The sequence below is a fragment of the Jaculus jaculus genome, chromosome 6 (genome assembly GCF_020740685.1).
Source record: "Jaculus jaculus isolate mJacJac1 chromosome 6, mJacJac1.mat.Y.cur, whole genome shotgun sequence".
Lineage (NCBI taxonomy): Eukaryota > Metazoa > Chordata > Mammalia > Rodentia > Dipodidae > Jaculus > Jaculus jaculus.
In genome coordinates, this window is record NC_059107.1 from 5,573,801 (window position 1) to 5,715,762 (window position 141,962).

Consider the following 141,962-nt stretch of genomic DNA (forward strand, 5'->3'; position numbering starts at 1 on the left):
TCATCTCAGGGTGACCTTGAACTCATGATGATCCTCCTACCTCTGCCTCCTGAGTGCTGGGATTAAAGGTGTGTGCCACCACGCCCAGCCCTTTTCTTTTCCCTCCCTCTCTCTCTCTTTCTTCTCTCTTTTAAAAAAATTATTTATTTATTTGAAGGAGAGAGGTAGATATAGAGAAAAAGGGCATGCCAGGGCCTCTAGCCACTGCAAATGAACTCCAGACACATGTGCCACCTTGTGCAACTGGCTTATGTGGGTACTGGGGACTTGAACCTGGGCCCTTGGGCTTCATAGGCAAGCACCTTAACTGCTAATGCATCTCTCCAGCCCCTTTTCTTTATTTTTCTAAATAATATTTACATATTTTGGAATGTAGAAGAGAAAGTATGGGTGTGTCAGAGCCTCTTGCTGCTACAAATTAACTACAGATATTTAAATGTATGAAATAAATTCTATAGATTAAAAAGAATATCAGTTATATTGAAATATAACTCAAGATGTTTTCAAAATGTGTAACACACTATATATATGTACTTCTTCATTAATTCATTAAATTATAAGTACAAGCATCGTAATTTTTAAGCAGTGATGAGTATCTGTAACAACTGTGATGTGACATGAAAATACCTGAGACTTCTACCCGAAACAATGTCACAGATACTGCTAATATCACAGATTTGTTTTCTGTATTCCTAGGTGAAAATATATGCTATATTTTAATTAATGAAAACATGGATGTGATTTTGTTTTTACATTAAAGTTCAAGGCTCCTGAATTCTACCAACAGGTGTGTGGAGTGGAACGTCCACGGACTCCAGCCTGGTAAGAAGCCATGGCTTAGGACGCTCTTCCTCCTGTATGCCACACGTGCATATACACACCTCCACCGTCTCAGTGACATCTCCCCTGACCATCCCACTTTAAATTATACTCCTGGGGGGGGAGGGTATTACCATGGGATTTTTTTTTTTATAACCATGGAAAATGTTAATAAAACTTAAATAAATAAATATTTTAAAATATTATACTCCTGTCCTGTGTCCCCCCTTTACTACTGAATTTTCCTTTATGGCACGTAAATTGCTTTCCAACAGGGTGACATTCACCTATAATCATGGCATTTGGAAAGGTAAGGTAGGGGGATAGCCAAACGTTTGAGGCCAACCTGGACTATACAGTTGAGAACTTATTGGTTTTGTTTTGTTTTCTTTTTTTTTATTCAGGTGGGGTCTTCCTTTAGCCGAGGCTGGCCTGGAATTCACTATGTTGTCTCAGGGTGGCCTCGAACTCTCAGCTGTCCTCGTACGTCCACCTTCAGAGTGCTGGAATTAAAGGCATGCACCACCACACCCAGCAAGAACCTGTTTTTTTTTTCTTTTAATTTATTTTACTTTTTAAATTTTTTTATTAATAACTTCCATGATTATAAAAAATACCCCATGGTAATACCCTCCCTCCCCCCAATTATCCCTTTGAAACTCCACTCTCCATCATACCCCCTCCCCATCTCAATCAGAAGAATCTGTTTTTTAAAAAGTATTTTTAAATACTTTACTTATTTGTAGGCGAGAGAGAAAGAGAGAGACAATGAACATGCCAGGGTTTTCTTAGCATTACAAGGGAACTTCAGATGCATACTGGCTTTATGTGTGTAATAGGGAACCAAACCTGGGCCTTCAGGCTTTGCAAGCAAACATCTTTAACCATTGAGCCATCTCTCCAACCTGAGAATCTATTTTTTAAAAAGCATATCAAGGACTGGAGAGATGGCTTAGTAGTTAAGGCATTTGCCTGTGAAGCCTAAGGACCTAGGTTCAATTCCCCATTATCCACATAAGCCAGATGCACAGAGTGGTGCATGCATCTGGAGTTCATTTACCATGGCTAAAGATTCTGGTGTACCAGTTCTCTATCTGCCTTCCTCTCTTTCTCTCAAATAAATAAAACAAAATTAAAAAATTAAAAGCATAAAGCTGGGTGTAGTGGGATTAAAGGCACACCTTTAATTCTAGCACTTGGGAGGCAGAGGTAGGAGGATCACCGTGAGTTCAAGACTACATAGCAAATTCCAGATCAGCATTGCTTAGAGTGAGACCCTACCTGGAAAAACAAACAACTAAAACAAAAAAGCATAAACCTGCTGGAGAGGAGGCTTAGTGGTTAAAGCACTTGCCTGCAAAGCCTAAAGACCCGTGTTTGACTCTCCAGGTCCCATGTAAGCCAGAGGCACACAAGGTCACACATGTGCACAAGCTGGTGCACGTATCTGGAGATTGATCACAGTGGTCAGAGGCCCTGGCGTGCCAATTCTCTCCCTCCCTCTCTCTCTCTCTCTCTCACACACACACACACACACACACACACACACTTTTGTTCTCTAGCATAAAGAACTTGCCTCAAAAACAGTCTGTTGGGCTTGCCTCAACAAACATGAACAAGAGCCGGGCGCATGCCTTTAATCCCAGCACTTGGGAGGCAGAGGTAAGAGGATCACCACAAGTTTGAGGCCAGCCTAAGACTACAGAGTGAATTCCAGGTCAGCCTGAGCTAGAGTGAAACCCTACCCAAAAACAAAAACAAACAAACAAAAAAAAAAGCCGGGCATAGTGGAGCACACCTTTAATCCCAGCACTCAGGAGGCAGAGGTAGGAGGATCACCATGAATTCGAGGCCACCCTGAGACTCCATAGTGAATTCCAGGGCAGCCTGGGCTACAGATCCTACCTCGACCCCCCCCCCCAAAAAAAAGCATGATCAAGGCTGGACATGGTGGTTCACACGTGTAATCCAGCACCAGGAAGGCAGAAGCAGGAGTCACCAGCCTGGTCTACCTAATCAACCCAGGCTATGTAGTGAGACCCTGTCACAAAACAGAAAAACGAGCAGATCTGCTACTGTCATTTTGTGCTGCAGTACAGGGACTGACTCCAGGGCCTCGTGCAGACTAGGCAAGTGCTCTGCCTCTATGTTCCCTCCTTGGCTCGTATCCTCCCTGACCCCCTTTCAGTTTTGGGATATACACACACTCCATTTTTTCACTCTGTAGCCCAGGCTGGACTTTAACTTTTGGCAATCCTTCTGCCTCAGCCTCCCAAGTGGTGGGATTATGGGCATGAGTTACACATCCGGCTAAACGAATTTTTCTTTTTTTAAAATATTTTTTATTTTTATTTATTTATTACAGAGAGAATATGAGCACGCCAAGGCCTCCAGCTACTGCAGACAAACTCCAGACACATGTTCCCCCTTGTGAATCTGGCTTACATGGGTCTTGGAGAATCAAACCTGGGTCCTTGAGCTTTGCAGGCAAGTGCCTTAACACTGAGCAATCCCTCTAGCCCAAATTTATTTATTTTTTGTTTGTTTGTTATTGTTGCTGTTGTTTTGGTTTTTCGAGGTAGGGTCTCACTTTGGCTCAGGCTGACCTGGAATTCACTATGTAGTCTCAGGGTGGCCTCAAACTCTCGGCGATCCTCCTACCTCTGCCTCCCGAGTGCTGGGATTAAAGGTGCCACCATGCCCAGCTTTTTTTTTTTTAATTTTATTTTTATTAATTTATTTGAGAGAGTCAGAGAAAGAGAGAGAGAGAGAGTGCTAGGGCCTCCAGCCACTACAAAAGAACTCCATTGTTCATCCTGTGCATCTGGCTTACATGGGTCCTGGGGAATTGAACCTGGGTCCTTTGGCTTTGCAGGCAAACACCTTAATCACTAAGCCATCTCTCTAACCCTTTTAAAAATATTTTATTTTTATTTACTTATTTGAGAGACAAAGAGGCAGATAGAAAGAGAGACAAGGAGAGAATGGGCATGCCAGGGCCTCTTGGCACTGTGAGCAAACTCCAGATGCATTACCATTTTGTGCATCTGGTCAAATTCACCATTTACTGTGTGAGTACTGGAAGTTAGTAAACTTTTCTGAACAGGTAAGATGGGCTTCTGTGAAGGCAAAATGGAATATTCTGCAGCAGATGCTCATTGAACGGCTGTCAGCTCCCTCTTCTACCTCTCCAGACTATTTTACGCTACTTATCAAGCCATTCCAGGTCATGGGCTCTAGACGGCTAGGAGAAAGAGCCTGCTCTGTCACCTCTTCATGGAAACAAACCCCCAGCCATGAGACCCAACCAGGGGGTCTAAAGTTTTGACTCCTCTGTACACTGCGACCTCTGCTCAATCCCAGACTTGAGGCAGAGACTGTTATCTGGACCTTGACCACGTAGCTCACAATATTCTCTCCTGCAGCTCGTATATTTATCCTCATAGAGGCTGAGAGAAACCACTCCCTTCCAGCACTTCTTCAGCTTGTGCAAGGCTCTTCGTTCACTCCTCAGTAACAACAAAGAATAAACACTGGCAAGCTACTCAGGTGCACCGTGCACGTGAAGTCAGGTCCAGCTTTACACAAACTGCATGTAAATCTACATATTTACATATCTGTACTTGGTGCATGCACACGTTGTCTCTGGAATCTTCCAACTTAGCAAGAGGAAAAATAGTTCCAGAGGGATATATTCACTAGCCCAATGTCACACTGCTTCCGGAGGGACGCACAGCAAGGATTAGAAACCCAGGACTTACCCAGTCAGCCAGCACTCTCGCCTGAGCCACCTGTTTGCTGGCATTGACCTTGGCCTGGAAAAATCCTCCCAACTGACCACTGAGAGCCTAAGCCAGGTCTAACTCTGAGGTGGTAACAAGCCCCTCCTCTTGCCAGACCAGCTTCCTCACACTTTGTGAATGAAGACCAAAGAAGAGAAATGCTGCTGGCTGGCTTCCTTTGAGCTCATATTTCTTTCTTGTTGCAAAAAGTGCTTATTTCAGCATCCATCATACCTCTCTTTTGTTGTGCAGACAAACCACCCTGTCAGAGGACCGGAGCTGTTATTATGAGTTTGTTTATTATTAGATTTATTTCTCCTATAGGCAAATGTGTTCACAACATTCCGTCGGGGAATCTTCTAATTGTCACATAAATGTCATCTTATGTAAATTGAATATTTATCTCTCCGTGGTGGTGGTGGTGGTGGGGGGGCTGGAGGGAAAAGGAAGAATAAACAACCTTCAGTCCTGGAGAGGGAAAGAGATTCAAAACTCATCTACCTGCCTACAAAACCAAAGGGAAACTGGGATAAAGAAAAAGAAAAAAAAAAAAAATCACTAGATCATCTTGGAGGGGCAGCCAAGAGGGAGGGGGCAGGAAAAAAAAGTTGGCAACGATGCCTTTGGGGATGCTGGGCCAAACTCCCCGCTCTTCCCAAAACCTCAGCCCCAAGCCAGTCAACCTCCTCAGGCTGGAGGTACTACCAGGAAACTGAAGGTTGCCCCCCACGCCTTCCCATCCAGGAGGCCTGCCCTTTTCCTTCCTAGAGAGAAGGTGAGCTCCGCGGGCGCCGCGGGTTGGGTGGGTGTGGCCCGCAGCGCAGGGAGCCGACCCAAGGCCCCGCCACCGCCGGCTAGCCGCCCAGCAGCCCGCCTGCCTGGCGAGCGCAGGCTCCTCTTCCAGAAACTGCGAGGATTGGAGAGCACTGTTTGTGCACCACAAGGTCAAGTCGGGAAGTGGAGTCGGAGGAGGAGGGGCGAGCAGTCCAAGGGTGGGGAGAGGGGCGCCCCGCTTCTCCGCCAAGTGCCAGCCCTTGGAAGTTGCCCCTCGCTTCTTAACCCGTTAGGGGCAATAGGAGCGAGCAGCCAGGAGGAGGGGGTTGCCCCGGGGCACATTCCTACTGAGGGTTAGGATGTTCAGCCACCCACCCACCCATCACTGCGTTCCTCCCCCCCCCCCCGGAAATGCAGGGCAGCGCTGAGCGCCTGGAGGCACCCTTGAGGGGGGAGGGGGCGACTAACCCTGGAGGGACGCCCTCTGCCCACCGCCCCTCTTATCCGGAAGGTCGCCCACAATTTCAAGTTTCTCCAGCCTGGGATGCTAGTTTCCATTTGGCGTGTGTGCGTGTGTGTGTCGGGGGGGGGGGAGAGGACCGCGCCCCCTCCCCGGACTCGTGCGCGCCCCTCCCCTGCACTTTCTGCTCACTTCTGGCGCTGCAAAACGCCACGCGATTTATTCGGTTCCGATTTTAAAACCACCGATTGAGAGAAGCAGGGTGGAGGGCGAGGGTCTTCCCAGCGCCGGAGTCCCGGGGGAGGAGGAGGAGGAGGAGGGGAGGCGGGGTGCTCAGTGCAAGCCTCGTTTCCTCCGCGAGTGTCGCCTCCAGGCTGTTATTTGCAAAGAAACGTCTTTTTGACGCAGGGAGAAATGGCAAATTTTAAGTACGTCATTAATATGGCGCCAAAAGATTTTTTTTTTTTAAGTATAAGCATGCTTTTTTTTTTTTTTTGAAAGGTTGCGGGGGGCTCCGCCCGGGTCTGGGGAGCTAAGGGGGCGGGGTGTGAGCAGAAAGTGTGAGCGCGAGTGGAGGGGCGGGGTATGCGAGTGAGTGTGTGAAGTGTGAGCCGACCTGATGGGACTTGCACGGGCTCCGCCGCCGCTCGGGCCCGGCCCTGGGGACAGGGCGGGCTGGGGGCGCCCCGGAGTCCACGAGGAGCCCGGCACGGCGGGTGGGGGCACCGGGCAGGACCCGCTGCGCTACCTGGGACCACCGCCCGAGCCGAACAACTGGGTGTTGGGGGGGGGCGCGGCGGCGACGACGGGGGTGTCGGGAGCGGAGATCGGAGTGAATAAGAAAAAAGTGGCGACTCCCCCTCCCTCTCTCCTGCCCGCCCCCACCCCACCCCCACCGCAACACATTTTTTTTTTCTAAAAGAGATCACAAGGAAGTCTTGGTTTAAAAAGAAACAGAAACATACACAGGGGGTTGGTGAATGGTGCCGACCGCGGCCATCGCAGTTGGAGGCTATTTTTTTTTTTTTTTGGAGGGGGGTGGTGAGTAGCGTCCATGGAGTTACTTTGCGCCCACTCCTAGCGGCACCGGCTCGGGTCTGGCGGGCTGATCGTCCCCCAGCAGGGGCGCCGGGGTCGGGGGACGCCGCCGAGGGCCCGGTCGCTTCCCTCGCCACGACCCCGGATGGATGCGCGCCCCCCGCCCTCCCGCGCCGGCCCCGGGAGCTCCTGGCTTCGGGAGCATCCTTCCCGCGCCGGCCCCCGCCGCGGCGCGTAGCCGGGGGCAGCGCCCCTCGGGAGGGCACCACGGAGCAAGGTAAGATCGAGCCCCCCAGCGGATGGGCCCTGCGCATCTCCACGGCGCTATTTTGTTTTTTTTTTTTTTTTTGCAACAGATCTGCCGGCTCTCCTCGCTCTCTCTCTCTCTCTAGCTCGCTCGCTCCCTCTCTTGCTGGCTGCCTGTTCTAGGAAGCCAGCGCGGGGGGTGGGGGGGGATGCACAGCCCCGGGGAGAGATTGCGCATGCTGGTCAGTCGTGTTTTAAAGAGTACAGTGCGGGGAGGCTGAGAGGGGCGCATGCAACCACAACTTTTGGAAGGGTGAGCCTGGCGACCTTCTTTATTAATGACTGCGGCAAAGCGCCCCTGGGCCGGCGAGGGGGCGCGGGCGGGCGGGCGGGGGCGCGCCGGGACTGCAAGTTGCCCCGCGGGCTCCGGCCGCTCGGAGGGGCTGCGGCGCGAGCAGGGTGCCGGGGAGGTCGAGCGGCCGGAGCGGGGGCTCGGGAAACCCGGAGCTATCTGCCCTCCTGTCTCCCCGAGTTTCATTTTGTTGATACGCAGCACGTCCGGGCGCCGAACCGGGCTGAACCGGTGCACATGACCCCGCGCTGGGCTCACGTGCAGCCGGGTCCAGTCCCAGACACCTTCCGGGGGGCTGCCGCCTCCGCCCAGCGCCCCCTCTCCCGGCTGGGTGCACGCGGGTGTTGCACGCGGGGGCAGCATGCTCGGCTCCCGTGCTCATAGGCGTCGTACAGATTAGGATTTTTTTCTCTTTTTGAGGGGCGGGGGACAACCTTTCCAGGTGAGTGTGGAGGGTGCGCAGCCGGGGCGCGGACCGGGGTGGGGGGACAGCCCTCCCCCGGGGCTGCGCGGGAGTCCGGCGGGGGAGAAGCGCGGAGAGAGTGGAAATGTACCGGCGACGGCCGGAGCGGCGGGTGCGTGCTCGCGGGGCGACGGCAGGGGGCGTGGCCCTTGTTTACCTTCTCCCAACTCTGCCGGTTCGCGTCCCGCTCCGGGGACGACTCGGCGGTCCAGTGCCCTCTGCCTCTGCCCTTTACACTTTGTCGATACCTAAGAGGAGCGGGCAAGTAGCGGGCCCTGCCCGGGGGCACACGCACCTGACCCCTAAAACGAGTGACATTGCAGCCCCTGCCCCCGCGAAGCGCTGCTGCAGTCCCTCGGCCGGATCCCCGGCCGCGCCCCGCCCCCGGCAGTGGCATCTTCCCGGCCTCACCTCCTTCCTCCCTCTCCCTCCCTCCTTCCCACCCACTCGCCCGCGCCAACCGAGCGGCTCCCGCTCGCCTCCTCCCCGCCTGGGTGCAGACTTGTAGCTCCCCACGGTCCCTTCCCGCCCATCCCTCGGCCCCGAGACACCCCCTTCTCCGGCCCAGGGAAGAGCCGGGGGCAGTCCGGCGACTCGTAGCTGTTCCGCCGGAGGGTGAGGATGTCTGCAAGGCTGGCAGGAAGCCTTCACTCTACCTTCCCGAGAGGCCCATCCTGCCCACCCCAGTCCCCTACTACGCACCTCGGGCTGGGCTTTCCACCCCAACCCCCACCCACCCCACCCCGGGGCTCAGCCGCCCTTCCAGCCGTCTCGGCCCCTCCCCCGCTCGTCGTCCAGCCCACCCACCTCCTCGAGCTGCCCCCGGCCCGAGCAGCCTCTTGCCCTTCCTCTGCTTGGGCCGGAGCCCCCCGCAGCTACCTCCGGCTCCTCCTCCCGGCTCCCGCGGTTGGAGTCACGCCGGCGCGCCTGCAGCCTGCGGTCCCTCCGGCCGCCTCCAGGGGCAGGCTGGCGGCGCGCCGCCCTCCTCATCCCTTCTGCCACTGCAGCCGCCCTGGCACTTTATCAGCTTGCTGGAAGGCCGGACAGGGGGCTGGGGGACAGGGTGGGCACCGCGTTTCTTTTATGCCCAGGGCAGATCGCAGTCTGTCCCTGTCTTCCGCAGTTTCCAAACGTCACCCCCCTGCCCCCTAGCACGCTCGCACACACACACATCTGTAGAATTGCTAGGCACAAAGTTTTATCTCGAGGCAGAGTTAGCCGGGGGTCACTCGTTTTTAGGTTTTGTTACTTCCAAAGCAGTGCCAAAGGGGGCTAGAACGGGCTGGGTAGAAAGAGTCGTTTGTTGGGGGGGGGGGTCGTGCGGAGCTGTGAGCCCAGAAGAGCTGTTAGAATGCTCCCCTTAACATTTACAGCTGCTGAGTGGTGGGCTTGGGAAATGGTAGGACCTCCCCAGCCCTCCGCCCAGCATGGCACTGACTCCCTCCTCTTACTGGTGCCATTCCCACTAGGACATCTGGCAAGAGAGCCAGTCAGATAGCTGCCAACCAGGCCTGGCCCTGGTTCTTAGGTTCCCGGGGGTGCTGAGTGTCGCGTCCCCTGATTTTCTTTCTCACCTCAGGGCCCCCAAGAAAGTCCACCAGCCTTCCTGGCCCATCTTCCCCTGGGCGGGTTAGGACTCGCAGAGCAATCTACCAAGCAGAGGAGGAAAATAACAACAGAATAACTGTAAGGGGGGAAGGAATGAGTAATAAAGCTGACCCGAGCGCGGAAGAGGGCTTTCATGTTTAGGCGATGCTATTTGCTTTTTAGGTCACAGACTGCAAAAACAGGCTTTGATCCGAAGTGGGCGAATAATTTGTTGAGAAAGTTTGCATGGAAGGGGGGAAAAAAAGGGATGTTTGTTTGATCCAGAGCCCTTCAGTTGTCCCAAGTGCTTGTTGGCTGTTGTTTTGAGTGGAAAAGCATTTGGTTCCACAGCAAATGCCTCTCAGAGGGAAGTCCTCACCCCAGGCAGCGGGACTTACAGTGAATGTTGGTTTTGAAACTGTTTGGCCAAGGGTCTCCCCGGTACTTTTGGAGACGAAGTGTTTAAAGACAGAGTTGTTTGAGCTCTGGATGCAGCAGATGTTTCCAGAATGCTTTCCCACCCAACATGCATTCCCTTCCTTCCATTGCCTGCCAGTAACACTAATCCAAAAGGCTGTCAGAGATCTCGGCCACTTGGCTCTCCTCTACAGGTAAGGAGGGCTCGCTGGGCCAAATCCCACACGCACCTCAGAGTCTCGAAGCTAGGCCTCTGACGCCGACTCCCCCACCGTTGACGTTGCAGGCAGGGTGTTCTCGTTGTGACGGTTGTTTCTATGTAACAAGCAGGTGGTCCTGTACTCGGATCCACACTTCTAGTCCTTATGCTGCACAGCACACGCAGTAGGCTGTTTGGGGACCTCGAGTCCTTGAAGTTGTACAAGAGAGCAGATGAGAGGTGCGGGGTGGACAGCCTTGACCTGCCGTGCCCTGCAGTAGACCTTCAGCACGTGCCTCAGGCGCTGCCTGAAGGAAGGTCTGTCTGGGTCTGCAGTCAGCCCTCTCAGCTTCTTCCCCAACCTCCCCTTCATTCCAGCCACACTAGAAATTGCAGGCCCCTGTGCATACCTGGGTCTTCTGGGATGGAGTACCCCACACCCTCTGGAGCCAGCCAGGGCGAGGCTCGCGTCCTCACCATGTTGTTCCTGGCTGCGATGATTGGACCCTGTAGTGATGCCCTTTGGAGCACCAGTCTCTTCACCAGCCCGTGGGATTGGTAGTAGTAGTTAGGTGCATTGAAGAGCCTAAGCCCAGGGCCGGGCTGTAGCTTAGTGGTAGAGCGCTTGTCAAACATGCCCAAGACACTGACATCGATTCCCATTACTGAAGAAAAGACTCAAGTGAGGCATGTGGTAAATAAACACTTGATCAACATTAGCTTTTTTTTTTTTTTTCAAGGTAGGTTGTCACTCTAGCCCAGGCTGACCTGGAATTCACTATGTAGTCTCAGGATGGCCTTGAACTCACAGGGATCCTCCTACCTCTGCCTTCCGAGTGCTGGGTGCGCCACCACGCCGAGCTAACATTAGTCTTTCTTATGTCCTTTCTTTTTTATTTATTTGAGAAAGAGGGAGAGAGAGAGAGAGAAAGGGGTCCTGGGGAGTTGAACCTGGATCCTTTGGCTTTGCAGTCAAGCACCTTAACCACTAAGCCATCTCTCCAGCCCTCTTATTCTTCTTAATAAACTGGGGAGAACCCCGATGCAGCTTCAGCCTTTGGACCCTCACCTACAAGGTAAGCCAGAGAGCCAGCTTCCTTCTCTGGAGATCAGAAAGAAAGGTCCCGCTGGTACCCTTGGGCAGCCACACTGAGCTTTGCCCTCTCAAGTAAAGGGTAGAGTGAGGAGGCCTCTTACCTCGCCGGGGTCCCCTTGGTGGATCCCCAGAGCTGGAATGCAGTGGGTATGGCGGGGTGTTCTGGGGAGCTGGGTCCTTCTGGGACATTCGGGGAGCAGGTGGACAGCTGGTGAAGAGAGGTTCGAGTTCCCACAGACTTGCAGAAGCAGGGTTGACAGTCACAGGCAGCAGTCCTCCACCCTGTGCGCGCAAAATCATTTTTTTGTGACTGTAATTACTGTCCCCGAGAAGGCATTAAAGTTAATGGGAGATAGGAAAAAGAGGGCTGTGACCCCCGTTACAAGCGGTTTAAGAGTGTACAGCTCTTGTTTTCTGAATGTCTGGCCTTCCCGACACAAGGAGGCTCTGAGGACAGGTTTTCCAGCCGAAATATCATTAAATTGTATTAGCATCTTATTACACACGCGCTTAGTGGTCTGCCTCAGACAGGGTGAGTTTTTGTTTCTCTTTGAAAGATTGTGTCTGGAATGGTAAATTGCCTGCTTGCAAGCCCTTTCTCCCCGCCTCCCACTTTTTTTTTTTTTTTTTTTTAAAGGAGGACCAACTCCTGTGTGTGATGGCAGGCAGGGCGGCCTAGGGGCCCCTGGAGAGGAGTGGCCAGAGGCCAGGGTGGGTGTTTTAACTGCCCAGGGAGCAACTGCAGTAGCAGGCCTGAAAGACCCACTGTTCCCAGGGTCAGCTGGAAGGGCGTTAATGAAGGCCCAGGGTGTTTATTTGAGTTTATTTGCAGAGACATCTTTAAAGGGGGCTGGCATTGGGCAGTAGTGTTCCAAGGCCAGACCTTAGTGGGGGCTAAGACCGATGGCCACTGCTGCCAAGAAAACATCTGCCACCAAATTGCTGCCCTATTACAGAGTTGACATTGGTCATTAGCCAGGAGCCCAACCAAATAAAGCCTCCTGGAAAATGTGTGGGGTCAAGACTGTGAAAACAGGACGGAATCTTGGCCTGGGCTGTTTGTTCCTGCTGGCTGCAGGCAGGCCAGCTGGACTGTGTGGTCCTGACACCTCGGGGCGGGGGGGGGGGGGGGGGGGGGGGCAGGAGCAGGCTTAGCGCTTCTCATTATGTGCGGGATAGGATGTGAGGCGCTGGGGCGCAAGCAGAGCGCCAGCCAGACACAGTCCCAGGTTGCCCAGCATACAGACGCACAGCTCTTAGGGCTGTTCTGAGGATATGTACGCGGGTCCCACCTGTGGTATGCGGGCTGCGTGCCCCAGGTGAGTCACTGCTGCAGTCCGGCCCATTTGCAGATGTCAGCAGCCTGTCACAGTCTGAAGGTTGGCCAGCACTCACAGGGTAGATACTTGAATTAATATATATATATAACTTATTTGCGAGAGAGAGCAAATGGACCCGCCAGAGCCTCTAGCCACTGTGAACAAACTAGACGCATGGGCCACCTTGTGCATCTGGCTTTACGTGGGTACTGGGGAATTGAACCTGGGTCCTTAGGCTTTGCGAGTAAGTGCCTTAACCGCTGAGCAACCATCTCTACAGCTCAGTGGCTACTTTGTTTAGATAAGGCAATGGGCAAAGACTGGCATGAGGACATCTAAGTCTGAACTTGAAGGATGGACAGCCATGCCTACATAATAATTGGTAGAGTGCTTGCCTAGCACATGCCCGAGGCTTTAGGTTTGATCGCCAGCACACCATAAAGTTGGCACAGAAGCGCATGCCCGTACTTGGGAGGTGGAAGTAGGAAGACCGGAAGCCCAAAGTCACCTTTTGCTGTATAGGGAGGTAAAGTCCAACTTGGTTTACATGAAACTCCCATCTCAAAAAAAAAAAAATAAATAAATTGAAAATAAATTCAAGAGCACTGTTTCTACCCATGTCTCAAGACATGGAGCCTTTGGCTTGGCAGAGGAAAGGAGGCCAGTGTGGCTTGACAGCAGTGAGGAAGGGAATGGTGGTCACTGGGAACTTGTCACGGTGGGCAGGGACCAGATGGTGTAGGTTGTTGCTCTTAGGGACTTGGGATGTGGACCTGGAGCAGCCGGAACCCAGTGAAGAACTTCAGCGGGGTCATGATGTGATCTGATTTATGCTTCAAACATTGTGGATTAACTCAGGGGCCCGGCAAGATGTGATAGGCTTGGCCCAGTGGGGTGCTGAGAAAAGATGGTTGTGCTCTGGTCTTGCCAGAGGTTGCCTGTGGAGCAGGAGGACACACAGGCTCTACCAGGAGGCATTCCACCCACTCGCAGTGCCAAGGAGAACTTCCTGTCTGCATCCCCTGCTGGGCACCGCGTGGGAGGCGCAGTGGGCTGGGCTCAGAGCAGAAGGACCCACTGCTTCCTGGGGGTCTCCTGCAGAGAGGCTTTCGGGACCATTTCGAGGGCTCCTTGCCGCTGGTCTCATGCAGCCCTTGCCGAGGCTGCAGGGCCAGTGGGGCGGGAAAAGCAGAGGCTGATCTCAAAGCTCCTCCACTCCCACCTGCATTTGCAGCCTAGGAGTTGCCCCCCTTCCTTAGGTGTGAGCAAGGTGATTTGTGGGGCAAAGGGCTGCCTCGTAGTAGTGGGGTGTCAGCCCCATTTGGGGCTCCATTAACCACTGTGATGGTGGCAAGGTGTTACTGCTCACTTGAGGCCAGGAGCCCTTTGGAGTGAACTTAGTTCAAAGGAAACCTTTCCTCACAAAGCAGTGGCTTCCCTCTGAAGCCTAGTTATTATTCCAATTAAGACGCCACAAAATCTGCCCCTTAATAACAGCCTCTGACGGGGCAACTCGGGCCCAGGAGAATGTCCCCTGGCTATTCCAAGGAGGGCAAGGTTGGACAGCGAACAGGCTGGGGCCCAGGGTGGAGGTCTGCACACCAGTATCACCCGTTGGCCTCTGGGCAGTATGACTTGGCATTGCAAGATGTGAGCAGTTAGGGATCTACTTGAAGGGCCCTTCCTTAGCACACAGGTCACCTTCCTGTCCAAGGGCCAGTCTCCCTTCCCCCCAGGCCTGTCCACCCTGGCCCAGGGCTGCCACGGAGTTAACAGCACCTGTGTGCCCTGCAGCCACTGTGCTAAGAGACTCGAAGCTGCTGTCATCTAGTCTCATTAGCCGATTCTGGCCAACAACCACAACCGTGTTTAGTTTGGCCCTTTCAGAGTGTTTTCTCAAATTCGGACTCAGGTGCCAGCCAGCATTCTAAATCTGGGAAATATATGGGGGAAATCAGATCTGCTTTACCTCCTGGGAGAGATGTCTTTGGCCAAGGCCCCTGAGTGATGGGGTGAGGACTTGAGTGGAGGACTCCTAAATGCACAACTCTAGCTCCTCTTTCTCCCTGTCCTGGGGATGACCCCCGATCCTTGTCCCTGCTAGCCACGCAGTACTATGGGAGACTCTGGCTTAGACGTGCTTTTGCTGAAAATGAAAGAAGTGCAGAGCAGGGTTGTAAGAGAAATTGATGAGTTCTTCTCTTTTTATAGCACCTTTTCCCATCTTGCTTTTCTTTTGTTTTTTGGTTTTTCAAGGTAGGGTCTTGCTCTAGCCCAGGCTGACCTGGAATTCACTGTGTAGTCTCAGGGTGGTCTCAAACTCATGGCGATCCTCCTACCTCTGCCTCCTTAAGTGCTGAATTAAAGGCATGCACCACCATGACCTGCTGCCTATCCTTATTATATATATATTATTTTACTTATTTGAGAGAGAGGGAGAATTGGTGTAGCAGGGCCTCCGGTTGCTGCAAATGAACCCTAGACACATGTGCCACCTTGTGCATCTGGCTTATGTGGGTCCTGGGGAATTAAATCTGGATCTTTGGCTTTGCAGGCAAGCACCTTAACCGCTAAGCCATCTCCTCAGCCCCCCTCTTTGTGTGTGTGTGTGTGTGTGTGTGTGTGTGTGTGTGTACACACGTACGTGGTCACATGCATCCCACAGCATCAGAAACCTCAGGATGTCCGTGTCCGTCCTCCTACCTTTACAAGCCAGTGTCTTACGTTCTGCGTAGCATGCACCACACACTGGCCATTCTAGCAGCTTCTGGAGTCTCCTGGCCCCACTTGACCATTGTCGCGGGCTACAGGCTTACAAAGGAGCACCTCTTAACCACTGAGCCCCTCCCCAGCCCCTTCCTCCCATCTTCTTACCACAGCACTGGCACAGCTGGGCGAGCTGTGGGCTGGAGTCCGTGTTCCTGTCGAAGCCATCCCTCTGTCCTTGCTAATGCTGTTGACTAATATTTAGAGCCCAGAGGGCAGGGAGGGCCGTGGCTAGGATTCTAGGGCTGCTTGCTCTCTGTTGCCCAGAGGTCTGGAGGTCTGAAGGTCAAGAGCAGGGTCTTCTGAGTCAATTACAAGCACTATCACCTTATGTATCTGGCTTATGTGGGTCCTGGGGAATCGAACCTGAGTCCTTAGGCTTTGCGGGCAATCACTTTAACCTGTAAGACATCTCTCTGGCCCCAAGAGCAGGGCCTTCTGAGTCAAATACCAGCACTATCATCTTGGGCAGGTCACTTGACCTCTGAGCCTCAGTTTCCCCATTTGTAAGAGGATGGCAGTTGTCATAACCACCCACAAACGGGGCTCTCTCTGCCTCCCAGGTCCTGCCAGGGGTCCCTCAGTCTCCTGCCCTCTGGGGAATACTTTATACCTCTGGAACTGGGCAGTAAACCAGTAGCCCAATGCCCTTCCTGCCATTTTATATGGGGAGCTAGGAGGAGAGGCAGGAGAGCCATCCTGATACCCTCAGGGAGCCAAGTGATCCTTCTGGCATCTTGATGAGCAGATGCTCCGGCTCTCTGGGGAGGGGTCTCTGTGGGGCTGCAGGACGATGGGGACCCCCCCAGGGCTCAGCAGGAGCAGGTTAGGGCTAGGTGCAGCATGGGCAGACAGGCTGGGCCACAAGGATCCCTTCCTTGTCCGTGGCTGTGAACATTGAGCCCACTTCAGGACTAACAGGGACACGATGGAAAATGCCATGGACCCCTGGCAGGTTATCAGGGAGCTTCTCTGGAAGAGGACCGGAGTAGGCCATGCCACCCAGGATTCTACAGGACTGGAGGGAGGGAATGGATGATCACAACTTTCCAGGCCAGAACAGACATACTGCACAAAGGCAGCTCTTGGTGATCTCAGGGATCAGACTTCAGACCTTGGGGTTCAGCTCTCGTCTCAGTGTAGCTGGTTAGTTCCCTGATGAGGCACGGCCTCGCCTGTAACTAGAGCTTGTAACTCACAACTTAGCAGCCTGTTAGGAACCCAGCACAGTGGGAGAAACTGAGGGTACTGTCCTGATGTCTTGAAATTAGTGCATTTGAGGTAAAGCAGGATTGTAGTGTATCTTGGAAAGGACATTGAGAGCTGGCAGAGCCCAGCAGCGCAGGGCCGGGACCCTCTGACTGACCCCATTTCACACCCTGCTGGCCATTGCTCTCAGGAATGGGCTTTCAGCGCTGGCTGGGTCCTTATCTCAGTGGTGTGGTCCTGGAAGGATCACTCTTATTTCCTGTCTCCTCCTTTCCTTTCTGTAGGGGACGCTCAGGACGCATCTGCTGCGGACTGGGTTTTCCTTTTTTTTTTTTTTCTTCATTTTTATTTATTTATTTGAGAGTGACAGACAGAAAGAGGAAGAGGCAGGTAGAGAAAGAGAGAATGGACTCACCAGGCCCTCCAGCCACTGCAAATGTATTCCAGACATGTGCCCCGCCCTTGTGCATATGGCTAACGTGGGACCTGGGGAACCGAGCCTGGAACCGGGGTCCTTAGGCTTCACAGGCAAGCGCTTAACCGCTAAGCCACCTCTCCAGCCCGAGACTGGGTTTTCTGGTAGCCCATTTTGTTGAGTGGGAGCTTTGACTGGCCAGGTCATTGTCACCTTTCAGCCTGGGTCAGCTGACCTCTCCTCAGTCCTCTCTACATCTTTGGGCAGACTTCTGCTTATCTGGGGGCTCTAGGTTCAGAGGTGGGGACTTGGGATTCCTCTCCCAGCTGCAGGGACTCTGGGCGGGTCAACAGGGTAAGGCTGGCAGAGCGGCCTTCTCGCTCACTCTCACAAGTTGGGAGGCATCCAGTGGAGTGATTTTCTGAAAGACTGCAGAAGTCCCAGTCACTAGTGTTAGTGTGTATAACGGCCCTCCTGCCTTTCGTTGCAGATGGAAGAGAAGAGGCGAAAGTATTCCATCAGCAGCGACAACTCGGACACCACAGACAGTAAGCCTTTTCTCCTGGGGCTGCTAGGGGTCAGCGTGCGGAGACCGTCAGACCCACGCTCGGGGTGGGATGAAGCTGCCCTGTGAGCTCAACTCAACCTGGGGATGAAAACCCAATTCAAGACTGGTCCCTCTGCTGCGGAGGTGGCCAGTCCCTGCCCTTAACCATGACCTCCTGGGCTTCTCTGTCCGCTTCATTCCACCCTCTTGCTCTGGTTGAAATAGACTAGCTTCTCTTCAGACCTCCGTGTTAGCTGCTGCTGGCTGCTACAAGAAAAAAGGTCCTTCTGGCCTTAATGAATCAGGGCTGTCTTGGGAAGTCTGCACAAGAACAGGCAACAAAACCGGTGGCCAGCAAATATGAGCTGTAACAATGAGTGTGAGCGCTAACCTGCTGTGTTCCCAGCCACGCCACAACTGCTGGTTGAACAACTTAATGAAGAAGTCTGGTTTTCATAGGATCTGGGCATAAAGATTCTCAGAGATAGACTTGGGTGTGGGTTGGGAGCATCAGCTGGTGGCGGAGGGCAGGCCCTGGTGACAAGATAGGATTTAGGAAGCAGAGGCCAGAGTCCAGTGGAAGGTGAGAGCTCTTCTCCTGTATGACCTCATAAAACAGTTGTTTTCCAGTGGCCCAGAAGGCCAGTCCTGCTTGTGCTTGAGTAAGGAGTTCCATATGGGTCAGTTAGAAGGGACAGGCTGCCAAGAAGGTCCCACCTTGGGATGGCTGCCTTGGTGGGGGCTGCCCCACTGGGAAGGCCCAGCCTAGGTCTCTGTAACCTTAGACCGACTCGTCCGCGAATATGGCACACCAGCAGCGTCTCAAGGCCCCATCTAGTCCCAAAGTCCACAGCCCCCCGGGGTTAGAAGGCAGATGTGTTCTAGCCCTTGCCTAGCTCCAGGTCGTAGTTGCTCACGTCCTCCATGTCTGTCCAGCCTAGATCCGGTCCCCCTCCCTGCAGCAGAGATGACAGCCTCCAGCTGCTCTGGGCCTGGCGTAGTCGATCCAAGAACTGTGTCCTCCACTTCTAACCTTAGTGCGCATGAGCCCTGGAGCACCAGCGGCGGGGGCTGGGCTAGGATTCCAGGGCTAGGATTGACTCCTTCCCTCTCAGTGCGCAACACTGTATAGCTAGGCTTTCTTAGCTTACAGTTTTGAAGACTGCAGCTCGTGATTTATTGGCCCCAATGACCCAAAGCACTCCCCTAAGGTTCCAGGTCCTAAAGAGCCACAGCACCTCCCATCAGCACCACGTTGGGGACCAGGACCTTGTTGTTTGCGTAGTTGGTTTTCTTGACACTGGGGCTTATGTCATCCAGGCTGGACTCACCTTGCTGTGTAGCTAAAGATGGCCTTGAACTCCTGATCCTGCCGCCTTCACTTTCTGAGTGCTGGGATTACGGGAGTGTCACTCATGGTGATCCTCCTACCTCTGCCTCCTGAGTGCTGGGACTAAAGGTGTGCACCACCATAGCTGACCCACTTGGACTTTTGAGGTACACTTAACCAGACTATCCTTAGCACCCTCATAAAAAGCAAACCGAGGATTTTTTTTTCCCCTTTTTGTTTATTTATTTGCAAGCAGAGAGAGAGAAGAGAGACTCAGAGAGAATGGGCATGTCGGGGCCTCCAGCCATTGCAAATGAACTCCAGATGCATGCACCCCTTGTGCATCTGACTTACATGGGTCCTGGGGAATCGAACCTGGGTTCTTTGGCTTCATAGGCAAACACCTTAACTGCTAAGCCATTTCTCCAGCCCCCAAATGGAGGATTTTTATTTTATTTTAGTCTTTTATTTATTTTTAGCTGAAGAACACGTTGTCCTTCTTGAGTGCCACACTTCAACAAAGCTGAGGTTTATAATCACAGCACTAAAGATGCTGAGGCAGGAGGATCAGTGAGTTTGAGGCTAGCCTGGGCCACATAGCAAGACCCAGTCTCAAACAACAGAAACAAAAATATCCTAAGTCCTGCGGTGACAGATGGGTAGGAGTCGGGGCTAGGTCTCATGCCTGGTGGTCCGAGTCCTTTCAGATCCCCATTTCCCCCTACATATTCTGAAATGCCAGGAGACAGCTAACCCGCAACAGGCTGGAGACTGGGCACCAAAGCCTTGTCTAGATCTCCTCGGTGCAGGAGGAAGCCTATGTCTGTGCGAGGCCACCACCAGGACCGGACAGGCGCCCTCGAGGCTTTTCCCAGCGTCAGCCCCGAGTGCGAGGTGCTCTTGGCCCTCCGAGGCTCCTCGTGGTCTGTCTTCTCTGCAGGTCACGCTACATCTACATCTGCGTCAAGATGCTCCAAACTGGCCAGCAGCAGCAAGCCAGGCTGGCCCCGGCAGAACGAAAAGAAGCCTTCGGAGGTGGGTAGCTGCACGCTTCCGGGAGGAAGAGGCAGAAGTTGGGGGGGGGTGTGCCTGGAGCAGATAACTGTGGGGAGTGAGCAAAGGCGTGTGGAGGCTCAGCGTGCCCGGCAGACCACCTACGCCCAGTGCCGCCATGGCCGGGGCAGTGTCGGGGCGAATAGATGGGAAGGCCAGTTCATCTAAGCCTTGTAGCTTGATGGGAAGTGGCTTCTGCTGACCTGATACACAGAGTGATCGTAAACCAGGTGGCGATTTAGTCTGATGGTTTGGTTTTGGTTTTTGGATTTTTTTTTTTTTTAAGATAAAATCTCATGCAGCCCAGGCTGGCCTTGAACTCACTATGTAGCCAAGGGCAACCTTGAACTTCTTACCTTCCCTCCTGTGTCTCAAGTGCTGGGATTACAAGTGGGCATTGTGCAGTGCTGGGGGTTGAACTCAAAGACTAGAGCCTGCTAGGCAAGGGCTCCACCAACTGACCGCCATCCCCATGGTCTGCTGTTTTAATAAGAAGTCCCACTGGCTGCTCTGGAAAGGACTGTTTGCAGTTGCCTGATGGCTTGGAGTTGGGTGTTGGCAATGGGGTAAAATTCAAAAGCATTTTAGAACATTAGAGGCTATGGTTTGTCGGTGCCCCGAAGGATGGAGTCCTTAGCCTTGGGATTCCGTGCACACGCCCATGATGTTTCATATGCATTTCAAGTCCTCCTTGCTTTGACCTGACGAGTGGGAAACACTCTGTGAAGATTAGACCCCACTTCCTGTGGTCCCCAGAACTCACATGGTGGGGCCTTACTGCTCCTCGTAGGTCTTCACTGTGATGCCACTAGGCATAGAAGAGGCCTTTGGCACAGATGGGGCTGCATGAGCTTTGAGAGGTGGCCGTTTCCAACCTGGTTCTTCACACTGTTCTGCAGCCTGCCGAGGAGCCAGGTCCTGAAAATTCTGCTGCAAAGCCCTTGGTGTGGTCTGGGAGGGTGTCTTTTTACCAAGCCACACCCGCTTTCTTTTCTTGCTTACCACGAGGGCAATGCAGCGCCACTCGCTTAGCCCGCCCTTGTATGTGTATTTGGGATGGTCTTCCTATATAAGTATTGAAGGTGGTCTTCCCCAAAACCTTTCGTTTGCAAAAGGACTCTCCCTTGCCTTCTGCTTTAGGACTCTTCCCTTGGGTGGTGGGGTGGGACCCTCTGTCCTTCCCCCCCATGGGTTGGTTGGAGATGGAGTGATGCTTTCAAGTGGGGCGTGGGGTGAAGGGTGGGATGCTGGGCTGAAGGGGAGGGAGGGTTGTAAGTTGTTAGTGCTGCTGAGTCCTTGTCTCATAAAGTGAAGTAAGGCAAGGGAGATGGACTGAGTAGGAGGTAGAAAAGTCAAGCCCCGAAGTGTCAGGCGAACATACCTAGGACTTTGGCAAGCATTCGAAAAAGAGGAAGATGGGGCTATAGAGAGATAGCTCAAAGCCTGATGGCCTGGGTTCAATTCCCCAGTACCCACAAGAGGGAACATCTGGAGTTTCATTTGCAGTGGCAGGCGCCCCTGGCACCCATGTTCCCTCTTTCTCTCCCCCCTCAAATATACGTGTGTGTGTGTGTGTGTGTGTGTGTGTGTGTGTATGTATGTGTATTTTTTTTTTTGAGGTAGGGTCTCACTCTGGTCCAGGCTGACCTGGAATTAACTATGTAGTCTCAAGGTGGCCTCAAACTCACGGTGATCCTCCTACCTCTGCCTCCCGAGTGCTGGGATTAAAGGCATGCGCCACCACGCCCGGCTCCGGCTATATTTTTTTTTTTTTAAGAGAAAGAAAGTGGGGGGGGGGGGAGACTGAGAGAGCTCAGAGAAGTGTGCAGCTTCAGCAATGAGGGTCTGTCAGAGACTGCACAGAGGAGGGCTTCCGAGGTTGGAGTGTTTCAGCTCATTAAGGGGATAACTATTTTCCTGCTTCTTTGTATGTTCACACAAGGGTTGATCTCTTGACCAGTGAGTGACTGACAGATTCCCTTAGATTGACTCTTACAGGAGGGAACCATGGCTCTGATATCTCTAGTCTCCTTTCATATCATATCTGGGAGATGGGATATCTCCTTCTGATAACCTCCGACTTCTTCTTTTAATGGACATTTCTTTATTAAGAACATTTATTTATATTTATACTTATTTATTTGAGAGAGAACGTGGACGCACCAGGGCCTCCAGCCACTGCAAATGAACACCAGATACATGCATCCCCTTGTCCATCTGGCTTACTTGGGTCCTAGGGAATGGAACCAAGGTCCTTTGGTTTTGCAAACAAATGCTTTAGCCACTAAGCCATCCCTCCAGCTCATGACCTCCAATTTCTGCTCTCCTGAATTAGCTATGCTCTGTGGGAAGATGGAGTATGCCAAGTGCAGTCGAGGAAGCCAAAGGCAGGAGGGGCCTTGGGAGGCCCTGCCTCTTCATGGCTATATGAGATGGCTCCTTCCCAGTCCTGCTGTTGCTGAGTGTGTAAATCAGTAGCCACCTTGATGTGGCCTTCCTAGTCCTGGGAGGGGAACTTTCGTGCCTGTTTGGGACATGAGGGTCCTGGTTCAGAGAATCCTGCTTCTTGTGGATTGGAGTTGTGTGGAGAACTCCTTGGTTCTTTCCCTGACTGTCCTTCCCCTCCTCCTCCCGAAGGTAGGTGGGAGAGGGGCTGCCTCCTACACTGGGACCCATCTCTGGCTGGGAGGAAACAGGTGTCTGTGAGGCTAAGAAAGAACAATTTGCATGGGACAGAAAACTGCCCTGCCTCTTGGGTTTTCCAGCCCAGAGCCTGTGTACCTAAAAATAGAGTTGAATCGTCGCTCAGGGCCTCACTGGGGAGTGGCCACCCATGGCCCAGGCCCCAGACTGGGAGCTCCTGCAGGTGGCTCGGAGGTCTAGCCAGGAGGACTGAGACGTACACCCGGCCTTGAACTACAGCCAAGGGCAAGCTTTTCCTCCCACAGTAGGGTTGGAGAGTAGCCTGCAAGGTTTCCCTCATCCTCTAAGTGAGGACGGTGAGCCATGACCCGCATAAATCCTGAGTTATGGTGGGCAGAAAAAAAAACCATCAATGAAAGCTTCCAAATGATTTGTCTCATGAGAGGGTAGAGAAGACAGCGAGGAATTGGCTGCGGAGTATTTACACGAAATTGCTCTGCTCTTGGCGAAAGGGCTGGGAGCAGAGAGCTTTGATGGTCCATCGTGGCGGGCGTGGGCTGGGGCTCGGTGGCCGACGGTGCAAAAACTGTCTGACATCTATAGTTCGCTGTGTCTCGTCAGCGTGCTCCGAGGCAGGGTGGTAGATCTGAGGACTGGGCGTCGCACCAAAGTGGGCTTGTGGTAAGCCCCACCACTGTGGGATGGCTGGGGGTGGGTTTAGGCAAGACACACAGTCTTTGCAGTGCCCCTCAAAACTGCACACCAAGGAGGACTCTGAACACCAAGGAGACCCGTGGCCCATAAGAGTACTGACCAGGAGTCAGGACCCTGGACAGGGCTGAGTGCGGCCTTCAGGCTGGGCTTCCCCGCCGTCCTTTACCCAGTGGGGAGCTTGTCTCGGTGCTGAGCTTTGAAGGGACTGGCCCTAGGAGGCCTGGGGAAAGGAGTTGGGGTTTTTGGTGAAATTCTAAAGTTTGCTCAGAATCCTTGAGGCCCTGAAAGGAAAGGGTGGGGCCAATCCCACTTCTCAGCCAGCTGCCTTCCTCATTTAGGCCCACCTGTGTCGAAATCTGAAATCTGACCCTTGGCCCTTAAATCCCCTAGGAGGAGAAGGCCTGGCCTGGGGAGCTGGTATTATTGTGTAAATTCTGCTAGAGCCTTAGGGCTCAGGCCTGGTCAATCTCACCAAACAACATAGGCATTCTTGGCTTTAATCCTTTGTGGAGCCCTTCTCTGGACATTTCAGACTGACGTTCTCTTGCCTGTGAATACCCGCCCTTCCTCCAGCTGCATCCCTGGTATTCTGATTTAAATGGTGTGAAGGAGTCAGCCTACCTGTTCTCCAGTAAATAAAAGCCTTCCTGCTGGGCAGCCAGGCTAGGAGTCCCCTTCATTTGCTTAAGATAGGGTTCCTGGCTTGTTGCTCCCTAAAGGCTTCTTGGGAGGCTGACTGTGGAGGCTGTAACTAGCTTCTGGGCTGTCTGAGTAGGGGCTGATTTCCCGCCCCCCTCTTACAGGTGCTAAGGAACAGTTTCATATGAGCCAGAGATCTGCCTGGGGTGTGAAGGATGTTTCTGGAAGCAACCTAGAGGCCAGGGCTATGGTTTATGAAAGAGGTTGTATCTTCTGCAGACCCTAGGGCAGGAGGCAGGTAAAAGAGCAGACCAAGCAGCGGGGCGGGGGGGGGCAGACTCAGTCTTGGGGTAGGAAGCTGTGGTTTTTATCGTTGTTGATTTTTCAAAGTAAGGTTTCATCCTAGCCCAGGCTGCTCTGGAACTCACCCTGCAGCTCAGGCTGCCCTCAAACTCCCTGTGAGCCTGCTACCACAGCTTCCTCAGTGGAATTAAAGGTGTGTGTGTGCCCCATGCCTGGCTCAGGAAGCAGCTCCAGAAGTCAGCCAGTGGGCAAACCAGGGACCAGGGGCTGCTGAGTTACAGTAGTGGTTTGAGCGCCTCGGAGGGTGAGCTCAGGGGTGGGGGAGGAGCATGCCCTCTGGTTGTTAGCAGGATGCAGGTGCTTCATGGAATGTGTCTGCTAGGGGCACCATTGATGAGCTCTGTGATCCTTAACAAAGGACTCTGCTCTCTGAGCCTCAAGGTCCCGGGCCCTGAGGACGTGACTGTCTTCCTGAGACCCGGAGCCTGTGGGTGGAGGAAGTCCCAGCAGTGAGCAAGGCAGGGAGTCAGGGTGGTCAGGAGAAGCTGGAGATCCTGATGGGGAATGAGTATGGGTGGCTCCGGAATGGGGGTGGGGAGGGGATAGGCATTGGAGCCCAACTGCTAGCCCCTCAGGAGACCCTGTTGGGAGTGAGTGTGTCCCTAGAGGAGGGGACAGGGCTGTTGTGCCCTCTGCAGGGGCTTTTCAGGTTGCTCGGCTCCATGTCCTCAGGAACGGGCCTGGGAGAGAGCTGTGAAGACACGTCAGCAAAGGCATGTTCCCTGACCCATTGGACCCCAGAGTTCCCATGTAAGGGTCTCTCTCCCCCAGCTTTGCAGCCTGACTCATGCTTTTGTATGTTTGTTTTTTTGAGGTAGGGTCTCAAGCATATGAACAAAACTTTAAAAAAAAATGAGAAAATGATGGTGAGATGGCCAGATTGTAAGGGCTCAAAATTACACAATAAATAAATAAAAGAAGCATTCTGGAAGAGTAAAGATGTTACCCAGAGGTTTGAAATAAGATGTTTTACATCAAGAGTGATGAGCACCAACCAGGCATGGTGGCACACGCCTTTAATCCCAGCACTCAGGAAGCTGAGGTAGGAGGATCGCCATGAGTTTGAGGCCACCCCTGAGACTGGTGTGAATTCCGGGTCAGCCTGGGCTAGAGTGAGACCCAAAACTTAAAAAAAAAAAAAGTTTAAGAGTGACGAGCTAGGGATCCAGCTCAGTGGTAGAATGCTCGCCTAGTATTTAAGGCCTTAGGGTCAATCCCAAAGTCTAAAAAAACAAAAAAAATAGGTTTTTTTTTTTGTGTGTGTGTGTGTGTTGGGGATGTAGCTTAGTTGATAAAATGCTTATCTAGCATACATGAAGCCCTGGTATGAATCCCCAGCACTGCATAAATAGGCTGTGGTGGTGGTACACCTGAAATTCAGCATTCAGGAGGTAAAGGAAAAAGGATTGGAGGTTTGAGGTCATTCCCAGCCACATAGGGAGCGTGAGTCCAGCCTGGGCTAAAGACCACTTTGCCTCAAAACAAATCAAGGGCTGGAGAGAGATGGCTTAGCAGTTAAGGTGCTTGTCTGCGAAGTCTAAGGATCCAGGTTCAATTCTACAGGTCCCACGAAAGCCAGACGTACAAGGTGGTGCATGCATCTGGAGTTAGTTTGCAGTGGCTGGAGGCCCTGGTGCGCCCATTCTCTCTCGCTCTCTTTCTCTTTCTGTCTCTATACATAAATAAGAATAAATATTTTAAAATATCAAGATGGTGGTGGCATGTGTCATCATAACATACAAGATGCCCACAAGCTTGAGAAAGAAAACCGGAGAACGCAAGACAGTACCCTAGGCTCGTTCCTGTACTTTTGAGCCAGAGTTCCACCTAGCCCACCAGCATTGTCCTGGTATCCTGCCGGGCAGGTTGTGAGGGGCGACTTTTCTGCCAGGTCTGGAGCCTGCACTCTGAAACTCACTCTGGCCTGGGCATGAGGAGGCCAAATCCGTTTCTAGTGGAGTCGGAAATACAGCTATTCCTGCCAGCTGGAAAAGCCTTCTGGCCTCTGGGACTTGTCTTGCAAAAGAAATGTGTGTAATAAATTCTCTTTAAGAGCAGGAAGTGCTGTTATCCTCATGAAAATGAGAGGCGTTGAGGGTTTTTGTTTGTTTGTTGTAAGCGTCTGACTCAGCTGAGTGGTAGGTTGAAGCTCTGCTGGGCCGAGGGTGAGCGTGCCCTGAGCCCTTGTCTGGTATGGCGTGCCTGGTTTCCACCGCAAGCTTGTGTCTGCCTGAGATATTCTCAGGCTGTAGCCCAGAGAAGATGCACTGTATGTCCGGCTGGTTTGTGGGCAGTGAGTAGTGGAGTCATTGAAAAACGATGAAGGCTTTAAATGAGAGCTTTTACCGTCGAGCCCCAGGCTGCGCATCCATAAGATGAGGGCAGCAGGAATTCAGCCGGGCTGTAGGTAAAGCATTGTGGGCATTAGCCCAGCTGTGATGCAGGAGGGTTCAAGACAGGCCCGCAGATCTTCCTGGGGCAGAGGGAGTCTACTTCTCTTGCTGTGGACAGAGATCAAAGAGATACAGTCTTGGCCAAAGCCATTTCCATTTGCTTTGGGACAGTGACTAGGACCTTTTTTTTTTTTTTTTTTAAATTTTATTTATTTATTTGTAAGCAGAGAGAGGAGAAACAGAGAGATAATGGGCACGCCAGGGCCTCTAGCCACTGCGAACAAACTCCAGACTCATGTGCCCCTTGTGCATCTGGCTTTATGTGGGTACTGGGTAGTCAAACCTGGGTCCTTTGGTTTCACAGGCAAAGGGCTTAACCGCCAAGCCATCTCTGCAGCCCCACCAGGACCTATTTCTGAGCTCCCAGCCCCTTCCCTGTCTCTCTGCCTAACAGGAAGTTCCTGACTTGATCTGTATTTCAGGCAAATCCTGGGGTTCATTCATTCACTAACTCTAAGCATCTCAAGTAGGCTGAGTGCTGATGGAGCTGAGTGCCACAAAACAGGGACAGTGAAGGTAGTGGACATGAGGGACGAATGCCATGTCTGTCTCCTGTGGCTGCATTGTTAGAGGAGATTGGCATTAAGGAAGTAATTGGGCTGGAGGGATGGCTTAGCAGTTAAGGCGCTTGCCTGCAAAGCCTAAGGACCCAGTTTTGATTCCCCAGTACCTATGTAAGCCAGATGCCCAAGGTGGCACATTCATCCATTTGTAGTAGCTAGAGGCCCAGGCGTGCCCATCCCCCCCCGCCATCTCTATCTCGAATAAAAATTAAAAAAAAAAGTAATTGCACAAGTAAATATGGTGTGTGTGGGTGTGTGGGTGTTTTGTTTTTGTTTGTTTTTAGAAACAGCACTCGTACATCCCTGGCTATCCTTGAATTCACTATGTAGGCAAGGATAACCATGAATTTCTGCCCTCCCGCTTCTTCCTCCCAAATGCTGGGATTCTAGATCTACACTGCCATGCCCTGGGGATTGCACCCAGTGCCTCCTGCTAGGCAAGAACTCTAGCAACTGAACCACATCTGTAGCCCCAAATAATTACATTTTATAACAGTGATAATTGCCGTCTTTCCTAAGTAATCAAGCCTCGTTTTTTTAAAATATTTTTTGTTCATTTTTTATTTATTTATTTGAGAATGACAGACAGAGAGAAAGACAGATAGAGGGAGAGAGGGAATGGGCACGCCAGGGCTTCCAGCCTCTGCAAACGAACTCCAGACGCGTGCGCCCCCTTGTGCATCTGGCTAACGTGGGACCTGGGGAACCGAGCCTCGAACCAGGGTCCTTAGGCTTCACAGGCAAGCGCTTAACCACTAAGCCATCTCTCCAGCCCAAGCCTCATTTTTTTAAGTTTATTTATTTGAGAGAGAGACAGACAGACAGAAAGTGAGTATAGGTGTGCTGGGGCCTCCTGACACCGAAAACAAACTGCAGACACATGCACCACTTGGTGCATCCGGCTTTTTGCATAGGTCCTGGAGAATCAACCCTAGGCTGGTCGTCAGGCTTTGCAAGCAAGCGCCGTGAACTGCTGGGCCATCTCTGCAGCCCACCACACCCCCACCTTCTCTTGGTTCCAAAGACTTTGTTACCCAGCCGCTCCGCTCTTGAGAAAAGGAACCCGAGAAGCAAGGCTCCAGAGCGACATGTTCAGCTTGCGGTCACAGGTCACACTGCTGTGTCTCACCCCTCACTCGGCTCTTACTCCACTGCAGAAGGCAGGTGTAGGAAACGTCACTTGTGTGTCTCTGGAAAAGGAACTGCAGCCGGTTGGGGCCATGTCATCTCTTCTGGTGTCATTCTTACTTGTAGACAGAACAGGGCCTTTGCACTCGTGGCCTGCAAGTTGGTTATCTGAGGGCTTTGAACATCCTTCATACTGTCCAGAGAAAGCTACAGTTAGTATCTCCTGAGCCACTCAGAGGAACTTAGTTGCTAGGCAGCGGACCTTTGAAGACAGTTTGTCGGTTTCTGCCAAAAGAGAGCACAGTAGTAAACATTCACATCCTAAGAAAATTGCTTGTTTTCCAGCTTCCAACTTTCTTGCCACAGCAAGAATTCTGTTCATCAGTGTCCATTTTATTCTTTATATGGTTTTCATAAATAATTCATAGTAGTTTTAGGAGAATAATTAAACCTTTTCCAATTCTAACCTGTGGCAATTCAAAATAGGTTACAAATAGGCTGCCGTATTTGTGGTCAGGTTTCATATAAAGGGATAGCAGTTACTTTGAAAGTAACCGAGCACCCAGCTGCCTAGTTACATTATAGAAACCAGGGTGTTTGATCCTTGGAAGTATCTTAGCATTACAGCATTTGTACCCTGTGCCAGGCCCTGGGTGCACTGCTGGGCCTCAGCCCTATGGCACAGCCTGACTTGATTGGGCTCAACCCAATGGAGAAGATGAGGCAGGAAACCTGGAGAAGTGTGGCAGTTCAGTCAAAACCCAGGATTGGGCTGGAGGGGTGGCTTAGCAGTTAAGGTGTTTGCCTAGAAAGCAAAAGGACCCAGGTTCAATTCCCCGGGACCTATGCTAGCCAGATGCACAAGGTGGCACATGCATCTGGAGTTTATTTGCAGTGGCTAGAGGCACTGATGCACCCCTTTTCTGTCCCTCTCCCTCTTGCTCTCTGTCAAATAAATATAAAATATTTAAAAAAGAAAAAACAAAACAGGACTCAGCCAGGTTTTGGTCAGGGCGTCCCAGAACAGCTGGGGGCCAGGCAGAAACCAGAGGATGAAACATGCCAGCCCCTCTTGAACACGGGAAAGGTGTCCCTGACAGGCTGTTTGTGTGCAGGGTTAAAAGTGCTTGGGAGATTGCAAGGGTATCTGTTAGAAGAGGCCCTCATCCACCCCAGGACTGGAGAGCCACTTGGACCGTGCATGTTCCTCGTAGAGGATGCCCCTGATTTGGTTTCATGTTAATTCAAGGGTATTGGGCAGTGACTCTGTGTTAGAAGGGGCAGGGAGGGCTTAGGGGGTGCCCAGTGACTTGGGGTTTTCACGTAGGCTTGGGCTCCTTTGCTGCCTGTGACACGGGCACCTTGAGTTCTAACTTCCTGGTTATGAACTTGGGGTTGTGACGGTTCCTGCCTCTCAGGGTGCAGGGAAGGTAGCTCCGTGGCAGAGCACCTGCCTTGCAAACATGAGGCCCTCAGTTTGATCCTCAGAACTCACATGAAGAAGCCAGGGGACTAGGAATGTAGCTCAGCAGGTAGACTGCCTGCTGAGCTCGCACGAAGCCGAAGGCTTGATTCCCCAGCACCATATAAACTCAGTGTCTATAATCCCAGCACTTGGGAGGCAGACAGCAAAACCAGGATTGGGTACATAGCAAGTTCAAGGCCAGCCTAAGCTACCTGTGCTTGCCGTCCCAGTGCTGGGGAGGTGGAGACAGGCAGGTCTGTGGGGCTCACTAGACAGCTCGTGTAGCCTACTGAGGTGACGTTCAGGCCAGCGAGAGACCCTGGTTGTTTTTTTTTTGTTGTTGTTGTTTGTTTGTTTTTGTAGTTGTTGCTAAGATTAAAGGCGTGCTCCACTACGCCTGGATTAGAGACCCTGCTTCTTGTGGTTTTTCTTTTTCTTTTCTTTTTTTTTTAAGTATTTTTATTTATTTATTTATTTGAGAGCGACAGACACAGAGAGAAAGACAGATAGAGGGAGAGAGAGAGAATGGGCGCGCCAGGGCTTCCAGCCTCTGCAAACGAACTCCAGACGCGTGCGCCCCCTTGTGCATCTGGCTAACGTGGGACCTGGGGAATCGAGCCTCAAACCGGGGTCCTTAGGCTTCACAGGCAAGCGCTTAACCACTAAGCCATCTCTCCAGCCCTGGTTTTTCTTTTTAAGTAGGCAATACCTGTAGAAAGACACCCGAGGTTGTCCTCTGGCACGTGCACACACACACACACACACACACACACACACACACACACACACACAGATAAGTTTAAGAATAGGTCTTGCTAGGCGTGGTGCGCCTCGGTAATCCTAGCAGTTCAGAAGACTGAAACAGGGGTTCTCAAGTTCAAGGTCAGCCTTGGCTATATAATGAGACTGTCTCAAAAAAAAAAAAAAAAAAGAGAGTGGCTGGAAGATGGCTCAGTGGACTTAACCACTTGCTTACAAAGCCTGCCAGCCCAGATTCAGTTCCCCAGCCACCCACATAAAGTTAGATGGGCATTTGTTTGCAGCGTCCGGAGACCCTGGCACACCCATACACAGTCACAAGCACAAGTGCACAAATAAATAGCTTTTCTTAAAAAAAACAAACAAAAAAAAAAAAACCAGGAAAAAATTCTTGTAGAAAAGCACAACTCTTAGGCCATGACCTGCTCAAGAGTGGTGACTGAGGTAGACAGTGCCGTCCTGCTGTCCCTTGTGCTTCCATGCGTCCTGCCTGACCAGGCATCACCTGTTCCCTGAGTGACAGGGCGAACCCTGGAATTCCCTTACACCCAGACGAGTCTCCCCTGAGTCACTGGAGCGCGGGGCAGAAGGATCCTCATGCTGAGCTCTTCAGCCCCGTCCTGCTGTGAGTTCTCGGCGAGCCGAGCGGGGTGCCTTACCCCCTCCGCTCCTGCGACCCGGCGCCCGGGAGCTCTGGCTGCAGCTCGGGTGAAGCACCGGCCCGCGGGCATCCGGCCCGAAGCAAGGGAGGCCTTGTGTGGGCCTCCGTCTCTGCGGTGTCCAGGCAGCAGCTTTCCCCACTGGTGACAGTTCGGAGCACTCTGCCAGCAAAGGCCCTGGGTTCTGTGACAGGACATCAGTAAACCTGACAGGACGTCCCGTGCTGGAGGAGAGGACAAGAGATGAGCCACACGGGCGAGCCTCATAATTTCCAGGAGTACAAGAATTTAGAAGAAAGTAAGGTGGGGGTGTCAGTTGGAAAGGGGCTCAGGCAGGCAATGTGCAGTCCCTGAGGAGGTGACAGTGAAGGTATAGGATGACTTGGAATTTACTGTGTATTCTCAGGGTGGCCCCGAACTCATGTTGACCCTATTTTTCCCTCCCAAGTGCTAGGATTAAAGACATACACCACCATGCCTGGCCTAATTTTTTATTTTGTTTTTTTTTTGGGGGGGGGCACAGGGGGGCTCTCTCTTTGAAACAGGGTCTAGCTGTGTAGCTCTTGCTGGGCTGCTCACTGTGGCCTGCATTTGGTGACCACTTTTCCTGCCTCTGCCTAGTGAGTGCTGAGACTATAGACGTATACCACCCTGCCCGGCTGTCCTTGGGGAGTTACAAACCTCCATTTCTTTTGAGAGGGGCAGGCATGTTTTTAGGGGCTCTTAAAAGGCTGATATTGGGCTGGCGAGATGGCTTAGCAGTTAAAGCCCTTTCCTGCAAAGCCAAAAGATCTGGGTCCGATTCCCCAGGCCCCGCATGAACCAGATGCACAGGATAGCTCATGTGTCTGGATTTCTTTTGCAGTGGCTGGAAGCCCTGGCCCATTCTCTCTCTAAGTAAATGAAGTAATTAATTAAAATACTTTAAAAAAAAAAAAAGCCTGAGCCTTGGCCAGAGTGATACCCTACTTCAAGAAACCAAAAAATAAATAAATAAAAATTTTAAAAGGCTAATATCTGTTGCAAGGTGATGGACTGTCCCAGATCGGTGGACCCCTGTGGCCTAGGACGTCCCACCACTGAGGAATCTGAGGCAGTTCTGCTCTGATCTGAGTTTGCAAAATCTCTCTGTAGCCTCTCTGGCAGTAACCTGGTCCCGAAGGCCCAGTGAGGACAGCCTCCCGTGAGCACAAGCAAGCCCATGCCCAAGTTTACACTCTTGTGTTAGCTGTCTCGCTGCTTGCTAATAAGCTATGCAAATTATCGGGGCTGTGAAATCTTAGCCACATTCCATCTTCTGCTTAATTAGCATTTAATCGTAATCTGATTTTAATTTTTTTCACACTGGCACCCTAATTAAATGTTAGGGTGTTAGTCTTAACAATTAAATTATATTGGCAAATAGAGTCTTCGAGAAACTTGACCTTTTTTCAAGTTAGAGCCCTCTCACGCTAAAAGCGAACATAATTAGAGCCTATGAGATGCCGCTTCTAGGCCCATTGGCGTCCCGTTCATCTGTTTTCCTTTGTTGGCAGGCCCGCTCCCCGCCTGAGCCGCTGTGCTTACCTTCGGCAGCAGGGACTGGCTTCTGGGGCGGGGGACCCTGGCTTAGGAGGTGGGTCTAGGCTGGGAGGTCCCTTGGTCTCTCGTCTCCTTGACTAGGAGCTCTTCTTCGTGTCATTCTCAAGGAAGGTTGTTGCATGAGCAAGTCACACGGTATGCGCAAGTGCCGCCATATTCCATAGCAACCCTTGGCGGTGGGGTGGCACGGGGCAGATGTAACCATTGGCAGCGGGGAATGGGTTTGAAGGCTGTTCAGGAGTAAGCGGGGAGCGCAACGAGCCGTTTCCCTCTCAGGGAACAGAAGTAACACAAAGCCAGCCTCCTTGCCTCATGGCTCTCAGGACTTTGGACTGGTTTGATGAAAGAGGAGGACCGTTTCCATGCCACCGCACTGAGGGTGGTGACACAGAGCCCCGCTGAAGTAGGAAGCAGTGCCCTTGTCGTGAGGGATCTTGGAGACCCCAGAGCTGCCCTGAGCCTAGCTTCTTCCTTTACTACTTACGTAAGGTCGTGTTCTATGTCTTGAGGTTGGTGCCTCATACTATTTTTTTTTGTTTGTTTGCAGGGGGCGGGAATGGAGGGTTGAGATAGTCTCAGTCTAGCCCAGGCTAACCTGGAACTTACTCCGTAGCCCAGGTTGGCCTCCAGCTCAAAAATCCTTCTACCTCAGCCTCCCAAGTGCTGGGATTTTAGGTGTGAGCCTCCATGCCTGGCCTCCGCCTGGTTCTTTTGTTTGTTTGTTTATTGTTTTTCGAGGCAGGGTCTTCCTCTAGCCCAGGCTGACCTGAAATTCACAATGCACCTAGGTAGACTCGGGGTGGCCTTGAACTCGCAGTGGATCCTTCTACCTCTGTCTTCCAAGTGCTGGGACTAAAGGCATGAGCCACCACACCCGTCTGTAGCTTTTCCTTTTTAAAAGTTTTATTTCCAAGAAGAGAGAATGGGCATGCCAGGGCATCCAGCCACTGTAAATGAACTCCATATGCATGCACCACTTTGTGTATCTGGCTTTATGTGGGTACTGGGTAATCAAACCTGGGTCCTTAGGCTTTGCAGGTAAGTGTCTTAACCTCTGAGCCATCTGTCCATTCTTCTTGCTCCTTGCTCAGTTAGGTCCAGTCTTCACACACCTTCAACAGCATTCATATACCTAGAGCAGGGAGCCCTGCATCCAGTCAGACTTCTGTCTCCGATTCGGTCTGTTACTGCATCAGAACTGTGAATTTCATTCATCACAGTGGCGGCACATTACTGTGGGCCAGGCGTGTGCTGGTTCTGAGAAAGTGTGTGTTTACAGCTTTTGTTTGTCCCATTCGTAAGGGACCAGACAGTCGCATTTATTTGCCTCCTCCCTTGGCCGACCACTCCGAGGCGGTGTGAAGACACTCTGTCTTTCCTCTCACCCTCCCCGAGGTGGTGTGAAGACACTCTGTTGTCTCACCCTCACCAGGTTTTCCGGACAGACTTGATCACGGCCATGAAGATCCCGGACTCCTACCAGCTCAGCCCAGATGACTACTACATCCTGGCAGACCCGTGGCGACAGGAGTGGGAGAAAGGTGTGCAGGTGCCTGCCGGAGCGGAGGCCATTCCAGAGCCTGTGGTGAGGTGAGCCAGGCGGCCAGACTAGGGCTGCTGGGGACGCGGCGGAAACAAAGCCCAGGCGGTTTTGTGGTAAAGGACCGGCCAGTTCTGGGATTCTTTTTTTTTTTTTTTTCCACTCTAGCCCAGGCTGACCTGGAATTCACTATGTAGTCTCAGGGTGGCCTTGAACTCACGGCGGTCGTCCTACCTCTGCCTCCCGAGTGCTGGCATTAAAGGCCTGCGCCACCACGCCCAGCTTAGTTCTGGGATTCTTTTTAGTTCCAGGATTCTGGGATTTTTATGGCCTGTCTCTATTTGGTGTCTCATTCTCTTCTCCAAGAAAACATGATTGCAAAAATATTGGCAGGTCATCTTTGAGCGTTGGATTTGGGCTCAGCTCTTGAGCCAGGCTGCCTGGGTCCAAATTGTCACACACTGTCAGTAGGACCTTGGGCAGAAATGTCATCTCTCTGGGTCTCCTTGCCTATGAAATGGGAATGATAGCAGTATCTTCCTTGTGTCATGGTGTAGTGAGAGGATTCTTGGAAAACTCTTGGCTTAGGACCTGCACATCACTGCAGAACTGGCTAGGGGTAATAGGTTAATATCATTTCAGACATCAAGCAGATCTGGCCAGGGAACTCTCCAGACACTTCACTAGCCCTGATAATGAGAATATAGCATGCTTTTTTATGTTTTTTCAAAGGACTTTTTATAAAGTTCTTAGGAGGAGGAGCCTGGTACAAGCTCAGGAAACACTTTATGGTGCCATCCTCTGAGGAGGCCGCCTTGCCAGGGCTGGACCACAGATGAGCTTTATGCCTTGCTGGTCTTAGGGACAGAGATTTGCAGGACTTGGCCTCATCCTGTAGGCTTTGCCTCCAGCCATGGAATCAAGTCAAGTGCTTCTTTTTCACCCTGGAAGAACATCCCACTCCGGAGAAGGAAGAGTGTTCCAGCCTCCCTGCCCCCATTCTGCCCTAGAGAGGCAGTTTGGGTCATTGACAGCCTCTACTCCCGGGGCAAAGGTCACAGCTGTCTATTCCTTTGACATTGACACCATTGCTTCCTGCCAACCATACTTGTGACTGGCCCATAGATGCCAAGAGCCTATGTCCTGCCAGTCCTGGGCTAGGTGTGAGATTACAGGTGAGACCAGACATCCCCGGGAATGTGGGAATGTGCTCCCAGGGGGCTGGGTTGGAAGGCCTTTCCTAATAGTGTTTCCTGAGGGCCAAATGCCACCTGGGCTTGTGTGGGGCCCTCTGGGAGTTAGGGGAACTCTAGCCCCATTTGGAAGGCCTGAGGGATGCACTGGGAGCATGAGTTGGGCAAATGAATGAGTGAATGAATGAAAAGAATGGAGTCTTATTTCCCACCGCCCTTTCGATGGCCATTAACATAGGCCAAGTCCCTAGCCAGTTTCGTAGCCTTACCTGGTCACCCTGAGGACATGTGACCTCCTGGAGGCAGAACAGGGCCAGTACCACTGTCAGCTTGATAGAGTTGTGGTCAGGACTCGGTGAGAATTCTTGTGCCAAGTTGTCACTAAGTGTGCCAGAGCCCAGGTGACAGGGAGGAAGAAACAAGTGATCCATGGAGCAGAGGGAGGACTCCCAATCAGACTCAGCCAACCACCTGTCGTCCTTCTTGATGTCAATGTCAGGTGGTTCCACTGGTGTAACTCATGGTAGATGTTTCTGTACCAGCACCTTAGTACCCACAGGGTGCGTTACCCATTGACATGGAGAGAAGAGCACATGTTCACAGTGCCCTGGCTTCCTCGGGAACATTCCCAACTTTTTCTTTTTTAACTTTTATTCTTATTTATTTAATAGAGAGAGAGAGAGAGAGAGGGAGAGAGAATGAGCGTGCCAGGGCCTCTAGCCATTGCAAAGGCACTCCTGATGCATGCACCACTGTGTGCACCTGGCTTATGTGGGTTCTAGGGAATTGAACCTGGGTCGTTAGGCTTCGCAGGCAAGTGCCTTAACTGGTAAGCCATCTCTCCAGCCCTCTTTTTATTGATGACTTCCATAAATACAGAAAATAATACTGTGATCATAATCCTCTCCCCTTTCCCTCTTCCCAGTCCCCTTCCACTGAATCTCTTTCTTTCCAATTAGACTCTCTTTATTTTCTTTCCTTTTTTTTTTTTTTTTTTTTTAATGTAGAGTCTCGCTCTAGTCCAGGCTGACCTGGAATTCACAGTGATCCTTCTAACTCTGTCTCCTGAGTGCTGCCATTAAAGATGTGCACCACCACTCCCAGCCCAGATTTTTGTTTGTTTTTAATTTTTTAAATATTTTTATTTATTTATTTGAGAGTGACAGACAGAGAAAGAGGCAGATAGAGAGAGAGACTAGAGAATGGGCGCGCCAGGGCCTCCAGCCACTGCATACGAACTCCAGACGCGTGCGCCCCCTTGTGCATCTGGCTAACGTGGGTCCTGGGGAATGGAGCCTCGAGCCGGGGTTCTTAGGCTTCTCAGGCAAGCGCTTAACTGCTAAGCCATCTCTCCAGCCCTTTGTTTTTTATTTATTTATTTGAAAGTGACAGACACAGAGAGAGAGACAGGGAGCGAGAGAGAAAGAGAGAATGGGTGCATCCGGGCCTCCAGCCACTGAAAACAAATTCCAGATGCCTGTGCCAACTTGTGTATCTGCCTTACATGGGTACTGGGGAATCAAGCCTCGAACCAGGGTCCTAAAAAATATTTTTATTAGAAGCTGGGTATGGTGGCGCATGCCTTTAATCCCAGCACTTGGGAGGCAGAGGTAGGAGGGTTGCCATGAGTTCGAGGCCAACCTGAGAAGACAGAGTGAATTCCAGGTCAGCCTGGTCTAGAGTGAGACTATTTATTTATTTATTTGGCTGGAGAGGTGGGTTAGTGGTTAAGGTGCTTACCTGCAAAGCCTAAGGACCTGGGTTTGATTCCCCAGTACCCAAGTTAGCCAGATACATGAGGTTAATGCATGTGTCTGGAGTTTGTTTGCAGTGGTTAGAAACTCTGGCACACCCATTCTTTCCTTCTGTCCCTCCCTCTTGATGCCCTTTTCAGTTTTTCAAGGTAGGGTCTTACTCTGGTCCAGGCTGACCTGGAATTCACTATGGAGTCTCAGGGTGGCCTCAAACTCATGGCGATCCTCCTACCTCTGCCTCCCAAGTGCTGGGATTAAAGGCGTGCGCCATCATGCCCGGCTCAATGCCTTTTTTTAAAAAAAAATATATTTTAAAAATGTATTTAAGAGAGAGAGAGAAAGAGGCAAACAGAGAAAGAATGGGTGTGCCAAGGCCTCTGACCACTGCAAATTAACTACAGAAGCATGTGCCACCTTGTACATCTGGCTTACGTGGGTACTGTGGAACAGAACCTAGGTCCTTAGGTTTCACAGGCAAGTGCATTAACCACTTAGCCATCTACCTCTCCAGCCCTGTTCAGCCTTTTCTGGAAACTTTTATGACAAGTACCATGGGCAGAATGAGTGGAAAATCTTCTAATTTGAGCCTCTCACCTTCATCTTCTCACTCACTGATCTGTCTTTCAGGGTACATAGAACGGTCCCCATTTTATAGATGCGGAAGTTGAGAAATTCTGGGGAATTTCCTGTGGGGCCGTCAGGGTCTAGTGATCTGCTGGGCCAGGAAGTCACAGGTCACAGAAACTAGCGCCGGGTAGTCCCTGCGAGGCCTAGAGCAAGTGCCCCAGGCCTGCTGTCTTGACTGTTCTCCCCGCCTCTCTGCTCTGTCCCTCCCTGGCCTTTGAGCGGGCGTGAAGCCACTCTGAGCAAGGGCCTGCGCTGCACTCAGTGTTCCTTGTGTTTGGCCAGGGAAGACTTGACCAGGGCAAAGCAGACCTCAGGTGTCAGTCTCTCTGGGATGGAGACCGTGTCTGCCCTGTAGGACTTGGCCCAGTTCCCCTCCTCCTTGCTGAGGTTGAAGGGGAGGCCTTGGCCTGGGGTCAGGAGAGGACACCCAGGTGGAGAGCTTCCCTCATAGCCAGAGTGAGGAGGAGGCGTAGGTGAAGATGTGGCCCCAGGGGGTGCTTTCTAGTGTGTGCCCCCAGCCCTTGCCCTGCCTCCCTCCCTGAAGAGAAGCCTGTGACGTTGGTCCCGGCTGGCCATTGGGAGCAGTGCTAGGCTAGGAGCTGGCTGCTTGGACAAGGCGTGTCCAGGTGCCTAAGTGTATGCTTAGGGCGCACACAGAGCTGAACTGCGACACAATTACAGGCTGTGCTCTTAAAGGAGGTGCTCATTTAGAGCGACAGTTTCTCGGGAAAGGCAGTATTTTGTTGAAGCAAGGGTATTCATTGCTTCTGTTTGGTGGTCCTGTCATCACTGTCAACTCAGGTCGCACGTGTTTTTTTCGGGGCGGCTGGAGCTGACCTTCCACCCTTGTCCCGTCTCCTTGCCCACGCGACCCTCCCTTTCAGCCTCGGGCTCCCCCTCCCCTCCCGTGCCTGGCATCCTTCCTGTCCCCTTGCTGACACCAAAGGCTTCCTGAAGCCTGGGGCCTTTCCCGCAGCTCAGCCAGGACCCTGCTTTCCCCTGCCCGGCCTGCGCTGAGTCACAGCCCCTGGCAGTCCTGCCTCTGACCCCAGGAGGCCTCCCGGGCAACCGAGGGGCCTCTGAGTTGGCAGGGCTGCCAGACGAAGGCTCCAGGCAATAACCATGGCGACCTGGAAGGGGGTGGCAAGGGCTAGTGTTTTGAACTGGCCTCAGGAACCTAAGGGCATCCAAGATCATGTGGAGAGGACCCTAAGCTGCCAAGGCAGAGTGGCCCTTTATCTCATACCACTTCTGGAGAGGCAAGATTCCGGACGATCTAGAAATCTCAAGGCAGACATTCCCCAAACGGTGCTTCCCCTGTGCGGGGCACCTTGCCAAGAGCTTCTCATGCGCTACAGACACCTGAGGCAGGTGCAGTTATTGTTACTAGCTCAGTTGGTGGCAAGGGCAGCAGGGAGCAGACACTCGTGGTTACAACGAGGCTTTGGTCTCTGCTCGCAGCCTCATCCTTCCAAGCTGTGAGCCGGGACAGTATGCAAGGCACTTGAGGGTTGGGGAGACAAGCAGTCGCGCTGGCACGCTCCTGCCGTCCATGTGGCATACCTGGGGAGGGTCAGGTGCGGGCAGGCTCTTCAGTCTACACCCCTCTGACCTCAGGGGAGCCCAGCTTCAAGTTTGTGATGCTCCCGTACTCTGGTGAAGGAGGAGCCAGGGATCATGAGGGTTTGTAGACTGTCCTTAACCCCTTCCTGCTTGGAGGGATGTGCCAAAGGACCTGGAGTTCAGGTACCTCTATCCCACTTGTCCCCAAGTGGCTAGCTTAGGGCAGTGCGCAAGTCCCAGCCACCCTGGCAGGAGAATGGTGGGGGTGGCCCTGGCTGGGCAGGGTGGACGTGGATGTGGTGGGCCAGGTCTAAGGGTGGTTCTCCCGCCCACTCCGCTCTGTCCCATAGCCCTTTGGGTCTTCTGTGTCCTGTAAATTCCGTCATCTCAGTCTACAGGGGACAGGAAGGGGACAGGGCAAGCCGCTGACAGAGGAGGCAGTGAGCCATGCAGGACATTGAGCGTCATAGCGCAGGCTGAGGCCCCCACCTTCACCACACCACGTATGTTTTCACAGGGTCCTCCCGCCCCTGGAAGGGCCTCCTCTGCAAGTGTCCCCAAACAGCCCTGCACTTGGCGAGAGCTCCCAGCCCGACTGGTCAGGGGGCAGCCGCTATGACCTGGATGAGATCGACGCCTACTGGCTGGAGCTCCTCAACTCAGAGCTCAAGGAGATGGGTAAGTTGGGCATGGGATCGGGTTGGAAGTGGGAGGCAGCGTTTCCTTCCCAGCCCGTATCTCCAGTGGTCGAGTCTAGGGAGCTCCCAGCTGCACTACTGACGGGCGTGGGTCTCAGTGTCTGCCTCCTAAAGTTTCCCCAGCTGCCAGGTAGAGATGGTAAGGTCACATAATTCACAGGGCTCTTGGGAATATTGTGGGCATCAACGTCACATAAGAATAAGTGGGCACAGCTGGGCGTGGTGGCACACACCTTGAATCCTAGCACTCCTCGGGAGCAGAGGTAGGTGGATCACTGTGAGTTCGAGGCCACCCTGAGATCTACATAGTGAATTCCAGGTCAGCCTGGGCTAGAGTGAGACTCTACCTCAATAAACAAACGCAAAAGAATAAGTGGGCACATGGGTGCAGCCAGGGTCCATGACCACAGTCCCTGGAGAGGTGCTGTGCTGTGTTCAGCACCTTGAGAACATCTCTCCTCTATGCAGCACAAGCAGTGGATTCATCATGGGGCTGGCTGTACCCCAGAGACACCCCATGGTATTCATGCATATCCGTGTGTCCACGTGGTCATGGGCACGCTGTGGAGGGTGAAGACAGCCCACAGGTGGGGGGTGGCCCAGCCTGTCCAGTTTCCTGGATGGAGCTGAGACCCAGGTGAAGCTCACAGGATGGTGGCGCTTCCCAGGGTGCCCATCACACCTCAGCTCTGCTTGTTGCCGCCCGGGGGGCTGAGACCTCCTTGGCACTCGGGAGCGCTCGGATGCCCGACAGCAGTGTCCCTGTTGTCCTTCCACAGAGAGGCCGGAGCTGGACGAGCTGACGTTGGAGCGGGTCCTGGAGGAGCTGGAGACTTTGTGCCACCAGAACATGGCGCGGGCCATCGAGACGCAGGAGGGGCTGGGCATCGAGTATGACGAGGACGTTGTCTGCGACGTGTGCCGCTCCCCTGAGGGCGAGGACGGCAACGAGATGGTCTTCTGTGACAAGTGCGACGTCTGCGTGCACCAGGTGCGCGGCCACCACCGCCCACACTGACTACTGCCCCGGCCGGGTGAGGGGGACCGCTGCAGGGGATGGTGGTCTGCTGTCGAGGAGCCCATGGGCACCATGAGTACCCAGGGCCCCTGGCTTGGCCCTCAGGCCGCATGAGAGCCCATGCCCGTTGGGTGGGCCCGAGTGCCCCTCCCCCAGCTCTTCACGCCCTGAGCTTGCAAAGTGGCGGCGGCGGCGGCACCACACCAGGTAGCGATGAGAGCCCACGGCTGCCGGCCTTCAGAGCGTGGTTCTGACCCTCGGGAGCTGCGTGACTGTTTATTTCTGTGCATGCAGACGGATGTCCACATGGCCGGGGAAACTGAACCCCAAGCCAGCAGGCTTTGCAAGCGAGTGCCTTTAACCACTGAGCCCCATCCCCAGTCCCTTGAGAACTTGTTAGGGTTACTTCTATTATAATCAGGCCCAATCTGGCCAGATCCCCCTTTCTTCCTCTTATTTGTTTATTTAGTTATTTACTTATGAGTACTTATGAGGCTGAGAAAGAGGCAGAGAGAATGGGTGCACCAGGGCCTCTATCCTGTGCAAACAAACTCCAGACACATGCGCCACCTTGTGCCTCTGTCTTACCTGGGCACTGGGGAATCGAACCTGGGTCCTTAGGCTTCTCAGGCAAGCTCCTTAATGGCTAAGCTGTCCCTCTGGCCCCTCTTTCTTTCTTCATGTTAGGCCCCTGAAGCTGTAGATCTTGGGTGTTGCTGATTAGGACCCAGGAGACCCACTCTGGCCCGTGCAACTGTTCCAGCCCCGGGGATGCTGAGAGGCAGCGGGAGGTGACAGCTGCTCAGCTGCCCCTGGGTTCACGCGTGTCTCCTATACCCACGGCATGTCTGGGGAAACCTGTTCACAGATTCCTGTGTAAGAAGGATGAAAGCTTGGGCCTTGGGCCTACGAGGGTTAGAATTTTATATTCTAAATTTTTTGAATTTGAAAGCGATCTGAGGCCACTCCCTGAAGCCTGTGTTGGTTAGGACCCTCTGCCTAAGGTTGAGAGCGGGCCGTCTGAGCACTTTCTCAGACCAGCCAATTGTGAGCCCTCAGAAATCCTCCTTGCCGGCGGTGGGGGCCAGCACCAGTGACAACTAGCTACTGACCACAACACCCAGCTGGCCAAGGTCCTGACCCATGACCACCTGCTCTGTCCACAGGCATGCTATGGGATCCTTAAGGTGCCTACAGGCAGCTGGCTCTGCCGGACATGTGCCCTGGGAGTCCAGCCCAAGTGCCTGCTCTGCCCCAAGCGAGGAGGAGCCTTGAAGCCCACCAGAAGTGGTACCAAGTGGGTGCATGTCAGCTGTGCTCTGTGGATTCCTGAGGTGGGTAGGCATGGGACCTGGAAAAACCCAGAGAATGGCACATAGGGAAATGGGTCAGCATGGGCCAGGGCAGAATTCGGGTGACAGAGTTCAGCAGAGAAGAGGCTGTTGTATGTTCCCATGAAAAATACATGGGTCGAGCCTGGCATGGTGGTGCATGTCTTTAGTCCTAGCACTGGGGAGGCTGAGGTAGAAGGATTGCCATGAGTTCGAGCTCTGTGTGGGGCTACAGAGTAAGTTCAAGGTCAGCCTGGGCTAGAGTGAGACCCTACCTCAGAATGAAAGGAAGGGAGAAAGGAAGAAAGGAAAAGACAAGACATGGGTCTTAGGTGAGGTCTTGGGAAGAACTAGGGAAACGTGGGGAACGTTGTCTATGGACCTGGGCGCCGTTTAGGTGTAGTTTCTTTGAGGACAAAGGCCATGGGCGTTGCGGGGTGGTGTTCAGGAGGGAGGCCTGAGGCCTAGACAGCAGTTATGAAACAGCCTACTCTAGGGGACATAGGTTATGGGGTTCATCAAGACAAGGCAGGGGTTACAACCAAAATTGACCTGTTTGTTAAAAGATGCAAATGAAGCGGGCCTGGCGGTGTTCAGTAGCTGCAGTACTGGGGAGGTGCCGGCAGGACGGTCAGAAGTTCAGGGTCATTGTCAACTACGTAGCGAGGTCAGGGCCTGCCTTTGGTTACATGAGACCCTGCCTGCATGGTGGCGCACGCCTTCAATCCCAGCACTCGGGGACAGAGGTAGGAAGACCACCATGAGTTTGAGGCCAGCCTGAGAGTACATAGTGAATTACAGGTCAGCCTGGACTAGACCAAGACCCTACCTCGAAAAACCAAAATAAAATAAAATATAAGGTAATAAAACAAAACGTGAAATGCTAAAGTTCACAAGTCTTGTCCCCAGCTCTGCTGTGGGCCTTGCAGACTGAGGCTGCATTCCAGTGTTGGCTGTTCTTTGAAACAAGCCCCAAGGCCCCGCGAGCACGCGCCGCGGCTCTCCCCCTGAGCATCCCAGCCCAGAGGCCTCACCAGAGTGCCTGTCAGCTTTCGGGATGGCTTGTGTCAGCCTTAGTCAGCTTTCTCTCAGCTCTGCTCCTTGGAGGCTCGGATGTCTCTCAGTGTCCCCTGGGCTGAGTACAGCAGGGACAAAGTGACCCAATAAATACCCCATCCTAAGAGCCCTTTGGAGAGGGGCTCATCTTCTGTCTTCAGGCTTCAGCACTAGTGGAAAGACCAGAGTGCTCTGCTTCCTGGGGCTGGTGTCTAGTAGACTCGAACTCAGTGGCAGGCCTGTCTCCATAGACAGGGCTCAGCAAAGACATATATATATATACATACATATATATATAAAATCTCCTTCCTGGGCAGGAGAGCCCAGGAGGAAATGCCATAAGGACTTTTCTTGGTGCTCAGGAAAAAAAGTGATAAATTATAACAAGAATTCTAAAGCTTTTGTTAAGGCCTTAGTTTCAGAAGTTTCTCCCCCACCTCCACTCCCACAATCCCACATGCCAGCTACATGTGTTCACACACAAACACTCCGGGGGTTAGCTCCCAGTGAGCACACGGTCACCCAGTGATCAGCTTGGGCCAGGGAGGGAGGGACTCACAGCCTGATTTCAACCAGCGAAGCCCCCCACTTTGGGACTGATGGCACCTCCCTGTGTCTTGCCCAGGTCAGCATCGGATGCCCTGAGAAGATGGAGCCCATCACCAAGATCTCACATATCCCGGCCAGCCGCTGGGCCCTGTCCTGCAGCCTTTGCAAGGAGTGCACAGGCACCTGCATCCAGGTGTGTGGCCCGCTTCCTCCCCCTGCCCAGAGTGCTCTGCTTGGCAAGAGGGGCACACTTGGGGCACCCCAAACCCCATTGGTTATCGCCGTCTCCACCTGCCATCCCTTGCTACTGCAGTCAAACCACTGGTGAGAGGTGCAGGGCGGGAGCCACCCCGGAGGACCAGGGTTCCTGGGAGTGAGTGCAGGCCTCTATCCCATGAAGTGCTGAAAAGGTGTCTTTCCTTTGGGGCTTAATAAATAATGCACTGGCCTATTTTCATATTCTTTTTTAATCTTTTTTATGAGAGAGAGAGAATTGTCTCATGTGCCACCTTGTGCGTCTGGCTTACATGGGTTCTGGAGAGTCAAACCTGGATCCTTAGGCTTTGTAGGTAGTGTCTTAACCATTAAGCCATCTCTCCAGCCCCTTTATGTTTTTTAAATATAGTTATATAGTTGAGAGAAAGAATGGGTGCACCCAGACCTCTAGACACTGCAAACCAACTCCAGATGCATAATCCACTTTGTGAATATGGCTTATGTGGGTACTGGGAAATCAAGCCTCAGTCCTTAGGCTTCGCAGGCAAGCACCTTAACCGCTAAGAAAGACATTGCTGTGTTTTGTTTTGATGGAGCTCAGCCGCCCTCTCCAGCTCAGGTAGCTTTTCTGACACAGGGACACCGGTCTGTCTGTGGCAGTGGTCCCCACTGCCGAAAGCACCAGAGTCACTAAGGCTGTCACACGCACACGGCTCTCACGGGTCTCCTCTGCAGAGGTTCTCAGGCAGGCCGTGTGGAGTGTGACTGAGAACTTGCATTCCTAACAAAGTCCCAGGAGATGCTGGTGCTTGAGATGTGTAGTCTGGGGGAAGGACACCCTCCACCTTCCCATCTCTCCAACAACAGAGTTGTCCTCACAAATATACTAGGGATGTTTCTGCCTGTTGTAGAACTCCAGGAGGGCCTGACCCCATGGCAGTGCTGCTGAAACAGCCACTGCTGTCCAAGACTGGGAGGGACAGACTGTTACCCAGCTGCAGTCCCTCCTCCCAGAGGGCAAAGTGAGGGAAAGACCCTTGCCTTCGGCCCTGTGGTGGAGGAGACAGTGATCTCTCAGCGCCCTTTCCTTGGCTGCCTTCAAATCCCAAAGGCATTTTGCCCAATGACAATGCAGCTTATCCCCAGAGGGGATGCAAAAGTCACCCCCCCCCCCTTTTTCTTTCCTCAGACAGGTTCTCACGTAGCCCAGGCAGGCCGGCCTCAAACTCGCTGTGGAGTGGAGGCCGCCCTTAAGCACCTAATCTTGCCTTCACATCCCAAGTTCTAGATGACAGGTGTGTGCTGCCACACCTGGCCTGCGCAAGTTGCCTTCTGATTGTTGACTTTCTCGAGATGTCTGGGGCTAGTCCCATTACCTTTCCAGGTGTCCAAGAGCTCCCAGTCCCTCCTTCCCGAGGGCCTTCCACATTACAGGAGGATAGGTTCCATGCCGTCCTGTGCAGGGTGTCCCTGCGTCGTGCTCCCTTAGGGACACCCTGAGGGAACCCCGCATCCTTCCTATTGGAGCTTCTTTCACTCGTGACCCCATCCTTCTTCTCTGTCCAGTGTTCCATGCCTTCCTGCGTCACAGCGTTCCACGTCACGTGCGCCTTTGACCACGGCCTGGAGATGCGGACTATATTAGCGGACAACGACGAGGTCAAGTTCAAGTCTTTCTGCCGGGAGCACAGCGACGGGGGCTCTCGGGGCGAGCCGACGCTGGAGCCCGTGGAGCCCAGCCCGGCTGGTGAGGGCCTGGAGAGGGTCACCCTGCGCAAGCAGCGGCTGCAGCAGCTGGAGGAGGACTTCTACGAGCTGGTGGAGCCAGCGGAGGTGGCCGAGCGGCTGGACCTGGCCGAGGCTCTCGTGGACTTCGTCTACCAGTACTGGAAGCTGAAGAGGAAAGCCAATGCTAACCAGCCGCTGCTGACGCTCAAGACGGACGAGGTCGACAACCTGGCCCAGCAGGAGCAAGACGTGCTCTACCGCCGCCTGAAGCTCTTCACCCACCTGCGGCAGGACCTGGAGAGGGTGAGTGCCCGCGCGACGGGTCGCTGATGTTTCGCAGGGCAGAGGAGCAGGCAGCTCTCGATCTTTGAGTCCGTTTTGTCCCAGCCCTTTCTCGGGCTTAGTAAAGGTAGCTAGCCACAGACCAGAGGCACAGACCCAGGCTCTCAGGCCTATTTATTGTCCCACTCTTGGCCTCTGGCCCATGCCTGGTCCTAACGCATGAAATTCTGCCCCAGTTGGCGGGGAGGGGAGGAGAGGAGGAGCTGGGGCTTCCCATGATGCTCCTGTCCAAGATGTTGACTGCCTGGAGCATTGAGAGCAAGGGTTGTCTGTCCCCTTATCAGGAGGGGGCGCCGTAGATCGGCTGAGGCTGGCTGGGTTTCTGGGAGCTGTAGGCACTTTCTACACAGGCGCTGGCATATGTCACGCCCGCCTTGTGGAGGAGTCACAGGGCTGGCCTGGAAGGGTGGGTTGCACACATGCTCTTCTGTAGGCCAGATGATGGGTCAGAGGAGTTTTCACTTTGGAGCTGAGGATGAGTGAGGTGAAGCAGGAAGCCTGCGTCTGTGGACCGACCCCTGGACCCTGGCCTGGGTTCTCTGGAAATGCGGTTCTAGAGCATGTGTAACGGAATTGCGTCAGTGTCCGTTAACGGCCACAGACAACACGCTCACCTTCTTCCTGGTCCCTGTTAGGGGATCAGAAGAGCTTTGTGTGACGGAGGCAGCTGCGCTCTGCAGTGAGTGAGCCAGTGTGTAGAATGGGTGGGGCATCTCAGCAGGTGGATGCTGTGGGGGTGACTGCACCCGGCTTCCCCCTTCTCCTTACTTCACTCATCAGCCCCGGCTTGGAAGGGCGATCCCTGCTTCACAGCCACCAGCCTGTTGTCAGGTCAGAGGAAGGGACGGCTGGCAAGGATCACATGTCTCTCGCCTTAGCCAGGGCAGAGGGCAAGGCCGGCTGCCTGCGCTGTAGCCACCACATACTGGGCAGTACAGCCTATGTCACAAGAAGCAGGGACCTTAGGCACAAGCCCTGTGAGACCACAGCAGCCTCCAGAGTTACCTCTGAGGCCACCCCAAGTCCTTACCCTTAGGTCTCCAGAAGATTGCTATTCCCCCTGCTACTTCTCAAACGACGCATCAGGTTGACCGTCCTGGTCTGTGCCAGTCAGCCCGAGGGCGCAGCCCAGAGCGACTTCCTGGGGAAGGAGCAGTAAGAAAGGCCCTCGAAGCCCCTGGTAGCTGGTGTGGTCCACCTGGGCTCAGAGGGATCAAGTTACAGGAAGCTGTGTTGAAGTTTGACTTTGGACCTGAGCTAAGGGAGGGCTGAGGTCAGGAAAGGTGATGTTGGCTCTGTCTTTATAAATTTACTGGGCAAATGTGTCCCTCATCATCCCCTGCCCTCCCAGCCCAGTGTCCGCTGCTACAGGGGCCAGCATCTGACTGGGTTGGGATGCCAGCAAGCTGGCTGAGCAGGCTCCAAAGCCCAAGCAAGACAGGTTCCATCTATCCGATCACCCAGAAAAAAAGAGTCGGGGCCAACTTTGGACTCTTGCAAACACTGCTTCCCAGCAGCCTTGGGCGCCAGCTGATAGCAGAGCCAGGGGAGATGTGGCCTAGGCAGGTTGAGGACACAGCAGTGAGCCGTGTGGACACACTCGGTGACCGGCCAGAAGCCCTCTTGTGGCCACGTGTAACTGACCAAGGTGAATGGATAGCAATGAGGAAGGCTTTCTGCAAAGCACCGTGGTTGTGGTGGGCTGGCCAGCAAGCCCGGTCTCTGACCGTGGCCTCCAGCCAACAGCTGAGAGTGTGAGCCTGTGACTGGGCACCAGGCCAGTTTGGGCCTGCATCCATTGGGAAAGTGCATGGTGAGGGCTCAAGCCGGAGGCCTTGGGTGATCCGGCTGTCCCCAGCCCTGTACCTTTGTCTCAGTCCTCTTGCCCGTGAGATGGAAGGAGTCAGCTGGCCTTGGCCACTGCGAGGACAGTGTCCTCCTGTGTTGCTTGTTGTCGTGTGTGCCTTTGTGCTGAGACGGGCTGTCACTGGAACCAAAGCTGACCTTGAACTCATTGTGTAGCGTGTGATCCAGGCTGACTTTGAACTCGTGGCATTCTCCTCCCTTAGGCTTCCTGGTGCTAGGGTGGCGGCATGAGCCCCAACACTGGGCCTGTGGTAGGTCGTGCTTGTTTCAGCTCTTACCAGAGAGACCTCGCCGTGCTCCTCAAGGGTGGCCTCCGCAGAGCCGCAAGGGAGGCCTGGTACTCCAGCCTGGGGATCCTCCCTGACGGTTAGGCGAGGGGTTCACTGAGAGCCAGGAGCAGGGGGTCACGGGGACGAAGTCCCATGTATGGTCAGCCCAGAAGATGTGCTGTCGGGTTCCAGCCAGAGCAGTCCTCCTCCCCAGCAGGCAGCTGGGGCGGGCATGGCCACTGCCATCTTGGATTATTCACGGCTGAGAGAAAAACTACCCCAGTGGACATCAGTCCTCAAATGCCAGTTAGTGTCCCCTGGCAACCACACTGTCCGTGAAACCATGGAGGGACATGGCTGTTGCTTTCGGTACCAGAGTTTTTTTTTCTAGAGCCTGACTAGACCTGAAGCTCCTAGGCCCATGTCTGCTCAGCTGTGCACGTGGGAGCCTTGTTCCTGGGGCCTTGCGCGGAGAGGCCAGAGGTCTGTGGAAGCCGGCCCCGCCGCTTTCTGACACTTGCTGCTTGCCTCCTTGTCATTTGGTCTCTCTGTTTATGTTTATTCTGGCCTTTCCTGTCAAGCTCGTGTTACCTGCTTTCCTTTTTTAAATTTTTGTTTATTTGTCTGCATGCGTGGGTGTGTATGGACCTCTTGCCACTATAAGTAAACACCAGATACTTGGGCTACTTTCTGCATCTGGCTTATGTGGGTGCACTGAGAGTTGAACCCAGGCTGGCCGGCCTCGCATGCAAGCGCCTTTAGCCACTGAGCCACCTTCCCAGCCCCCACTTGCAAGGAGTAGGGGGAGGGAGACAAAGAGAACAGAGAGAACAGCGCACTAGGGCCTCTTGCCCCCCACTACAAATGAACTCCTAACACATGTGCCACTTTGTCCATCGGGCCTTATGTGGGTTCTGGGGAGTCAAGCCTGGGTCGTTAGGCTTTGCAACAAGAAGCCACCTTCACTCGCTGAGCCGTCCCACCAGCCTGTTTCCTGCTTTCTCCCTGTAGCAGTTACCCCCATTCCTGGGACAAAACACCCGACCAAAAACCCTCTTATGGAAGGAGAGTGTTTATTTTAGTTGACAGTTTCCAGCGAAGCCTCATCGCGCTAGGGCGTGCATGGCAGACAGCGGACATCTTGTCACATCAGCTGGGTGGAAGGAGTCCAAATGCTGAGCTTGGAGCTGGCCTGCGAACCCCTGGGCCTGTCCCACAGACACGCCTCCTCTAGCAAGGCCCCAACGTTCCCAGACTGCCACTAGCAGGGCCCAAGCATTCAAAACGCATGAGGCCGTGGGGGCACTTCACATTCGAACGGTGACACTGACTTTGCATGCCAGTCAGGCCACCACAGTGTTCTAGAATCTTCAACACCAGCCACCCAAAGTCTCCCCTTCTCGCTCTCATCTCCCAGCCCTCTTCAGCCACACTGCAGCCTGCAGATCCTCCAGCCAGACGGACGCTCTAGCTCCGCGCTCCTCTGCCGGCCTCGCTCGGGGCTGTCACTGCTGTCATAACCTGGCCTTTCATAGGGACGTCAGTCGTAATGGATTTAGGGCTTATGCCAGTCCAGAGTTGTCTCTTTCTAAGTGTATCCACTGAGAGCCTGTTTACAAATCAGATCCCATTCTGAGGCTCCCAGCAGTTGGAAATCTTGGACAGAGAACACCATTCAGGATTGAGGGGCAGGGGGGCTCTTGTTCACATTTCAAGAGCACTGATTGCTGAGGGATGGTTTCAATGCTGCCTGCCCTCATGGAGGTGGACTAGGCTGTGGAATGAGCCAGCGTCACAGGAAATATCCCCCTGTGGGTCAGCCATGGCTATACACCCAGAGCAGGCTTGGGCATGACCGTTTCAGTCAACACCCTGCCCCAGCTCCCCTTGGTGGGGCTCAGTCAACCCTTGGAGCCTGCCTCCACCCCACGCACTGCTCCCGTGATCTCTGTCTGGGGCCCCTGTATGTGACCACCTGCTTGGCTTTGCTGTCCCTCCGTCCAGGAAGCCTTGTTCTCTGCCCTGGTCCCAGGAGTGTTTCATCAGAATCCCTGTCCTTTGGGGCGGCAGGCCGTGAGAAAGGGGTTCTGGGCAGAGCAGCGCACACCTTTTAAGCCCAGCCTCCTCCCAGCTCTCGGGAGGCAGAGGCAGGATCGTCTTGAAACCAGCCTGAGACTACCGAACGAATTCTAGGTCGGCCTGTGCTCGAGGGAGACCCTATCATGAAAAAAAAAAACAAAAACAAAACAAAAGAATGCAGAGCTGAGCCAATGCTTAGGGGTGCGGGAAGGTTGGAAGGGGAGCCGTGCCAGAGGTCAGAACAAGGGCATAGAATGCCACAGAAGAGTCTACATCAGCCCATTTCTGCAGAGGCTGGAGCCTGGACCAGGCCTTCTGGGATCTTCTTCACATCCAGTCTCAAGAAGAGAGGGGACAGCCATACCTAGCAAAGGTCTGATCACACTGCCTTGGGCCAGGAGGAATGGGGGTCATGCCAACAAGCAGGCATTCTAAACCAGCAGCCACCTGAGGTAACTTAAGATATGAAGACCAAACTGAGCCCTAAGGGTGAACCAACTTGAGACCAGCGCAGCCGGAAACGCCGGTGGGACCAGGAGCCCAGCTGAGCGGCTTTGCCGGCTACGCGTCCCTGAGCAGAAGGTGACAGCCACCCCACACCGAGGAGTCCCTCAAGAGGGAGCCTGGTCTTGGCCCCTGAAGTGTGAAAGCAGCCAGTTAGGGACGGTGGCAACCTGGGGTAAGGTACCAGGAGGACAGGCAGCTATCAGATCCAGCCCTCAGGTGCCTGCAGATCATCTGAAGAACGCGTACCTTCCCTGTGAGCCAAGCCAGCTGACCCTCAGTCTGCTCAAGGGGCTCTTCCTGTCATGTTAGTGGAGAGGTTGATGCCCTTGCTAAGGCTGAGGTGTGTCACTGAGACTGATGAATGTGGTCTTTGGGGGTGTGCCAGTGCTCACCCCAGCCGCAGGGCCTGGCTCAATCCTAGTGCAGCAGGTAGACGTGGAGAGGCCGTTCTGTCACATCTCTCTCTGGCCCCAGGTACCTTGGGACCTGTGCCTTAGGACAGGTATTGTTGGGGTGCTTGTGTCTAAAGAGTTGATTTGCTTGGGCAAGAACTAGGTGACCTGGGGAGACCTCAGTGACCCCCGGAGCACTGTGGACTTTGTCAGAGGGCCTTAGGCAGCACACCTGGCTCAACGTGGATGTTGAGAGCAGAGGAGGAAGGTGGACTTGCCGGCTTACCTGGCCACAGGCCAAGAGGACACAAAACAAAGATGCACTTGGGGCCTGGGGATGGATTCCCGGACTTCTGAACAGGCGAGGCAGCAGCAGGAACGGCCTGTGTCCTAAGCAATGCTTTCTCCAGCAACAGGGCTCCTCGGGCTGGAAGATCTCAGATGGGTGCCCAAGTTAGGTGGGAAATCTCTCTTGTGTCTCCTCAGGTTAGGAATCTGTGCTACATGGTGACAAGGCGCGAGAGAACGAAACACGCCATCTGCAAGCTCCAGGAGCAGATATTCCACCTGCAGATGAGACACATTGAACAGGACCTGGGTCGAGGTAGGCACCTTTCTTGCTCACTGCTGCCCGCCTCTGCATGCACTCTCGTGTGGGGGGGTGGGCCCCGAGAAGGGTGTGTCGACGTGGCCTTGTGGGCCATGGTGTCAGGGGGAGTCGTCCGCCCCCCCCCCCCCTTTTCTGCCATTGTAGTTCCTAGGCCTGGATTGGGACTTGCCAAGGCCTTGGCTGTGTTTGTTGGTAGGAAGGAGCCAGTCTAGATGGTGGCTCACGGGCTTGCCCTTGAGTATCTCAGGTTCCACGGGCCAGCCTGGTTTAGAAGCAACTTGCTTGGGAACAAATGCAGGCCCAGAATCCTAGCAGCTGTGTGCTGGGGCTGGGACAAGGCGGGCAGAAGCTAACGAGCCTCCCTGAAGGCTGGCGAGCCGTAGGGATTCATTTCTCAAGGAGGCAGCTGTCCAGAGAAGAGGCAAGGCTTGTTTTTTTTCTGGCCTGGTGGGACAGGTTTCAGGCCTCCCTCCTCAGCTGTGTTTTCTCCTTCTTTGCTTTAATTCTCTTGCACACGTATCAGAAGCCAGAGGGCCGAGAAGCCCTTGACGTGCAGTGTCGGCCCATCATGGGCTTCTCCCGGCATGTCAAGAGGGCCAGTGCGTAACACCCCCGCCAAAATGTCACTTGGGAGCAGAAGGGTGTGCAGCTGTGGGCCGCCACTGCAAAGCCATCCTGCGGGTCAGCTCTGCCCAGAGTTGAGGAGGGTGGAGAGTTCCTGGGCACCATGGGAGCAAATGGCTGCCTCCACCCCTGCCAAGAGCTGAGCTGCCCCTCCGCGCTTTGAGACCACTAGCGTTGAAGCTGGGTGTGGTGACACATGCCTGCCATCCCGTCACTCAAGAAGCTACAGCCGGAAGATTGTGAATGCAAGGCCAGCTGGAACTACACAGTGAAATCCTGTCCTCCAGAAAAAAGTGAAAGAAGCCGGGCGTGGCAGCGCACGCCTTTGATCCCAGCACTCGGGAGGCAGAGGTAGAAGGATCACCGGGAGTTCGAGGCCACCCTGAGACTACATAGTGAATTTCTGGTCAGCCTGGGCTAGAGTGAGACCCTACCTTGAAAAGTAAAACAACAACAAAGTGAAAGAAAAGAGTTACCTGACTCAAGAGCTGGGTCAGAGCAGGTCACAGCCACACAGAGGTCACGTACAGTGAGACAGGGTGTTCTAGGTGGCACACTCTAAGGCGTGCAGTCAGTGGCAGTGTAGGGACAGAGGCGTTGCTGGTGATGTGAAGCACCAGCTCAGGCTTCCCTAGCCCCGGCCGTCGCCTTACCTGTGTCTGCAGACGAAGCCACAGGAACTGCCAGCGGTCGAGGGAGGAAGCCAAGCGTGAGGAGGCGTGAGATGCCACAAAACAGGGTCTGTGCCTCGATTTTGGGTCTGGGGGCTTTGCCACCCAGTCAGGGCGAGACTTGCTGGACAGAAGGCTTGTTCTGCACTAAGTGGAGGCTCAGCCTTTCATGATACTTGTCCTGTTGGGTGGAGTGTAGGCAGCAAGCCTGTTGCTGAGGCCCGCGTGGCCTGGGGCTTGTCAGCGAAGAGGACAAGAATCCTAGCATGTCTTGGAACCGAAACTTGTCATAGTCGCAACTAGAGAAGGAAGAGAGGCTTAGGTGGGGCTGTGGGAAAAGTCAGGGTGAGAGACGTTTGAGGTCTTGGGGCCTGGGGAGCAAGACCAGTGGTCCATGTCACAGGTGAGGAGACTGAGGCCTGGCCTGAGGTTCTGGGAACTAACAGCAGAGCTGAGGCTGTACCCCTCAACCTTTCCTTAACTTGGCTCGGGAGTTGTTCTGCCACTGGAGAAGCTGGGCAGCCGTGTCCCCTGCGCAGTGATCTTGAACCCAGAGGATACAAGGGGTCAGGTGTGCAGCACACAACTTCCATCCAGAGCAGACCTGGAAACTGAGCCAGGACACTCGATCAAGGGGCCTGGCTGTGGTATCAGGACTTTGCCCCTCTGGTGGCATTCTGTTCACCCTGAGCTCCTTAGCCTGGCAGTCAAGACCCTGGCCTGTCCATCCAGATGGCACTTAGGCGTCTTTGCCACCTGTGTAGACTCGTCAAGGACTTTAGTTTGTATGGGTCGCAGTGAAGTCCAGGTCTCACAAGGGTCTCTCATGGTGCTGTGTCTAGCCCATGACCCTCCATCCCACCCCTGCTGCCCCCAACAGACTAGTTCTAGTGCGTCGCCTGTGCCCTTGCTGCTGTGGCGGGTACGCCCGGCTGGTGGAAGGCCCCCTGGCTGCCCCGTGCTGCTCCTGGTCCTGATCAAGACCACTCAGGTGTGTGCCCCTTCTCACAATCCCTGCTGCAGAGCCCTCTGGAAGGAGAGCAAAAGGCAAGAAGACGGACTCAAAGAGGAAAGATCGAGATGGCCCCAAGGGCAGCAGCCCAGAGAAGAAAGAGAAGATGAAGGCTGGGCCCGACTCGGTCCTGGGGCAGCTGGGTGAGTGAGGGGCCGCTGTCGGCCTGGCAGGCCTCAGTTCACACCATCCCGCCCCACCCCCACGTGAGGCGGAGATGACTTCCCACAGAGGTCATCAGGCCTTTCCCTGCCCAGGTCCCCGCAGAGCAGACTGGCTTCAGCCTCATCTGTCACCCCAAGAAATTCTAACTGGGAGGGCACTGAGCCCCACCAGGGTCCTGGGTGCTAAGATTTTCCTAGAGGTTACTAGGCTCTCTGCATTCTGAGAGGGGAGGACTCTAGAATCCTCCTGGGGGGGTCCCTGTGGGGCCTATGCCACCCTCTCAGGCCGCAGGGAAGGAGGGAAGGCCCAGAACTGAGTTGACCCTGGTATCTGACAGAGACCTTCTGCCAATATGCCATACTGGGTCTCCTCCACTATGTTTTTTGGTGTTTTTTTTTTCGAGGTAGGGTCTCACTCTAGCCCAGGCTGACCTAGAATGCACTATGTAGTTTTAGGTGGCCTCGAACTCATGGCAGTCCTTCTACCCCTGCCTCCCAAGTGCTGGGATTAAAGGCGTGCACCACCCCACCTGGCTTCTCATTTCTGTTTTATCCAAGTGCTTTCCCAGAGGGGCCATCCATAGAGATGCAGCGCCCTCTGGTGGTGTCCTCAGGGCCCTTTTCCTTTGGGTCCCTCTCCGTGCAACCTGAGAGGTTGCAAGGGGTGCCTATGCTTGGTTTAAAGTTAGGCCCTTGCAACTTTGAAATTCTTACCATTAATATTTTTGTTTGTTTGGAGGTAAGGTCTCACTGTAACTGACCTGGAATTCACTGTGTAGTCTCAGACTGTCCTCTGTCTCCCATGGGCTGGGATTAAAGGCGTTCACCACCACGCCCGGCTGAAATTCTTAATAGAATTTGAGAGGGAGGATTCTAGAACCTCCTGGGAGCGTGCCTGCAGGGCGTGCGTCATCCTCTCAGGCCGCAGGAGAGGAGGGAAGGCCCAGAATTGAGTTGACCCTACAAAGCTAACAACCCTGGGTTGTGATACCCGGTTGAGGAGGGCTGTGTTGTGGCCTTATTCTCCGCCACCCCCCTCCACCCCGCCCCCCACCCAGCTCTTCAGTGCCATTGGTGAGAGAAGGACAGAGCAAGATGGCTTACCTGGGCACAAGGGAAGCGGGAAGAAGACACACTGGTGTTGGGAGGGTGACTGTTATTTCCTGTGTTGCTATGGCAGTGCCCGAGGAAGCAGTCCAAGAGAGGAAGGGTTTATTTCAGATGCAGTTCGTCATGTGGCAGGAGCGGGAAGCTGCGGGCGGGAGAGCAGTGAAGGCTGGCACTCAGCTGCCAGCACCCCAACACGTGGAATGGTGCCACCCACAGTGAGGGTGGGTCTTCACACCTTAATTAACCTAATCTGGAAACACCCTCACAGACACAGAATACCCTAGGTGATTCTAGATCCTGTCCACTTGCTGATCAGTACTGAGCCTCCCGGAGTCCGCGCGGGCTGTCTGGAAGGACGGGCCATACACCTGCTGGTATCTTAACCTGTCTCCTCTCCCTTGCTCAGGTCTGTCCACCTCGTTTCCCATCGACGGCACTTTCTTCAACAGCTGGCTGGCACAGTCTGTGCAGATCACAGCGGAAGACATGGCCATGAGCGAGTGGTCATTGAACAACGGGCACCGTGAAGACCCTGCGCCGGGGCTGCTGTCCGAAGAACTGCTACAGGATGAGGAGACGCTGCTCAGCTTCATGCGGGACCCCTCGCTGAGACCTGGTGACCCCACCAGGAAGGCTCGAGGCCGAACTCGCCTGCCTGTCAAAAAGAAGCCACCGCCACTTCACGATGGGTCTGGTGCACGGACAGTGGCAGACAAGCCGCCCAAGAAGCCTTGGGGCCACGATGCAGGCAGTGGCAAGGGCGGGCAAGGGCCACCTACCAGGAAGCCACCCCGGCGGACGTCTTCCCACTTGCCGTCCAGCCCTGCGGCTGGGGACTGTCCAGTCCCAGCGGCCCCAGAAAGCCCCGCAATGCTGGCCTCCGAGACCCTGGATGAGACACCCCCAGTGGCTGCTGAATCGAATGTCCAAGTGCCTGGCCCGACCATGAGCCCCAAGCCCTGGGGCAGGCTCCGGTCACCCCGTGAGAGCAAAGTCACCCGGAGATCGCCGGGCGCCAGGCCCGATGCTGGGACAGGCCCGCCGTCTGCTGTAGTCGAACGGCCGAAGGTCAGCCTGCATTTTGACACCGAGGCCGATGGCTACTTCTCTGATGGGGAGATGAGCGACTCGGATATAGAGACGGGGGACAGCAGGATGCAGCGGGGTTCCAGGGAAGCAGGGGCGGAGGAGGTGGTTCGCATGGGGGTACTAGCCTCCTAACTCACTCTACCCTGTCCCAGGCCCTACCCTGGTCCCCTACAAGGCCTCAGCCCAGTCACAACTGCCATTTCCTACTGCTGAGTGTCCAGACCCACCACTCTGTGGTTTTATTTTTAATATAGAGAGAGTTCCGAATTCCACACTGTTGTCTTTCCTCTGTGCTGGCCTAGGACATTAGGGTTCCCTCCATGGCTCTGGCCACGGGGACCGTGCCAGGCCCTATGTACCACCCCTGTTCAGGCCCATTTGGCATTGCTGGGCTTCTGGCTAGATGTAGAAAGGTGAAGAAGAGCTCAGGACTCCTGCCCGCTGCCTCTGGGTGACACAAACTGTCATTTGGGCATTATTTTATGGCAGATGGGCCATTCCGGGGCCTGCCCCACCTTGCCCCCAGAAGACACTGGGGTCCGTTGTGGGGGGCTTCCTGCTGCACTCCACTGATCCCCCAAGAAGCATCACAAGTGGTAACCCAGCCAGAGTCTACTCACTGTCACAAGCACAACGAGTCTATATGAGAAAGCACTGAGGGTACCAGGGGCCCCCTGGCTCCTGACTGACCCATGTCAGCTGAGTGAGGCCTGCCTTCCCACCTGCCACCCCCCTCCCTTGCTGCTCCGCCCTTGCCAGTGCCCAGCGGCATGGGAAGGGGTTCCCAGAATCCTTCCTGAGCTGTGCCATTTACTCAGGGGACTCCCCGTCAGCCAGCTACCAGTTCAGGTGGCAGGCTTCAAGGGAGGGCCAGTGCCCAGCTTGGGGCGTGGGGCTCAGCGCAGCCCACTGCAGAGAATCACTCTGGGGCTCCAACTTCCTTCCCTCCTTTGGGGCCAGTCTCAGCCGAAGTCTTGCTCGCTCCAACCCGAGCTGACCAGGCCAGACCCATTGCCTTCTCAAGTTTCCTAGTCCTGCTAAGAGACGGGTCTCCTTCCGGAGACGCCCGCGTCCTTTCTACAAGCAGTGGGATCCCGGGGCGCCCGGTGGGCCAGTATCGGTCCACCGGGGCTAGTTGAAGTCTGCTGGATGTTCCTCTCTCTGTCCCTTAACACCTTACTTCCCTTTTCCTTCCTCACACCTTCCCCACCTCCCCAGCCCCCAGGTAGTTCTGAAGAATTTTAGTGGAGTGGCCCCAGGGTGATAGCTCAGGGAACAAACAAAAAGGGATTCCGTGAAAACATTTTTCTTTTGTGAATTACTCCTGGGTCACTTCCACCACTGGTAAAGCCAGAACTTCTCCAACCAGAACCTTGCAAAAGTCCAGTGAACCAGTCGAATCATTCTATGAATGCCAAAGAATCCTTTGACCATAACAGCACAGCCCAGGACGGACGCCTTGTCACTTGGACTTCTTTTTAAATGGAGTTCCTTAGCAACAGAATTCAGAAACCCAGTCGTGGCGCACAGCAACAGGGCAGGCCTCGGGCCTCGAAGACGACATTGCTGCTGCTGTTGGATTTCAGACCCTGAGCCGGGCCGCTGTGACTAATCCTAAACCCTGAGACCCCCGGGGAAAGCCTGACTGTGAAACCAGCGTGGAAACCGTCTTGACCGTGTGGTCCCCCGCCCCCACGCAAATACACAAAGAGCAAATACACGGGATGGGGAGCGGCCTGACCCTCACCCACCTCCACTCCAAAGCTATCAAGGTACGACAGTGGCATTGTCACCGACATGTGATTTCATATGTTTTAGCAAAACCGGAAACAAAGATAATGACTTCAGAGGATCAGACAAACGTGTCTGATCTGAACGGACTCTGAGGGAGAAGGGTGGGCTCCAAGAATCCTGGGATGGGATCAGCTACGATGTAGACTTAGTCTGCCTGCCTGCCTTGGTAGTTGGGGCACAGCGCGGTGTCTCCATCGGCATCCCCACCCCGGTCTCTGTTTACTGCCTTTGAACAGACCTCCCTTCCCCACGCTTCGGGTCACTTTGGGTCCCATTCTCGTCTGCTGAATTGTGTGGCCTGACCCTGCAGTTAGCAGAGGGGATAAGAGAGCTTAAAGAACAACCGAAAGGCCAGGGCAGGGCCAGGACAGCATGCACAGGGCCCAGCAGCCTCGGCATTCGCCCTGACCCTGCGCTCCACCCTGGAGCATGGCTGGGCTCTGTGGGTCGGGATGAGGTGGCGAGTGTAGAGAATCTGGCCTTTTGCCTGGGAATTTTGGAGCAATACTGTCAGGGCCTTTAGACTGGCCAGGCAGATGGGCACCTGGAATGTTTCAGAAAGCCTCTGCTTTCACTGGCCCGTGATTGGGCGCCTCGTAACGGTTGGCTTCTGCTCCGAGCTGTCCGCTGGGCCTTTGTGCTGCAAAGCCCGGGTGTCTATCAGATGTCCCCCGCCCTCCCCCAGGCTAGGCTCCAAGGCAGTCTTCATCAGGCAGCTGTCTCCACTTACAGGATGTCCACCAGGCAGCAAGGAGGACAAGGATGCAGTCTCTCCTCCCTCCCTGTAGCAGACAGCCTCCAGATCGTCCCGTTAGCCACGGCCCCTGCACCCCTCCCAGACCACTACCCACGGTGTAGAGGGCTTTGCTGCCCCCACAACCAAGGCACCTTTTCCAGACCAGAGGTAGACCTCAGTATTGCCCACCTCTGCCGCCCCTCCCGAGAGGCAGAAACTGCTCTGTAACTCATGCTGGCTACTTTCCCATCCCACCAGTCTTGGCTGCCTTCCACCTCATTCTCATCACACGACACAAGGATAATGTGCAAGGAAAGTATTTTTATGTATCATAGATGTATTTTGAGACAAACCAGGAGAAGAAAGGTAGACTGCTCATTTATGTTATTAAGTGAGCTCGGACTTTGTGACGGTTAAGCACGAGAGTATTCGGAATGTAAAGGCCTCAGGTTCCTTGGAGACGCCGCCGGGGTTTCCAGGCACAGGCGTTGGGGTCTGTGCACGCAGGTGTGCACCAGAGCATGTCTTGTGTCCGTGGGCGTGCACAGACACCCTACTGCAAGGCCTGCTCAGGTAGTGCCTAGAGATCCAAACGCCCAGTTCCAGAGCGGCACTGGCCCCAGCTGGACTTGGCAATTCCTTATTCTTTGCTAGATGTGGCCACCCTGTGCCCACCCATGCCTGAAGCTCTGCCCAACAGTCTGGATCCCTGTAGTGAGGCTCTGGAGGGGGAGGAGGAGGCTCCTCTTCGGTGCCCTCGGCCCTGTCGGCCACATTGGCTGAAGAGCCAGGGTTGACTCTGGGACCTTTGGTTGTTCTTTAAGGCACTTCCTGCCGCCTTCCCTCTAGATGCACACTTTGTGCTTCAAATCACTGGAGGGTGGTGGTAGGGAGGTGATATGAATGTCACAGGAGGAGACACCTTCTGTCTTTGTTTCAAAGAAAGTGATGTGCCATTTGTTAATATACAAGAGAAATATTGAAAATATATTGAAAAGAGCAATTTTAAATTATTTTTGGCTTATGTTGCAATATTTATTTTCTTGTATTAGAAAAGATTCCTTTGTAGAGAAAAATGTATTTTTCATTACCGCAAAGACCTATTTCTCCTTTTTGTACATCGTCCATGTTCGCGACCCTTGATGAGCAATAGAATGTACGGTCACCCCCACGTGGCCAGTGCCCGCCCGCCGTGCCCTGCATGACCCTGTGCTGCCTCTGCTGCTGCTCCCAGCCCCACCTGTCCTGCTCACTCAGGGGGGCTTCTGGACCCCGGGCCCCGCCAGGGCCTGGGTTTAGGGAGCTCCCTGCACTCCTCGTGTGCTGGCAAACGCAGTTAATAAAGCAATGTTTTCTGTGCTGGCTGGTGTGAGGCTCTTGCAATGAGTGGGCAGGGGACCTGGGAATCCTATGCACACCCCAACAGTGGGCTCAGCCAACCCCCCAGGTCTTGCTATAGCTTTGGCTTTGCAAGGACCTTGACAGCACTAGAGGCCACCCTTGAAGAGGGCTATTTCCTTTGATCTTCAAGGTCTCCCTTGGCATTCAAGGGGGGGGGTGACACGAGGCATGCCCCAAGTGACACCTCTGGTAATGGGCAAAGTTGCACATGAAGGGCAGGGGCCACCATGCCCTGGTACTCCCTCCAGCTGCTCTCCCCAAGTGGCAGAGGTCTGCCTGGCTCCGCACCCTGCCAAGCTCCGGGAAGTAGGGAAGAGCTGCTGTTCCCCGCAGCTCAGCTCACAGTGCGGGGGGGGGGGGGGGGGGGTACAGCTCCGGAAGGGCTCCTCTGGGGAAGTGACACCCTTCGGCCATTAGACCATGCACATTGCAGGCGTGCCGGGCCCGTGGAGAGCAAAGGAACTGATTAATGGTCGAGTCAGGCGTGGTGGCGCAAGCCTATGATCCTCTGGAGGCTGAAGCAAATTTCAAGTCACCCTGGCCACAGAGCAGCTGAGCTGTGTGTGTAAAAGAAAAGAAAAATCAGAAACCAGGTGTGGTAATATGTATACCTTTAGTCCTGGGAGTGAGTTTGAGGCCAGCCTAGGTCTACAGAGGGAGACTACCTTAGAACATGCACGCGCGCACACACACACACACATACACACACACCCCAGAACCAAGCCAGCTCAACTGCCCTCAGCTGTGCTACAGGCCCATGAGGCCAGGGTTGTCCTGACTCCCTGCTATCCTCCCAGCCCTTTGCTGGCCAGGCCCTCAGAAGCGGAGAAGCCACAGGGAAAGGATAAGACCACTGAGAGGAAAGACAAGACCACTGAGGCCATCGAGACTCCAGCCCTCCCCGCTGGGGAAGTCAACAGCCAACAGCACACTGAAGACAGCCCCAGGGCCCAGTCAGCCAGCCGAGGCAGCGAAGGTGCCGGTGAAGGTCTCAGGCACCTGAGCAGCCAAGGTAGGAAACGCACATTGCTCAAAGTGGCCTCCCTCCCCTTCCAGGATTCCCACGTGTCTGCCTCTCACAATCAGGCTGGGGGAGGTGTCCACCAAGGCCAGCTTCAGGAGGGTGAAGGCGAGCCCCCTGCCTGTTAGATTCCACCCACCCCCAATGTCACTCTTCCTCCCGCAAGGCTTCACCTCCTAAGGGTTCCACAGCATTTCCAAACAGCTAAGGACTAAGCATGAAACACGTGATCATGTGGAGGGGGTCGCATTTCACACTCAAAACACCCCAAAGCCAAGTAAGGAACTCGGGGACATGAGGCTTCATGGTCACCATTTAGAGGATGTCTGGTAAGAGAGAAAAATTCATAAAATACAGATTTTAGGGCCTAGCTAGACTCACTAGAGTACCTTGCCTAGCGCACACAAAGCTCCGAGTTTGATCAGCATGGTGGTACACACCCGTAATCCCAGCACCTGGAAGGTGGAGATGAGGATCAGTTCAAGGTCATCCTTGGCTACATAGCATTGTCTCAGAAAAAGCGAGACAACAACTAAAAACCAATCGGAGGGCTGAAGAGATGGATTAGCAGTTAAGGTGCTTGCCTGCAAAGCCTAAGGACTCAGGTTCAATTCCCCAGGACCCACGTAAGGCCATAAAGCTAGATGCACATGGTGGCACATGCATCTGGAGTTTGTTTGCAGTGGGTAGAGGCCCTAGCATGCCCAGTCTCTCTCTCCCTCTCCTTCCTTTCTCTCTGCTTGAAAACAAATAAAAATATTTAAAAAATAAAATAAAATAAAAGCCAGGCCTAGTGGTGCATACCTTTAATCCCAGCACTCAGGAGGCAGAGGTAGGAAGATCACTATGAGTTTGAGGCCACCCTGAGACTACATAGTGAGTTCTAGGTCAGTCTGAGCTAGAATGAGACCCTACCTCAAAAAACCAAAACAAATAAATAAAAATAAAATAAATAAAATCGGGGTATGCTGGTGCATGCATTTAATCCCAGCATTCAGGAGGCAGAGGTAAGATGATCTGAGTTTGATGCAACCCTGAGACAACATAAAGAATTCCAGGTCAGCCTGGGCTAGAAAGTGAGACCCTGCCTCAGAAAACCAAAAAATAAATTAATTTAAAAATATTTAAATACGTTTATATGTAAAGAAAATGTAACAGTTATAACCATATACTGCAATCACAGCTCTATGGTCTCCTCAAAAAAAATTTTTTTTTCAAGATAGGGTCTTACCTGGTCTAGTCTCAGACTGGTCTAGAACTCACAGTGATCCTCCTACCTCAACCTCCTCAGATTAATTAAAGGCATGCACCACCATGCCTGGCCTCAAAATATGGTTTTTAAGAGCTGAGGAAATGGCTTAGCAGTTAAGGCATTTGCCTGCAAAGCCAAAGGACTCTGGTTCAATTCCCCAGGACCCATGTAAGCCAGAAGCACAAGGGGGTACATGCGTCTGGAGTTCATTTGCAGTGGCTTAGAGGCTCTGGCTTGCCCATTCTCTCTTTCTATCTGCCTCTTCCTCTCTCTCTCAAATAAATAAATAAAATGTTTAGAAATGAAGTCCTGTTGGCTTAAAAAAATTATGTTTATTTATTTATTTTTGCTTTGTTCTTATTTATTTTCTGAGGTAGGGTCTCACTCTAGCTCAGGCTGACCTGAAATTTACTATGTAGTTTCAGGGTGGCCTTGAACTCCCAGAGATCTTCCTACCTCTGCCTTCCGAGTACCTGGATGAAAGGCGTGCACCAGCACACCCGGCTAATATTTTATTTATTTATTCAAGAGAAAGAGGCAAAGACAGACAGAGGAGAGGTATGCCAGGACCTCCAGCCACTACAAACTCCAGATACATGCACCACTTTGTGCATCTGGATTACATGGGTCCTGGGGAATCAAACCTGGGTCCTTTGGCTTTGCAGGCAGGTGCCTTAAAAGCTAAGCCATCTCTCCAGCCCCAGAATATGTTTTTAAAATGAATTTTGGGGGCCAGACCCTCTTGCCAAAGCTGACCTTAAACTCCCTATGCATCCCAAGGTGACTTTGAACTTCAGATCCTACTGCCTCTGTCTTCCAAGCACTGGGGGATTACAGGTCTGTGTTGCCAGGTCTGGTTTATATGTTTTATTTATTTATTTGAGAGAGAGAAGGGCAGAGAGAGACAGAGAGAGAATGGGCACACCAGGACCTGCAGCCACTGCAAATGAACTCCAGATGCATGTTCCCCCTTGTGCATCTGGTTTACGTGGGTCCTGGAGAATCGAACCAGGATCCTTTGGCTTTGCAGGCAGACGCCTTAACCACTAAGGCCTCTCTCCAGCCCTAGGCCTGGTTTAGATAGTACTGTGACTAGAAGTCAGGACTTTGTGCGTGCTAGGCAGGCACTACCAACTGAGCTACATCTCCAGGTGTGAGGTATTTTCTTTTCCTTTTACATAAGTGTATTTTATTTTATTTTGGAGACGGGACTTGTTATATTGTCCAGGCTAGCCTTAAATACAATCCTTTCCGCTTCAGCTTTCCAAGTAGCTGGGATTGCAGGCCTGAGCCATTCTCTGCACCCGGGTTCTATGAATACTTGAATGGAGCAGTCAAAATCACAGAGACAGAAGTAGAATGGTGGTTGCCAGGGGGCTGGGAAAAGAAGAAGTGAGTAATGGTTTGCTGGCAAAGTGCTTGAAAGTAGGGTGGGGCCTGGAGGATCAGATGCTCACCATTATGCAAGTGGTTGACAATACTGTACTGTACTTAGGAAAATGTTGGATCTGTTTTATATTATGTTTATATATGATCTTAGCCAACAGGCTGAAAATAAATTAGTTTATATTTTATTTCTCACACAATTCTGTAAAAAGAATATTATATAGGAGAGAAAGTACCTTGCTACTTGCAGGACTGTCCAATGGCTTTGTTACAACAACACACTCAATTTTATGAAAATGAAGCCATTTTAAAACAGATTAGGCTGGAGAGACGGCTTAGCGATTAAGGCAATTACGTGCAAAGCCTGAGGACCCAGGTTCAATTCTCCACTACCCACATAAGCCAGCTGTACAATGTGGCACCTGAGGGCTTGAATTATCAGTCATGGAGTGCCTGCTTAACATGTCTGAGGCCCTGGGTTCCAACTCCCAACACCTTCTCAGTGCCCCTAAAAACGCCATGTCTGCCTAGAGGAGGGATTGGGAGAAGCAAGAGAAAAATGGAGCAGGGTCTGGAGTCATCAGGTGGGACATCTACATCCAGGTGTGGGCCTGGGCCTGTGCGCATCTGGCATCCTGGTCTTGGGATCTGTGTTCTGGAAGACCTCAATTCCAAGGCACTGGGTTTTCCCTCCCTTCTCAGCTACCATGAAACAAACAGCACTGCGATCATTTGGGTCTACAAAGTCTGCCGGAAAACAACAGAAGCAGCACGCAGAAATAGAATCGTGTGAGCCTCGGACTCCAGGAGAATTAGGGACCTGTATTCTGGGCCCCAGTTTCTTCACTTGCTAATGCCTGCCTGGACCACTCAGCAGGGTGGCTGAGGCTCCGCACAGGCCGCGAAGCCCGTGACCTGAGCAAGCACTAGCAGGTGTCAGGAGCAAGGTGACCAAAGGGTTTGTTTACCAAGCTGTACTTCCTGGAATCCAAACCAGTGGCCTGGCCTTCCCTGTTTATTTATAGGTTTTCCCAGGCCGCCCTAAGCAACTTCAGTTTGGGGTCAGAACAGGAACCGGCCCCATGTGGCTTCCAGGGAGGAGTTGGTGGTGAACAGCTGGTGATCATTTAGAGGCAGCTGAAGGATCGTATGTGGCAGTCAGATGCCTGGGTCAGAGACACCCAGGTGCCCAGCATGCTGAGCGTCTCAGGCTTCCTCAGCTATGGTCACTCAGTGCACTTGAAACTCTGTAACTGGAGAGCCCGAGGTAGCTGACTGGACACCCTGCTCCACTGCTCCTCCCTGAAGGAATGTTCCATGGCTTCCGATTGAATGTTGTGAAGAACCTGAAACTCAGAAGAGCAGCCAAAGGTTTGCAGGGGGTGGGGGGAGTGACTCAGCAAAACCAGGAAGAGTGACTCAGCAAAACCAGCCTCACCTGGGTTACTATGCCCAGCTGCTAGTCTAAGGAGCTGAGAAACCACCTGCTTCTGCAGCAGGTGTTTGGCATATTGGGACTCACAATCCAGCCGTGTCCTCATTGTCTCCTGGAAGAGAAGGGTGTGCCTGATGGCCACTGGAAATGTACATAAGTCAGAACGAGACTCTCAAGAAGGCACATCTTTTTTTATTTGAGGTAGGGTTCACTCTAGCCCAGGCTGACCTGGAACTATGTAGTCTCAGGGTGGCCTCGAACTCATGGTGATCCTCTTACCTCTACCTCCCAAGTGCTGGGATTAAAGGCATGCACCACCATGTCTGGCTTTACATCTTGGGGCTGGAGAGGTGGCTCTGTGGTTAAGGTGCTTGCCTGCAAAGCCTAATGACCGGGGTTTGATTCCCCAGGACCCACGAAAAGCCAGATGCACAAGCATCTGGAGTTCATTTGTGGTGGCTGGAGGCCCTGGCATGCATTCTCTCTTCTCTGCTTGCAAATAAATAATAAATAAAATTAAAAAATAAAAAAGAAGGTAAATCTTGGATGCCCACCACCCTGCCAGGGTACATACTGTAAGTTTCAACTCAACAAGCAACTTGGAAGGTCAGGTAAATCGCCACTCTGATGGGTCCATCTGCAACAGAGCTTGTCACCACTGCAGAGGGTGTGTGTGTGTGTGTGTGTGTGTGTGTGTGTGTGTGTGTGTGTGTGTGTGTGTGTGTGTAGGGGGTAAAGATGGCTGATAACAGGCCTGCGAGATGGCTCAGCGGGGTGTTTGCCATACAAGCATGAGAACTCAAGTTCAGATTCGGGTGTGGTGATGCACACCTATAACCCAACAGTGGGAATATGGACACAAGAGGACCCTAGGGTTTGCAAGCTGTCTAGCCTAGCCAAGTCAGTGAGCCCTAGGTTCAGCAAGAGACCCAACTCAAAGAATCAAACCTGGGCCACCAGGTTTTACTTGCGTTAAGCTGGCTCCCCAGCCCCTCCAGTTAAGAGTCCTTGCACAAATGGAAATTTCTACTGTCTTTGTACTTTCTAAAGTCGAAGCAATTTCTAGTGAACAAAATGAAGATTAGAGCTGATAACAAACATGGAGCTGGAGCTGGGGATGGAGCACAGTGCAGGGGTAGAGTGCTTGCCCAGCATGCTCAAGGTCACGAGTTCACGACCAAACGCCGGGAAAACAAAGCAAAAAACACACAACCCAAAACGGAACTGGACACTACAGTTCTTCAAAGACTGTATTATCATTTTATTTTCCTGTTCCTGATACTCAAATTTACAGGGAGATAATAAAGCATAACCAAAACAACACAGAAACACAATTCAGTACATTTACCCATATAGTAGAGCTGTTCTCACTCAGCAAAATACATAAAAGTAAACAAACATCAAATTAGTGTAAATTATGCTTAACAATCTTGAATACACTGTAAAATTCACCCAAGAATCCCAGTGCAAGCAGTAGTGTACAAAAGTGCAAGCAAGGTTAGCGATGAATGATTTATCACCATTTACCACTTCAGTACGCTTTGTGCTTCTAAAGTACCATAAAACCACATCCACCCCAAGAGCTCGTCTATGGCAACTGAATTCATACTCAGACCAGAACCAGGGAATACAGAGCCCATGTGAAGTTGTCCTTCGGACCAGAGTCCCTGTACCTGAAAGTGAAAATGATTCCAGAAACAAAACAATAGCAAAAAAAAAAAAAAAAAACTTACATAGGCTGGAGAGATGGCTTAGTGGTTAAGCACTTGCCTGTGAAGCCTAAGGACCCCGGTTAGAGGCTCGATTCCCCAGGACCCACGTCAGCCAGACACACAAGGGGGAGCATGCGTCTGGAGTTCGTTTGCAGTGGCTGGAGACCCTGGTGCACCCACTCTGCTCTCTCTATCTCTCTCTCTCTGCCTCTTTATCTGTCTGTTGCTCTCAAATAAATAAATAAATAATAAAATAAAAACTTACATGTCAAATACCATAGGATTATCACCTTCTTTTACTCCAAAGTGGTTAAATTAAAATTAAACATAATCTCCCATTTAAAATGCTTGTGCTCTTGTGCAGCCGCTCCAAATAGTTTACCAGGTTAGCTTTGGATTGTCTTGCTTACTTCCATTCCCTACTCTGGGCTCTATTTTAAATTCAACAAAATCGGTGCTACTGACACTAGCTACTTAATGCTCTGAATTAAAGTATTTTTCAAAATTTTTTTATTTAATTTGAGATGGGGAAGGGGGTAGGTCACAGATGAGCCTAATAATGGTAACTGCCTGTATTTGCTGAATAGAAAGATAATCTTAAAAAATTAAGTTGAGAGACATAGGGTATGGGCATGCCAGGGCCTCCTGCCCTGCAAATAAACTCCAGATGCATTGCCACTTTGTGCATCTGGCTTTATGTGGGTACTGAGGAATCAAACCCAGGCTGTCAGACTTCACAAGCAAGCACCTTTAACCACTCCAGCCCCTTAATGCTCTGAACTTTGTTTTGTCTTTTCAAGACAGAGTCTCATTCTAGCCCAGACTAACCTAGAACTCACTATGTAGTCGCAGTTGGCCTTGAACTCACAGCGATCCTCCTACCTCAGCCTCCCGAGTGCTGGGATTAAAGGCGTGCTCCACCATGCATGGCAGTGCGCTGAATCCTGAAAACAAAGCTAGCTGGTTCAGAACTGTACCTTCCACTATAAACTCCCTTTACTCTCAGGGGTTTTTAAATGCAAGTACAGGGTTTTATAAGAGGAATGGTTACAGGGTTCAGGAGTGACTCAATTGGTTTTTAGTTGTTGTTGTTTTTTTTTTTTTTTTTTTTTTTTTAGTTGTTTTGAGACAAGGTCTCACACTAGTACAGACTGACCTGGAACTCAGGCTGGCCATGAACTCTATAGTAATCCTTCTAGCTCAGTCTCCCCAGTGCTGGGATTATAGGCGTGAGCCACCGACTACGCCCTGCTGTGAAACTCAAGTGTTAATAAAATCCAGTCTAAGAACTGGTTCTTCTTTTGTTGTTACAACACACTAACTTGGGCTGGAGAGATGGCTTAGTGGTTAAGACGCTTGCCTGTGAAGTCAAATGATCCAGGTTCAACTTCCCAGGACCCACATAAACCGGATGCACAAAGAGGTGCATGTGTCCAGAGTCTGTTTATAGCAGCTGGAGGTCCTGGCGTGCCCATTGTCTATCTGCTTCTGTCTCACTCTTTCACAAATAAATAGCCAGGCGTTTTGGTGCATACTTTTAATCCCAGCTCTAGGGAGGCAGAGATAGGACTGCCGTGAGTTCAAGGCCACCCTGAGACTACATAGTGAATAATTCCATAATTCCAGGTTAGCCTGGGCCAGAATGAGGCACTACCTCAAAAAAACAAAAAAGATGGGCTGGAGAGATGGCTTAGCGGTTAAGCACTTGCCTGTGAAGCCTAAGGACCCCGGTTCGAGGCCCGACTCCCCAGGACCCATGTTAGCCAGATGCATAAGGGGGGGCGCACGCATCTGGAGTTTGTTTGCAGTGGCTGGAGGCCCTGGCATGCCCATTCCTCTCCCTCTTTCTATCTGCCTCTTTCTGTCCCTGTCTCTCTCAAATAAATAAACAAGCAAAAAATTTTTTTAAAAACCAAAAAAAGAAAGTAAAATTCAAGTCCGGCTGGAGAGATAGCTTAGCAGTTAAGGCGCTTGCCTGTGGAGTCTTAAGGACCCATGTTCAATCTCTCTCCAGATCCCATGTATGCCAGACACACAAAAGTGAGGTAAGCACAAGGTCGTACATGTGCACTAGATGGCACAAGTGTCTGGGGTTCAACTTCAGTGGCTGAGGCTCTGGTGTGCCAATTCTCTCTCTAAAAAAACAGAAAGATCAGTTGGGCATGGTAGTGCACACCTTAATCCCAGCACTTGGGAGGCAGAGGTAGGAGGATCGCTGTGAGTTCAAGACCACCCTGAAACTCCCTAGTTAATTCCAGGTCAGCCTGGGCTAGTGTGAGACCCTACCTTGATTGAAAAACCAAAAATAAAAGAAAGCTCCAGGTCATGTGTTATTACATTAACAAGTTGGAGGCCAGCCTGAGATACACAGACCCTGTCTCAAATAAAATTAAATACACTGACTTGAAATCCATAGTAACAGTAACAGAAATGAGCAGAAGCAGGGACAGATAGTTTTGGTAAGTTCAGCACTTAATTGAAATGTACTGTTTTCTGAACTCTTACAGCAAAACCTGTTTTTTAGGCAGGGTCTTGCTCTGCAGCCCAGCTTGGCCTTGTGATCTTTCTTAAAATGATAGGGATAGGCCACCACACCATTTGTCCTTTGTTTGATTGAAGCAGGGTCTCATTCTACCCAATGTAGGTTTGTGATTGGGGCAATCCTCCTGCCTTGGCTGCACAAATGCTGGCATTACAGGTGTAAACCATCACAACTACGCTTGGTTTAAAACCTGTGGGGTTTTTTTTTTGTTGTTGTTGTTTGTTTTGTTTTTAATTTATATATAAGAGAGAGGGAGATCCAAAGACCTCTAGAGACTGGCCACACCAAGACCTCCAGCCACTGCAAATGAAGCCCAGATAAATGCACTACCCTATGCATCTTGCTTATGGGGGTCCTGGGGAATCCAATGTGGGTCCTTTGGCATTGCAGGCAAGTGCCTAACTTCTAAGACATCTCTCCAGCCCTAAAACCTGTTTTTATATTAATATAAACTACCTTTTATCCCCTATTAATTTTGTATTAAGGCCTTTAATTTCCTAATCTCTCAGGCTTTTTAATTTTTTTTTTAATTTTACTTATTTACAATTAGAGAGAGGCAGGCAGAGAGAGAGAATGAGTACACTAGTGCCTTCAGCCATTGCAAACAAACTAGATGCATGCATCACTTGTGTATCTGGCTTTAAGTGGGTGCTAGGGAGTCAAGCCAGAGTCATCAGGCTTTGTAAGCAAGTGCCTTAGGTGCTGAGCCATCTCTCCAGGCCTTAGTGTTTTTATTCACACATGTATGTGTGTGTGGGTACTCCAGGGTCATCTCCCACTGTAAATAAATGCAAGACTGGCTTTATGTGCATGGTTGTGGAACTGAACCCAGGCCATCAGACTTTGTAAATAAAACACCTTAGGCCACCCCATTTCTCAGTCTTTCTTGAAGATTTTTTTGAAGCATCACCAAATTTTTACACACCTAGAATGACCCAAACAATCGTTTATTTTTTATTTACTTATTTGAGGCAAGCCCAACAGACTGGCTTTTTTTTTAAAGCAAGAGAGCAAGAGTGAGATAGAAAATTGGCACGTCAGGACCTCCAACCACTATAATGGAACTACAGAAACGTGCGCCACCCTGTGCACATGTGCAATCTTGTGCACTTGCATCACCTTGTGCATCTGGCTTACGTGGGTCCTGGGGAGTCAAACCTGGGTCCTTTGGCTTTGCAGGCAAGCACCTTAACTGCTACACCATCTCTCCAGTCCTAGTTTTATTTTTTATGGTGGAGATCAAACCCATATCCTCAAGCATGGTAGGTAACCACTCTTTCACTGAGCTATACCTTCAACGTCGCAATACATTCTTACAAATGGCGAATTTTAAAAGAATACAAGCTGTTTTGTTTGTACTATTAGCAAGACTGAAATGCCACACTGAGTAAGCCTTTTCCTTGAAATGGTAAGAGAAGTACACTCTTTTTAGTGAGGACACTGAAGAAAATGCTCAGCACCCTCAGGTTGTGTAGTGCAGTGCTGAGGATCAAAGCTAAAGGCTAGCTATTACCCCCTCAACCCAAGGACGAAGGTGGCCACTGAAGCCACTTCCAGAAAACTAGGAGCACCAGTGTAGGGCCACCCAGCCTGACGGTTTACAAGTGGTCTCCTGTGGTGGGAAGCACCATACACAAAGTGCGGCCAGTTGGACGTTATAGGAAAAAAACAATGCTTGCTTCTATGCACAGAACGAGTGTCCACCGTTACAGGCCACAGCTGTTGTGTCCACCCATCTTTGGCACTGGTATTGGTTCATTTAGGCCAACGATCAAGAACATTTTTATATATGTTAGGAAATGTCTGTTATTCAGTGTAATTATGTTATCCTCTCCATTCTAAAAATTCACTGAGATAAACAGTTACAATCCAAAAGCTCAATTAGTAGTCACTGACACAGGTGGAGAATTAAGATCCTTAAGAAAAATAGAAAAGTGGGCTGGAACCTTTCATTTTCAGTTATGGATTTCAGGTTTTAAAACATCTTTTGCCGAGTGCCTGTACTGTATGGAATCCGGCCTTGTATGTAACAAGAAACAACCACACTTCGTATCTACACTATCTGACAGTGCAGGGATGTAACGGGCCTCGGTCCCTGCCCCATCGTGGGCCTGGCAGACACTCCACAGGAGCACAGTGCACACAGACCTCAAGACTGCTCTTCTTATTCTTAGTTCACTGCCTGCGGCCCAGTGGAAGTGCTCAGGGGCTCTCAGAGCTGGAGGAAGCCCTGCAGCTGGGGACTCTCAGCGAGGGGCGGGAAGCTGATCGCTGCGAAGAGCAGTAGCTTCGTGTCCACAGGCTCAGGCCAGAGCCACCTCACACCAACGACGCTGCTTTTCTGATCTGGGTCTGATCTCAAAAAAGGCCTTACAATAAGCTGTTTTATAGCAGAAAACATTTCTCCCTACAGAGAGCCCAGTAAGCTTTCTTCTGGATACCACTTTATGACACAAATGATTATGACTAATGCAGTCGACCCTCTAGGAAATTCCTGAAGGCAGGCGTGTCCCTGGAGGTGGACAGACACCCAGGAAGCTGCTGCTTTTACCACCAGGAGTGCACACTTCATGTACAGGGCAGAAAAACCAGCAGGCTGCAATATCACTTTCTAGGTTTTTCTTTTGCTCTCTCTCTCTCTCTCTCTCTCTCTCTCTCTCTCTCTCTCTCTCTCTCTTTTTTCTTTCCTTTGGTTTTCGAGGTAGGGTCTCACTCTGGTCCAGGCTGACCTGGAATGCACTTTGTAGTCTCAGAATAGCCTCGAACTCACGGCGATCCTCCTACCTCTGCCTCCTGAGTGCTGGGATTAAAGGCGTGCGCCACTATGTCTGGTACTTTCTAGGTTTTTATTAATGCTACTAATGTTCCTAGACAGGGAAGAACTGAAACAGGCAAATTACTAAAACCAATTGTCTAGAAATAACCTTGTTGGTCATTTGGCTTAGCTAAGGCTTAGCTAACACTGATTCCTCAAGTCACATTCCTTAATTGTGTCACAGGTTACGTTCATGAAAGAAAGGACTACACTATCTCTGACTTAAGACAATGGCTAGATAAAGCACTAATTTTGATATTGAAATTCTTCTTGATGGAATTAGAACAGCCTCTTCTCCAGGGAACTTATTAAACATACTATGAAGATTTGGTTTATGATCAGAAGAGAAAAATGAAGCTCGAGAGTCGGCACTTACCTTTCATCTTATTTTACTAACAACAGGAGTCTGAGGCAGGAAAAAAAGAACTTCTGAGGAAATTATAATGCTTTAAAAACCTAACTAGTTTTGTTAGCAAGCACAACACTGAGGCTTGCTGGCACCATCGCACAATGAGCATTCTATCTAAAAACAAGCCTCTACGCAACAGTAGCTGAGAGCAAGGAGAAAGAGCTTTCCTTTCTCTCAGGAAAGAAAACATACCACACATACAACAAAGCCAGAGGACAGACATAAAGTCCGCTTTGGACAAGCTGCCGCAGCCTCAGAAGCTCAGAAGCTGGCCATGCTGGCCTCTGCTGCCCGCGCTGCCCTGCCAGGTGGTGATCATGGAGAGCCTGCGGCGGAAGCACACGCCACTGAGCCACAACCACGGGACCTGGGCTCTTGAGCACTAGCTGGCGGCTATGGGCTCCGAGCCTGCCCTACCTGTGGCTGCAGATGGGCTTTTCCTCAGAAGCCGACCCCACAGAGCCAGGACACAGCTCCGTCAGGCCTGCACAATGCAGGGCGTGTCCAGCAACACGGGCTCCAGAGAGAACTGTGCATCAAGCAGGTGATCCGACAACCACGAGCGCCGCAGGTGAACTCAAAGCCTCGGCAGCCACGTGACCCTCTGTGTTCTGAAGAAACCTTTCTCAACATTCCTCTCATACTGTAATATGAAATTTTCAATTTTTCAGAGTACACTAGCTACATAAGACAGATTCAAATGACACATTCGTCCAACAAAGATGCCAAACATTAGTTTGTTTTATTGCATGACGTTTGCATAAGAAAAAGTATTACTGAAAACTGTACGGCATCATGCAATCATTGATAAGTGAGTCATAACTGCGCACTTAAGGTAAGTAGACACACAATCTAAAATTGAAAAACTAGTTCCAAAAAGTACATAAAAATTGAACATGATGAGTTTTTAAATATGCTTTATCTTTGCAGTTCATATTGTTAAAAAGTGCTTCAAATGTACCATTGGAAACTTGCTCTTTATAAATGGTGTGGGGGTGATGGATGTCAGAATATAAACTGTAAAAACTATTTTTATGGAATTAGAAAGCTAACATTGTGATATTCAAACTTATTTGAATCAGTTTTCAATTCTCATTCAAATTAAGTAGATATATTAATTATCTAAAAAACACCTATTTTCAAACCAACAAAAGTCTATTGAATTCAAGTTATGCATGTTGAGTGATCAAATCTCTGAGGAGACCCACGAATACAGGTTGCTGTTAATCGATGTACTGCGCCATCCAGCGGAAGCCTTCGCCATAGCCTTGTCTTTTGAGCACACTGCACATGAAAACTTCCAAAGGCCGAGCATTCAGTTCTTTCAGTGATACACTGCCCTAAAAGAGAAGAGAGTTCATATTAAGAGTTTAGTGGAAGAAAAGCTTCTCTCTTCAGCATGTTACAAATCCCCCGTACAACAAAGAGCCACTGTGAGAGCTGGGGAGACAGCCCAGCGGGCAAAGTGTGCTGGGCAAGCAGGAGCACCTGCGCAGTCTGCACAACTCGCCAACGCCAGGTGCCGGTCCTCCTTGGAGGCTCGTGGGCCAGTTCTCCTGCTACATGCAGAGGCTTCAGACTGGGGAACGTGAGGACCAACACCCGAGGCTGTCTCCTGACCCCCACACACAAGCTGCGCCATGCCTGCACCCACGCACACAGAACACCATGATAAAGCCAGGGCTGGTTGGCACTCAAGTCCCTAAACACACAAGAAGCCTCTTCTCATTCTCCTTCGGGACACTGTGGCTAATCCGTGGGAAGGAAGTGAGCTTGGGACATTTACAATTATGGAAATTGTCAATTAAAAAAAATAACAAATTTGAAAATATATTATAAAGTAGCTGGGCGTGATGGTGCATGCCTTTAATCCCAGCACTCGGGAGGCAGAGGTAGGAGGATCACCATGAGTTCAAGGCCAGCCTGAGACTACGGAGTAAATTCCAGGTCAGCCTGAGCTAGAGTGAGACCCTACCTCAAAAACAAAACATAACAAGAAAAATTATTATAAAGTATAGCTTCAGAAAACCTAAAACACTCTTATGCCCAAGTTTATGTCTCATTTATCTCTAGTGAGCTCAAGACCTAAACATACTACTGGCATGCTTCAACACTCAAATACATTATTTGTTGTTTGGTGGTACTGGGAACTGAACCTGGGATGTGTGGTACACTACCACTGACCTTGGTGAGTGATTCTGAAAATGTGTGGTAATTTAAACTTTGAAAAATCAAATCTGTTTTTGTTTTATTGAAGTAGGGTCTTGCTCTATCCCAGACTGACCTGGAATTCACTACAAAGTCTCAGGGTGGCCTCGAACTCACAGCGATCCTCCTACCTCTGTCTCCCTAGTACTGGGATTAAAGATATGTGCCACCACAGCCACCTTGAAAGTTTGTTTTGTTTGTTTTTGTTTTCAAGGTAGTATCTCACTGTAGCCCCAGACTGACCTGGAATTCACTATGTAGTCTCAGGGTGACTTCAAACTCACAGAGATCCTCCTACCTCTGCTTCCTGAATGGTGGGATTAAAGGGCTGTGCCACCACACCCAGCTAATTTAGTTTTCTATAAGCACAAGGTTTAAGAATAACAACCCTACGTTCAATTACCCAGGACCCATATAAGCCAGATGCACAAGATGGCATATGCGTCTGGAGTTCATCTGTGGTGGCTAGTGGGCCTGTCGCACCCATTCTCTCTCTCTCTCTCTCTCTCTCTGCCTCTTTCTCTCCTCAAATAAATAAATGAAATATTTCTAAAATTAAAAAAAGAATAACAAATAACAAATCTGACCCTCATATTTTTGTTATAACTAAGAAAGGGTTTTTTGTTTTGTTTTGTTTTTTTAAAAAAGGACCTGGAATGTAGTCTCAGGGTGGCCTTGAACTCATGGTGAGTGTTGGGATTAAAGGCGAGCACCACCAAGGCTGGCTTAGCCCACTTTCCTTCGTGTACTTGGTCAATAGCAATTTAAAATGTTTATACTGCAGAATTATTCGCATTTGTCAAAGCTGGGTATGGTGGCACAGGCCTGTAATCCCAGCACTTGGGAAGTGGTAGCAGAAAGAACAAAGATTCTGAAGTCAGACTAAGACACATGAATGAGACCCTGTCTGACCACCCACCCACACACACACACACACACACACACACACACACAAAGAATCACTATTTCACAAGGTTTGTTCGGTTTGGTTTTTACCTTGCCTGTTGTCTGGCCATATAAACCAAACATCTCTCGTAACCTCTCTTCACTGATGGCTTCAGGTCTGTCGATCTTATTCCCAAGAATTAGTATAGGCACATTAGCAATGGTTTCATCTGTCATTAGTGACTGAAACAAAACAAAGATGAAAAATAAACTGACTTAAAAATCATGTAAAGGGCTTATTTTGATAAGATACCAATATAGCCAAGGACTAATTGTCTGCTATAAAAGGATATGCTGACTGGTTTAGGCAAACTTCCCCACATCTTAAAGGAAGCACAACGAAAGCACAAGCTCAGCTCTGTCTCCCTCGGGCTCAGCACGTGCATCAAGGTAGTGACCAGAGCTTCATCTCTGGTTTACTGCTTCTGACCTCTGATCTTGGGCAAGTCAGCCCCACAGGAGCACGGAGGCGACGGGAGCCACTGCACCTGCCTTACGGCTGACCTGAGGGTGAAGTGGAGCGATATTGCACCTGCACAGCATCCAGTACAGAGTAAGAACCAGAAACTTCCTGACCCTGTTCCAGGATCACCGAAGTTTGGGGACATTTCCAACATTAGCAAGTATTCCTTTGCTTTCTCCAGGCAAAGGCATGGGTGGGTCAACCTTCAGTCAAACCACAGACGGCTCACAGGTGTCTCTCTATCCAGGTCCTCACACCACGCTCCAGAGCTCCACAAAGCCCTGGCCTGAGGGGAGAAGCAGGTGAGCATGCAGTGGGACAAAGGTGGAGCTGATGGCTCCAGGGTCTTCCTGAGAGAATGGCATCCTAGGGTGCGCTGGGCCTCCACCAAACCCACTTCAGGAATGTAACACATGAAACACGCTGCAAGGGCAACCTTAGCAGAGGGCGAACTTTTCAATCTTCGGGAAGGATGTCCCTGTTAGTGCTTCCTCCATAGCTACACGGACTCCATTCTGGAGCTCAGCAAGGCCAAGAGGCTGCTCACTGACACCTCTCTGCAACCTTGTTCTACAGGTCTACGCTGACTAGTGTTTTTACTGTGTTAAGTTTTTCTTGTTTTTAAGATAATTATATTTATTTACAAGTAGACAGACAGCAAGAGAGAGAGACTTTGTGCTTCTAGTTTGACGTGGGGACTGGGGAAATCGAATCTGGACCTTCAGGCTTTGCAGGACAGTGCCTTTGACCACTGAGCCATCTCTCCAGCCCCGCCGTGTTTAGCTTTAATTGTTTGACTTACATCAAGTTCTTCTTTTGATTCCAACAGCCTTTCACGGTCTGCACAATCCACCAGAAATACAATGCCGTTGATAGCAGGAAGGTAGTTTTTCCACACTCTTCGGGCTAATGAAAACAACTAGGAGTTAGGACTCATTTGCTGGTCAACCCTAGCAGACGGCTTGACGGAGGGAGAGTCAACAGGAGTCAAGAGCAAGGGCCCTGAGCAGCTACTATTTCACTATAGAATCGAGTTACTCTGTAGACAAAGATTTTGCTGCCAAAATTTTTCCAGAATCCCAGAACAGAAATTTCAGACTTTCCTTGATTGTGGCAAGTCAAATACTTTACTTTTCCCTATATTCACATTAAGAAGTACAACTGGGCTAGAATGAGACCCTACCTTGAAATACAAAAATAAATAAATAAAAAGAAGTACCATTAGATTATTACACTCACTAGAGAACCACTACACACAGACCCAAAATGTAAAAAAATCATACATATAAACATAGTCTTGCAGTATTAATTTTTGACATTTACAGAGTATCACATTTTAGCCAATAATAAATTTGAAGTCAGTAATGGAAGGGTGCCAAATACAGGCTTGGAAAGTTACAAACTGTTGTATTCAAAACAGAAAATAAACGTCAGTGTTAATAATGAATCAAGTCTAAGAAACCATGGGGCAATTTTTTTTTTCTCAATTTTTATTAACGTTTTCCATGATTATAAAAAATATCCCATGGTAGTATCCTCCCCCCCCCCCCCCGCCACTTTCCCCTTTGAAATTCCATTCTCCATCATATCCCCTCTATGGGGCAATTTTTTTCATCATAGTCTTTAAAAATACATTTTATGAGCCAGGAGTGGTAGTGCACGCCTTTAGTCCCAGCACTTGGGAGGCAGAGGTAGGAGGATCGCCATGGGTTCAAGGCCAACCTGAGATGACATAGTGAGTTCCAGATCAGCCTGAGCTACAGTGAGACCCTACCTCGAAAAAAAAATAATAATAATTTACTTGAGAGGGGTGGAGAGAGTGAAAGTGAGGATGGGTACGCCAGGGCCTCTGGCCACTGCAAATGAACTTCAGACACATGTGCCACCTTAGCCATCTGGCTTTATGTGGACACTGGGGAACTGAACCTAGGTCCTTAAGCTTTGCAGGCAAGTACCTTAACTGCTCAGACATCTCTCCAGTCTCCACTGTAGTATTTTTTTTGCCTCCCAACTGCTAGGATTAAAGGCATGCGCTACCACGCCCAGCTATCCATTGCAGTCTTTTTAAAGGTGAAAACAATTGTTTGAGTACCCTATAAGAAAACAATTTTCTTCTCAGACTTGACTCTCATGATCTATCTTGGAAACAATGTAGAAATTTAGTCCCAAATAAACTCAATGAGATGCTAAATCTAATCTTCACTTCCCAGAGATTAAAAGTGTATGTAAAACAATTATTGGGACTAGAGAGATGGCTTAGTGGTTAAGGCACTTGCCTGTGAAGCCTATGGACCCAAGTTCAATCTCCTAGTACCCATGCAAGTCAGATGCATAAAGTGATACGTGCATCTGAAGTTTGTTTGCAGTGGCTGAAGGTCCTGGTGTGTCCATTCTTTTTTTTTTTTTTCTCTCTCACCCTTCCTCCCTCTTCCTCTTTCTCAAATAAATTAAAAAAAAAAAAAAATTAAGAGCCAGGTTGGTGAGGCACGCCTTTAATCCTAGCACTTGGGAGACACAGAGGTAGGAGAATTGTTGTGAGTTCAAGGCCAGCCTGAATTAAATAGTAAATTCTAGGGTAGCCTGGGCTAGAGCAAGACCCTCCCTCAAAAATAATAAATAAATAAATAAAGCAACTATTGTATTTCCCAAATATCCTTCCACGAGCCACAACTACTTAAAATATTTTCAACTTTGTGTATTATCAGATTTTAAATAATTAATATTAGTATTTACGGTGCTGGTCATCAAACCCCTGCTAGTCAAATGCTCTACTGCTGGCCTATAACCCAGTCTTTAACCAGGTTTCTAGAATACTCACTAATTGATTATGACTTACTATGTGCTAGGTACCGTCAAGTACTTTGGGGAATATAAAAAATTAACAGGATGTGCCGGGCGTGGTGGCGCACGCCTTTAATCCTAGCACTCGGGAGGCAGAGTTAAGAGGATTGCTGTGAGTTCGAAGCCACCCTGAGACTCCATAGTAAATTCCAGGTCAGCCTGGGCTAGAGTGAGACCCTACCTCAAAAAAACAAACAAACAAAAATAATTAGCAGGATGTTAGTCCCAAACGGTTAAGTACGGAAGAGAGAACAGTCTTCTGGAACAAGCTTGTTACAAAAATGAGCCCAAGTGCACGCACTGCCTGTACAGAAGGACAGCCAGAGCAGCAGAGCGCTCTAGCCGCAAGGCCTCCTGGGGGAAATGGGATATGAGCAGCCACAGTGAGCATGAGTCAAAGAAGAGGAGGAGAACAAGAGGTTGGCTTTACAGATGTACAAGGGGGCACATGCATCTGGAGGTTATTTGCAGTGGCTGGAAGCCCTGGCGCGCCCATTCTCTCTCTCTCTCTGCCTCTTTCTCTCTTTGTCTGTTGCTCTCAAATAAATAAATAAAAATAAACAAAAGAAAAAGAAAAAAAAAGAGGTTGGCTTTGGTGGGGATACAGAGAATGAAAAGAGAAATTCAGTGGAAGAAGATGAGAGAAGTAAACTGGAACTGGATCACAGAGATCCTGAATGTCAGGTCAATGAATCTGGACTGTATAGTCTTAAGTAATCACTTAGATACTGAAGGACTTTTTTATTTGGTTGGTTTGAGCAGTGACATGTTTATAATATGATTTTAACAACAGGTGATCAACTGAAACAGAAAGAGAACAGAAGCTAACTATTACTGTACTTGATCACCATAAGCAATTCAGACATAGATTAATTAGGAGTTTCAGAAAATCACCACTTAAGAGAGTATGATTTCATACAATGGAACATAATGGCCGCATTTTTATTAAACTAAAACAAAACAGAGACTATAATATGAGTAATAGAATCTTACCTTGAATATGTCCACCCAGATCAAAAGTTGTAAATGTCATGCCAGCAATAGTGAGTTCTTCTGATGCTAAATAAAAATAAAATATTTTAAATAAATTTGTATTTTATTTATTTTAACTTTATTTTTTGTTTATTTATTTGAGAGAGAGAAAATGGGTGTGCCAGGGCCTCCAGCCACTGCAAATGAACTCCAGACGCATGCGCCCCCTTCTGCATCTGGCTTATGTGGGTCCTGGGGAATTGAACAGAGGTCCTTTGGCTTTGCAGGCAGACGCCTTAACTGCTAAGCCATTTCTCCAGCCCCTATTTATTTTATATAGAGAGAATGGGTGTGCCAGGGTCTCCAGCTACTGCAAATGAACTCCAGATGAGTGCAACACCTTGTGCATCTGGCTTACACAGGACTTGGGGAGTTGAACCTGTGTCCTTTGGTTTTGCAGGCAAGTGTCTTAACCACTGAACAATCTCTCCAGTCCAAAATAAAATATTTTTACAACACAAAAGTCAGAAATCCAGGTGTGGCACATGCCTATAATTCCAATCCTCAATAAACAGAGGCAGGAATATCAAGAATTCAAGGCCATTTCTGGCCTCATAACAAGCTGGAGGCTAGACTAGGCTAGGCTACATGAGACACTGTCTCAAAACAAACCAACAAAAAATTAAATATCCATGGTGTTATTTATATCAGTTACTTTCTCATTGCTGGGACAAACACCTGACCAGACCCAACTTAAGGAAGAAAGGAAAGGTTTGTTTTTGGCTTCGTTTTAGCGGAAGTGTCTGTTACAGTGATGAAGGTACAGAGGCTAGAGCAGGAAGCCTGTGTCAGCCACCTCCTCTATCAGCAGGGAGGAAGCAGAGGATGAGCAATGCTGCTACTTCAGCAAGGGCTCTCCTTTACATACAGCCCAGGTACCCAGCCCACAGGAATGGTGCCACCCACAAGCTAGGCTAAGGGGTCCCACCTCAACTCACCATGACCAAAGAGACCAACCATCAAAAGAGTATATGTTACAAATCAATGTTTCATGTGCTTTCATTGCAAATAAGGCCAAATCAAACACTTAAGAACTAGTAAATGTTGGACACTCCAGAGGCAGAAGTAGGAGGATCACCATGAGTTTGAGGCCACCCTGAGACCACATAGTGAATTACAGGTCACCCTAGGATACAGTGAAATCCTACCTCAAGGAAAAGAAAAAAGACAAACTAGCAAATGAATACTTTGTTAGCAAGCCAAACTAGCATACCTCTATAATCGTAGCACTTGGGAGGTAGAGGAAGGGGGATCCTTGGCTATATAGCAATTTCAAGGCTACCCTGGGTTATAAAAGACTCCCTCTCAAAACAAAACAAAAAACAAAGTACACTGTGTTATAACCATGTATACTTCAGTACAATTAAACAGTAACACAAGTAATTCAAACATCCAAATCTGATATTTACTACCTACCACAAATCTAACATTGTTTTTTGGTTTTTTTTCAAGGTAGGATCTCACTGTAGCCCAGGTTGACCTAGAATTCACTATGCGGTCTCAGGATGCCTCGAACTCATGGCGATCTGCCTACCCCTGCCTCCTAGATGCTGCGATTAAAGGCGTGTGCCGCCATGCCCGGCCTATTTATTTAATTTTTAAGTGTGCATATGTGTGGGGGGATACACACATGCCATGGCATGAGTATGGAGACTAGAGAACTGTGAGGTAACTGTGCTCCACCTTTTTTTAAGACAGTCTCTTGCAGCACAAACTTCCAAACTGCCAACAACCATCAGACAAGTTAGCCTGTGAGCTTCAGATTCTCCTAGATACGCCTTCCCATAGTCACAGGCTCTTTGGAATTGCAGGTGCATGTGCCACTGTCTCCTGCTTTATGTGGGTGCTGGGGAATTGAATCCAGGCCAGCACCCTTTACAAGCAAGTGCCTTTAACCACTGAGTCTTCTCTCTAGGCTAATTAACATTCACTGTTCTTTCTCTATTCTCTTCTTGCTGAAAACAGTAATGTATTCAGTTAGTTACCATGAGTCCAAATGACTGCTCCTCTAATAAATTTTCTTCAATGCCACCAGTAAGATAATCTTCTCTAACACTTCTCACGAGACGTTCTGCCCTACCTGCTGCTCATAGTGCTGGGGCTGGCCGGAGGGCCTGCACATGCTCTCCCTCTCCCGCTGAGCTTCAGCCCTTTATGTTTTTGAAGCAGGTCTCACTCGAGCCCAGGCTGGCCTCGAACTTATGGCAATCCTCCTAGCTCAGCCTCCCAACCAAGAGCTGGGATTAAAGGCATATACCACCAACTTGACACTCATCCCATTCCTCTGCTCACTCCTTTGCTCCTCTGGAATAACTACAGGTGGCTGAGATTCACTCAGGCCCGCAACTGCAATGTGGTCATTTTCCTGTCTGTGCGTCACTGCATGCACAGCCCTGACCAACTTCACTGTTCTGTTCTCCTGCAGTAGGACACCACCCAACTTTCTGTTAAGCAGCATCCCCTGACATTCTCCCTCCAGTATTAGTTTCATTTTTTAGAAATTCCCGGTGAGTATAGAGGCTTTGTGCTATGGTATGGTAGGCTATGGGAATTTGTACTATAGTACTCTGCCCACTAATTCTAGTCTCTGTCTGCTCAATTCAGCAAGATTACTGACTGGATTTCCTCTTATACCATGGTCTTCTCTCAGGAATTACAGTCACAGTGTGCCAGTTTTTGCCCAATGTTTAGAAATGGTTATAGTATATTTATTTTTTGTCTAGTTATCCTGTTTACAGTAGAGCGTAATTCTAGACGCTGTCCTCTTCTCTGTGGCCAAAGCAGAAGCTCCCCACAATGGCATGAAAGTTTCCATGTAATTGCTCTGGGCCAGCGTAGTTACTTTTGTAAAGAAACTGAGCCATAGAAGGCATCATGGTGCTGGAAAGAAGTGACCGCAGAACTCAGCACTACAATATCTCTATCACACCTTCCAAGGCTCAGGGTCCATTACGGAAGAGGTGGCAGAAAGAATGTTAAGAGCCAAAGGAAGGGTAGGACACCTTACAACATGCTCCTCCAGACACAAAATGGCCTGGCTATCCATGACCTCGCAGTGCCTGACACTACCTACACAAGACCATCATAATATGAGGAAATGATCATGACATCAAAATATAAGGGAGACTGATTGAGAGAAGGAGGGGATATGATGGGGAATGGAGTTTCAAAGGGGAAAAGTAGAGAGAGGGAGGGCATTACCATGGGATATTGTTTATAATCATGGAAGTTGTTAATAATCAAAAAAAGAAATAAACGAACAAACTGAGCCTCAAAGTCGGGCCTGGTAGCACATCCCTTTAATCCCAGCACTCAGGAGTCAGAAGTAGGAGGATCATCAGGAGCTAAGAGGCCACCCTGAGACTACATAGTGAATTCCAGGTCAGCCTGAGCGCTAGAGGAAGACCCTACCTTGAAAAATCAAGAAAGAAAAGGAAAGGGAAAGGGAAAGGGAAAGGGAAAAGGAAAAGGAAAAGGAAAGAGAGAGAGAGAGAGAGAGAGAGAAAGAAAGAAAGAAAGAAAGAAAGAAAGAAAGAAAGAAAGAAAGAAAGAGAAACTGAGCCAGGTGAGAGAGCACTTACCTGGGATCCCTAGCAACTGGAGGCTGGTGAGGAGGAGGATGGTGAGTGTGAAGCCAGTCTGAGACTTTGTCTTAAAAGACAAAAATATAAACAGAACAGCTGGTGGGAGGGGGGCAGGCCTGGTTTAATCCAGCCCTTGGAGGGGGAAACAGGAGGAACAGAAATTGAAGCCTCAGTTACAAAGGCCTGACGAAGGTTCAGCAGTTAAAGGCGACCCTGTGCATCTATCTAATGTGGTTCCTGGGGAATAAAACCTGGGTCCTTTGTCTTTGCAGGCAAACACCTTAATGACTAAGCCATATCACCAGTCCTTTTTTTTCTTTTTTTTTTTCAAGGTAGGGTCTTGCTCTAGTCCAGGCTAACCTGGAATTCACTATGTAGTCTCAGGCTGTCCTCAAACTCACAGTGATCCTACTTCTGCCTCCCAAGTGCTGGAATTAAAGGCGTGTATTACAGTGCCCAGATCACTCTGTCTGTCTGTCTCTCTCTCGTGCTTTTTCTCAAGTAAAAAAAAAAAAAAAAAAATTGGGGGGGGTTTTCAAGGTAGGGTCTTTGTGTCCAGGCTGATCTGGAATTCACTATGGAGTCTTACTCTGTAGCCACTATGTGCCCTGGAACTCACAGTGAGCCTCTGCCTCTTGAGTGTTGGGATTAGAGACACGTGCTACAAATAAATACATTTTAAAAATTTATTTTAAACTGGGTGTGGTGGCGCACGTCTTTAATCCTAGTACTCAGGAGACAGAGGTAGGAGGATCGCTGTGAGTTCAAAGCCACCCTGAGACTACATAGTGAATTCCAGGTCAGGCTGAACTAGTAAGACCCTTCCTTGAAAAACAAAAATTTAAAAATTAAAACAAAGGGCTGGAGAGATGGCTTAGCGGTTAAGCGCTTGCCTGTGAAGCCTAAGGACTCCGGTTCGAGGCTCGGTTCCCCAGGTCCCACGTTAGCCAGATGCACAAGGGGGCGCACGCGTCTGGAGTTCGTTTGCAGTGGCTGGAAGCCCTGGCGCGCCCATTCTCTCTCTCTCCCTCTACCTGTCTTCCTCTCTGTGTCTGTTGCTCTCAAATAAATTTTAAAAAAAAATTAAAAGAAAAAAAGTTGCGCACTTACTTTACATAAGTAGTAGGGAAGTGAACCTGGGCTAACAGGCTTTTAAACAAGCACCTTTAACTGCTGAACCTTCGTCAGGCCTTTGTAACTGAGGCTTCAATTTCTGTTCCTCCTGTTTCCCCCTCCAAGGGCTGGATTAAACCATGGATTAAACCAGGCCTGCCCCCTCCCACCAGCTGTTCTGTTTACATTTTTGTCTTTTAAGACGAAGTCTCAGACTGGCTTCACACTCACCATCCTCCTCCTCACCAGCCTCCAGTTGCTAGGGATCCCAGGTAAGTGCTCTCTCACCTGGCTCAGTTTCTTTTTCTTTCTTTCTTTCTTTTTTTTTTTTCTCCCCAAGGTAGGGTCTCACTCTGGTCCAGGTTGACCTGGAATTAACTATGTCGTCTCAGGGTAGCCTCGAACTCTCAGCAATCCTCCTACCTCTGACTCAAGAATGTTGGGATTAAAGGTGTGTGCCACTATTCCGGGGCCCCCTAACATTTTTAAAAAGCCAGGTGTGGGGCTGGAAAGATGGCTAAATGGTTAAAGACACTTGCTTAAAAAGCCTGATGACCCAGGTTCAATTTCCCAGTACCCAGTAAAGACAGATACATGAAGTGGAACACGTATCAGGAATTCCGGCCTGCAGTGCAGGAGGCCCTGGAGCACTCATATCCCCCAGTCCAGTAAGTTTTCTTCTTCAAAGCCAGGCGTGAAAGCACAGCCTCTGCCTTCCAAGTGCTGGGATTATATGCATGTATTACCACACCTGGATTGTATTACTCCTTTTTCTTTCTTTCTTTTTTTTTTTTTTGACAGGCCTTTATTTTTATGAGAGAGAGAGAATTGGCCCACCAGGGCCTGGAGCCACTGCTCTCAAACTCCAGACACACTCACCCCCATCTGTGCATGTGCGGCCTTACGCACTTGTGTCACTTTGTGCATCTGGCTTACGTGGGACCTGGAGAGTAAAAGACGAGTCCTTACGCTTTGCAGGCAAGCGCCTTAACCGCTAAGCCATCTTCCCAGCCCTACCCTTTCTTTTGTAAAAATATTTATTTTGAGTCGGCGGCCAGGCGCAGCAGGCTCCGGGCGGGGATGGCGGCGGCAGCTGGAAGCGGGGCGCCCCAGAGGAGGAGGCTTCCGGAGGGGAGGCAGTGGCCTTGCAGCCCCAAGCTCCGACGAATGCGTCCGGGGCTCGCCTCTCGAGGCTGCCTCTGGTGCGAGTGAAGGCCTTGGTGAAGGCGGACCCTGACGTGACGCTGGCGGGACAGGAAGCCATCTTTATTCTGGCGCACGCCGCGGAACTGTTCGTGGAGACCATTGCAAAAGATGCCTATTGCTGTGCCCAGCAAGGAAAGAGGAAAACCCTACAGAGGAGAGATTTGGATAATGCAATAGAAGCTGTAGATGAATTTGCTTTTCTAGAAGGTACTTTGGATTGAGTGCTGAGCTGGGTGTTTTTGTGAGCTTGTACTGCATTTTTCAGCTTACCCCTCTGCAGGCTTCAGCTTTGAAGAACAGAGTCTGCACGTATACACTCTGCCTTTGCTACCTTTACCAAAGCTGGGATAAGAAGAGATAACACTCAATAGCTTTCTCTACAAGATATTTCACTAGTTAAGTCTGTCTTTCATTTCAAGCCTGGATGTAGCTGCTACTGCTTGGGGCAGAAATGAAGAAACTGTTCTATATAAGCGGCTTAATGAACGAGGTAGACCAGAATAAAGGTCTTTGATAACTTCAAAAAAAATTATTTTATTCATTTGTTACAGAAAAAAGAGAAAAGAAGATAGAGAGAATGGGCATGCCAGGGTCTCTAGTAATTGCAAACGAACTCCAGATGCATGTACCACCTTATGTACCTGGCTTACGTGAGTTCTAGGGAATCAAATGTAGGTCCTTTGGCTTTGCAAGCAAGTGCCTTAACCGCTAAGCCATCTTCAACCCTTATTACACTTTCTTGCTGAGTAGAATTCCATTGTTTATGCTTTCTTCACTTTTTTTATGTGTGGGTATGTATGCATATGTGAGCATGCTTATGGGGGCCAAAGGACTATATTTGGTGTCATCTTCAAACCACCACCTGTCTCCTTTGAGACAGGGCCTCTCATTAGCCTGGAGCTCACCAATCTGGGTAGACTGCATGGCCAGAGATACTCAGGGATACTCCCGTGTCTACCTCCCCTGTGCTGGGACGATAGGTGCACACCAACACACCCAGCTCGTTACTTGTTTGCTTATTAAGAGAACAAATATGGGTGCACCAGGGCCTCTTGCTACTGCAATGAGCTCAAGATACAAGAGCTACTTTTTGCATCTGACTTTACCTGGGTACTAAAGAATTGAACCCTGGCCAGCAGGCTTTGCAAGCAAGCGCCTTTAACCACAGAACCATCTCCTTAGCCCCCCCACACACACACCCAGCATTCTTCTGCAGGCTCTGAGGATGGAACTCAGGTCCTCGTGCTTGTGAGGTAAGCACGTTACCTGTTCAGCTATCACCCTAGTCCCTACCTTTAAAAAAAAAAAATTCTTATTTACTTATTTGTAAGCAGAGAGGGAGGGGAAGAGAGACCAAGAGAGCGAGCAAGAACATGAACATGGGTAGGGTACCAGCTCTTCTTGCAATGCATGTACACTCCAGACGCACACACCACTTCTTTTGCACCAGTACTGGGAAACGGAACCTAGGCTAGCAGCTTTGCAAGTGAGTACCATCTCCCCACCATTGCCCCCCTTTTTCAATAGGTATTTGAGGTGTTTCTAGGTATTGGCAACTACAAATAAGCCTGGTTTATAAAGATTCCTGCCCAAGACTTTTGGTAAATGTGTGTTTTCCTTTTTTACAAGATAAATACCAAACAGAACTGTCAGAGAAGAAGCTATATTATGTTAGCTCTTTTAACATATGCTTTAAATTGAAAGACAGAAGTTGAGATCAACACGAGTTGTAAGGAAGTTGAGACAGCTGCGTCCTTTTGTCTAGAGCCCTGCCTGGCAAAAAGCAGGAGCTCAGTAAGTACTTCTGGAATACATGAAAAAGCAGCACCAGAGAGTAAAATACCATTACATCTAACTAATCGGTAGTTTCTTCTGGGTTTGGTGGTGGTGGTGGTGTTTTTAATTTGTTTTTGGTTTTTTGAGGTAGGGTCTCATTCTAGCTCAGGCTGACCTGGAGTTCACTATGCAGTCTCAGGGTGGCCTCAAACTCATAGAGGTCCTCCTACCTCTGCCTACTAAGTGCTGGGATTAAAGTGTGCGCCACCATGCCTGGCTTTTAAAATACTTCTTAATATTTATTTTTATTTATTTATTTGGGGGGGAAAGGGAAGATAGAGAGAAAGAATGGGCATGCCAAGGCATCCAGCCACTGCAAACGAAATCCAGAAATATGTGCCACCTTGTACATGTAGCTTACGTGGGTCCTGGGGAATTGAACCTGGGTCCTTAGGCTTCATAGGCAAGCACCTTAACCACTAAGCAATCTCGCCAACCCTGGTTTTTTGTTTGTTTGTTTTGTTTTTTAATAAGAAAGAATTGGCACACCAGAGACTCTACCACTGCAAACGAACTCCAGACACACACGCTACCATGTGCATCTGGCTTACATAGGTTCAAGGAGTTAAACCTCAGTCTTTAAGCTTCACAAGCAAGTGACTTAACCACTAAGCCATCTCTCCAGCCCTAATTGTTTTTACAGACAATTTTATTTACTAAACGTTACCAATATCATGTTTTCTTAACAGTGTGTTTCTTATATCAGAATATTAAAAAATCAAGCCCCACTCTCATTTCCTAATATAAACAGTATCACTAATTTTATAAAATCGCTTTCCAAGCCAGGTGTGGTAGCACATGCCTTTAATCCCAGCACTTGGGAGGCAGAGGTAGGATTGTCATGAGCTCAAGGCCACCCTACGACTATATAGTGAATTCCAAGTCAGCTTGAGCTAGAGCGAGACCCTACCTTGGAAAAACTAAAACAAACAACAAAAAAAATCTATTTCTAACCTAACAGTTTCATAATGAGAACAATGTTTTGTTTTGTTCTGTTCTCCTTCCTTAGTCTTTGCATATTTACTGAACTAAATATAATATTCTCTACTTTTAGATCTAGTTTTCAATTTCACATTATGAGTTTGTTTTTTATATTTATTTTTGTACTTGTTTATTTATTGAAGCATGATCTCACTCTAGCCCAGGCTGGCCGGCCTTAAACTCACAGCAATCCTCCTATATCAGCCTCATGAGTGTTGGAATTAAAGGTGTGTGCCACCACATCTGGTTAATCTTTTTTTCGATAATTTCATATACGTACCTAATTCACCCGTTACCCTCTTCCTCCCCTCTCATTCTCTCTAAACCCCTTCCTATTCCAAACTAGTCCCTCCTACTTTCAAGTCCTTTTTTCCTTTTTCTTTTTGTTTTGTGAGCCAATGAGCGTAGTTAGGGTTGCTTGCATGAGCATGGATTTTTCTGAAACAAGATCTCACTGAGTAGACCATGTGAACCTGTAACAGAGTGCCTCGGCTTCCTGAGCACTGGGACTATGGGTGTGTGCCACCAGGTCTAGTTTATATTCGCTAGTAAAGCTACACTGGGGAGCAGCAGGTATAGCTCAGTAGGTGAAGTGCTAACCCTTGGGTTTGATCCCTAGAATCCCTATGAGCGCCACCGTGTCAAGTTGACAAGGCTTAGAGTCACCATGGAAGCAAATCTCTGGGCATGCACCTCTGTGAGGGATTTTCTGGATTAGGCTAATGAGGGACAATGCACCATGAGGGGCTGGGGTCCTGGAATGTAGAAGGAGCTGGCTGAGCAGTAGCATTCGCCGCTCTCTCTGCTTCCTCCCCACCAGACCAGCTCCTGGTGTCATGTTCCCCCTACATGTGGACATCCTCTTGAAATGGTCAGCTGAGTTTTAATAAACCCTTTCCTTCCTTAAGCTGCTTCTGATCAGGTATTTGTCCCAGCAACAACAACAAAAAATAATAATAATTGGATAGCGCCACTTTTTCTATCTGGTTTACATGGGCTAGATGGCCTTGCCAGTAAACACCTTTAATTGCCAAGTCATCTTCCCAGCCCTGCTGCTGGCCTTTTGTTTGCTGTTTTGGTTTTTTTCACTGTAGGGTTTCACTCCAGCACAGGCTGACATACAACTTACTCTGTAGCCCCAGGTCTGCCCTGAACTCATAGTGATACTCCTACCTCAGCCTCCCCAGCACTGGAATCAAAGGTACGTATCACTACACTTGGCTCCTACTGGGTTTTGATCTGGCTTTTGGTCCAATCTTTCCTTGCTACATCCCCATTTTTCCCTTTTGGAATGAGAATGCTTACTCTGTGCCATAGGATGTTGGAAGTATTCAAGAGACCAACCTGAGTCTGAGATGAGACTTTAAAACAGTGTTGGATAGAACTGTTAAAGACTACACGGACTTTCAAAGTTAGACTGAATGAATGTTGCCTATGAGATGACCATGAACCCATGGAGTCCAGGGATGGAAAGCTGTAACCCCAATGTGGTGTGTGTGAGTGTCAAGGTGACAAGGGTGAACTTATCATGGTTAGTCTCTGGCCGTCAGCGTCACAGGATTCAGAACCACTCCTGCCATGTCTGTTGGGGATTTTCTCGATTAGATAACTTGAGGTAGGAAGACTAACTGTGGGTGGGACCCCCATGGGCAGGGGACCCTGCACTGTATAAAAAGGAGAGACACAGCTGAGGGTCAACATTCAAGGCTCCCCTCTGCTTCCTCTCTGTTGAACTGAATAATGTGACCAGCTCCTGTCACCACGCCTTCCCTGCCACAATGGCTCTACAGTCTAAAACTGGAAGTCAGAAGAGAAAAAAACAAAACCAAAAACCTTTCCCCTCCCTTAACCGGCTTCTGGTCTGGCAACTGATACAACAAACAAACAAAAAGCCTAGGAATGGGCTGCAGAGATGGCTTAGCAGTTAAGTGCTTGCCTGTGAAGCCTAAGGACCCCGGTTCGAGGTTTGATTCCCCAGGACCCACGTTAGCCAGATGTACAAGTGGGCACACACGTCCGGAATTCGTTTGCAGTGGCTGGAGGCTCTGGCACGCCCGTTCTCTTTCGCTCTCTGCCTCTTTCATGCTGTTGGTCTCAAATGAATAAATTAATAAATTAAAAGCCTAGGAATCTGCAGGCAGTACTTTGTGCAGGCATTACGCACATGGGAGAGTGTACTTACTGGGATGTAATGTTGGGACATGCTGTCCAAGTCTGTCATCTTTCAGCATGTGCAGCAGTGTTGTTTTTCCTGCATTATCCAATCCAAGAAACACCAATTTACCAGTTTTCTTATATAATCCTGCAAAGTAAGAGCTATGATTGGCCAGTATATCTAACAGAGATTATCAAAATGACTTTTCAATTTTTTTTTAAATTTTAACTAATTTATTTATTTGCAAGCAGAAAGAGAAGACAGACAGAAAGAGTGGGAGTGCCAGGCCTCCAGATGTTGTAAAAGAGCTCCAAATGTATGCCCCACTTTGTACACCTGGCTTTATGTGGGTACGGGCAGGGGGGGCGGGGGGTGGACTGAACTTGGTCATTAGGTTCTAAAGGCAATTGCTTTAACCACTCAACCATCTCTCCAGCCCACAACCGACTTTATATCTGACTGACACTAAAATCATACATAACTGGCTTTTTTAAAAATTTTTATTTATTTATTTGAGAGTGACAGACACAGAGAGAAAGACAGATAGAGGGAGAGAGAGAGAATGGGCGCACCAGGGCTTCCAGCCTCTGCAAACTCCAGACGCGTGCGCCCCCTTGTGCATCTGGCTAACGTGGGACCTGGGGAACCGAGCCTCGAACTGGGGTCCTTAGGCTTCACAGGCAAGCGCTTAACCGCTAAGCCATCTCTCCAGCCCCATAACTGGCTCTTATTAGACACTTCTGAGAAGCCTGCACCCACTCGTGGGTGTGCTGCCCTTTTCTTAAGCATTTTTCCTCTTGCTTAAGGCCTATACTTCAGTCTATATTAGCTCAGGGAAAGAGGGGCAGGAAGATTGTATGAGCCACAGGGTAGGAGGGAATATCCAAACACACACACACTGACTAACTGCTGCTTTCACAACCCATTACCCACAACCTCATGGTGAATACCAGCAATCCCAATGAGGAGGGCCCTCAGGGGAATAGGGCCAGGGAGGAGAGGAAAGATGGTACCAACACAACACATGTCCATACAAAGTTTCTACTTAATAAAATACAGAAAAAGAGGAGAAAATAAAACAAAACTAAGCCTTTTCTTAATAAAGAAACTGCCAGCCATGGTGTCATATAGATGTAATCACCATACTCGGGAAGTAGAAGCAGAAGGATCAGGAGTTCAAGGCTATCTTGGTCATATATATTTAATTCAAAATTAGCCTGGGCTACAGGAAACCCTGTCTCATGAAACCTTAACTCTATCTTAAAATAAGTCAGGCAATAAATAAATTTGGCATGAATAAGCTTGGTTTCCTACACTTCTTGACAGTTTTTGTTGTTTCATGTTGTTCTGTCAGCAGTACTGGGGTTGAACTCAGCAGGATAGGCAAGTGCTCCCTACCAATAAGCTGCATCCCCAGCCCTCCTTTTTTCTTTCTCTTCTTCTCTCCCTCTATTCCTTTCTTCTTTCCTTCCTCCCTCCCTCCTCCTCCTCTTCCTTGTTCGTTCGTTTCTTCTTCCCTTTCTGTCTCACTCTAGCCCAGAGAGAGAAAAGGAGGGGGTAGAATGAGCGTGCCAGGGCCTTTAGCCACTTCAAATGAACTGAAGATGCATGTGCCACTCTGCATCTGGCTTTATGTGGGTACTGGGGAATTAAACTCAGACTGTTAGGCTTTGTAGGCAAGTGCCTTAACCACCGTGCCATCTTTCCACCCCTTATTTTCAATTTTAAAACAGCAATCTAGGGCTGAAGAGATGGTTTAGGAGTTAAGGTGCTTGCGTGCAAAGCCAAAGGACCCAGGTTCAATTCCCCAGGACCCATGTATGCCACATACACAAGGTGGCACATGCATCTCAAGTTCATTTGCAGCAGCTGGAGGCCCTGCACCAATTCTCTCTCTCTCTCAAATAAACAAATAGTACATTTTTTAAAGAGCAATTTAAAAACTATTCATAGCCAAGGTACTGGGGAATCCAGCCTGGGTCATTAAGATTCACAGGCAAGCACCTTACCCACTAAGCCATCTCTCCGGCCCTTTATCCTCTTAATACTAACTCGTAAGTGTAGGATTACAGAGTATGCCACCATACCCAGTCTGCCTGGGCACTTTAATGAGAAAAGGTAGAGCCGGGCATGGTGGCGCAGCCTTTAATCCCAGCACTTGGGAGGCAGACGTAGGATAACTGCCAAGCGTTTGATGCTACCCTGAGACTACATACTGAGTTCCAGGTCAGCCTGAGCTAGAGTGAGACCCTACCTTGGAAAAAAAAAAAAAAAAAAGTAGAACAGGAGTGGTGGTGCATGCCTTTAATCCCAGCCCTCGGGAGACGGGTAGTAGGACCACCATGAATGAGTTCAAGGCCACCCTGAGACTACATAGTGAATTACAGGTCAGCCTGAGCTAAAGTGAGACTGTGCCACAAACACAGGGCTGGAGAGATAGTTTAGCAGTTAAGCCACTTGCCTGCAAAGCCTAAGGACCCAGGTTAAGTTCCCCAGGACCCACATAAGCCAAATGCAAAGTTGGCTCATGTGACTAGAGTTTGTTTGCAGAGGCCCTGGCGTGCCCATTATCTTTCTATCTGCCTTTCTCTCACTCACTCACTCAAATAAATATTTTTTAAAAAGTAGGTAAGGAAAAAAAAAAGTAGACAAGAGTTGGGATAAATAGCCCAATGGTAGATAGTTTTCCTAGCATGTGTGAGGCCCTAGGTTCAATCCCTACTACTTGAAGGAAGGAGACTATACACATATATACATATACGTGTGTGTGTGTGTGTGTGTATTCATTTACTTATTTCCTTGGTCAGTTTTGGTTATGAAGGAAGAAACATTTATATAAGAGAAAGAATTCTGCAAGCACTATTGTGGACAGTTGATAATATATAAAATGCGAGCCGGGCGTGGTGGTGCACGCCTTAATCCCAGTACTTGGGAGGCAGAGGTAGGAGGATCGCCATGAGTTCGAGGCCACCCTGAAACTACATAGTGAATTCCAGGTCAGCCTGGGCTAGATTGAGACCCTACCCCAAAAAACAAACAAACAAAAAATACATAAAATGCTTCTTGTTTTGCCAGAGATGATAACATAGAAACTAAATTTAAGGCAAAAATGAAGATCAGAGTCAGGCATGGTGGCTCACACCTTTAATTCCAGCACTCAGGAGGCTGAGGTAGGAGGATTGCCATGAATTTGAGGCCATCCTGAAACTACATAGTGAATTCCACATCAGCCTGAGCTAGAACAAGACCCTACCTCGAAAAAAAACAAAACAAAAAAAGGAACAAATCCAAATTTTAATAAAAAAATGAGAAAATAAGGTAAAAATGAAGTCTATAGAGAATCATTAAGTAGAACTGTTTAGTAACAAGTCTCAGCAGAGTATGACCTCCCACTTAGAACATTCAAGATGTCTCATGGAACATACTTTATTTTGTTTTTGTTTTTCGAGGTAGGTTCTTGCTCTAGCCCAGGATGACCTGGAATTCACTCTACAGTCCCAGGCTTGCCTCAAACTCATGGCAACCCTCCTACGTCTGCCTCTCAAGTGCTGGGATTAAAGGTGTGTGCCACCATGCCCAGCTAGGGACATACATTTTTGTAATAAGCATAACGCATTGGCAGGGCTGGGGACGAGCTCATCATGAAAAAGGGTTGCTGCCTTGGCACGCCCATGGCCCAGGGTTTGAGTCCCTAAGAGAACAAAAACACTTGCTCAAAACAAAACACATTGGACTCCTATGAGGATAAAATGAGGAAGCATTCAAGTGTGGGTAAATAGCTAACAAATGATGCATATTTCTGTTAGAAATACTATAACTAGCCGGAGATGGTGGCACATGCCTTTAATCCCAGCACTCAAGAGGCAGGTAGGAGGATCACTGTGAGTTGGCAGGCAGCCTGGGACTCCATAGTGAATTCCAGGTCAACCTGGGCTAGAACAAACAAGACCCTACCTCCAAAAAAAAAAAAAATATATATATATATATATATATATATATGAAAATACATATATATATAACTGTAAGAGGTTTTGGTCATTACTACTAGGCTCAGTGGTACAACCTAGCATGTATAAGGGTCTAGGTTCAATCCACAAAAAAGGGGGGGCAGACTGGAGAGATGACTTGGTAGTCAAGGTGCTTGCCTTAGAAGCCCAAGGACCAGGTTCAATTCTCTAATCCATGTAAGCCAGATGCACAAGGTGGCTCAAGCACCTGGTGTTCGTTTATAGTGACTACAGGCCCTGGTGCACCCATTGTCTCTGTTTCTCTCTATGTGCCTCTTTCTCCCCCTCCCTCAAATATATATAAAATATTTTTTAAATCATTACCATTTTATAGATAAGAAAATCTGGGTAAAAAGTAAATTACCCAAAATTATATAATTTGTGGGGGGTTTTGTCTGTTTTGAGATAGGGTTTTGTTATGTAACCCTGAGTACACGGGAACTAACTACATAGACCAGCTGGCCCAGAACTTGCTATTGTCCTCCAGCTTTGGCCTCCTGAGTACTGGAATTACAGTGTACTCCTCCACGCCTAGCCTAGGATTACATAATTTAAAGTAGATGACTCATTGACTATGCATGATTTGAGAGCTCACTTCATTAACTGCTGGCTCAACTAGAAGGAGGCTCTATACATCAACATGTAACAGAGTTCGATGGCATGAAGAACAGGCAACCATTACCTAGAAACTGTAGCACACTGCTGAAACCACTGTAAATCCAATCAAATATGAAGGACATATCCGAATCTCACAGGGTCTGGAAAAGAAAGTTTGAAATTTAGTGGACAGAGCATTCCTATACATGAAATACCTGACAGCGGCTCACAGCCAGCCCACAACAACCGTGCCCCAAGTGCAAAGCGCCATCATCTCGGCCTGGCACCTCGCCTACACCACGGCCATAACAGGATGCCATGAGACTGCTTCTTTGCCCATTCAAGTCAAAATAGAACAAAAAGAATTAAAACAGCCAAGACAACAAAATGTAGTGTGGTTTCCCATGCCTGTAAGTCTAACAATGAGGAGACAGAGGCAGGAGGTTAAAGGCCAGCCAGGCCTATATAAAACAAGGGCTGGGAGATGGCCCTGCGGAAAAAGCTCCTGGCCAAGCAAGCCTGAGTACCTGTTTGGATCCCCAAACTCTATGTACAAGTTCTGGAAGCTGTGATGGACTTTACAATGCTAGCAGTACGACAGCAAGATGGGGCGCTGTGAGGGTGAGAGTCTGTTGTAATTTGATAGACTAGGAATCAAGTTAACAGGCTTGCCTCTTGAATGGGTCCATAAGGGCATTTCTAGGAAGCACTGATGGAGGAAAACCTTCCCTTCAATGGGTGACCCTTCTCGTGATGGACCACCTGTAAAGCTCAGCGAACCATCATAATAGGAGGAAAAGATCATGACAGCAAAATAAGAGAGACTGATTCAGAGGGGCAGGGGATATGATGGAGAGTGAAGTTTCAAAGGGGAAAGTGGGGGGAGGAAGGGAATTACCATGGCATGTTGTTTACAATCATGAAAGTTGTCAATAAAAAATAAATTAATTTTTAAAAAAAGCAGCAGCTCAGTGAGGACACAGGACTTTTGGCCATGCTACTCACTGGTGTGTGCATCTATCCACTGCTGCTGTCATCTTCTGTGGACACTAGAACTCAGCCTCATCAGCCTTCCAACATGGACTGAAGACCAAAGGCGCTGTAGGAATCTTCCAGGCCTTCAGTGCCAGACAGACTGCTAAGGCATCCAACCTCATGCACTGAGTTGCTACTGGGTTCTCCAACCCTCCAGCCTCCAAACAACTAACGTTGGACTGGCCATATCCTGTAAGCTCATTTAATAATCTCCTTTTTAAAATATGCCACTTGCTGGGCGTGGTGGCACACACCTTTAATCCCAGCACTCGGGAGGGAGTGGCAGGAGGATCGCCATGAGTTCGAGGCCACCCTGAGTGAGACAACAGAGTGAATTCCAAGTCAGCCTGGGCTACACTGAAACTCTACCTCAAAAAAAAGAAAACAAAAATAAAATAAAATAAAATATGATATTTATTTGCAAGCAGAGAGAGAGAGAGACAGAGAGAGTACGTACAAGCTCGAGTATGGGCACACCAGGGCCTTTTGCCACGGTCACTGAACTCCAGAGGCATGCACCTGCACTTTGTGTGTCTGGCTTTACATGGAGACTGGGGAATCAAACCCAGACCATCAGGCTTTGCATGCAAGCCCCTTTAACCGCTGAACCATCTCTGTAGCCCAGACATCACCCCTGCTTTTTTGTGATAGGGTCTCACTCTAGCCAAGGCTGTCCTGGCACTCACTCTGTACTCCCAGGCTGGCCTCAAACTCAGAGTGATCCTCTTACTTTTGCCTCATGAGTGCTGAGATCAAAGGTGTATGCTACCATGCCCAGCCTTTTTTATTTATTTTTATGGGGGAGGGGAGGTTAAGGTCTCACTCTAGCCTAGGCTGACCTGGAATTCCCTATGTAGTCTCAGGGTGGCCTTGAACTCACAGTGATCCTCCTACCTCTGCTGGCTGGGATTAAAGGCATGCACAACCACGCCCAGCCCCAGCCCTTTTTATAATACATATTTATTCTATCCATTCTAGAGAAACAAACCATGACTAATGCAGATACAGAGGCAGGAGAAGTGCTCAAAAGCTCAAGGACCAGTTAGTGGAAACATGAGGATCCCTAGGACTTACTGGATAGTTAGACTAGACGAATTGCAAGCCTTGGGTTCAAGTGCGAGATCCTACCTCAGTAAATAACATAGACAGTGATCAAAGAAGACAGCTTATGTAAATTTTCAGTGTCAGGGATGGGATACCTCCAGTGAGTCATTGGCCAGGGAGGTCACTGATGCCCCCAAAACATTATAGGCCATTGCGGAGACCCTTGTTTTCCCAGCAGCAATAGATGGTAAGACCCTATTGCTGAAGACTCCACATACTTGGACTGCAAGGCCACTGAGAAATCCTGCTGGAACTGAGCTGATAACCTCCTCCATGTAGACCAGCTGGCAGAAAGCTGGAAGAAGCCATTCTGCATGCAGTTCAATGGGAGAAAGAGATACCACCAGTGAAGATACTCAAAAGTGGACACTGCAAGCCTTATAATTGGCCAGCCAGGCCACATGAGCCAACGGGTGCAATAGTGGCGCGTCTGTCATGGTGGAAACCAAATGCCCTCCAATTAGACTAGAGGCCTGCTTCTTGGGGAAGGGCAGAATAATCCCTGATACTGAAAACTTAAAACAGGGGTAGTCATGGGCCCTAGGTGTGTAACATCTGCTGATGTCTGGATAAGTATATATACTATGCTTATCAAACTGCCCAGTAAGCACTTCTCTTAATATTCATACCCTTATATTAATGCTACTCTCACTTTGGGTAGAGAATCTTCTCTTTTCAGATGGCAATGACCTTGGGATGACTCAGAAGGTATCACAGTGCTGGAAAGAAGTGACTGGAGTACTGAGTAACATCTTGATCACACCTTCCAAGGCTCAGGGTCTAATGCGGAAGAGGTGGCAGAAAAAAATGTAAGAGCCAAAGGAAGGGTAGGACTCCTTACAACATGCTCCTCCAGACATAAAATGGCCTGGATATCCATGACCTCACAGTGCCTGACACTATCTACACAAGACCATCATAAGAAAAGGAAAAGATCATGACATCAAAATAAAAGAGAGACTGATTGAGAGGGGGAGGGGATATAATGGAGAATGGAATTTCAAAGGGAAAGGGGGGGGAGGTATTACCATGGGGTATTTTTTATAATCGTGGAAAATGTTAATAAAAATTGAGGAAAAAAAAAGGACACCTGATGTCAACTTCTAGCCTCCCCATGCACATGTACACCCCCTACATGTGTGCCTACACACACAAATACATGCATACATGCATACTGTTGTGGTTTGATTCAGTCATCTCCCATAAACTTAGGTATTCTGAATGCCAGATTCCCAGCTGATGGAGATTTGGGAATTAACACCTCCTAGAGGCAGTGTATTGTTGGGGGCATGCTTATGGGTATTATAGCCAGTGTCCCCTTACCAGTGTTTGGCACACTCTCCTGTTCCTGTTGTCGACCTGATGTGGGCCAGGGGGTGATGTCCACCCTCTGCTCATGCCATCGTTTCAACCCCCTGCCATCATGGAGCTTCCCTTGGAGTCTCTAAGCCAAAATAAACCCTTTTCCCCAAAAGCTGCTCTTGATCAGGTGATTTCTACCAGCAATGTGAACCTGACTGCAACAAACAGAGGGAGGGAGGGAGGGAGGGAGGGAGGGAGGGCGAGCCGGGCGTGGTGCTGCACGCCTTTAATCCCAGCACTCGGGAGGCAGAGGTGGGAGGATCATAGTGAGTTCGAGGCCACTCTGAGACTACATAGTGAATTACAGGTCAGCCTGAGCCAAAGTGAGACCCTATCTGAGAGAGAGAGAGAGAGAGAGAGGGAGAGGGAGAGGGAGGGAGGGGGAGAGGAAGGGAAGGAGGGAGGGAGAAAGCAAGCAAGCTGGAGAGATGGCTTAGCAGTTAAGGCACTTGACTACAAAGGTAAAGGACCCAGGTTCAATTCCCCAGGACCCACATAGGACATATGCACAAGGTGACACATCTGGCGTTCATTTGCAGTGGCTGTATGTCCTGGCGTACCCATTCTCTTTCTCTTTGCCTCTCTCTCTCAAATAAATAAAAAAATACAGAAAAGAGATAGAGAGCGCAAGCAAGCGAGCCAGGCGTAGTGCGTTATGCTACTAATACCAGCACTGGGGAGGCAAGCAGACAAGAGGATCCCTGAGGTTCTCTGGCCAGCTAGTCTACCCTTCCTGGCAAGTTCTAGGCCAGTGAGACTCTTGTCTCAAAAGAAATTTAAAATGGGGGGGTTGCATTTGCCTGCAAAGCCGAAGGACCCAGGTTTGATTCCCAGGACCCAAGGTTACGGTATGTGTCTGGAGTTCATTTGCAGCAGCTAGAGGCCCTGGCATACCCATATTCTCTCATTTTCTCTTCTCTCATAAATAAATATATTTTTAAAAAATTAAGGTTGGGCTGGAGAGATGGCTCAATGGTTAAAACAACTCTTTCTTGCCTGTAAAGCCTAAGAAGCAAGGTTTGTTTCCCCAGTACCCATTTAAACCAGATGCACAAGGTGGCACATGCATCTGGAGTTTGTTTGCAGTGGCTAGAGGCCCAGGCACACCAATAACCACTGTCCCTTTTCTTCTCCCCCTCTATCTGTAACTCTGCTTGCAAGTAAATAAATAAAATATTGTTTTTAAAAAGGTAGATAAGCGAGGTGGCACATTCCTTTAATCCCAGTACTTAGGAAGGAGAGGTAAGAGGATCACCATGAGTCCAAGGCCACCCTGAAACTAGATAGTAAATTCCAGGTCAGCCTGGACTAGAGTAAAATCCTACATCCCTACCCCCTTCCCAAAAAATAATGGATAAAACCTGATAACCAATATCAGACACTGTCCTGTGGCCTTCACATGCACCTGCATGCATATACACATGCCAAGAAAGCCCTCAATAATAATTAATAAGCATTTCAAAGCCATGCCTGGCGGTACAGGCTACTAAAGAGGTTGAGGAAAGAGGATTGAAAGTTCAAGGCCTGTCTGGGCTACAGAATGAAACGCTAGGTCAGATTGAGAAATTTAGTAAGAACCTGTCTCAAAATTAAGAGGGGTGGGGTCAGAGGTAGTGGGGTATACTTGTAATTTAATCCTCTGGGAGGCTGAGGCACAGGATTAGTATGAGTTTGAGGCCAGTCTGGGCGATACTGAGACCCTGCCTCAAAAAGACAAAAAAAAAAAAAAAGTTGGAGCCAAAGTGGGCTACACAGCAGTTGAGAAGCTATCCTGGCTTCATAAGACTGTGTCAAAAACGAAGAAAGGTCATGGAAAATGCTAATAAAAATTTAAAAAATAAATAAATAAAAATAAAACACACACACAAAAAAAAAGGAAGAAAGGGCTGGAGAGATGCCTCAGTAGTTAAGGCGGTTGCCTGAAAAACCTAAAGACCCTGGTTCAATTCCCCAGTACCCACATAAAGCCAGATACACAAAGTGGTGCATGCATTCGATTTGATTGTAGTGGCTATAGGCCCTGGTGTAGAACCTCTCTCTCTCTCTTTCTATCTCCCTCCTTGCAAATAAATAAATAAAAATAAAAATTTTTAAAAAGGAAGAAAAAAGCTGGGTGTGGCAGCACACACCTTTAATCCCAGCATTCAACAGGTAAAGGTAGGAGGATCACTGAGTTTCAGGCCAACCTGGGACTACAGAGCGAGTTCCAGGTCAGCCTGAGCTACAGTGAGATCTTAGTAAGAAAAAAAGAGACATAGAGGAAACAACTCCTCAGTGGTCAGGTGCTTGCCTGCACTTGATGCTGTACGTTCAATTTCACCACACAGTTTCTAAATCTGAATTTATACCTGCGTGCTTCTGTGGGTAGGAGCAAATCTTTGGCTGTTTTTGTTTGTTTGTTCAAGGTAGGGTCTCACTCTAGCCCAGGCTGCCCTGGAATTCACTATATAGTCAGTCCACTTCTGCCTTCCAAGTGCTATGATTAAAGGTGTGAGCTACCAAGCCCAGCTTGCAAATCTTTTTTCCTATTTTCTTTTTCATTTGTGTGTGTGGTTGGATTTTTCATTTATTTGTTTTGAAATAAGGTGTCACTCTAGCCTAGGCTTACCACCTGGAATTTACTCTGTAGCCCCAGGCTGGCCTCAAACTCATGATGACCCTCCTACTTCAGCCTCTCAAGTGCTGGGACTAAAAGCATGTATCACTATGCCTGACTTTTTCTTTTTTAAGACAGGGTCTATACAGCCCAGGCTAGCCTTCAAACTCACTAGCTAGTCAAAGATGAACTTGAACTTCCAGTCCACCAAGTGCTGGGGTTACATTATAGGCTGGTACCACCATACCATACCTGGCCTGCACTCCTGCCCCATAACTGCCCCTCCCCCAGCTCAACTGATTCCAGATGATAAATTTTGGGTATGTAATCCTTTTGCATTTTTCAGATCTGTATAAGGTTACAGAGACTTTATTAGGTCAAGGAAACGGAAGAGGAGAAGGTAGAGAGCTCCTGCCCATTAAAAGTCAGGAGGAGCCGGGCGTGGTGGCACATGCCTTTAATCCCAGCAATCGGGAGGCAGAGGTAGGAGGATTATCGTGAGTTCGAGGCCACCCTGAGACTACATAGTGAATTCCAGGTCAGCCTGAGCTAGAGTGAAACCCTACCTCGAAAAACCAAAAGAAAATAAAAAAAAATTTAAAGTCAGGAGGGATAAAGCCCCAGTTTTCAGATTTTTACAGAATGTGTGTGACATGAAAGGAAATAAAAGGCTAACTTTTTAAAAATACTTTAAGGGCTAGAGAGATGGCTTAGCGGTTAAGTGCTTGCCTGTGAAGCCTAAGGACCCCGGTTCCAGGCTCAGTTCCCCAGGTCCCACGTTAGCCAGATGCACAAGGGGGCGCGCGCGTCTGGAGTTCGTTTGCAGAGGCTGGAAGCCCTGGCGCGCCCATTCTCTCTCTCTCCCTCTGTCTTTCTCTCTGTGTCTGTCACTCTCAAATAAATAAATTTTAAAAAATACTTTAAAAAATATATTTCATTTATTTACTTATTTGAGAGAGAGAAAGAGGGAGGGGGAAAGAGAGAGAGAAGGAGAGAATGGGCACGCCAGGGCCTCTAGCCACTGCAAACGAACTCCAGATGCATGCGCCCCCTTGTGCATCTGGTTTACGTGACTCCTGGAGAGTCAAACCAACATCCTTTGGCTTTGTAGGCAAACGCCTTAACCACTAAACCATCTCTCCAGCCCTGAAAGCTAACTTTCAGTTAGGGATTGCAGCTCGAAGAACCATCAGATGCCACCACAAAAATGCAACTGTGTCTGATCAAGACTGATTTACAACACCCCCTGCTGCCCACTCTAGCACACTTATCTGGACAGGGTAGGCTGCCCAAGGATCCACCCTCAATCTACCAACCAATATGGCCTAATCCTTGCCTATAAAGGCTCCTGTCTTCTTCCAGTCAAGGACTCAGCCTGCTGTTTCTTTGCTGGGCCTGTCTACCTCTCTTCACTAAGGCCACAAGGATACACACGAGTCCAGGTTTCCCCTCGCCAGGGAAGAGCATAAAGCTGTTTCTTGTCACTCAGGAGGCAGAGGTAGGAGGATCGCTGTGAGTTGGGAGCCACCCTGAGACCACACAGTGAATTCTGGGTCAGCCTGGGATAGAGCAAGACCCTACCTCAAAAAAACAAAACAAAGGGGGGAGGGCGCTGGAGAGATGGCTTAGCGGTTGAGTGCTTGACTGTGAAGCCTAAGGGCCCCAGTTCGAGGCTCGATTCCCCAGGACCCATGTTAGATAGATGCACAGGGGGAGCACTTGTCTGGAGTTCATTTGCAGTGGCTGGAAGCCCTGGCGCGCCCATTCTCTATCTGCCTCTTTCTCTCTCTGTCACTTTCAAACAAATAAATAAATAAAAATAAACCAAAAAAATTTTTAAAAGGTTCAGTTTCTCTTAAATTCACATGTTGGAAACTTTACCCTGAATTATTTATATAAAAACATTTTCTGTTATCTAAATGCATATGGCTCTACTCCAATTTTCCCTAAAAAACCCTCAATTTCTCTTAAATACTATGCAGTGTTTCCACATGAGTATGTTTCCTAAACCACACAATATGTGATTTCGCCCTTAAATAAACCCCACACAATTTGTGACTTTTTCCCTTCAATAAGCTTAATAATTCATAATTTATCCTTCAGCCCATCTTTATCAATTCTTTGCTAAAGGCAGGACAGAGCCCAGAAACTAGAGTATAAACTCTGGGAGACTCCTCAGCCTGCATCAACGTGGTAAAGGCTGGATGGCGCTTACAGGACACTTTCAGTTTGCGCTGACAGGTCTACCTTACTGGAAGCAGGTTCTCTGTTTGCTGCTTTGCTTTGAGCGTCCAGGAAACGCTCAGCCTCCTGGTCACTTGTCAGTGTCAGCCAGCACGCTGGGATTCCAAAATCACATGGTCTGAGGATCAAGCTCAGGCTTGGGTGAGCAGTTATCTACTGAGACATTTCCTCAGTGCCTCAAAAATTGGGGGGGGGGGGGTTGTTTTAATTTTGGTATTCTTTAAAAATATTTTACTTAGTTGAGACAGAAAGAGAGAATTGGTACATCAGGGCCTCTAGCCACTGCCAACTCCAGATGCATGTGTCACCCTGGGCAGCTGGCTTTATGTGGGTACTGGAAAATCAAACCTGGATCCTTTGGCTTTAAAAGCAAGTGCCTAAATGACTAAGCCATCTCTCCAGCCCAATTTATTTTATTTTATTTTATTTTTTTTTTTTTGAGGTAGAGTTTCACTCCAGCCCAGGCTGACCTGAAATCTACTATGTAGTCTCAGGGTGGCCTTGAACTCACAGTGATCCTCCTACCTCTGCCTCCCGAGTGCTGGGATTAAAGGCATGCACTACTATGCCCAGCTAAATAAATTTTGTTTTGGTTTTGTTTTGTTTTTCGAGGTAGGGTCTCACTGTAGCCCAGGCTGACCTGGAATTCACTATGGAGTCTCAGGGTGGCCTTGAACTCACAGTGATCCTCCTACCTCTGCCTCCCAAGTGCTGGGATTAAAGTCGTGCGCCACCATGCCCGTCCAATTTTTGGTATTTTTGAGGCAGAGCCTCACACTAGGCCAGGCTGACCTGGAAATTACTCTGCAGTATCAAACTGGCCTCAAATTACAGCGATCCTCCTACCTCTGCATCCAAATGCTGGGATTAAAGGCGTGCGCCACCACGCCCAGCTCTAGTGTTTTTTGTTTGCTTTGTATTTGAGATAGGATTTTACTCTGGATCAGGCCAACTCTGAACTCTATAGCCCAGTCTAGATTTGATTTTACAGAAATCCTCCTATTTTCCCTCATAAATCCTGAAATTACAAGATGAGCCACCACACTCAACTCAATTTTCAATTTTTTTTTTCTTTTCTTTTAGATGTAGTATCTTGCTCTAGCCCATGCTGACCTAAAATTTTATTATGTAATTTCAGAGTGGTCCCAAATTCTTGGTCCCAAATTCTTAGTGATCCTTCTGCCTCTCCCTCCCAAGTGTTGGGATTAAAGACATGCAGCACCACGCCTGACTAAGAAAAACTTTTTCTTTTCATTTTCCAATGTAGGATGTTACCCTAGCCCAGGTTGGCCTCAAGCTCATGGCAATCCTCCTACCTCTACCTCCCAAGTGCTGAGATGAGCCACCATACCTGACCAAATTTTAATCTGATCACTGAATGTTAAAAAAAAAAAAAAATGCAGGCGTGGTGGTGCATGCCTTTAATCCCAGCACTCGGGAGGCAGAGGTAGGAGGATCACCATGAGTTCGAGGCCACCCTGCGACTACATAATGAATTCCAGGTCAGCCTGAGCTAGAGTGAGACCCTGCCTCGAAAATTAAAAAAAAACAAAAACAGGAAAACAAGAACTGGCTGAAGGGATGGCTTAGTGGTTAAGGCATTTGCCTACAAAGCCAAAGGGCCTAGGTTCGATTCCCCAAGACCCACGTTAGCCACATGCACAAGGGGGGAACACACGTCTGGAGTTTATTTGCAGTGGCTGGAGGCCCTGGCATGCCCATTCTCTCTCTTTCTCTGTCAAATAAATAAAATTACATATATATATAAAAACTGGGCTGGAGAGATGGCTTAATGATTAAGGCAACTGCCTACAAAGTCAAAGGACCCAGGCTTGATTTCTCAGGACCCATGAAAGCCAAATGCACAAAGTGGTGCACATGTCTGGAGTTTGTTTGCAGCAGCCGGAGGCCCTGCCATGACCATTCTCTCTCTCCCTCCTTTCTCCCAATCTCTCCTAATCTCTCTGTCTCTCTCTCTCTGTTTCAAATAAATAAACAATAAAAATTTATTTCATTTTATTTTATGGGCATGGTGGTGCACGCCTTTAATCCCAGCACTTGAAAAGGAAGAGGTAGGGGGATTGCCATGAATTCCAGGTCAACCTTGGACTAGACTGGGTTCCAGGTCAGCCTGGGCTAAGGTGAGACCCTCCCTCAAAAAACCAAAAACTTCAGACATGGTGGCAGATGTCTTTAATCCCAGCACTCGGGAGGCAGAGGTGGAAGATTCGCCATGAGTTCCAGGCCACCCTGAGACTACAGAGTGAATTCCAGGTCAGCCTGAGCTACAGTGAGACCCTACCTTAAAAAACCAAAAACAGGGCTGGAGAGATGGCGTAGCGGTCAAGCGCTTGCCTGTGAAGCCTAAGGACCCCGATTTGAGGCTCGGTTCCCCAGGTCCCACGTTAGCCAGATGCACAAGGGGGCACACGCGTCTGGAGTTCATTTGCAGAGGCTGGAAGCCCTGGCGCGCCCATTCTCTCTCTCTCCCTCTATCTGTCTTTCTGTGTCTGTCGCTCTCAAATAAATAAATAAATAAATAATCTGTTTAAAAAAAAAAAACAAAAACAATAAAAAATAAAATAAAATAAATACACCTTCAGTTCAACAAAGTTCGTCCTCTAGACATGAACAAATAGACAGGAAAACCTGAGCCAAATGCATAAAGTCCAAAGGACTGTGCCTTCTATGACATTCTGACTGGTCTCTCCTTCCTTGAACTAATGAGCACATTCTTATCTCTGTTTGTTTTTGTTTGGTATTGGGAATCAGACTCAAGGCCTCATATATCCTGGGCAAGCTCTCTAATAATGTGCTGTCTCCCCATTTCTCCTTCCCCCCCACCCTCAGGTAGGTTCGACTCTAGCCTAGACTGACCTGGAATTCACTATGTAGTCTCAGGGTGTCCCAAACTCATGGCAATCCTCCTACCTCTGCTGGGATTTTAGGTGTGCGCCACCATGCTAGGCTTTCTCCTTTTGTTTTTATTTATTTATCTCAAGAGGAGAGAGAATGAATGAGTGAATATGGACATGCTGGGGCTTCTTGCCTCCAACAAACCAGGATGTACATGGCACTTTTATGCTTTATGTGACTTTACTGGGTACTGAGGCATCAAATCTGGACTGGCAGGCTGTGCAAACAACTGCCTTTACCACTGAGCCATTTCCCCAGCCTTTTAAAATAATTTGGGGGGGGGGGGCTGGAGAGATTGCTTAGTGGTTAGGGCACTTGCCTACAAAGCCTAAGAATGCATGCTTAAATCTCCAGGTCCCACATAAGCCAGACACAGTGATACAAGTGCACACTGTCACACATGTGCGGGGGGGGGGGGCGCATCTGGAGCTTGTTTGTAGGGGCTGAAGTCCGACATGCCCATTCTCTCTCTCAAATAAATAAAAATTCTTTTTTGAAAACAGTCTTGCTAAATTGCCTAGGCTGGTTTCCAGCTCAGAACCCTCCCTCAGCCTCCAAAGCATTTTGGGTTAGAGGTGTGCATCATCGCACCCAGCTGTAATTTTAACAGAGCAACAAGTCCTAATCCAGATCAGGCGGTCACCAAAATTATGAGCAGTTCCATGTGTCACTTAAAGAATATACTTAGTAAGCCAGGTATGGTGGTACACACCTTTAGTCCCAGCACTTGGGAGGCAGAAGCAGTAGGATCGCCTTGAGTTCCAGGCGAAAATACATAGTGAATTCCAGGTCAGCCAGAGCTAGAGTGAGACCATACCTTGGGAGAAAAAAAAGAAGATACATAGTAAGGAAGAGTGTTTTGGAAATGCTGCCTTTCCACATGAAGTAGCCACTGCATTTATGACCTCACAGTGAAGTCCTCCTGCCTCAAACACCAGCCAAAATGCTACAGAATAAACAGTTTATATCTGAAGTGTTCTTTAAGGAACAAATGGGGTAGAAGGACCAGAGACACTGGGAAAAACAGGAAGGAAAGGAGTTAAACCCAGGCGTGGTGGCTTTAACAGACTTTTAGCCCCAGCACTGAGAGGCTAAGGGAGGAGAATCACCATGAGTTCAAGGCCAGCCTGGGGCTACAGAGTGAATTCCAGGTCAGCCTGAGCTAGAGCGAGACCCTGCTGAGAAACAAAAAGTCAGTAACATCAAATATAGCTACAGAAAGGGCACAGCTGGCTTCAGCTACATAAGGGGCCCACTGAGGAGCGGCCTGCAATACAGCAGTGGTGCAGGAGGAGCTGAGACCAGTTCTTAACGCAAAGGAGTCCTATCTATGATTCAAACACTGTGGGACCTTGAACAAGTTACAAGCTTCTTCTAAAACACCTCTCAGGCTGTGGTAAAGGTCAGATGAGATTAAATGTTCAAAGTAAAACTGGTTGCTATTGAGACATAAATGAGAACAGAGGTGAAGTAGAGATAGTGAAGAGATTCCTCTTTCACAAAGTTTGAAATTGGCATGGTATCCTGGTACCAGGGAGGATGAGACAGGAAGATCCAGAGTTCGAGGCCAGTCTGTGTTGCACATGAGACTCTGTCTCAAAAAATAGAAACAGAGGCAGACATGGTGGTACATGCCTTCAATGCCAGAGGTAGGAGGATCACTGTGAGATTATGTGGTGAATTCCAGGTCGGCCTGGGCTAGAGTGAGATGACTACCTTGAAACCCCCCACCAAAAAGAAGGAAGGAAGGAAGGAAGGGAGGGAGGGAGGGAGGGAGGGAGGGAGGGAGGGAGGGAGGGAGGGAGGGAGGGAGGGAGGGAGGGAGGAAGCCAGGGCTGGAGAGATGGCTTAGCGGTTAAGCGCTTGCCTGTGAAGCCTAAGGACCCCGGTTCGAGGCTCGGTTCCCCAGGTCCCACGTTAGCCAGATGCACAAGGGGGCGCACGCGTCTGGAGTTCGTTTGCAGAGGCTGGAAGCCCTGGCGCGCCCATTCTCCCTCTCCCTCTATCTGTCTTTCTCTCTGTGTCTGTCGCTCTCAAATAAATAAATAAATAATGACCAAAAAAAAAAAAAAAGAAATGGAGCCAGACATGGTGGCACATGCTTTTCTTTTTTTTCCAAACTTTTTTTGTTTGTTTATTTGAGAGCGACAGAGAGAAAGAGGCAGAGAGAGAGAGAATGGGTGCACCAGGGCCTCCAGCCACTGCAAACAAACTCCATATGCATGTGCCACGTTGTACATCTGGCTTACATGGGTCCTGGAGAATCGAGCCTTGAACCGAAAGAAAGAGGAGGGGAGGTGTAGAGAAATTCAGAAGAGAAATTGGGAAGAGATAGAACCAGTACTATGGAGAACGGACCAGGTTAAATGACTGCCAAAGAGGCTGGAGATGAGCCAGGTGTGCTGGAACACGCCTTTAATCCCAGCACTTGGGAGGTGGAGGTAGGAGGATCGCTGTGAGTTTGAGGCCACCCTGAGAATACAGAGTGAATTCTAGGTCCGCCTGGTTAAGAGTGAGACCCCACCTTGAGAAGAAAAAAAAAAGGCTAGAGATGTAGCACAGTGGTAGAGTACAGGCCAAGAGTATGCCACCTCCAGAGTAGGATCACCAACACTGAACGTAACAAGACTGCTAGAGTGGATAGAGGCCCTAGAATGCCCATTCTCTATCTGCCCCCCTCAAGTAAATAATAAATATATACTCTACATTATACAGACAGTATATATATGTTATATACACTATATATTCTATATATATAATTCTACCTAACAGCAACACTGGGCCTTAGAAACTATGGAGTGACTGTGGGTGGATCAGGGACAGACTTCCAGGATAAGGATGAAAAAGAACAAAGGGAGATGGCCCGGGGTTTCATCCCCTACCCTGGCAGGGGACAGTGGGGCAGGGGGAACAAGACTTTGAGGGTATCAGTGAGAGGGGCAAAAGTGATCTGATTATTAGGCCAGGCTAAAAGGATATAAAGGGATAAAGGTAAGTGGTGTAGAGGTGGGTGGTAATCAAAGGCAGGTATCTCACAGAAAAGAATCAGGAAAGGTGCAGAAGTCAAAACTCAGGTGTAGGGTGAGAGGGTGAAAGGTGAGACAGTAATGTACTAGTATAACAGAGGCGTTCAAGAGACGTTACAAGTCAGGGTGGGGGCAAGCTCCACGGTCTGACTCTGGCTGTACTACAAAGAGAAGCTGAGGTGAAAGATATGAGAAGCTAGGTTAGAGAGGGCTTTGTCAACAGTGACAGGAAGCAGAACCATCGAGAAGAGTGGAGCCTGCCAGAACAGTGACTGGCACGGAGGCAAGGTCTTTCCTGGGGGTGACCACTGCTTAGGGGAGAGCTGTAGGGAAAAATGAAAGCCTTGAAGAAATCAGCTTGTTTTCACAAGGATGGCCAAGCTGCTGTTATAAAATGCATCCCAAGAGAAACAATGTAATTACACAAGAAGCTCTACTTCAGTGAGATATTTCTATAAAGATGTGATGTCTAAGAACCTCAACACAAGCCAGGAATTACTGAAAAAAAAAAAAAGCAAAACTTATTTTTGTTGTCCAAAAACAAGTAAAAATAAGAGTAAAGTTACTCAGCTTCACATAGATACCTGAACCCTGAGAACAGGTTACACAACCCCATGGGCACACTATTAAGACATGTGAAGAGCAAAGGTCATGAACAAGGAAACAGATCAGGTCAGCAGGTTTATTTATTGCTTGAACACCAAAAAGGAAAAGGCCCTGGGCAGATTAAACAGTGATCTACTCAAGTAACATGAAATCAGTGCAAAGGATGTAATGGAACAGAACTTCTCAGATTGCAAATAACTTCTTAAAATTGTACCCGACTACACTTAGTGGACAGCACTCTCCAAATGAAAGAGCACAGTGGGCAGACACTGAGAGAAAGCGGTCACCGGTGCCAAACTCAGAGGGGAGCGGGCCATGGCTGCCAACAGGTACTGGGTTTCTCTCCCCATGATGAAAAATATTCTGAATTAGATACTAGTGATGGTTGCACAACACTGAGTAAACTGCAAACACTGAACAGTTTAAAACAATAAACTTTTGGCTGGAGAGATGGCTCAGCAACTAAGGCATTTGCCTGCAAAGCCTAAGGACCAGAGTTCAATTCCTTAGCACCCACCTAAAGCCAGATGCACAAAGAGGCACATGCACCTGGAGTTTGTATGCAATGGAGCACCATGCTCTCTCTGTATCTGCCTCTTTATCTCTCACTCTCTCAAATAAATTAATAAATAAAACAAAATAAATTAAAAAGAATAAGAAGAAGCTGGGTGTGGTGGCACATGTCTTCAACCCAAGTACTGGGGAGACAGAGATCGGAGGATTGCTGTGAGTTGGAGGCCAGCCTGGGACTACAGAGTGAATTCCAGGTCAGCCTGGGCTATAGTGAGATCCTAACACAAGAAAAATAAAATATAAAAGCCAAGCATGGGGCTGGAGAGCTGGCTTAGCGGTTAAGCGCTTGCCTGTGAAGCCTAAGGACCCTGGTTCGAGGCTCTATTCCTCAGGACCCACGTTAGCCAGATGCACAAGGGAGCGTGTGCATCTGGAGTTCGTTCGCAGTGGCTGGAGGCCCTGGCGTGCCCATTCTCTCTTTGTCTCTCTGCCTCTTTCTCTGTCCGTCACTCTCAAATAAATAAAAATAAATAAATAAATAAAAATTTTTTTAAAAAGCCAGGCATGATGGTGCATGCCTTTAATCCGAGTACTCAGGAGGATCACCATGAGTTCAAGGCCACCCTGAGACTACATAGAGAATTCCAGGTCAGCCTGGGCTAAAGTAAGACCCTACCTTGAAAAAATAAAAATACAAAGTAATTCAGGTAGGTCTGGAAAGATGGCTTAGCAATTAAGGCATATGCCTGCAAAGCCTAAGGACCCCGGTTCAATTCTCTAGATTGCACATAAGACAGATGCACATGGTGGCGCAAGCATCTGGAGTTTGTTTGCAATGGCTAGAAGCCCTGGTTGTGCCCATACTCACTTTCTCTCTCTACCTCTCTAACTGTAATAAACAAATAAAAATAAAAAATAACATAAGCAAACATTTTATATTTACAGCTCTCGTAGGACTGATTAAGCAGAATTATTGGATTGAACTTCTGTGGGAGTTTCTGGTTTTTTTTCTTTGTAGTTTTGTTTTGTTGTTGTTGTTGTTTTGGTTTTTTGAGGTAGGGTGTCATGCTAGCCCAGCTCAGGCTAACCTGGAATTTACTCTGTATTCTCAGGGTGGCCTCAAACTCATGGTGATCCTCCTACCTCTGCCTCCCATGCTGGGATTAAAGGTGTGCGCCACCACACCCGGCCTGTGGGAGTTTTTTGAGAAAGGGTTTCATGTAGGCTAGGCTAGACTCCAACTTACTATGTAGCTGAGGCTGGGCTTGAATCCCCCAATTCTCCTGCCTCTATTTTCCAAGTCCTGGGATTACATGTATGTACCACTATGTCTAGTTTTTCTAAGTGCTAGGAATCACTCATGCTAGGTAAGTAGCTGGGAAATATCCCAAGACTGGTATGTTTTTTTCATTTGTTGTACATGTGCATGTAGACAGTCCAAGGCCTCTTGCCATTTTGTGTTGGGCTTATGCGGGTGGCTTGGAAATTGAACCCTGGCCAGCAGGTTTTATAATCAAGTGCCTTTAACCACTGAACCATCTTCTCTGCCCCTGCTATGAACTTTAAAAAATAAATAAGTAAAAGCCGGACATGGTGGCATACACCTTTAATCCCAGCAAAGGTGATTTGAACCGTGAGTTCAAGGCCACCCTGAGACTACATAGTGAATTCCAGGTCAGCCTGGGCTAGAGTGACAACCTACCTCGAAAAAACAAACAAAAACATACAAGATGACAAACCAACAATACTTCAGGGCTGGAGAGATGGCTTAACAGTTAAGGCACTTGCCAGCAAAGCCAAAGGATCCAGGTTCAATTTCCCAGTACCCACATAAAGCCAGATGCACATGTGTCTGGAGTTCATTTGTAGTGGCTAGAGGCTCTGGTGCACCCATTCTCTCTCTGTGTCTGCCTCTTTTTTATTCTCTCTCTCTCTCAAATAAAAAAAAAAAAAAATATATATATATATATATATATATACACACACACACACATACACATACATATACATATGTGTGTGTGTATGTATGTATGTATATTTTTAAAAAAAAAAAAAGATACTTCTAGCTGGGCATGGTAGCACATGCATTTAATCCCAGCACTTGGGAAGTGAATCACCTTGAATTCAAAGCCACCCTGAGACTACATAGTGAATTCCAGGTCAGCCTGAGCTAGAGTGAGACCCTACCTTGAAAAACAAAACAAAAAAAAAAAACAAAAAAAAAACACTCTAATCACAATTATTCTAAAAATTACAGGCGTGCTTTAATCCCAGCCCTTGGGAGGCAAGGGTAAAAGGATCACTGTGAATTCAAGGCCACCGTGAGACTACATAATGAATTCTAGGTCAGCCTGAGCTGGAGTGAGATCCTACCTTGAAAAGCCAAAAATAAATAAATATTTGCTTAAGCCTGCCACCCTAGGTTCAAATCCCCACCCACATAAAGCTGGCATTCATTTCCAGCAGCAAAACACCCTGACTCACCCATACACACACATGCAAATCAATAAAAAATATGTTTTTGTAAAAAATGAATTGCTAAGCTTGGCATGGTGGTGCACGCCTTTAATCCCAGCACTCAGGAGGCAGGGGTAGGAGGATCGCTGTGAGTTCAAGGCCACCCTGAGACTCCACAGTGAATTCCAGGTCAGCCTGGGCTAGAGTGAGACCTTACTTCGAAAAAACAAACAAACAAAAAAGAATTGCTTCCATGCGTGGTGTACACCTTTAATCCCAGTACTCGGGAGGCAAAGGTGGGATCACGGTGAGTCTAAGGCCAGTTTAGGCGATCAGCCTGAAACAGTGAAACCCTGCCTCAAAAGAAAGGAGTGGGAGGTGCATGTCTTTAATCCCAGCACTAGGAAGGCAGAAATGGGAGGTTCTCTGTGAGTCTGAGGTCAGCCTGAGACTACAGAATGAATTACAGGTCAGCCTAGACTAAGTGAAAATACCTTGGGGAGAAAAAGGGGGGGCTGGGGAGGAGAAAGGAAGAGAGAAAGGGAAGAAGGAAGGCTGGACAAACAGATGGACAGAAGGAAGGAAGGAGAGGGGTAGAGAAATGAAATTTCTACTATGGATTCTTAGAATGATGTGGCAATGATTTTCATTTCTCATAGACTAATATTTTGTGTCAAGTCTTGCTAGAATTTCTACTCCAATACAATAGCACAAGGCAAAGGAAGGTTAAAATGCACTTTATTTCAATTGCTAATCTTCATAATTACAAATGCTTCCCTAACATTTCTGGGATGTAGATACTTTCCTTCTCTGTAAACTCAAAATGTTTATGAAGTATCTTAACATTTAACTAAAAGACGATTTTTGGCTAGCACATGCCTTTAATCCCAGCACTTGGGAGGCAGAGGTAGGATCACAATGAGTCTGAGGCCAGCCTGAGACTACAGAACTACAGGTCAGCTTGGGCTAGAATGAGACCCTACCTAGTGAGGGGGGGGGTCTTGATTTGGGATCTCAGCTATGGTGCCCAGGCTATCTTCAAATTCCTGGGCTCAAATGATGCTCTTCTTTCTGAGTAGGTGAAATCATGGGCTGGGGGGAGGGGGGCCGACACCTGGCTTTCTTGAAACAATTTTTTTTATTTGAAAAAGAAAAGGGGGGGGAGAGGGTGCGCCAGGGCCTCCAGGTACTGCAAATGAAATCCAGATACATGTGCCCTGTTGTGCATCTGGCTTTACATGGGTCTTGGAGAATGGAACCAGGATCCTTTGGCTTTGCAGACAAATGCCTTAACAGCTAAGCCATCCCTCCAGCCCTTTCTTGAAAAATTTAAAGGTCAAAATATTTTGGCAACTGGGCATTGTGGCACATTCCTTTAATCCCAGCACTCAGGAGACTGAGGTAGGAGGGTTGCTGTGAGTTTGAGGACAGCCTGGGCTACAGCGAAACCCTACCTCAAAAGAAAAAATTTATATATTGGTCACAGACACTAAGTTACTGAAAAGTATAATGGTAATTCCATGTTGATCTACTACATTGCCACTATTAGTTACTAACAAATTATAAATCTTTCATGATCTGTAAAACCTTCCTCAGTGAGTTGTGTGTACAGGTGACACCTTACAGGTGATAATGTTCCTTTCTTCATTGGTTATCACTATATCATGCTTTTTTTGGCATGCGTTGTGTGTGTGTGTGTCTGTGTGTGAGTTGTGGGCACGAAGTGTGACTTACTCTTAATGGATATTTTAATGCTGAACATAGATCTTCAGCGTAATATATTTAACACAAAGACTGATGTAAGAACGTGCAAATAAACAACAATAGATTTAATTTTTTAAGTAAAAACATTTCTTCAACCCCATTTAACCCTATATACCTAATACCATAAACTCCTGACAAATTTGGTTCTCTTGGCTCAGACGGCAGAGTTTCAGTTGTTTTAAAACGAATTTTGTTTTGTTTTTTCGAGGTAGGGTCTCACTCTGGTCCAGGCTGACCTGGAATTCACTATGTAGTTTGAGGGTGGCCTCGAACTCCTGGGCGATCCTCCTACCTCTGCCTCTGGCATTAAAGGCGTGCGCCACTGATTTGTAAACCTTCACAGTACTGCCATCAGTGGATCTCCTCCCCCTCCCCCTCAGCTTGGGCTACGACGGCCCGTGAACGCCGGCAGGTGGCAGGTGGGGATGCTCGGCCTGCCTGCGCTCTAGTCGCGAGCGCTCAGAACCTCACGCCGCCTTCCCCTTTCCAGGTGGGGAAACTGAGGCCCAGCGGAAGGCAGAGGAGCGCCTGCGGTCAGGTCGCACTTCGCCAGCATCCCGCCCCGAGCTCGCGTCACCATCAGAGCGACCCCTGCCCCCAGCGCCGCGCGACCCGTCCTCCTCGGGGGCAAGACAGACGCCCCTCTTCTCGAAGGTTCCGGACAAGGGCCCTGGCTGAGGCTGCGGCTTCAAAGGTGCGTCTTCCCCGAGGTCCCCGGCTGCCGCCCGCCACTGCTGCTAGAACAAGGAACTGCCACTCACCCGCGACTGGACGGAAGGCGATTCCCCACTCGGCGCCGCTCCGGCACCCTCCGAGACCGCACTGCAAAGCGCGATGGCTGCCGCGGCCCCAGCTCTGTCGGCTCCTTCCGGACGGGCGAGCGGGAGCGTGCCTCACTAGCGACAGTCCGCGGGGCCGCGGCGCCGCTCGCACTCAGTTCCGCTTCCGCGCGGTCCGGCCACCAATCCCTGCCGGGCTGGCTCCAAGCCTTCTCACCCCAACCCAAAGACCTTAATGGGCCGGGGTACCTCTCTTGAGAAAATTATCTTTAGCAGATGTCTCTTTCCTGTACTAGGGATTGAACTCAGTCTTTATGCATGCTAGGTGGCAAGTCGATGAGCTGCATCTCCAGCTCCTTTTATTATTTTTGAGACAAAACTGCAGGCCTTGAACTTGTGATCCTCCTGCCTTTTCCTACTAAAAACAGATGCGCCACTCACACCTGGCTTGCCTGCTATACATATGGAGACATATACATATACATATGCATACATACATACACATACTTGAGGGAGAGAGTGAGAGAAAGAGAGCTATGACCTTTAGCCACTACAAAGGGACTCCAGACACAGGTGCCATCTTGTGCATCTGACTTACATGGGTACTGGGAAATTGAACCTGGGTCCTTAGGCTTCGTAGCAAGAGCCTTAACTGCTAAGCCATCTCTCCAGCCCTAATTTTATTTTTTAAATTTTAGACAGTCTTGCTAAATTGCTGGCCTTGAACTAGTTCTGCAGCCTAGGCACGCCTTGAATTGTCCTCATCCTTCCTCAGCCGCCTGAGTAACTAGGATTACAAACCTGCTGCACTAGGCCTGATTTGGCATCTGTTTCATAGAAATATCTTTTGGGGCTACAGAGAAGGCTCAGTGAGTAAAGGTGCTTGCTTGCTTGTTTGCAAAGTTTGCTGCCCTGGGTCCAGTTCTCCAACCACTCACTAAATCTGGAAGCAAAAAGTGGCACATCTATTGTTCATTTACAGGGACAAGGGACCATAAGCCAGGCGTGGTGGCACACAACTTTAATCCCAGCACTCCGGACGCAGAGGTAGGAGGATCACGCCATGCGTTCTAGGCCACCCTGAAACTACATACAATTCAAGGTCAGCCTGGGCTACAGCAAAACTACCTGGAAAAACAAACACAAAAAGAGACCTCAGTGCAACACACACACACACACACACACACACACAATATACATACATACATATATATATATATAAATTTTTTTAAGACTCTTTTGGGGGAGGCTGGGTGTATAGGTCAATGGTAGAGCACCCGCCTGGTGCACACACGGACCTGGATTCAGCACACACATTTGGAACTCATGAGGGCTTTCCTGCCTCACTCTCCCCAGTGCCGGCAGTATAGGCATGAGCCACCATGCCTGGCTCCCAATATTGTATGTATGTATGTATGTATGTATCTATCTATCTATCTATCTATCTATCTATCTGAGGGGTGGGGGCAGAGAGAGAGAGAGAGAATGGGCATACCAGGGCCTCTAACCACTGTAAATGAACTTCAGACACATACCACCTTTTGCATCTGGCTTACATGGGTACTAGGAAATTGAACCTGGGTCATTAGTTTTCTCAGGCAAGCACCTTAAACACTAAGCCATCATTCCAGCCCCCAATTGTACTTTTTTTTAAATTATTTATTTATTCGAGAGCGACAGAGACAGAGAGAAAGACAGATAGAGGGGGAGAGAGAGAGAATGGGCGCGCCAGGGCTTCCAGCCACTGCAAACGAACTCCAGACGCGTGCGCCCCCTTGTGCATCTGGCTAACGTGGAACCTGGGGAACCGAGCCTCGAACCAGGGTCCTTAGGCCTCACAGGCAAGCGCTTAACCGCTAAGCCATCTCTCCAGCCCCAATTGTATTTTTTTGCATATGTGTTTGTATATGGAAAGAGAGAGTCTCATGTAGCCCAGGCTGACCTACTTCACCTCCTGAACTCATTTTTAGTGCTTAGCATACAATAGGTGCTTCATAAATGTGAGCAAAGCTGGGAAGATAGCTAAGCAGTTAAAAGGGGCTTGCTTAGACTGGAGAGGTGGCTAAGTGGTTAAGGTGCTTGCCTGCAAAGCCTAAAGACCCAGGCTCAATTCTCCGAGTCCCACGTAAGCCAGTTGCACATGGTGGCACATGCATCTGGAGTTCATTTGCAGTGGCTGGAGGCTCTGGTGTGCCCATTCCCCCCAATCTCTCTTTCTCTCTGCCTGTTTCCTTCCCTCTCTCTCAAATAAATAAATAAAAATATTTTTTAATGGGGCTGAAAGAGGCAACCTACAGAATGGGAGAAAATCTTTGTCAGCTGTACATCTGATAGAGGATTAATATCTAGGATATACAAATAACTCAAAAAGTTAATAAGAAATCAGCCAGGTGGCTTGCCTATGAAGCCTAAGGACCCCGGTTCGAGGCTTGGTTCCCCAGGTCCCACGTTAGCCAGATGCACAAGGGGGCACACGCGTCTGGACTTTGTTTGCAGTGGCTGGAAGCCCTGGCGCGCCCATTCTCTCTCTCTCCCTCTGTCTTTGTCTCTGTGTCTGTCGCTCTCAAATAAATAAATAAAAAATGAACAAAAAATATTAAAAATAAATACAGGGCTGGAGAGATGGCTTAGCGGTTAAGCGCTTGCCTGTGAAGCCTGAGGACTCTGGTTGGAGGCTTGATCCTCCAGGACCCACGTTAGCCAGATGCACAAGGGGGCACATGCATCTGGAGTTCGGTTTGCAGTGGCTGGAGGCCCTGGCACGCCCATTCTCTCTCTATATCTGCCTCTTTCTCCCTCTCTCTCTGTTGCTCTCAAATAAGTAAAAAAATTTTTTAAAAATTAAAAATTAAAAAAAGAAATACAGATGGCATAGAAACATCTAAATGAGATGTTCTACAGCCCTAGCCATCAGAGAAATGCAGATTAAAACTATGTTGAGATTCCATCCCACTCCTGTCAGATTGGCTACCATCATGAAAATGAATGACCAAGGATGTGAAAAAACAGGAATGGCAAGGATGTGGAAAAAGAGGAACCCTTCTACACTGTTATGGGAATGCAATCTGGTGCAGCTATTGTGGAAATCAGTGTGGAGGTTCCTGAAACAGCTGAAAATAGAACTGCCATATGACCCAGCTATAGCACTCCTAGGCATATATCCTAAGGACTCCACTCACTATCTTAGAGATACTTGCTCAACCATGTTTATTGCCACTCTAGTCACAATAGCTAGGAAATGGAACCAGCGTAGATGTCGTTCAACTGATGAGTGGATAGTGAAGATATAGCACATTTACACAATGGAGTTCTATACAGCTGTAAAGAAAAATGAAGTTTGAAATTTGCAGGAAAATGGATGCATCTAGAAAGGATTATACTAAGTGAGGTAACCCAGGCCCAGAAAGCCAAACATTGCATCTTCTCTCTCATATGTAGATCCTAGCTACAAATTATTGGACTTCTGTGTGAGTAGGAAGAAAACTCAGTAGCAGAGGCCAGTAAGCTAGAAAGGAGATATAAAAGGAATAGAAAGGGAGGGAAGGGGGACTTAATAGGTTGGTATTGTGTATATGTAAGTAGAAGAACAGAGTAATGGGGTGAAAAGACCTAAGTGAAGTCAGGGCGAAGAGACTGAGTAAAGGAAAGGTGGAGAGAGGGCTAATCAAAATCTAAGAGGATATAAATAAGTCATATGGAACCCTACTTTTTTGGACAATGGAACACTCAAGAGTCATAGATTGTTACTAGGAAATTTTAGTGCCAGAGATTTGTTGGCCAGGGAGGTCCCTAATACCCCATGAACTTACAGGCCATGGCCAAGGCCCTTGGTTTCCCACCAGGAATAGATGGTAAGATTCTATTGATGAAGACTCCACATACTTAGGCTGCAAGGTCACTGAGAAATCCTGCTGGAGCTGAGCTGAAAGACACAAAGCTGGAAAAAGGCACACTGCATGCAGCTCAATGGGAGAAAGAGAAATCACCAGTGAAGATACTCAACAGTAGACACTGCAAGCCTTATATTTGGCCAGCCAGGCTAAATGAGCCAATGGGTGCAATAGTGGTACGTTTGTTATGGGAAAAACCACCCACCCTCTAATTTGGCTGGAGGCCTGCTCCATGGGAAGGAATCCATCCCTGACTCTGAAACCTACAACAGGGGTTGTCATCAGCCCTAGGGGTATAATGTCTGCTGCTATCTGGCTAAATGTATATATGCTCATCAAACTACCCAGTAAGTACTTCTCTTCTACCCAATTATTAATGCTACTCTCACTTTTGGTTAGAGAACGTTCTCTTTTCAGATGGCAGTGACCTTGAGATGACTCAGAAGGCACCATGGTGCTGAGTAGATGTGACAGAGGAGTGCTCAGCACTGAAATATCCCTATCACACCTTCCAAGACTCAGAGTCCATTGCCAGAGAGGTGGTGGAAAGAACATAAGAGCCAAAGGAAGGGTTGGACTCCTTACGACGTGCTCCTCCAGACACAAAATGGCCTGGATGTCCATGACCTCACAGTGCCTGACACTATCTACACAAGACCATCATAATAGGAGGAAAAGATCATGACATCAAAATAAAAGAGAGGGGCTGGAGAAATGGCTTAGCGGTTAAGTGCTCGCCTATGAAGCCTATGGACCCCGGTTCAAGGCTCGGTTCCCCAGGTCCCACGTTAGCCAGATGCACAAGGGGGCGCACGCATCTGGAGTTTGTTTGCAGTGGCTGGAAGCCCTGGCGCGCCCATTCTCCTCTCTCTCCCTCTATTTGTCTTTCTCTCTGTATCTGTTGCTCTCAAATAAATAAATAAAAAATGAACAAAAAATATTTTAAAAAATAAATAAATAAAAGAGAGGGCTGGAGAAATCGCTTAGTGATTAAGGCGCTTGCCTTCAAAGCCTAAGAAAACAGGTTCAGTTCCCAGAACCCATGTAAGCCAGACACACATAGAGCCACATGCATCTGGAGTTTGTTTGCAGTGGCTGGAAGCCCTGGCATGCCCATTCTCTCTCTCTCTAATAAATAAATAAAAGTAAAAAAAATATATTGTTTTTTTTAAAAAAAGGGAGAAACTGATTGAGAGGGGAGGAGCTATGATGGAGAGTGGAGTTGCAAAGAGCATAGTGGGGGAGGGAGGGACTTTCCATGGGATATTGTTTACAATCATGGAAGTTGTCAATAAAAATTAAAATAAAAATAAATTTTAAGGGCTGGAGAGATGGCTTAGTGGTTAAGCGCTTGCCTGTGAAGCCTAAGGACCCCGGTTCGAGGCTCGATTCCCCAGGACCCACGTTAGCCAGATGCACAAGGGGGCGCACGCGTCTGGAGTTCATTTGCAGTGGCTGGAGGCCCTGGCGTGCCCATTCTCTCTCTCTCTCTCTCTCTCTCTCTCTCTCTCTCTCTCTCCCTCTCTCTCTCCCTCTCCCTCTTTCTCTCTCTGTCACTCTCAAATAAATAAAATTAAACAATAAATAAATAAATAAATTTTTAAAAAGGGCTGGAACTGGGAGTGGTGGCACACACCTTTAATCCCAGCACTTGGGAGGCAGAGGCAGGAGGATCTCCATGAATTCGAGGCCACCCTGAGACTACTTAGTTAATTCAAGGTCAGCCTGAGTTAGAGTGAAACCCTACCTCGGGAAAAAAAAAATGGGCTGGACAAAGGACCCAGGTTCAATTCCCCAGGACCCACATTTGCCAGATGCACCAGGGGTGCACGCATCTGGAGTTTGTTTGCACTGGCTGGAGGCCCTGGCAACCCAGTCTCTCTCTCTCTCTCTCTCTTTCTCTGTCAAGTAAATAAGTAAATAAAAATAAAATATTAAAAAAAGAAAGAAATCCCAAGCTGATGAGACAGCCAAAATAACTTTTCAGAACATTTCACAAATGTGATTTAAAATTGTTTCTTCTGTGATGTAACCTCTCCCCTGTGACCCACAAACCTTCATTAAAAGTTCTGTTGCAAAAAAGAAAAAAAAAAGGGCTGGAGAGATGGCTCAGTAGTTAAGGTGCTTGCCTGCCATACCTAATGACCTGGGTTCTATTCCCCAGTACCCATGTAAAGCCAGATACACAAAGTGGTGCACCATCTGGAGTTCATTTGCAGGGGATAGAGGCCATGGTGCAGCCATTAAAAGAAGAAGAAGAAGGGTATGGGGGTGCACACCTTTAATCACCATGAGTTCGAGGCCACCCTGAGACTATATAGTGAAATCCAAGTCAGCCTGGGCTAGAGCAAGATCCTACCTCAAAGAACAAACAAACAAAAGGATGTGAGCCACCACTGCCTGCTCATTCACCAGTTTTTATTTAAAAAAAATTTTTTAATTAATTATTTATTTATTTGAGAGCGACAGACACAGAGAGACAGATAGAGGGAGAGAGAGAGAATGGGCGCGCCAGGGCTTCCAGCCTCTGCAAACGAACTCCAGATGCGTGCGCCCCCTTGTGCATCTGGCTAACGTGGGTCCTGGGGAACCGAGCCTCGAACCGGGGTCCTTAGGCTTCACAGGCAAGCGCTTAACCGCTAAGCCATTTCTCCAGCCCTCACCTGTTTTTATTTTAGCCATTCTCTTTCTTTTATTTTTTTCTTATCTTTTGTCCAGCTGTTGTGATTCTGTGGTCTCAGCTCCCCAAGGGACTGTGGTGACAGATGTATGTGACCACGCCCAGCTCTCTATGTGGGTTCTGGAGATGCAATTCAAGTGGTCTCTCAGGCCTTCTCCGGACCCTTTCTTGCACAGAATGTGCTCCTAACCACTGGCCTATCTCCTCAGCCCTCCTCTCCTATCTTGACTGGAGCAGGAGTATGGCCAGCGCTGGGTTTTTGAAAGTTTCCTGAGCTGGGGAGATCGCTCAGTGGTTAAGGGCATTTGCTTGCAAATCCTGTCAGCCCAAATTCAATTCCCCAGCACCTACATAAAGCTAGATGCACAAAGTGCATTTTGCAGCAGCGGGAGACCCTGGTGTACCCTAATACACACATAAGCACGCACACTCACAAATAAATAATAATTTAAAATGAAATTTTTCCTGTGGCATCAGAATGTGGGCTATATTGGAATGAGTCAAGACTGAAAGTTGGCATCAGTTCAGTAATGAAAGAGCTGCAGTCAAGCAGGTGAAAAGTGATGAGTGCGAGGTTAGGTCAGGAGGAACAGAGAAACAGGGAGTCATGTGGGAGGAACTGGAGGTTAGAATCTGGAAGACCTCATGGGGCTAGCAGAGGTGATGAGATAGCAAAGTCCAAAGTTGTTTTTTTTTTAATGTTTTATTTATTTATGAGAAAGAAAGAGATACAGAGAAAGAGGCAGATAGAACGGGCATGCCAGGGCCTCTAACCATTGCAAGTGAACTCCAGAAACATGCGCCACCTTGTGCATCTGTCTTACTTGGGTACTGAGGAATTGAACCTGGGTCTTTAAGCTTTGAAGGCAAGTGCCTTATCCACTAACCCATCTCTCTAGCCCAAAGATATTTTTTTCAAGGCAGGATCTCACTCTCTGGAATTTACTATGTAGTCTCAGGGTGGCCTCAAATTCACAGCAGCCTTCCTACCTCTACCTCCCAAGTGCTGGAATTAAAGGCATGTGCCACCATGCCTGGCTAGCCCAACTTTTTTTTTTTTTTTTTTGAGGTAGGGTCTCACTCTGGTCCAGGCTGACCTAGAATTCACTATGGAGTCTCAGGGTGGCCTTGAACTCACAGCGATCCTCCTACCTCTGCCTCCCGAGTGCTGGGATTAAAGGCGTGCGCTACCAAGCCCAGCTCAACTTTTTTTTTTTTAAATTTCTATTTTATTTATTTGAGAGGGAGACAGAAAATGAGCGCACCAGAGCCTGCAGCCACTGCAAAAAAACTTCTGATGCATGTTCCATCTTGTGCATTTTAACCCAAAGTTTTAATCTGGCTTAACACATTCATCTTTCTTTCTTATCTTTTTTTTTTTCAAGGTATAGTTTTATTCTAGCCCAGGCTGACCTGGAATTCACTTATGTAGTCTCAGGCTGGCCTCAAACTCACAGTAATCCTCCTACTTCTGCCTCCTAAGGGTTGGGATTAAAGAAATGCGCCAACATTGCCATCATGCATGGCTTCATTTATTTATTTATTTTCTTTCTGTTTTGTGTTGTTTCTCAAGGTAAGGTCTTGCTCTAGCCCAGGCTGATCTGGAATTCACTATGTAGTCTCAGGCTGGCCTCGAACTCATGACGATCCTCCTACCTCTGCCTCCCTAGTGCTGGGATTAAAAGCGTGTGCCATCACACCCGGCCTTTGGCTTCCTTCCTTCCTTTTTTTCTTTCTTTTTTATTTTTTTGGTTTTTGAGCTAGGGTCTCACTCTAGCTGCTCAGGCTGACTTGGAATTCACTATGTATTCTTACGATGGCCGTGAACTCATAGCAATCCTCCTACCTCTGCCTCCCAGTTTCTTTTTTTCTTTTTCTTAATTTAATTTATTTACTTATTTGAGAGACAGAGAGAAAGGGATAGAGACACAGAGAGAATGACAGAAAATGCCACACTTGGCCCTCTAGCTACAGCAAATGAACACCAGAGCAATGAGTCACTTTGTACATCTCTCGTACGTGGGTACTGGGGAATTGAACCTGGGTCCTTTGGCTTTGCAGGCAAGCACCTTAACCACTAAGCCACTTCTCCAGCCCCAGTTTTCCATATTAAAAAAATAAAAATAAAAGAGCTGGGAATGGTTGTGTATATCTTTAATTCTAGCACTCAGGAGGCAGAGGTAGGAGGATCACTGTGAGTTTGAGGCCAGCCTGAAACTGCATAGTGAAGTCCTGGTCAGCCTGAGCTAGAGCAAGACCCTACCTCAGAACCCAGCCCCCCCAAAAATATATATTTTTTAAATAAATACAAGTAATTTAAAAAATACCCTTTCTGGCCAAATGTGCCAATGGGTGCAATAGTGGCACATCTGTCATGGTGGAAACCAACTGCCCTCTGATTGGACTGGAGGCCCACTCCATGGGAGGGAATACATCCCTGATACTGAAAACTTAAAACAGGGGTAGTCATTAGCCCTAGGGGTGTAATGTCTGCTGCTGTCTGGCTAAATGTATGTACTATGCTTATCAAACTGCCCAGTAAGCACTTCTCTTAATGTTCATGCCCTTATATTAATGCTGCTCTCACTTTTGGTAGAGAATCTTCTCTTTTCAGATGGCAGTGAGCTTGGGATGAGTCAGAAGGCATCATGGTACTGGAAAGAAGTGACAGGAGTGCTCAGTACTGTAATATCTCTATCACACCTTCCAAGGCTCAGGGTCTATTGCGGAAGAGGTGGCAGAAAGAATGTAAGAGCCAAAGGAAGGGTAGGACTTCTTACAATGTGCTCCTCCAGACACAAAATGGCCTGGATATCCATGACCTCACAGTGCCTGACACTACCTACCCAAGACCATCATAAGAGGAGGAAAAGATCATGACATCAAAATAAAAGAGAGACTGATTGAGATGGGGAGGGCATATGATGGAGAGTGGAGTTTCAAAGGGGAAAGTGGGGGAAGGGAGAGTATAACCATGGGATATTTTTTATAATCATGGAAGTTGTTAATAAAAAAAATTTTTTTTGAAGGATAATAAAATACCCTGGGCTGGAGAGATGGCTTAACAGTTAAAGCACTTGCCTGCGAAGCCAAAGGACCCAGGCTCATTTCCCCAGGACCCATATAAGCCAGATGCATGAGGGCACATGTATCTGGAGTTTGTTTGCAGTGGCTGGAGGCCCTGACGTGACCATTCTCTCTCCCTTTCTCTATTCTTTCACTCTCTGAAAAAAATAAATAAAATTTAAAAATAATACCTTTTGCTTTGCTGGGCATGGTGGTGCATGCCTTTAATCCCAGCACTGTGGAGGCTGAGTTAGGGAGAATCACTGTGAATTCAAAGACAGCTTAAAACTACATAGTGAATTTCAGGTCAGCCTGGACTAGAGCAAGACCCTACATTTAAGTAAAAAATAATAATAAAAAAAAAATAGCCGGATGTGGTGGTGCACGTCTGTAATCCTTGCACTCAGGAGGCAGAGGTAGGAGGATCACCATGAGTTTGAGGCCACCCTGAGACTACATAGTTAATTCCAGTTCAGCCTGGACCAGAGTGAGACCCTACCTCGAAAAAACAAACAGAAATAATAATAATAAATAATAAAGAATAGGGCTGGAGAGAGTTTAGTGGTTAAGGTGCTTGCTGGCAAAGCCAAAAGATCCTGGTTTGATATTCCAGGACCCATGTAAGCCAGATACACAAGGTGGCACATGCGTCTGGAGTTTGTTTGCAGTGGCTGAAGGCCCTGGTATGCCCATTCTCTTTATATCTGACTCTTTCCCTCTCATCCAATCAAATAAATAAAATGTTTAAAATTTAAAAAAGATTAGAAAATGCAAAAGATATGTGAGATATAAAACTATAGTTTTGTTAAAATATTCTGTTTATTTTTATTTATTTATTTGAGAGCGACAGAGAGAAAAAGAGGCAAAGAGAGAGAGAGAATGGGCCTCCAGCCACTGCAAATGAATTCCAGATGCATGCATCCCCTTGTGCATCTGGCTAACGTGGGTCCTGGGGAATCGAGCCTTGAACCAGGGTCCTTAGGCTTCACAGGCAAGCACTTAACCGCTAAGCCATCTCTCCAGCCCAAATCCATAGTTTTGACATCAGTGATATCAACAAAGAAACTTAGGGCTAGAACATATTTTACAGAAAGCATTGCTTAATTATTAGCAAACTATGATTTAACCAATGAGGTTATTTACTTTTTAAAATCTGAGCACACAGATATTGCTTAAACAGAATAAAGTTCAAAAAGAGTCTGATTTAAACAATTTAAACTCCTATGCCAAGGACAACAAACCAAAATTATTCTAAAAGTGTTGCATAGAGAAAATTAAACTAAAGAAAATTTGAGACTATGTCTAAATATTTGCCACTTTGAAGAGTGATCCAGATCCTGTCTGATTTCATGGAGGTTCCATTTATTTCCAATTCCATTTTCTCTTCAGGGACTGGAGAGATGGCTTAGCGGTTAAGACACATGCCTGTGAAGCCTAAGGACGTAGGTTTGACTCCCCAGAACCCACGTAAGCCAGAGGCACATGCAACTGGAGTTCCTTTGCAATGGTTAGAGGCCCTGGCGTGCCCATTTTTTCTCTCTCTCTCTCTGTAACATATTAATAAAAATATTTTAAAATATTCTCTTTGGAACACTGGGAACTCTCTCTTCTTTGGATACTAGCCAAAATGCTAAACATACTTGCCCTGGTCCTCTGGGAGATCTCACTGTTTTCTCATATCTTTTTTGCTTTACTTAGAAAGAAACACACTGAGCTGGACATAGTGGCACACGCCTTTAATCCCAGCATTTGGGAGGCAGAGGTGGGAGGATCGCCATGAGTTCGAGGCCACCCTGAGACTACATTGTGAATTCCAGGTCAGCCTGGGCTGAAGTGAGTCCCTACTTCAAAAAAATGAAAAAGGAAGAAAGGAAGGAAGAAAAACTCGGACTGAGAGGATTTTGCTCATGCATCTTTAAAAATAATATTTGCATGTGTGCATATGCATGCCAGAGTCTCTTCTCACAGTAAAGGAATGTCAGTCCAGCTTTACATGGGTAACTGGAGAGTTGAACCCAGGCAGGCAAGTTTTGCAAGCAAAGAACCCTTAATCACTGAGTCATTTCACCAGCACCTTTATCTTTTTTTTTTTTTTTTTTTTGTAATTTGAGGTGGGGTCTCACTCTAGCCCAGGCTGACTGGGAATTCACTACGTAGTCTCAGGTTGACCTCAAACTCAGCAATACTCCTACCTCTGCCTCCCCAGTGCTGGGATTAAAGCTGAGAGCCAACACATCCCTTTTTAAGTTTTCTTAGATACCTGATTTCTTTCTTTTTGGCTTTGTTATAGGTGTTCTGAGATGAAAAGTTTCACTAAACTATCATCTTCATCCTATGGAGGTCCACCCAGATCTTGTAAAAAAAAAAAAAAGTTTTGTTGTTGACTCACACTCACAGCAAATACATTTTTAGTAAGGTTCTGAAGCAATGATAACAAAAACAGGGTTAGGGTAGAATTTTGCATTTGGCTATTTGATCTTAGACTTCTTTCTCAGACCTGACTTAGCAGTTTTAGAACTTGTTCTTTTTTTTTTTTTTTTTCCTGAGGTAGAGTCTAGTCCAGGCTGAACTGGAATTCACTGTATAGTCTCAAGGTGACCTCAAACTCATGGTGATCTTCCTACCCCTGCCTCCCAAATGCTGGGATTAAAGACGTGTGCCACCATGCCTGGCAGAACTTGTTCTTTTTCTGTGATGGTACACTTTGCAGCAGGCATTGGCTGTCATATGAATGAAGTAAGTTGTACTTTACCCTGAGGTTGTGAAACTCGTGGCACAACATGACATTTTAATCGACAGTACAAATCTGGGAAGGACTTTGCCATCTGCTCAGAGCAGGAAAAACCCAAGTAGAATGAAAGTAGCTAAGATTCTCATTGATGAGATTACTATGTTGTGTAATAATTCAGTTTCTTCTTCTCCTTGGCCTTAAAAGTCACAAATCTACTTCCCCAGAATTCTTATTTTAATGTAAATTCTTTTTATAATTAATATTTTGTTTACTTATTTGAGAGAGGGAGAATGAATGGGTGCGCCAGGGCCTCTAGCCACCACAAAGTCCAGATGCATGCACCACCATGTGCATCTGGATTATGTGGGTTCTGGGGAGTTGAACCTAGGTGCTTTAACGGCTAAGCCATCTCTCCAGCCATAATGTAAAAAAAAAAATTTTTTTTTTCCTCAGGGAGTGTCTTATTCTAGCCCAGGCTTGAACTCATGGCAACCCTACTTCTGCCTCCCAAGTGCTGGGATTAAAGGCGTGTGCCACCTCGCTAGGCTAATGTAAATTCTTGAAACTAATCATTTTCTTCCTTCCAGCACTGACGATTGAACTCAGGGATTGCCACATGCTGAGTAAAACACTCCACTACTGTGATGCATCTATAACCTTGGATTCATGATGGAATGCTCCTGCCTCAGTCTTCCCAGTAGCTGGAATTACAGGTGTGCAATCACCTGTTTGAAAATTATCACTTAAATGTTCTGTCCCAAGGGCCTCCTGGGTTTGAACTTGATCTGAAGTTAAGTGCTGTTCCGGGCTGAAATGTATGTCTCAGTCGTTGAGGTCTCACATGGGAGGCCCTGGGTTTTATTCCCAACATCAGGGCGGGGAGTGTGTGCGATGATCACTGTGCTGTGAATGAACTTCTGCATGACTATGCTATGAATAAGCCAGTTTCAAAATTAATTTTTTTTTTTAAGGTGAGGTTTCACTCTAGCTCAGGCTCTCCTGGAAATCACTATGGAGTTTCAGGGTGGCCTCGAACTCACTGCAAGCTCCTACCTCAGCCTCCGGAGTGCTGGGATTAAAGGCGTGCGCCACCACTCCCGGCCTTCAAAATTAATTTAAAGTAAAAAAAAAAAAAATTAATTTAAAGTAAATGAACTCCAGATGCACGCGCCACCTTGTACAGCTGGCTCGCGTGGGGCCTGGGGGATCGAACCTGGGTCCTTAGGCTTCACAAGCAAGCGCCTGTCCTACTCCCAACACCTTTATTTTATTTTTTTAATTCGGGCACAGGCGCGGTCGTCCGGTGCCGGTGCTCACGAGAGAGCGGCCGCGCAGGCCCGCACTCAGCCCGCGAGGCGACGCTCGCCGCGGCGGGGAATTCCGCAGCGGTGACACACGCCACTTCCGGCCGGCGGTGGGACCCAGTGACGTGGCGGGCGAGTCGGAGCGCGGTCGCGGGCGGGGGACGCCCGAAGCGCCGTCAGGTGGCTCCGGGGACAGCCCGGCCACGAGACGACACCCGCGGCCCGCGGCCGCCCAGAGCCCGGAGCCGGAAGTGCCACGTGTCCGCAGCGCGCCTGCGCGGCGAGCGGCTGACAGGCACTTCCGCCCGGGGCGTCCCTCCCCTCGGGATCGGCTGCGCTCTCCCGGACCCGCGTTCGCCGTTCCCCTTCTCCTCCGCCCCGGCCCTGAGCCCTCGACCTCGGCGTCCCAAGCCAGGCCGCGGCCGCCGGCGGGCTGCGGACTCCGGGCTTGATGCGCCGGCGTCCGTCCGTCGCCCTGCCCTCCGTCCGCGTCCACCCTCGGCTCGGCGCCGGCGTCCGCCGCGGACCAGCCCCTTCCGACTCGCCGGGCCGCCGGCATGTCTCAGCCGGGCATCCCGGCCTCTGCGCCCGGCCTGCCGCCCCAGAACGGGGCCGCGTCGGCCTCCGGCTCGGTCTACAGCAACGGTGAGTGCCGCGGGGAGGCGGGGAGCCCCCCCAAGGAGACGGTCACCTCCTTCCCGGTCGGTCGGGGTCGTCCTCGGGGACTGGTGGGCGCCCGGGCAGTGACCCCCGCTCGTCCAGGCTGCGTTCACCCGGTCCGCGGACCCTCGAGGGGCACCTGCTGATGGGACGCCTGGTTTCGGACAAGCGGGCTGCAGAAAAAGAAGAGAAAAATCACAGGTTCGGTCAATTCCTCAAAACAAGGTTAGGCTTGATGTCAGGGTGCCATCCCCCTCCGTGCCACCTCACCGCAGTGGCCTGGAGGGCAAGGCCTGGTCAGTCTGACTCATCTCACTTCTTCAGGCTCACAGTGGGTGAGGGTCGTAGTTACTGATCACTCCCAGTGTACCGAGACGAATGAATGAATGACTGTCTTTGCTCGACCTCTTTACGGGCTACTTATCTCTCCAAGAATCTTCCTCTAATGAGCTTTCCCCGAACTGTCCGCGAGGCTCATCGTCAGTTTTTCAGCCATGGAAGAGCCAGTTAAAAGAGAGGCTCCACACCTTTAATCCCAGCACTTGGGAGGCAGAGGTAGGAGGATCTCTGTGAGTTCGAGGCCAGCCTGAGACTACATAGTGAATTCCAGGTCAGCAGCCAGGCTCTACCTTGAAACCACCCTCCCCCCAAAAAAAGAGGCTCCTCGTTCCTTTCTGGGGGCCTAAGTTGGAACATAGACACAACTCTGGGTGTGTACATGTGGCACTATTACAGTCATTTGGCGTATGAGTGTCTTATAGCTTGTTTTATAATTTGATGCCTCTTCTAGGATTCCTTAACTCTTCCTACATTGTGATTTGTTAAGATTATTTTAATTGTCATTGTAGAGAAAGACAAATTTTCTGCCAACAGCTTGCCTACTTACCAGTTTATTAAATGAATCCTTGTTTTATGAGAATAAGGCTAGTAGACTAATACCGAAGTACTTAATGTCCCTGTTGAAATTGAAGATTGCTGGGAAATTGGAGAAAATAACCAGAGCTAAAATTGCTAGTTTCCATTGCCTTTAGAGAAGACTAGTGTTTTCTTTACAAAGAAGGTTCTTTGTAGGACTCTTAGAAATGTCTATGGTGGGCAGCTATGTGGGTGGAAGCAGGAATAGTGGGAAATAGGCGCTGAAAGGTGGTTAACTTGAATCAGTTGTTCTTCCTCAAGCGTACAGTAACAGATAATGTAAATTATATTTATTTTGTGATATTTAGTAACACTAGGATGCAATCATTCACTTTAAGGTGAAAAAAAGTAAGATGTCACATGGCTATGGGCTTTCCTTATAAATTGCACATTCTTTTTTTTTTTTTTTTTTTTAAAGTAGGGTCTCACTGTAGCCCAGGCTGATTCACTGTAGTCACAGGGTGGCCTCGAACCCTCAGCAATCCTTCTACCTGTGCATTCTGAGTGCTAGGATTAAAAGGTATGTGCCACCACAACTGGCAAGTTGTACATTTTCATAAACTTTAAATTGCAAATCCTGCAGATGTGCTTCTGAGTATGGTCGTCATAATTTTGAAATGTTAAAGGAATTCATTCATTGTAATGTGTTCCATTGGAGATGTCACTTTATTGATTTTAGGTGGGTTCTTTTTGGTTTTTCAAGGTAGGGTCGCACTCTAGCCCGGGCTGACTTGGAATTCACCATGTAGTCTCAGTGTGGCCTCGAACTCACAGGATCCTCCTACCTCTGCCTCCTGAGTGCTGGGATTAAAGGCATGTACCACCGCCCAGCCAGTTTGTTTGTTTATTTTATTTTATTTTTTTCGAGGTAGGGTCCCTCTCTAGCTCAGACTGACATGTAATTCACTCTGTAGCCTCAGGCGGGCCTTGAACTCACAGTAATCCTCCTACCTCTACCTCCTCAGTGCTGGGATTAAAGGCGTGAGCCACCACACCCGTCTAGTTTGTTTATTTTTTGAGACCAGGGCTCATTCTGTAGCCCAGGCTGGCATGGAGCTTGCAGCAGTCTTCATGCCTCAGGTGTGGAGTGCTGGAATTACTGTGTGAGGGTTTCTATGCCTGGTTCACTTTGTTAATTTGATGGAGGACAAACATTTGTTGCACATCTTCTAAATTCTGACTGTGGGGATAAGAGAGACTAAGAAAGCACTCCTGGTCATAGATTGTCCAGAGCCTTTTGGGAAGATGATAGCAGCTGAGTTAGGAAGATCGCTGTGAGTTGGAGGTTTGGGCTGCAGAGTGAGTTCTAAGTCAGCATGGGCTACAATGAGATCCTGCCCCAAAATAAGTAAATACAGGTTTAATGCTACCATCTGCTTTTGGCTGACTTTTCAAGGCCACAGTTGTTACTATGATATGCTCTTTGCAGGGGCTGGAGAGGCTCAGTGGTTAAAGGTGCTTCCTTGCAAAGTCTGCTTGCCTAGCTCCAGTTCCCCTGCACCCACATGAAGCCAGATGCACAAAGTGACAAGGCAGTGTGTGTGTTTGGAGTTTGTTTGCTGTGGCAGAAGTCCCTGATGCACATATACTTCTCCCTCCCCGCTAAAAATAAATATTAAATATTCTACTGAGGCCTTTGATCGCAGCACTCAGGAGGCAGAGGTAGGATCACCATGAGTTTGAGGCCACCCTGAGACTACATAGTGAATTCCAGTTGGCTAGAGCGAGACCCTACCTTAGGAAAAAATAAAATGTGTATGTATGTATGTATGTGTGTGTGTATATGTATATACATCCATACATATATGTGTGTGTGTGTGTGTGTGTGTATACACACATGTATTTTATTGAGAACTCAAGCTATACAAGTTATAGACTAAATGTAGCTTGCATAAGTCCAATATTATAGTAAGTTAGATCTTCAGATGTTTCTGAGATTTTTTTTTTTTGTTGTTGTTTTTCGAAGTAGGTCTCACTCTAGCTCAGGCTGACCTGGAATTCACTACGCACTGTCAGGTTGGCCTCGAACTCATGGCGATTCTCCTAATTCTGCCTCCCAAGTGTTGGGATGAAAGATGTACGCCACCATGCCTGGCTTGTTTCTGAGATTTAATCAAAAGATAACTATGGGCTGGAGAGATGGTTAAGATGCTCGCCTGTGAAGCCTAAGGACCAAGGTTCGATTCCCTAGTACCTACCTAAGCCAGATGCACAAGGTTGCACATGTGTCTGGAATTTGTTTGCAGTGGCTGGAGGCCCTTCTTATGTACCCTTTCTCTCTCTCTGTATATGCCTCTCTCACCTCCTTTCCTCCCTCCCTCTCAAATAAGTAAATAAATAAAATGTTAATAAAGATTTACTGATAATGATCATTTTCCTGTATGTTGCCTTCATGTTGTCTGACATCATGGTACTACAGTATTCCTCCCATATGAAGCTGTTCTGCTCTGTGATAGGTTGTAACACTGCATTACAATCTAAAGATTGTCTAGGCAGGTCTTTGTGTATACATATTTCATTTGCAAAAAACTGATATGCTGCAAGGCTAAGCGAACTTAATCTGATTATCATGTAATGAGACTGAAGGCAAATAATGGTGCCACTGTCCCATAGCTGGTGTGTTCGCTGTTTGAGTCACCTTTCCAGGCAGTTGGCAGCTGTAGATGTATTAACTTCATTTCTTTGTAAAGTTTTCTTATTCCATGGAGGGGGAGGATGAGAAGGCTGTTCTCCTTTCCCTTTTATAGTGTGACATCGTAAAATAAGACTTTCCATTCACTACCCGTACAGTATCTTGCACATTTTAGGCATTAACAACATTTTGCTGAACAAAAGTTTTCAAACTGGGTATTTTACAACTTAATTCACTAAATATGTATTGATTTACTTATAGTAACATTAGAACTTACTTTCAACTTTTTTTCAGATTCTTTTCTTCTGTGGGTTTCTTCACAATATGATCAGCCAAATAATAGAATGTGTAGTAGACTTTAAGGAGGTCAGTAATTGAAGTGCTAGGCTTGTACTAATGTCTGTTTCACTTGATATAAATCATTGCTGATGATTGTGTATTTAATATAAGGAATTTTCAGCAATAAAATATATTCTGAATAAGCATATACCTGGTCACTAATACTGACTATTACCCCTACTGATGATAGTGTTTTCAGTGTGGACAGTAACTGGACTCCTATAAAACTTGTTGCATACCTCTCTTACAGCGTACACATTGTAGATTGGGGATATAGCTTAGAGGCAAAATGTTTGCCTACCATGTGCAAGGCCCTGGGTGCATGCCCAGCACTGCAAAAAAGAAAACAAGAATGTACCACATTGATGCATGAAGCTTCAGAAAGAGGCAGTGATAAGAACTAACAAACTGTTTGCTTACTGTGTGCCCGGGCACTGTGCTCAATTGCATTATGCATAATCTCATGTAATCCTTTCAACAGCTCTGTGAGGTAAGAACTGTTATTTTTACTGACAGTTTCCTGTCATGAGTGGTTAAGTAACTAGCTCAAGGTCACACAGGTTCTAAACTGTGGACCTAGATTTAAGTCCAGGTTTTTACCCAACTCCTGTTACTGTGCTTGATTCCAGTACCAGATCTTGAATCAAGGCTCAGAATTTTCTTTTGGGTTCTTTTTTGGTTTCTTTGTTTTTTTTTCAGGTAAGGTCTTGCTCTACTGCAGGCTGACCTGGAGTTCACTATGTAGTTTCAGGGTGGCCTTGAACTCACAGTGATCCACCTACCTCTACCTGATTAAAGGTGTGCACCACCACAGCCAGCTCTTCTCTTGGTTCTATTTTTTTTAAATTAAACCACATTTAAGGCCAGATGTGGTGGCGCATGCTTTTTTTTTTTTTAATTTGTTCATTTTTATTTATTTATTTGAGAGTGACAGAGAGAGAGAGAAAGAAGCAGATAGAGAGAGAGAGAGAATGGGCATGCCAGGGCTTCCAGCCACTGCAAACAAACTTCAGATATGTGTGCCCCCTTGTGCATCTGGCTAACATGGGTCCTGGGGAGCCCACTCTGGTGGCACAGGTCTATAATGCCAGGGACCTGGGAGAATGAAGCAGAAGCATTTACCCACATAAAGAACCAAGAACTAGGCAAGAAGTGGGGCTGGAGAGATGGCTTACCAGTTAAGGCTTTTGCCTGTGAAGCCTAAGGACCCAGGTTGGATTTCCCATGTAAGCAGATGTACAAGGTGGTGCATGCGTCTGGAGCTCATTTACAGTGACTGGAGGCCCTGGTACACCCATTCTCATTCATTCCCTTTCTCTGTCTAAGTTAAATAAATAATTTTTTTTTAAGAGGGCTGGAGAGATGGCTTAGCAGTTAAGGCACTTGCCTGCATAGCCAAAGGATCCTGGTTCAATTCTCCAGGACCCACTTAAGTCAGATGCATAATGTGGTACATGCATCTGGAGTTTGTTTACAGTGGCTGGAGGCCATGGCGCACCCATCCTCTCTCTCACTCTCTACCTCTTTCTCTCTCAAATAAATAAAATAAAAATACATATTAAAAAAAAAATAGAACCGGGCTGGAGAGATGGCTTAGAGGTTAAGTGCTTGCCTGTGAAGTCTAAGGACCCTGGTTCAAGGCTCGGTTCCCCAGGACCCACATTAGCCAGATGCACAAGGGGCCACACACGTCTGGAGTTCGGCTGCAGTGGCTGGAGGCCCTAGCATGCCCATTCTTTCTGTCTCTCTCTCTGCCTCTTTCTCTGTCAGTCACTCTCAAATAAATAAATAAAACAAATTTTTAAAAATGTCAAAAATTTTAAGCGTGATGGCACACGCCTTTAATCCCAACACTTGAGAAGCAGAGCTAGGATTGCCGTGAGTTCAAGGCCCCCCTGAGACTACATAGTGAATTCCGGGTCAGCCTGGACCAGAGTGAGACCCTACCTTGGGGGGGTGTATATATATATATATATATATGTATGTATGTATGTCTCACTCATGCCCAGGCTGACCAGGCACTCATTCTGTAGCCCAGATTGTCCTCAAACTCATGGCAGTCCTCCTACCTGTTTCCCAAGTGTTGGGATTAAAGGCATATACCACCATATCTGGCTTACTTTTGTGTTTTTTTGAATACTGAGAATAGAATATTGTTTCACATAGGGTATAGGCAAGTACTCTACCTACCATAGAACTAACATCAGCACACACACTAATTTATTTGCAAGGGGAGGAGTGCAAAGAAGATGAATGCACCAGGGCCTCCTGCTGCAAAAAAATACAGACTCCAGATGCATGTGCCACCTTGTGTATTTGTTTTATGTGGGCACTGGGGAATCGAACCTGGTCCTTAGGCTTCATAGGCAAGCACTTTAACTATTAAGCCTTCTCTCCAGCCCGTGACCTGGAAATTTTTTACAGACCAGGCTGTCCTCAAACTTACAGCGAAACCTTTGCCTCTGCCTCCCAAGTGCTGGAACTATAGTCTGCCACCATGCCCAGCTCATATTGATGGTTTCTAAGTTTCGTAAAGTTCATCCTGAAGCCCGTGACAAGTGTGCGTACATGAGATTGATACTGATGCATGTGCTAGAATCCTGCTGAGTCTTTTGGGCGGGAAACTATTATTATTATTATTTGTTTTTTTCTTTTTTTTTTTTTTCAATGTAAGGTCTTGCTCTAGCCCAGGCTGATCTGGAATTTATTATGTAGTCTTAGGGGTGGCCACAAACTCATGGTGCTCCTCCTACCTCTGTCTCCCAAGTGCTAGGATTAAAGACGTATGTCTGGCTTTAAAATGTTATTCTTCATTAAATCTCCTTCTTACATTTTATTTATTTATTTATTTATTTAGGGGCCAGAGAGATGGCTCAAAGGTGCTTGGTTGCAAAACCTACCATCCTGGGTTCAGTTCTCCAGTACCCATGTAAAACCAGGTGCGCAAAGTGGCATGTGCATCTGGAGTTCATTTAGAGTGGTAAAAGAGACCCTGGCATACCCATATTCACTCTCTGTCTCTATTAAATAAATAGATAAAATTTTCTTAAATTTAGTTACTTGTGTGTGTGTGTGTGTGTGTGTGTGTGTGTGTATGCATGCATGGGTACACCAGAGCCTTTTGTTGCTACAAACAAATGCCAGGTGTTTGAACCACTTTTTGCATCTGGATTATGTGGGTGAGGGAATTGAATCCTGGCCTGCAGGCATTGTAAGCAAGTGCTTTCAATCACTGAGTCATCTTCCCAGCCTCTGATTTTTTTTTTTTTTTGCCCTTTATCACTCATATTTCTGTTAATGTTTTAATTTTAATTAAAATTTTTCTTTTATTTATTTATATAGTTATGGGGATTGAGCTCAGGGCCTCACATATGCTAGGCAAGCACATTGTCATTGAGCTATATCCCCAGCCTTTTATTAAATTTAGGTAATGTGGGCTGCAGAGATGGCTTAGCAGCTAAGACGCTTACCTGCGAAGCCTAAGGACCCAGATTCAGTTCCCCAGAAACCTCATGAAACCAGGTGCACAAGGTGGCCCATGCATCTGGAGTTTTTTTTTTTTTTTTCTTTGTTTTTTTCTGGTTTTTTGAGGTAGTGTCTCACTCTAGCTCAGGCTGACCAGGAATTCACTATGTAGTCTCAGGATGGCTTCAAACTTACAGCCATCCTTCTACCTGTCTCTCAAGTGCTTGGATTAAAGGTGTTTACCACCACACCCGTCGTTGGAGTTTGTTTTTAGTGGATAGTGATCCTGGTGCACCCACTCTTTATCTGCCTTGCGTGCTCGCTCTCTCTCTCTCTCTCGCTCTCTCTCAATTAATTAATTAATTAGGTAATGTGTAGGTGTTGAATGTTTCTGTGTTCTCAAATGTCAGATTGTTCTATTAAATGTATGTAGCTAGTATACTTTTTTTTTTTTTTTTTTTTTTGAGTTAGGGTCTCACTCTAGCCCAGGCTGACCTAGAATTTACTATTCTCAGGGTGGCCTCAATCTCATGGTGATCCTCCTTCCTCTGCCTCCCAAGTTGTGGGATTAAAGGCATGTGCCACCATACCAGACAATATACATATGTACATACGTACATATATACACACACATACATATATAGTATTCTATTTATTTATTTATTTATTTATTTATTTATTTATTTATTTATTTGAGAGAGAGACAGACAGAGGAAGAGGCAGAGAGAAAGAAAGAATGTGTGTGCCAGGGCCTCCAACCACTGCAAACGAACTCCAGACATATGTGTCCCTTGTGTATCTGGCTTGCGTGGGTACTGAGGAATTGAACCAGGGTCCTTAGGCTTTGCAGGCAAATGCCTTAACCATTAAGTCATTTCCCCAGCCCATACATACATACACACACACACACACACACACACACACACACACACACAGTTTATTTTTATTTATTTGAAAGCGACAACAGAGAGAGAGAGAGAGAGAGAGAGAGAGGGAGAGAGAGAGGGAATGGGCACACCAGGGCCTCCAGCCAATGCAAATGAACTCCAGACACATGTGCTCCCTTATGCATCTGGCTAACATGGGTCCTGGGGAATTGAGCCTTGAACTGGGGTCCTTAGGCTTCACAGGCAAGCGTTTAACTGCTAAACCATCTCTCCAGTCCCTTATTTATATTTTTAAAAATTATTTATTTATAGTCTTTGTACATATATGTAGTGTTTTTTAAATCATATTCATTTCCTGTTACCTTCTTTTGATCCCCTCCATACCCTCCTGTGGAGCCCCTTCTTCCCCTCTAGACTCTCTTCTACTTTGATGCCTTCTTTTCTCTTTTGTGACTCACTGAGTTTAATCAGGGTTACTTGCATGGCCATGGGTAGAGTGTTATTTACCAGAGTGTGGGCAGCTTACCAGTGGGTACATTACTGGAAAAAAAAAAAAAAAACACTTTCTTCACCTTTGCTTATTTTTCATTGGTTTGTCTTTGTTAAAAAAATTAAAAAAAAATAAATTTATTTACAAGGATAGTGACAGAACGAGAGATACTGGGTGGACTCTTGCTACTGCAAATGAAGTCCAGCTGCATGTGCCACTTGGTGCATCTAGCTTAACATGGGCACTGGGGACTCAAACCTGGGCAGTAGGCTTTGCACGCAAGCACCTTTTACTGCTGAGCCATGTCTCCAGCCCGTGGGCTGTCTTTTGTTGGTAATGTGTTAAATCTTCCTGGTTTTTTGTTGCTGCTGTTATTTGTATTTTTTTTTTCCCCAAGGTAACATCTCGCTCTAGCCCTGGCTGACTGGGATTCTCTATGTAGTCTCAGGCTGGCCTCGAACTCACAGTCAAAGTATTGCTACTATTTATTTGTGTGACTAATTTTTCCTCTTGTCTTGTTGAAAGGTCCTGTCCACAATGCACTGATGTCTTCACACCTGTCAGTGGGCCAAGGATATAATCCCCAGCTTCCAGGAGCCTACCCTCATCTCATGCCAGCAAAGACTTTGACTGCCTTTCCTGGACAGTCTAACTCTGGTGGTTCTCAGGGACCTGGGCAGACTCTTACTAGACCACCTGTGGCTTCTAATCCATCAACACCTTCACTACACAGTGGTCCTGTTCCTCAAATGCCACTCCCTGCTTCTCAGAACCCAGCTGCTTCACTGATGCCTTCTGGTAATTTTCTGCCTGGCGCAAATCAGCCACCACCTCTGAATTGGCAACATAACTACCCATCCACTGGGTCACAGACAAACCACTGTCCTCGTGTGTCCCAACCAGCAGTATCTGGGAACACGAGTTTAACAAATCATCAGTGTGTTTCTTCTGGAGACCCCTCACTGCAGAGTAGCTTCATAAAATCAGGTACTGTTCGTCTAGGAGTGCTTCAATGTAGAAACGTGAGACTTTGCATGTGTAGATGCTTGAAGCCCTAACAACATATGAGAAATGATTGACTTTTTTATTGTCTCAAATAAATTACTCCTGCCAGGCGTGGTGGCACATGCCTTTAATCTCAGCACTTGGGAGGCAGAGGTAGTCTTGCCATGAGTTCGAGGCCACCCTGAGACTACATAGTGAATTCCAGGTCAGCCTGGGCAGAGCGAGACCCTACCTTGAAAAACCAAAAAAACCCCAACTGTATCAAGTTTGGTTTGTTGGCTTATGCCTGTATACTAGCACTTGAGAGGCTGAGTCAGGAGGACAGGTAAGAGTTTAAAGCCTGCCTAGGCTACAGAATGATACCATGTTTCTAGCCCTCATAATAAGATTTCCGTTTTTTTTGTCCTTAATAGGCCACCTTCTACATCCTTATATTAATAAGCTTTAGGGAATCTGAGAAAGCCAAGTTTGAAACTCTAATTCTTAGTGTTGTAAAGAAGAATTAATCAACTTGACACTTACATAGCAAGTGTAAGGCCTTGGGCTCAATCCTTAGTACTGGTTAAAAAAAAAAAAAAGGAGAGGAACTAGTCAGATTTGGAAAAAAAATAACATCCATTTTATGAGATGTAGCATATTCTGAATTCACAAAACTCTTCTAAAAATGACAAGTCCCTATAAGCTTACTTTTTTTTCCCCCATGAGGTAGGGTTTTACTGTAGCCCAGGCTGGCCTAGAATTCACTATGTTGTCTCAGGCTGGCTTTGAACTCATGGTAGTCCTTCTACCTTTGCCTCCTGGGATTAAAGGCGTGCGCCACCCCGCCCGGCTTGCTTACGTGTACCTTGTTAAACGTTAAGTTGCTGCATCTGTGCGGCCAGATGCGTCTCACATTCTCAGGAGTGCTGGGCTAGTAGTGAACCTTGCCCCTTTGCTCCTTGAATTGTCTGTATTGCCTTAGATTGTGTGGGTGTGCCTTTGATAAGGGGGTTACGGGGCAGTAGTCTTTATCTTTACTTTTCACATGACACTGAGTATTCTTGCTGAGAGTAGTAAGGTTTATTAATTACAAAGATTTTTCAATTTGGCTCTCGAGAATTTAACAGTATAAAGATACTTTTGAGCCGGGTGTGGTGGCATACGCCTTTAATCCCAACACTTAAGAGCCAGTGGTAGGA

At 48.7% G+C, this 141,962-nt stretch overlaps 3 protein-coding genes and 1 pseudogene across 8 annotated transcripts in view; 3 read left to right on the forward strand and 1 right to left on the reverse strand.

Moving 5' to 3' along the window:
• The first annotated feature begins 5,454 nt into the window (after window positions 1-5,454).
• On the forward strand, window positions 5,455-60,736 carry Jade2 (jade family PHD finger 2). Of its 6 annotated transcripts, XM_045151903.1 has the most exons (14): window positions 7,023-7,150; window positions 9,417-9,423; window positions 9,514-9,590; window positions 17,429-17,490; window positions 19,760-19,854; window positions 34,272-34,429; window positions 40,034-40,194; window positions 40,994-41,205; window positions 42,399-42,566; window positions 44,245-44,361; window positions 45,951-46,415; window positions 52,054-52,171; window positions 54,496-54,627; window positions 56,165-60,736. In XM_045151903.1, exons 1-14 carry the CDS (start codon window positions 7,023-7,025, stop codon window positions 56,977-56,979), a joined length of 2,715 nt encoding a protein of 904 aa, XP_045007838.1. In that variant the 3' UTR covers window positions 56,980-60,736. The 6 variants fall into 6 exon arrangements, with proteins under 6 accessions (XP_004666615.2, XP_045007838.1, XP_045007835.1 ...); XM_004666558.2 differs by lacking the exons at window positions 7,023-7,150; window positions 9,417-9,423; window positions 9,514-9,590 and adding an exon at window positions 5,455-5,545 and having other exon boundaries at window positions 17,433-17,490; XM_045151900.1 differs by lacking the exons at window positions 9,417-9,423; window positions 9,514-9,590 and having other exon boundaries at window positions 7,079-7,150; window positions 17,433-17,490.
• Window positions 60,737-74,062: 13,326 nt separating this feature from the next.
• On the reverse strand, window positions 74,063-116,835 carry Sar1b (secretion associated Ras related GTPase 1B). The gene is made up of 7 exons (XM_004666557.2): window positions 116,703-116,835; window positions 96,404-96,479; window positions 91,742-91,861; window positions 80,801-80,866; window positions 77,769-77,872; window positions 76,555-76,686; window positions 74,063-74,690 (listed from the first exon to the last, which is right to left on the reverse strand). Exons 2-7 carry the CDS (start codon window positions 96,459-96,461, stop codon window positions 74,574-74,576), a joined length of 597 nt encoding a protein of 198 aa, XP_004666614.1. The 5' UTR covers window positions 96,462-96,479; window positions 116,703-116,835; the 3' UTR covers window positions 74,063-74,573.
• LOC105944632 lies at window positions 86,617-86,965 on the forward strand (annotated as a pseudogene).
• A 14,113-nt stretch (window positions 116,836-130,948) lies between the features above and the next one.
• Window positions 130,949-141,962, forward strand: part of Sec24a (SEC24 homolog A, COPII coat complex component) — a 76,269-nt gene continuing 65,255 nt past the window's right edge. The window contains exons 1-2 of the mRNA XM_045151904.1: window positions 130,949-131,036; window positions 140,305-140,766. Of these exons, the coding sequence (XP_045007839.1) occupies window positions 130,949-131,036; window positions 140,305-140,766 (550 nt within the window). The remainder of the gene's footprint in view (window positions 131,037-140,304; window positions 140,767-141,962) is intronic.

Excerpts from the sequence above, each read along its gene's own strand:
- Sar1b (XM_004666557.2), bottom strand. The coding sequence starts at position 96,461 with ATGTCCTTCATATTTGATTGGATTTACAGTGGTTTCAGCAGTGTGCTA. Across the intron at positions 77,873-80,800 it reads TCTGGGTGGACATATTCAAG|CCCGAAGAGTGTGGAAAAAC; the intron begins GTAAGATTCTAT and ends TGTTTTCATTAG. Across the intron at positions 74,691-76,554 it reads ATGGCCAGACAACAGGCAAG|GGCAGTGTATCACTGAAAGA; the intron begins GTAAAAACCAAA and ends CTTCTCTTTTAG.
- Jade2 (XM_045151903.1), top strand. The coding sequence starts at position 7,023 with ATGCGCGCCCCCCGCCCTCCCGCGCCGGCCCCGGGAGCTCCTGGCTTC. Across the intron at positions 34,430-40,033 it reads ATTCCAGAGCCTGTGGTGAG|GGTCCTCCCGCCCCTGGAAG; the intron begins GTGAGCCAGGCG and ends ATGTTTTCACAG. Across the intron at positions 40,195-40,993 it reads CTCAGAGCTCAAGGAGATGG|AGAGGCCGGAGCTGGACGAG; the intron begins GTAAGTTGGGCA and ends GTCCTTCCACAG.